This window comes from Cetorhinus maximus, chromosome 1 (genome assembly GCF_964194155.1).
Source record: "Cetorhinus maximus chromosome 1, sCetMax3.hap1.1, whole genome shotgun sequence".
Lineage (NCBI taxonomy): Eukaryota > Metazoa > Chordata > Chondrichthyes > Lamniformes > Cetorhinidae > Cetorhinus > Cetorhinus maximus.
In genome coordinates, this window is record NC_135879.1 from 94,109,022 (window position 1) to 94,227,719 (window position 118,698).

The following is a 118,698-nucleotide window of genomic DNA, read 5'->3' on the forward strand; positions in this document are numbered from 1 at the left end:
ATATAACACTTTTTAAATGGACACTGTCCTTATTTTAATTATTTATTCACAGGATCTGGACATTACTGTCAATGCCAGCATTTATTGCCTTTGAGAAGTTGGTGGTGAGCGTTCCTCCTGAACAGCTGCAGCCTGTGTGGCGAAGGTGCTCCCATAGTGCTCTTAGGTAGGAAGTTCCAGGATTTTGAGCCAGCAATGTTGAAGGATCTGCAATACATTTCCAAATCAGGATGAGTGTGACTTTGGAGGGGGACCTTCAGGTTGTGGTATTCGTATGCGCCTGCCACACTTGTGCTTCTAGTTGATAGAAGCCATGGGTTTGAAAGGTGCTGTTGAAGAAGCTTTGGGGTGTTGCTTCAGTGCATATTCTAGATAGGGAAATGGACAGTACAGGCTGGACGGGTTGCATCTAAACAGAGCCGGGACCAGTTTCCTTGCGGGGCCATTTGCTAGTGCTATTGGGTAGGATTTAAACTAACTTGGCAGGGATGTGGGAACCAGGAGGTACTATCAAGAGAGGCATTCCAAAGTACACAATACTGGGAAAGACAGATAGCACTAGAGTAGGAAATAGTAAATTATTAGGTGGGTTCAGAGTAAAGGAGGAAAGAATAAAGCCTAAGTTAAATGATATCATCAATTTGGCCATGCAAACCACAAGATCTCCCCAGCCTGTAATTCATTCAAAGTTGGCAGAGAAAGAACTTGAAGATCAGAAGGGAGATTGAACAACATTAAAATAATGAAACTGATCATTTAACATATATGTGAATGCATGGAGTGTGGTACTGAGTGTGGAAATTTTGGAGGCACTGGTCATAATTTTCTAATCTTCCTCAATCTTGGGTGGCACCAGATGACTGAGAATTGCAAATGTTACACCCTTGTTCAAAAAGGGTGTAAAGATAAACTCGATACTACAAGCCAGTCAGTTTAACTTTGGTGGTGGGGAAGCTTCTAGAAACAATACTTTGGGACAAAATTTTTGGTCACTTAGGCAAATGCATGTTAATTAAGGAAAGCCAGCGTGGATTTGTTAAGGGCAAATCATGTTTAACTAACTTGCTTGAGTTTTTTGATGAGGCAACTGAGAAGGTTGATGTTGATGTGACATACATAGACTTCCAAAAGGCATTTGATAAAGTGTTGCACAACAGACTTGTGAACAAAGTTAGAGCTCATGGAATAAAAGGGACAGCAGCAATATGGATATGAAATTGGCTGAGTGACAGGAAATGGAGAGTTGTGGTTAATGGATCTTTCTCAGACTAGAAGAAGGTTTATAGTGGTTGGTCTTAGGACCCCTGCTGTTCTTGATATATATTAATGACCTAGACCTTGGTGTACAGGGCACAATTCCAAAATTTGCAGATGATACAAAACTTGAAATATTGTGAACCGTGAGGGTAGGGCAGAACTTCCAAAGAACATAGGTGGGTTAGTGGAATGGGAAAACAAGTGGCAGATGAAATTTAATGCAAAGAAGTGTGAAGTGATTCATTTTGGTAGGAAGAATGTAGAGAGACAATACAAAATAAAGGATACAATTCTAAAGGGGGTGCTGGAGCGTAGGGACCTGGATATATAGGTGCATAAATCACTGAAGGTGGCGGGACAAGTTGAGAGGGTGAGTAATAAAAGCATACAGCAACCTAGGCTTTATTAATAGGGGCATTGAGTACAAAAGCAAGGAAATTATGCTGAACTTATATGGAACACTGGTCTCATCTGGAGTATTGCGTCCAGTTCTGGGCACCACACTTTAGGAAAGATGTGAAGGCATTAGAGAGAGTGTAGAAAAGATGCACAAGAATGGTTCCAGTGAGGAACTTCAGTTATGAAGATAGATTGGAGAAGTTGAGACTGTTTTCCCTGGAAAAGAGAAGATTGAGAGGAGTTTTGACAGAGGCAAATCAAAATCATGAAAGGTCTGAATAGAGCAGATAGGGAAAAACTTTCCATTGGTGGAAGGATCAAGAACAAAAGGGCACAGATTTAAGGACTCAGTTTCATACCCTTACACCCTCATCTCAATGAATTTCGGGCTTGGCATGATGCTGAACTGTTCTTCCGTCGCCTTCATCTCCGTGCTCACTTCTTTGGGCAGGAGTCCTCTCGCCGTTCAACGGATCCTTTTACCCGCCTCCAATATTCTCCCTCCACCTGGACCCCTCCCTCTGGATTCTTACCTGCTCTTGATCTTTTCATTGAGAACTGTCAGCACGACATCAGTCATCTCAATTTCTCTGCTCCCCTCACCCACTCTAACCTGTCTCTTTCTGAACTTGCCGCACTCCGTTCTCTCAGGTCCAACCCTGAGTTGTCATCAAACCTGCTGACAAGGGCGGTGCTGTTGTTGCCTGGTGCACTGACCTCTACCTCGCAGAGGCTGAGCGCCAACTCGCAGATACTTCCTCCTACCTCCCCCTGGACCATGACCCCACCACTGAACATCAAGCCATTGTTTCCAGGACTGTCACTGACCTCAGCTCCTCTGGAGATCTTACCTCCATAGCTTCCAACCTCATAGTCTCCCAACCTTGGACTTCTACCTCCTACCCAAAATCCACAAACAGGACTGTCTCGGCAGACCGATCGTGTCAGCCTGTTCCTGCCCCATGGAACTCATTTCTTACTATCTTGACCCCATTCTCTCTCCCCTTGTCCAGTCTCTTCCCACCTACATCCACAATTCCTCTGACACCCTACATCGTATCAACAATTTCCAGTTCCCTGGCCCTAACCGCAGCCTCTTCACCATGGACATCCAATCCCTCTACACCTCCATCCCCCATCGGGATGGCCTGAGGGCTCTCCGCTTCTTCCTCGAACAGAGACCAGAAAATCCCCATCCACCACTACTCTCCTCCGTCTGGCTGAACTTGTTGTCTCACTGAACAATTTCTCCTTAAACTTGTCTCACTTCCTCCAAATAAAAGGCGTGGCTATGGGTACCCACATGGGCCCCAGTTATGCCTGTCTCTTTATGGGGTATGTGGAACATTCCTTGTACGCTTCACTTGCACTTCCCTCAATTTAGTCTCCTGCATTTGCTGCTCCCAATGCGGCCTCCTCTACATTAAAGAGACCAAACGCAGACTGGGTGACCGCTTTGCGAAACACCTTCGGTCTGTCGGCAAGCATGACCCAGACCTCCAGGTCACTTGCCATTTCAACACACCACCCTGCTCTCATGCCCACATGTCCATCCTTGGCCTGCTGCAATGTTCCAGTGAAGCTCAACGCAAACTGGAAGAACAGCACCTCATCTTCTGACTAGGCACTTTACAGCCTTCTGGACTTAATATTGAGCTCAACAATTTCAGATCATGAACTCTCTCCTCCATTCCCACCCACTTTCCGATCTCCCTTTTTCCAATATTTTATAATTTCTTTACAAATACATTTTTCTTTTCCCACCTATTTTAAAATTTATTTCAATCTATTGTTTCATCACCACCTTTTAACCCATTTCGATCCCTTCCCCCCACCCCACCAGGGCCATCTGCCACTAACTTGTCCTGCTTGCTACACTTAATGTCCCCATTAGCCCATCCTTTAGATAATATCACCACCATCAACACCCCTTTGTCCTTTTGTCTATGACACCTTTGGCAGTGTCTTCTTGGCCTCCACCTATCAGTGGCCCCCTATCGAGCTCTCCTGTCCCACCCCCCTCTACCAGCTTATATTTCATCTCATTTCTATATTTCTTAGTTCTGATGAAGGGTCATACGGACTCGAAGCATCAGCTGTATCCCTCTCCGCAGATGCTGTAAGACCTGCTGAGTTTTTCCAGGTATTTTTGTTTTTATTCCTTGTTCCAGTCCTACTCAGGCCCCCTCCCACAACTCTTTCTCCGGTACATCGATGACTGCTTCAATGCCACCACGTTCTCGTCTGGACCTGGAAAATTTTATTAATTTTGCTTCCAATTTCCACCCCTCCATCGTATTCACATGGTCCATCACTGATACTTCTCTTCCCTTCCTTGACCTCTCTGTCTCAATTTCCAGTGATAGACCGTCCACCAATATTCATTACAAGCCTACCAACTCCCGCAGCTACCTCGATTACAGCTCCTCGCACACCGCTTCCTGTAAAGACTCCATCCCATTCTCTCAGTTCTTTCGCCCGCGTCGCATCTGTTCTGATGATGCCACTTTCAAAAACAGTTCTTCTGACATGTCTTCCTTCTTCCTTAACCGAGGTTTTCCACTCACAGTGGTTGACAGGGTCCTCAACTGTGTTCAGCCCATCTCCCGCGCATCCGCCCTCACACTTTCCTCTCCCAGAACCATGATAGGATCCCCCTTGTCCTCACTTATCACCCTACCAGCCTCTGCATTCAAAGGATCATCTTCCACTATTTCCGCCAACTCCAGCATGATGCCACCACCAAACGCATTTTCCCTTCACCCCCCCCCCCGGCGGCATTCCGCAGGGATCGTTCCCTCCGGGACACCCAGGTCCACTCCTCCATCACCCTCCTACGGCACCTTCCCATGCAACCGCAGAAGGTGCAAGACCTGCCCCTTTACTTTCCCCGCCCCCCCCCCTCCTCACCATCCAAGGGCCCAAACACTACTTTCGAGTGAAGCTGCATTTCACTTGCACTTCCCTCAATTTAGTCTACTGCATTTGCTGCTCCCAATGCGGTCTCCTCTACATTGGAGAGACCAAACGCAGACTGGGTGACAGCTTTGCGGAACACCTTTGGTCTGTCCGCAAGCATGACCCAGACCTCCCTATCGCTTGCCATTTCAACACACCACCCGGCTCTCATGCCCACATGTCCGTCCCTGGCCTGCTGCAATGTTCCAGTGAAGCTCAACGTAAACTGGAGGAACAGCACCTCATCTTCCGACTAGGCACTTTACAGTCTTCCGGACTTAATATTGAGTTCAACAACTTCAGATCTCTCCTCCATCCCCACTCCCTTTTCCAATAATTTATATTTATTTATTTATTTATTTTATTATATATTTTCTTTTACCACTTATTTCCATTATTTTTAAATGTATTTCCATCCATAAGACCATAAGACATAGGAACAGAAATTAGGCCATTCGGCCCATCGAGTCTGCTCCACCATCATGGCTGATAAGTTTCTCAACCCCATTCTCCCGCCTTCTCCCCATAACCTTTGATCCCCTTACCAATCAAGAACCTATCTATCTCAGTCTTAAATACACTCAATGACCTGGCCTCCACAGCCTCTGTGGCAATGAATTCCATAGATTCACCACTCTCTGGCTAAAGAAGTTTCTCCTCATCTCTGTTCTAAAAGGTCTTCCCTTTACTCTGAGGCTGTGCCCTCGGGTCCTAGTCTCTCCTACTAATGGAAACACCTTCCCCATGTCCACTCTATCCAGGCCTTTCGGTATTCTGTAAGTTTCAATCAGATCCCCCCTCATCCTTCTAAATTCTATCGAGTATAGACCCAGAGTCCTCAAACGTTCCTCATATGTTAAGCCTTTCATTCCTGGGATCATTCTCGTAAACCTCCTCTGGACCCTCTCCAGGGCCAGCACATCCTTCCTGAGATACGGGGCCCAAAATTTCTCTCAATATTCTAAATGTGGTCTGACCAGAGCCTTATAAAGCCTCAGCAGCACATCCCTGCTTTTATATTCTAGTCCTCTCGAAATAAATGCCAACATTGCATTTGCCTTCCTAACTAGCGACTCAACCTGCAAGTTAACCTTAAGAGAATCCTGGACTAGGACTCTGAGGTCCCTTTGCACTCCAGATTTCTGAATTCTCTCCCTATTTAGAAAATAGTCTATGCCTCTATTCTTCCTACCAAAGTGCATGAACTTTGCCCACGTTGTATTCCATCTGCCACTTCTTTGCCCATTCTCCTAACCTGTCCAAATCCTTCTGCAGCCTCCCCGCCTCTTCAATACTACCTGTCCCTCCACCTATCTTTGTATCATCTGCAAACTTAGCCAGGATGCCCTCAGTTCCTTCATCTAGATCATTAATGTATAAAGTGAAAAGTTGCGGTCCCAACACTGACCCCTGCGGAACTCCACTAGTCACCTGCCACCATCCTGAGAAGGACCCCCTTATCCCCACTCTCTGCCTCCTGCCAGACAGCCAATCTTCTATCCATGCTAGTACTTTGCCTCTAACACCATGGGCTCTCATCTTACTGAGCAGCCTCCTATGCGGCACCTTGTCAAAGGGCTTCTGGAAGTCCAAGTAGATAACATCCATTGGCTCTCCTTTGTCTAACCTACTCGTTACCTCCTCAAAGAATTCTAACAGATTTGTCAGGCATGACCTCCCCTTGATGAAACCATGCTGACTTTGCTTGATTTTACCATGCACTTCCAAGCATTCTGAAATCTCATCCTTAATAATGAACTCTAAAATCTTACCAACAACCGAGGTCAGGCTAATCGGCCTGTAATTTCCCGTCTTTTGCCTCACTCCCTTCTTAAACAGGGGGTTACATTAGCGATTTTCCAGTCCTATGGGACCCTCCCTGACTCCAGTGATTCCTGAAAGATCACCACTAATGCCTCCACTATCTCTTCAGCTATCTCCTTCAGTACTCTGGAGTGTAATCCATCTGGTCCAGGTGATTTATCCACCTTCAGCCCTTTCAGTTTTCCTAGCACCTTCTCCTTGGTAATGGCCATCATACTCACCTCTGCCCCCCAACTATCTTGAACTTGGGGATGTCACTCGTGTCTTCCACTGTGAAGACTGACGCAAAGTACCTATTCAGTTCCTCCGCCATTTCTTTGTTCCCCACTACTACTTCTCCAGCGTCATTTTCCAGCAGCCCAATGTCCACTTTTGCCCCTCTCTTACCCTTTATATATCTAAAAAACTCTTGCAATCTTCTTTTATATTACTGGCTAGTTTACCCTCATATTTAATCTTCTCCCTCCTTATTTCTTTTTTAGTTGTCCTCTGTTGGTCCTGGTAGGCTTCCCAATGACCTGGTTTCCCACTGCACTTCGCCACATTGTATGCTTTCTCTTAAGCTTTTATGCTGTCCCTGACTTCCCTTGTCAGCCACAGTTGCCTCATCCTCCCTTTAGTATGCTTCTTCTTCCTAGGGATGAATTTTTGCTGTGTCTCCCAAATTACTCCCAGAAATTCCTGCCATTGCTGTTCCACTGTCTTTCCTGCTAGGCTCATCTCCCAGTCAATTCTGGCCAGCTCCTCCCTCATGCCTCTGTAGTTGCCTTTATTCAACTGTAATACCGTTACATCTGATTCCAGCTTTTTCCTCTCAAATTGCAGGGTAAATTCTATCATATTATGGTCACTTCCTCCTGAGGGTTCCTTCATCTTAAGCTCCCTTATCAAATCTGCCTCATTACACATCACTAAATCTAGAATTGCCTGTTCCCTAGTGGGCTCCACCACAAGCTGCTCCAAAAAGCCATCTCGTAGACATTCCATATTCCTTTTCTTTGGATCCACTACCAACCTGATTTTCCCAGTCTACCTGCATATTGAAATCCCCCATGATCACTGTAACCTTGCCTTTCTTACACACCTTTTCTATCTCCTGGTGTATCTTGTGCCCCACATCCTGACTACTGTTCGGAGGCCTGTACATAACTCCCATTATGTTTTTTTTTACCTTTGCGGTTCCTCAACTCTACGCACACAGATTCTACATCATCTGACCCTACATCATTTCTTGCTATCGATTTAATTTCATTTCTTACTAACAAAGCAACCCCACCTCCTCTGCCAACCTGCCTATCTTTTCGATAGGATGTATATCCTTGGATATTTAGCTCCCAGTCCTGATCCCCTTGCAGCCATGTCTCCGTGATGCCTACCACATCATACCTGCCAATTTCAATCTGCGCCACAAGCTCATTTACCTTATTTTGTACTCTGCGTGCATTCAGATACAACACCTTCAGTCCTGTATTTCCTGTCCCCTTTTTCATTGTCGTTCCTTTATCTGATGTGCTTGAAGTTAGATTCCTAGCCCTTTCCAAACACTCTGTCCTATTTTGTGTTCTGGAGACTTTAATAGCCTCTCCTGGGCTCTCCTTTTCAGTTTTTTCATAATTTTCCATGAAGTTGAATCCAGCCGCCCCCCCACACCCTAACCTGCTGCTTTGTTTCCCATTAGTCATACTGCTTGGAGTTTTACCCTTCCCTTAACCCACCCCCATTTTCTAGTTTAAAGTCCTGTTGACCACCCTATTTACCCTTTTCGCTAGAACATTGGTCCTAGATCGGTTCAGGTGGAGACCGTCCCAACGGTACAAATCTCTCCTGTTCCAATACTGATGCCAGTGCCCCACGCAATGGAACCCCTCTTTCCCGCACCACTCCTTTAGCCACGTGTTTACTTCCATTATTCTCGCATCCCTATGCCAATTTGCATTGTTTTATCTCTACCCCACCCCACCCCACCCCCACTAGGGCTATCTATCACTTGCTCGTCCTGCTTTCTACCCTTTATGTCATCATTAGCACATTCCTCAGCTAATATCACCACTGTCAACACCCCTTTGTCCTTTTGTCTATGACATCTTTGGCGATCTCTTTGCCTCCGCCTATCACTGGCCCGCTACCCAGTTCGACCTGTCCCACCCCCCTCAACCAGCTTATATTTCACCTCATTTCTATATTTCTTAGTTCTGATGAAGAGTCATACGGACTCGAAACGTTAACTGTGTTCCTCTCTGCAGATGCTGTCAGACCTCCTGAATTTTTCCAGCAATTTTTGTTTTTGTAACAGATTTTAGCTAATTGGGAAAAGAAGCAATGGCAACATGGGTAAAACTTTTCCACACAGTGAGTGGTTAGGATCTGGAATCCACTGGCTGAGAGTTTGGTGGAAGCAGATTCAATCAAGGCATTCAAAAGGGAATTGAATCATTCTTTGAAAAAGAAGAATGTGCAGGGCTACAGGGAGATGGCAGGGGAGTGGCACTAGGTGAATTGCTCCTTGGGAGAGCCAGCACAGACATGACAAGCTGAGTAGCCTCCTTGCTGTAACCAGTCTGTGATTCTGTGGTCCATACTTCTGCCACATTGCATTGGTGATGGACAGAGTGAGTATTTAAGATGGTGGAAGGGATGTTAATCAAGTGGACTGTGTCCTGGATGGTCTCGAGCTTCTTGAGTATTGTTGGAGCTGCACTCACTCAGTTAGGTGGAGAGTATTCCATCACGCTCCTAACTTGTAGATGGTCGACAAGCTTTGTGGTGTCCGGAGGTGAGTAATTTGCTGTGGAATGTCCAGCCTCTGACCTGTTCTGGTAACCACAGTATTTATATGGCTGGTCCTGTCAAGTTTCTGGTCAATGGTGACTACCAGGATATTGATGTTGGAAACTCAATGATGGTAATTCCACTGAATGTCCTGGGGCTGAGATGATTAGCCTCCAACAGCAACAACCATCTTCCTTTGTGCTAGGTATGACTCTAGCCAGTGGATGGTTTTCACCTGATTCCCAATGACTTCAATTTTACAAGGGCTCCATGGTGCCATGCTCAGTAAAATGTTGTCTTGATGTTAAGGGCAGTCAACACTCACTTTGCCTTTGGAATTCAGCTTTTTTTATCCATGTTTGGGTCAGGACTGGAATGAAGTCAGGAGTCAAGTGGCCCTGACAGAACCTAAACTGAACATCGATTAGCAGGTTATTAATTAGTACGGAACACTTGGTAGCAGAGTCAAAAACATTTTCCATCATTTTACTGATTATTGAGAGTTGGCTGATAGGGCAATAATTGGCCAGATTGAATTTGCCCTGCCTTCTGTGGTCAAGACAATGAAACAGACAGACAGTATTTGCTCCAGTGTAGATGAACTCCAAGTCATTATTCTCAGATTTTCTGAATTAAGGTTAGCTCTCCAGGCTGTTTTCAAAGACAGTGCACTTATGGAAATTAGGATAGGCCTTTAATAGTTGGCTGGGCCATCTCATGCACTTATGGAAATTAGGATAGGCCTTTAACAGTTGGCTGGGCCGTCTCATGCACTTATGGAAATTAGGATAGGCCTTTAACAGTTGGCTGGGCCATCTCATGCATTTTATACTATCATCCAAAGTGCATAATTGAATTTTTGGCCCAACAACAAGGACATACCAAACCATTGGCATTCACATATGCTTATCATGTCCCATTTTCTTTCTTCACAGCCATACCACAACCCTATGGGGAGCAAGTCAGCCCACTGGAACAACAGGCTTTAGCACAGTGTGTTACCAACATGGCTTGAAGTAAGCACCAGTTCTGGTATATGCATTTTCAATGTGAGACAGAAAGGGAGGACAATGTAAGCACTAATCACAGCTGTGAAAGGGGCAGAGGTTACAACTGAAGAAAGGTTGGTTATTGTTGAATGAAGGCTTAATATAGTCATTAGCTTTGCTGAATTATTTTACAATTCCAACTTAATGGAATCCATGCAAAAAAAATTAATACTTTCAATCAGGAACATAGTACCAGGCATTCATTACCTTGCAAAACATGTGGAAAGCATTCCTGAGCAGTGTCGTTGAGCCAAACATGAATTATGCACTGAAGTAAAGGTGGGTAGGCTGCTGTTGATCAGCTAGGAGGGCCAGAGAGATTTCAGAACAACAATGGCACTTGTAGAGATAGTCTTAAGCACATAAATCAGAACCACAGTCCAGCATCTTTCAAGAACACTTGTTGATGCAAGGCGTGGGGATCTAAAATCAAAGACATAATGAAGGTTGGCTTAAACACAATTTGCATCTTACACAGAAAAATCATCAGGGAGATTTTCAGAAACCGTGTACAAAATGCACAGAGTACACGAGTGCAAATCAGTTATCTGAAGGGCTTGGTCTTCAACTGTCGCACATGAACAACAATGTAGCTTTGAATCTGTAGCTAGCACATTACCATCAAGTACTTCCGCACTAGTGGCAGCCGAAACTGATAGGTGTGTGCGCCCTAGATAGCTAGAAAAAAATGACCCCTCCTGGCAGTTGCATTTCTGGCATCTTTAGTGTAAATACCATCCCAAGATGCTTAATCAATGGAAATGGACAGCTGAGCACATGTAAACTATGGAAGAGGAGTTTAGGAGGACCAACTGAAGGTTTTATCAAAAAAATGAGTCTTTTAAAAGTGTAGGGGTTCAAGGAGGGAATTCCAGGAAGTAAATCGAGATGGGTGAAGACTGACAGATGAGCTGGAGAGAGGAGTGCACAAAAGGCTAGATTCACAGGAGTCTGTCGCACATGGAGATAGATAATAAAGGGAATCATATGACATCCTCTCAGAAAGCTTTTATAGCATCCAAAAAGAACACCACAAGAAGAAATACTAGAAATACCATGTTGCACCAGTGTATGTTTTCCAAAAGGGGTACCACAATGGGACATACATTTAAACAGGCAGCTCACCACCAGCTTCTCAAGGGCAGTTAGGGATGGACAGTAAATGCTGGCCGAGCCAGCAACGCCCACACCTCGTGAAAGAATAAAACAGAACACAGCAATATTATTCAATAATAAAAACAGAAAATACTGGAAATACTCCTAAGTCCTGATGAAGGGTCATTAACCTGAAACCTTAAATCTGTTCCTCTCCTCAAATACTGCCTGGCCTGCTGACTATTTCCAACATTTTCTGTTTTTATTTCAGATTTCCAGCATCTATTGTATTTTGCTAATTTATTCAGTTATTCCACAAAGCTTATCGAGGCAGAGGTTGCAGACACTTTTTAAATTGCTGAAAATAACAGGAATAAGGAATGTTTTTAAACAGAAATTGAAATGTCATGAAATGAAACAAATAGGTTTTTGAGTTCATGGCATTATTCCAGGTAATTGTGCAGGTCTCAGGGGAAAAGCTCAACCAAAGCTGCTACCCAAAGGGTGCTGTTCTGCTTCTGGCGCTTCCTGTGGAACATTCTTCTGTGTTGAAGCTTGTCAATGCTAGTTATCCAGGATCATGTGTAAGCCTCTTTGAAGAGCATCCATGATAGTAGTTCACACATCAGATATTTAAGTAGTTTAAATGTCTGAATGTTAAAATTCCTATCTCTCAAGTGTGCCTCATTGGATGCTACTTGATGTAGCATATTGGAGTTGTGTAATGGTGTCACAAGTCTTGTTTCAAGCAAGTAGCATATATCTCTAAGGAGCCAACCATTCAAACAGCTGTCACCCTGGAAAAGTTGAGGAAGCTATGATTCTCTTGGGATTTATGTGTTTAGGTGCTGCTTGGAAAACATGTATAATCCATTGCCTGTGAGAGCTCCATTTCAGAGTTCAGGGAGTGTTATCCATTTCGACTAACGAGCTCTATTGGATTTCTCACTGATTCCTGAAACCACATCGATCAATTGATGATGTCCCATACCTCTGAATGCCATACTTTTAAGAGAACTGTTCTTGCCTCTCCATCTCCTGCGGCATCAGTAGAATGGTGTCATGAGCCTGTTGAGACATCTGTATAGAAATAACACAATCCCTGAATATGTCGTGGTGAAGCATAGCCTATTAATATATTTTGCTTTCCAGTGAGGTTGAGTTTGTTCACTTGCTTATGCTAGGCACGCTGCTTGTGTTAAAGGTGGGTTCACTTGGTCTTCCTATGGAATACAACCTCTTTGGCCCTCCTATCTGACCCTCCCCTTCCAGCATGTTGACCAAAGCATATTTGTGCTGCACCAAAGCGTATTTGTGCCACCAATGCTGTTGCATGCCCGTTAGCACTAACCAATAAATAACTACACAATGTTTCTTTCTCCTCTGCATTTCAGATTTCCTTGCTCTTGCTGCTTGAATACCAATTTTACAGGTCATTAATAAAGTGAAGTGACACCTGTGTAATTTGCTACAAATTCCATAAATTAATGCTTAACAAGCAACAGACACGTTAACACAATGCTTGTATATTAATGCACCTAACAACTGCTTTGCCCACAAGAGCAGCTCAAATTCAGGTAGCTGGGGGGCTGTGGGATGTGTTGTTTATGTGAGGGGGATGCACAAAATGCTTACACCTTGCTATGCATGCTAGATGTAAAAGAATAATTTTACCTGCTATGGAATATACAGTTTTTATGGCTGTGAAAAACAAAATTAAATTAAAGGTATATATTGATAGATCACTTTTAAAGTGGAATGACAATTGGTGTATTAGAAAGTAAATGTCACTTTTCAAGATAATCGGGGCCCCAAAAATCCATAGTGTCTATGTGCCAGTATGCACATGCCAATGACCCCCTAACAAAATATGCAGGAAATCATTAATACATCAAGCCACCATCATTGTGGCACTATAAAGGAGGAATGCAAATTAACTAATGGCTGCTTTTTATGTGCCCCTGCCTGCTGTGTTTTTGGTGGGGAGGCACTTAAAATAGAGCAGGTGTCCACCCCAGCACCTTTACACCCACCCCTGAGCTCAATCCCTATGAGGGGTGGGTGGGTGCCGAAATCTGCAGCTTGCCATATTTAAATAGTTAATCAAGGGTCAATTAGGCTTGTTACCAAGTCAGTTGACTCTGATAATATGATGTTCATACCATGAACTGTTTGATGTGGGCATTCGGGTGAGAGTAGGCGATTTTTAAAAATAATCTCTTCACAGGGCAGGAATCTATTTTCGGGGCTGCCCTTTGCCGATCAGGGGGCAGCCCCCCTAAAATAGAACCCCCCCGTTTCGTTCCTACCCACCCACCCCACTCCCTGACCTCCCCAAACCCTCCCTGCCCGAGACCCCAAACTTACCTGTTTCCAGGGACCCAAGGGCATTCTTCCTCCTCCTCTTGCAGTCCTGGCAGCGCCCACTAATGTGCTTTTGGTGTTGCTAGGACTGATGGAGCTGGCAACCAATCGGATTGGCTGGCAGCTCCTGAGGGTGGTACGTCCTCCCCAGTGAGGGGCAGAAGTCCACTCGGCATGGCCCTTGTTTAGCCCACCCACAGCACATAATGATTGCGAAAACGGCTGGGGTGGGGATGAGGGGGAAGCCATCTGCCCCCCTTATTCTGTAATGTTCAGCCCTAAGTCTAGTAATTGTCATGTTCTAAGTAGAGCCTATTACATGAATGTAGGAATTGCTAGACCAAGGTCCATCTGGCTTGCCTTCTACCATCCTGTTAGATAAAACAATGATAATGTAGTTTGTTATTGATTAATCATAGCTATCAATCTTTATTAATTAATTTTCAACAGACTCAGAAATAACACAAGAGAAACCACAGTGCTGGAGAGCTTTGGGAACCATGAGGTAGATCTTAACTTTGTGTAATAGTGTAAACCACTGATAATGAGTCAGTCGCTGCTTGTTTCTCATCACTCCCAATTTTTATTTTTATTGACCTCAGGAGAAATTCAAAATGGGCTGTTGACTCACTATCACATGTTTTATTGCACAAGGTCAAAATCTACCCTCATTGGTCTAAAGTCACTTTTTTTCTCCCAAACATCTACCACGTGTTGTCTCATGTTACCCAAAATGTTCTTTTCTGAAAGAAATTTATCCAATTTGCAAATGAATGAAACAATATTAACCATTTTCACCATCTCTGCCATGAGTCTTTTCTATGGATTTATCAGTGGCTCATGGAAATATTGTTTCCACAGAAAATAAAGGGTCAGCATTTCAGAGACTCAGGTCTCATTCCTAATCATTCCCATTATACTCCTGCCAGAATATTAGCAGGAATAACCGTAAAGTGGCTGCAGATTTTCAGTCTCCAGATTTTTTAAATGTTTCATCTCTTTTCTGTGCAGTTTCAGCAAATCTAAATTCAAGCCTTTCTGATTTTAAAAAAAATTATTCTTTCATGGAATCTGAACATCGTCTCCCACAAGGCCTGCACTAGTCGCCCATCTCTAAGTACCTTCTTGAGGGCAATTAAGGATGGGGAACAAATGCTGGCCTTGCAGCAAAGCTCACATCTCATGAAAGAATAAAAATGTAAAACTAAATTAGCTATTCTTTATTGTTTCATATTACAACACAAAATACATCCACTGAAGTTGATATCCCTGTTCCATCTGGGGTACAATTTTACCGGGTAGTTGGAGGTGGAATTGGTGTTGGGTGAGCTGATAAAATCACGGAAATGGATGATGGCCCAGGAACCCAGCATCTTCTTGCCTCCCTCCAGTTTTCCCAGGATCAGGTTGATAGTGCATGCAGGGACCCCTGTGGCTGAAATGCATAGCCTATTAAGACAATTCAAACCCCAATAAAGAGTAATTTTATGGGTACAATGGCTCTTTCCCAAAGGCACATGGGTCACACGCTGTGTCGTCGACCCAGCAAGGTAAGGAAGGAAATCATTAATACATCAAGCCACCATCATTGCGGCACTATAAAGGAGGAATGCAGCAGTAAATGGGCCAGCCACAATGCGAAGCAAATGCTGGTTGTAGCAACTCGATGCAGTCATTTTTTTTATATTTTGCAGTGAGAAGGATTTGGTTTCATAGCATTGAGGACATTTAGAGAAATAAAGGGCAGCATTAACATCTAAGCTGTGTCCTTATACCCAGCATCAGTGGGTACCCTCTGAAGACCTGGCTGCTGACCCCAATGTGTAACCCCACCACAGAGGCACATGAGAGGTTCAGTAAGTGCGTTCTATCTACTAGGGCTATAATAGAGCAATCCATTGCCCTGGGGATGCCTTTCAAGCTAGGCCAGCAAAGGCTTCATGGATGATGGTGGTGTGCTGCATCTTGCACAGTCTGACTTTTCAATGGGGAGTGGAATCGGTGTCAAAGGATGTTGGGGACATACAGGCTTCCTCAGCGGAGGAGAATGATGTGGAATATGTGCCTGTGGAGCATCAATACTCAGAGGAATGGATCATGTGTCCTGCCATAGACCTGCATGCCAGAGAAGCCTGTGATGCCTTCATGCAGGCACACTTCAACTGAGGACAGTGTGCCCATCATTGTGCTTAGGCCAGCCATTTTGCCCTCATGTTAGCCATTGCCCTAATGCTCACACCGCATCCTCACGTAACTCACTTTCCGCAAACAAAGGTCTCTGCAATGATAGGTCCCCATAGTATTTTCTCCACCCTTCAATGAGAACCAATAATCTCATTACATTCCCATACTTGAACTGACTCATGATCATTGAGGTATTGGAAATGAGGTAGACAATGGCACATCCCAGGAAACAACAAGACATCGGGATATTTGAAGTAAAGGTTTATCATTCAATACTAACATAAGAAGCTTTCACACTAAAGTAAGAAGCTGCACCCAAGTGAATAACTTTGTGCAACTTAGACTTGTTTGATGGCATCTTTTACTTCTGCATGGTGCTACTACGCTGTAGTTGGAGCAGAGCTAGAGATAGCCTGCTAAATTTCAGGTTCTAAAGCTTTGGATGCCCGTAGCAGTCGTCCTCTGTGTGGTGGAGCTCCTGAAGGCCCCTTCAAAGACCTGCAGGGGTTGCCTTGGTCATGGGGTTGGGAGTCGGCTGCTGTTCCACTGTCACAGGGGATGTCTTGTGGAGAACCCCCCACTGTTATCATTCTTCTCCACCTGTTTGCTCATGGGGCTGATTTGCACCTCCCTCCTAACCAAGTTTGGTGAGCACTTGGATGCATTTGGATGTGGTACTCAGCCATCAAAGCAACTGTTTGCACAATGCTTTGCTAGGTAGTCGTCATTGTATGGAGGTCATTGCTATGCACCTGCATCCAGTCATTGGCCTTCTGTGTCTGACTCTCCATTAGGCGATGGTGTAGGGGTATTGTCGCTGGACTAGTAATCCAGAGACCCAGGGTAATATTCTGGGGACCTGGGTACAAACCCCGCCACAGCAGATGGTGGAATTTGAATTCAATAAAAATCTGGAATTAAAATCCAGTGATGACCAGGAAACCATTGTTGATTGTTGTAAAAACCCATCTGGTTCACTAATGTCCTCGAGGGAAGGAAATCTGTCATCCTTACCTGGTTTGAACTACGTGTGACTCCAGACCCACAACCATATCGTTGACTCTTAAATGCCCTCTGAAATGGCCTAGCAAGCCACTCAGTTGTATCAAACCGCGACAAGGTCATAAAAAAAGGAACGAAACCTGACAGGCCACCCGGCATCGACCTAGGCACCGAAAACAACACCGGCAATCTCAGCCCTGTTGACACTGCAGAGTCCTCCTTACTAACATCTGGGGGCTAATGCCAAAATTGGGAGAGCTGTCTCATAGCCCAGTCAAGCAAGAGCCTGACATAGTCACCCTCACGGAATCATATTTTACAGACAATGTTCCGGACACCACCATCACCATCCCTGGGTATGTCCTGTCCCACCAACAAGACAGACCCAGCAGATGTGGCAGCACAGTGGTATACAGTCGGAAAGGAGTTGCCCTGGGAGTCTTCAACATTGACTACGTACCCCATGAAGTCTCATGGCATCGGGTCAAACATGGGCAAGGAAACCCCTCCTGCTGATTACCATGTACCGCCCTCCCTCAGCTGATGAATCAGTGCTCCTCCATGTTGAACACCACTTGGAGGAAGTACTGAGGGTGGCAAGGGTGCAGAATGTACTCTGGGTGGGGGACTTCAATGTCCATCACCAAGAGTAGCTCAGCAGCACCACTACTGACTGAGTTGCCCAAGTTCTAAAGGACATAGCTGCTAGACTGGGTCTGCAGCAGGTGGTGAGGGAACAAGAGGGAAAAACATACTTGACCTCATCCTCACCAACCTACCTGTTGCAGATGCATCTGTCCATGACAATATCGGTGGGAGTGACCACCGCACAGTAGTTGAGGAGACAAAATCCTGCCTTCACATTGAGGATACCCTCCATCGTGCTGTGTGGCACTACCACTGTGCTAAATGAGATAGATTTTGAACAGATCTAGCAACTCAAGACTGGGCATCCATGAGGCGCTGTGGGCCATCAGCAGCAGCAGAACTGTATTCGAATACAATCTGTAACCTCATGGCCCAGCATGTCCCCCACTCTACAATCCTTATCAAGCCAGGGGATCAACCCTGGTTCAATGAAGAGTGCAGGAGGGCATGCTAGGAGCAGCACCAGATATGCCTAAAAATGAGGTGTCAACCTGTTGAAGTTATAACACAGAACTACTTGTGCGCCAAACAGTATAAGCAGCAAGTGATAGAGCTAAGCGATCCCACAAACAACGTATCAGATCTAAGCTCTGCAGTCCTGCCACATCTAGTCGTGAATGATGATGGACAATTAAACAACTCACTGGAGGAAGAGGCTCCACAAATATCCCCATCCTCAATGGTGGAGGAGCCCAGCATATCAGAGCAAAAGATAAGGCTGAAGCATTCGCAAAGATCTTCAGCCAGAAGTGCCGAGTAGATGATCCATCTCGGCCTCCCCCAGAGGTCCCCAGCATCACAGGCACCAGTCTTCAGCCAATTTGATTCACTCCACATAATATCAAGAAATGGCTGAAGGCACTGATAGTGTAAAGCCTTTGGGCCTTGATAATATTCCAGCAATAGCACTGAAGACTTGTGCTTCAGAACTTGCCGCACCTCTAACCAAGCTGTTCCAGTACAGCTACAACACTGGCATCTACCTGGCTACATGGAAAATTGCCCAGGTATGTCCTGTCCACAAAAAGCAGGACAAATCCAACCCGGCCAATTACCGCCCCATCAGTCTACTCTCAATCATCAGTAAAGCGATGGAAGGGGTCATCAACAGTGCTTTCAGGCAGCACTTGCTTAGTAATAACCTGCTCACTGATGCCCAGTTTGGGTTCCACCAGAGCTACTCAGCTCCTGACCTCATTACAGCCTTGGTCCAAACATGGACAAAAGAGCTGAACTCCCAATGTGAGGTGAGAGTGACTGCCCTTGACATTAAGGCCACATTTGACCGAGTGTGGCATCAAGAAGCCCTAGCAAAACTGCAGTCAATGGGAATCAGGGGCAAAACTCTCTGCTGGTTGGAGTCATACCTAGCACAAATGAAGATGGTTGCGGTTGTTGGAGGTCAGTCATCTAAGCTCCAGGACATCACTGCAGGAGTTTCTCAGGGTAGTGTCCTAGGCCCAACCATCTTCAGCTGCTTCATCAATGACTTTCCTTCCATCATAAGGTCAGAAGTGGGGATGTTCGCTGATGATTGCACAATGTTCAGCAGCATTCGCGACTCCTCAGATACTGAAGCAGTCCATGTCCAAATGCAGCAAGATCTGGACAATATCCAGGCTTGGGTTGACAAGTGGCAAGTAACATTCACACCACACAAGTGTCAGGCAATGATCATGTCCAACAAGAGAAAGTCCAACCATTGCCGCTTGATGTTCAATGGCATTACCATCACTGAATCCCCCACTATCAACATCCTGGGGGTTACCATTGACCAGAAACTGAACTGGACTAGCCATATAAATACTGTGGCTACAAGAGCAGGTCAGAGGCTAGGAATCTTGTGACAAGTAACTCACTTCCTGACTTCCCAAAGCCTGTCCACCATCTACAAGGCACAAGTCAAGTTGGAATATTCCCTACTTGCCTGGATGAATGCAGCTCCCACAACACTCAAGAAGCTTGACATTGTCCAGGACAAAGCAGCCCACTTGATTGGCACCACATCCACAAACATTCAGTCCCTCCAGCACCGACGTACAGTAGCAGAAGTGTGTACCATGTACAAGATGCACTACAGGAATTCACCAAGGCTCCTTCGACAGGGCCTTCCAAACCCACGGCCACTACCATCCAGAAGGACAAGGGCAGCAGCTAGATGGGAACACCACCACCTGGAAGTTCCCCTCCAAGCCACTCACCATCCTTACTTGGAAATATATCACTGTTCCTTCACTGTCGCTGGGTCAAAATCCTGGAACTCCCTAACACCATTGTAGGTGTACCTACACCAGATGAACTGCAGTGGTTCAAGAAGGCAGCTCACCACCACTTTCTCAAGGGCAACTAGGGATGGGCAATACATGCTGGCCTGGCCAGCAAACCCACATCCCTTGAATGATAAAAAAAGGGTTGGCCACTCTTTCAATCGAAGTGGTCATGCACTCATATGCCAGAGACATAATGGCACTCATGGCCGCGATGGACTCCTTGATCACCAGCACTAGGGACTACACTGCCTCTGGGAATTCTGAAAGATGACCACACATTTCCCTTTTGTTCAACAAGCACCTATTTAGTATACAGCCCTGTGAATCAGCATTTGTGTCTTCCTGAGCATAGCTGGATGCTTCCTCAGGCCTCCGATAGGGACTCTCAATAGCTGTGTTTACCTCCAGCATCTGCTTCTGCTCACATGTGAAGTGCTTCTCACCATGTGTCACCCTTTCTATCCATGTTGTTGGACTCACCATGGTGAGTGTATCTGTTATGGTGGAGAGTGTCATTATTTATGTGAAAATGCATCTTCAAAGTGCTGTTCCTCCTTTGAGGACTGCAATGTCTCTTCCCTCATCTCTCACTGTGCCTCCAGTGATGCCTCTACAGAGGATAAAAGACAATGAGGTGACACCACATAGACTGCAGCGGTTCAAGAAGGCAGCTCATCACCATCTTAAGGGCAATAAGGGATGGGCAATAAATGCTGGCCTAGCCAGTGACATCCACATCCCATAAATGATTAAAATATATATATATATAGCTGACAGAGAGATTCAATCCTAGCATTTTGATGATGATAGGAAAAATACAATCAATGGACGAGACTCCATGGGCTGAAATTTCCTGTCCCATGGAGACTGGGTTGGAGGCAGGGTGGGGCCAGGAAAATAGGGACAGCCACATCAGGACAGCTCCCCTACACATTTCCACCTCCGGGGACTTTCCCAGGAGCGGGTGGGACCAGGGTCAGCTGCCCAGTGCACAAAGGTGGGCAACCAGTTAATGCAGTGTTAGGACTCATTTTATGACGGCTCCAGTAATTTTTTTTAATTCATCCACGGGATGTGGGCTTTTAGGAAGGGAGTTCCAGGATTTTGACTCAGTGATAATGAAGGAACAGCGATATATTTCCAAGTCAAAATGGTGAGTGACTTGGAGGGGAACTTCCAGGTGGCGATGTTTCCATGTGTCTGCTGCCCTTGTCCTTCTAGATGGTAGTGGTCGTGGGTTTAAAAGGTGCTGTCGAAGGAAGGAAGGTGTTGTCTAAGGAATTGTCAAATAGTTGAATAGTCGAATAGTTTCCCACTGGGATCACCCCCTAGTGGATGTGAAACTTGCCAGCTCTTTGGAGATGACCTCCAGGCAGCAGACAAGGTTACCTTCAGAGCCAGATGCCTCATGCCCCAAATGAAGGGGTCGCGAGATCAAAAGCTACAACCGCATCTGTCAGTACTCCAGTGTAGGGATTTTGTCTCCGCCCCGATGGCTCTATCAGCTCCAGGCCTCTTTATTTGCTGACTTCTCTGCTGACAACCAAGGCCATCTCCATTTTGAGGCACCTTCACACACTTCTACCTGCCTCAGCACCACCCACCTCTCCAGGTGGGGCTGTGGCTCTCTGATTTGACCTCCCACCTCCCTGGTCTGCCTGCCATCCTTAATTGAACAGAATTCCTGAACACGGCTTCTTAATTGGCTGCCTCTGGGCAGATCATGGCGGAAACCCCGCCATGGTCACTTCCAGGTTCCCAACCCAGAATTGAGGTCGGCATTAAGATCGTGACTCATTCAGGAAAGTCTAGACCCAAAGGCCACATGCCAGAGCCTGTTGCAATGTCGATGTGACGCTTCCACCCGCTCACTGCAGCATCACCATCTCTTCATCGGCAATAGTGTGTACTAATACTACCCTGCCAATTTCCAGTGCATCTTCTTCCACTGGAATCAGTATGTCCAGGGATGTGACTCCATCCCCGCTTTTGCGACGCTACCAGGAGTTGTATGCTCACTTTGCCTGCAGTAAGAAAAGAGAGTGTGAAGACTATTATTACATCAGTCTTCGCTTAGGACCTAAACACAACATTTGAGGGGGGGCTCACTGTGGGATGGGAAGCTTTAGATTAACTAAGGGTGGATATTTTTGCTATCTGTGGGGATGTAGAGGTAAGGTGTAGCCTAGGCAGACATTCTCAGGGGTGGTTGCAAAAGAGAGAGTTTCAAAGGATATTTTTACTGGAGAAGACTACAGAGATGAAAGATTGATGATTGCCATATAATATTTGCATGCCACTCGCATTGTCAGACCTCAAGAAGTCATTGAAGCATTTCCTGCACTGGGTCCACATCTTGCACACCACACTGCAGCTGCACACTTCCAATCAAGCCTGTTTTCTAGGATGTCTGGCCTCTTCCTGCCATCCTCTGGAAAGAGAACATGCCTTTGTCTCACAGTCCTCACAGCTTCCAGCATCACATCATGTGCCATGTCCGTAAATCATGGGACTGACCGCCCTCTTGTACCATCTATCTTCTTCCTCTGCTTCTGCAGCTTTGCTGTCCAAAATGCAGTTCAACCACTGTGCTTGCTGCCTTGAAATATTGCACCTTCAATTGGGGTTCCTCACTGCTCCACCTTCCCATTTCTAGTTGTTCACCAAACCTGAACACACCCGTCAATTGGCTGGCTGCTGCAAAATTCATCTGGAAGAGCTGCCACTCACAGGGTCAGGTTGCCAACCTGAATATGGTCCCAAAGTTCTGTCAGATTCTAAGCGTATAAAACTCCGTTCATGGTATAACTGCTGGTTTAATACTTAAGCATTTTTATGTTCCCAATCTCAATAAATGCCTGCTGTTTGTTTTATATAACAAATACCATGAGTTAGTTGTTTCACTAAATTGGCCCCTATGAACTGTTTGTTCTACTGTGATGCCACTAACACTTATGAGTAATTGTACCAAAGGTTCACAATATTTTATAATATACTTTCTCCCCAATAGAAAAGGCATTTAGACAATGCTGATTAATTAATTTTGATCCATATATCCCTCTCTTTGCTTTCAATATGTATGAACACAAGCCGTTTGTTACTAATGGTGGAGAATTCATGCCCTGTGGACCTATTTTCATGCAATATTAAAACTGGGTTCAAAGGATACTGTGATTATGCAAGAAGTACTAGAAAAACAGCTGAGACCAGACCAATTTGATAAAATTATGTCTATTCATAATATTTCCCAAATAAATTTGTAACCAATTGTCTTAAGTGATCAACCCCCTTATAGTCCAGAACTCTCTTAAAGACTTTAAGTGTCTCAGAGTAACTGTGACATATATGCCAACTACCAGCATTTTATTCTAACACTCAACATTTTGGAAACCTGGTCTGTTTGGCACAAATCAGCACAAATGGCCTCTTCTATTCCCTAACAAAAACAGAATTACCTGGAAAAACTCAGCAGGTCTGGCAGCATCGGTGGAGAAGAAAAGAGTCGACATTTCGGGTCCACATGACCCTTCAACAGAACTGAAGTATAGTTAGGAGAGGGGTGAAATATAAGCTGGTTTAAGGTGGGGGGCGGGGGGGAGAGAAGTCGAAGGTGGGGTGGTTGTAGGGACAAGCAAGCAGTGATAGGAGCAGATAATCAAAAGATGTCACAGACAAAAGGATCAAAGAGGTGTTGAAGGTGGTGATATTATCTAAGAAAAGTGCTAATTAAGAATGGATGGCAGGACACTCAAGGTACAGCTCTAGTGGGGGTGGGGTGAAAAGACTGACAAGGTATTAGTTGTAGATTTAAAAATAATGGAAATAGGTGGGAAAAGAAAAATCTATATAAATTATTGGAAAAAAAAAAGGGAGGGGGAGGAAACGGGGTGGGGATGGGGGAGGGGGAGTTTAAGATCTAAAGTTGTTGAATTCAATATTCAGCCCGGAAGGCTGTAAAGTGCCTAGTCGGAAGATGAGGTGCTGTTCCTCCAGTTTGCGTTGGGCTTCACTGGAAACTTAAACCTCAGTTTAAGGTTTTAAAATTTAAATAAAGGAAAAAAATACTTTTAAAACATGTCCCCTCATGTGACAGTGTCACATGAGCTGGGACATGTCAATTAATTTTTTAAATAATTTTTATTGAATTTTAAAACACTTCATGAAACCTCATTCCACCCGTGGATGAGGTTTCATGGAAAATGCAAAGCCGCCTGGGCTATTCACCCGCCTGCCAACCTTAAGGTTGGACAGGCAGCTCATTTAACCGTTTTAATTAGTTTTTAACAGGCCTTTGACAGTTTGGCAGGCGCGCAGCCGACTCGGCTGCACACCCGCCGAACTGAGAATCTAAATGACGCGCGGTGACGTCGGGACTCCTGCCTGACGTCACCATGCGTCATTTTACGCAATGGCAAGCAGGCCCCGCCCCCGCTCACTGACCAGAAAATTCTTCCCAGTGAAGTTGAGAAAATAAGTTGATTCAAATGTTACTTGATCGTAGAAATGCAAAAATAAAAGTGTAATTCAGCACTTCTGGCTGTTCCTGACATTTATCCCTGTGTGTCGGAGAAACAGACAGAATCTTCTTTACGTTTATAGTTTTGGGACCAAGCCTATGGCGGAATTTTTCAGGCCTCACCCACCAGCTGAAAAGCCAGTGCACCTGCCTCCGCCGGCCCAGAAGCCTTGACTGGATTTTACACTTATCAAGGAATTAACTACCTGAGATCGTAACTCCCACCTCCATGTGGGAGGATGTCTCGCCTCTGAGAGCTGCCAGCCAATCAGATAGCCGAGAGCTCATCAGTCCCTCCAGTGCAACTGGTAGCCTTTGATGGGACTGCTGTAAGTCCCTGACGAAGAACAGCGATGGAGACCAGATCACAAGGTAAGCGGGCAGCTTCAACAGGGCCATCAAGCTTTAGGGACTCTACTCTGTACTTTAACTCCCTCAATTCCAATGCAACTTGTCATAGGATGTCTTGTTTCTTAACCATTCCTAAAAATTACAATGAAGCCCTCCCCACAGTTCATTTGGGTTGTCATTTCCTCAAAGAAGTCGAGGAGATTGGCCAGGCAAAGTATTCTTCTTATGGATTCATGCTGACTGCTGTTTACTAGGTTATTATTGTACTGATAAACCTCAGCATTACATCTGATAGCCAGTCCCATTATTTGACCCAGAATGGAAGTGAGGCTACTGGGTCTGGGGTTATCTGCGTCTGTTCTCTGGAAATACTTATCACATGGCAGGAAATCCGTCAAATGTCCACACTCAGAATTGACCAATTATCATTATAAATTAGGGAAACTAGGGCTTGGATTTTCCTGTCAGTAACAAAGTGGAGGCATATACCACTGACTGCATTAAAAACTGCACTGTTACCTTTTTACATTCGAGCAGCCGAGACTTACTCTCCTAGCTGCAGCAAGGTGCAGGTCTGGCAAATAGGGTTGCCAACTCTGAGTAAAGCTATTCTGGAAGATTTGTTCTTCCCCGAACGTGATGATGTCATCAATTGATCTTTGACCTGTCATTTCCAAACCCATGCACAATAAAGCCATCATTTTTTATTTTAGTGTGAGACTCTGACTACTCAAGTCTCTTGGTAGAGAACTTTCTAAGTTTGGCTTTTAGGCCTTTTTAATCAACGCAATTTTTCTAGCCCAGCAGCAAAGCAAGAAGCTGGAAGCAGAATCGCTCCTTCTTACCTGATGGAGTCTTGGCCTCTCTTGGGCCCGTCTTTTCAGTTGGGGTCCAGGGAGCCGTTTCTAAGGGGCCTGGGCTGGATGGTCTGGTGCACTGTGGGTCTGAATTTTCTAGAAAATTCCACGGCTTGGACTGGTGGTTTCTTCCAGCCGGAGCAGTTGAAAATTCAGAATGGGAGACAGTTTAGTTGCCCAGCGCCATCACTTCTTTACCTCCTGGCTTTGCTGGCTCCTTAGCTTGTTCTTTTCTCTCCAAGCCTCGAGTAACTCGAGGACTTGATTCAAGGCTCGCTCGCTCTGCTCATTCTCAATGCCAGCTTCTGTGGGAAAAAACAGGCAGGGCAGCAAGCAGCGATGTCCACGAGCAGAGTACACATGTGCAGCTGCAACGTAAACATCATCAAGCTGGCTGTGCCTGCACAGGAGTGCTGCCATTCAGTTAAATGACTCTGGGCTGCTGGGGAATCTGAATCCAATCGGTTTAAAAATATCCTGGACTGCTTTCAATTGTCACCGGGAGGTTGAGGGCAATTCTGGGGGTCTCCCAACCATTCTGGGAGGGTTGGAAACCCAAGTGGTGAAGCTATGCCCCCTTTGAGATCACTGAAGGAAGGCACACTTATTAGGAAATAAAGATAGTTTAAGTATGTTATCTTGTATTTGTGGGTGTTAGGAATGAGTTTTAGCTTTAAGTTTGATTTGTATTTCTGTATCTGTGTGTTAAGAGAGGTCAATTGGAGTTTTAGTTTCACTTTAAAAGGCTGTTCGCATTTCTAACGAGGAGTTTACGATTGCTATAAGGTAAAGGTAAACACACAAGAGTAGAAAGAATAATGCTATTGCCTAACAACAGAGGGCCAGATAGGTAGGTTCCTCCCACAGACATACACACAGAACTAAAGAAACAGCAGTTTTAAGTTCTGTTGAAGCCAGGACCCCAGAGAGGCTAGACACTGGGAGAGGGAACTGCAGATTTCCCAAAAAAACAAAAAGGTCCCAAGCTAAAGAAAAACCCCAAAAATACAGGAAAGTGGAAGAGGGGAAAGTCCAAAGGAGACCACGTAGTAAAAGGAAGGACAGGAACCTGGGGAAAGGTCCTGTTAAGTGAAGTTAAGAGTGAGGGGCAGAGGGAAAGGCTCCAAGCTTCAGATTTAAAGTGAGAACAGCTTGCAAGAAGCAAGAAGGTTCAGAGAGACAACTAAAGTTCTGTAATTCTTTGATATGGGCATGTGAAGCAGCAGTGTACTATTAAGGCTGAGTTAGCGAGAGAGAGTGCATGGAAGACAGCTTGGATGCATGTGGTGACCCAGGGAAGAGGAACATCAAAAGGAGAGTTTGAAACCCTGGAGGCGAATCCTGCAGAAGGCGTCCAAAAGAAAACATTGGTTTGGGAGATTCCAAAGCAAGGTCTTGGAGAGTGGAGATTTGAAACCTTCATGTGAAGGATGGATTTCACTGAAACTGGTTGGCTCATGGTGTGACAAATATCTGGAGCTGAGTTGAGAAGAGACCCATAGCATCTGGTTGAGGTGACATCTATCACTTGGTTTCAGAGTGTGGTGTGCCTGACCACAGGGTGCCTATTGGTTTACATGGACTGTCTATTTACTGTGAACATTAGAGTAAAAGATAGCTTTTGTAATTTGTACTATCCTTACAAATCTGTACACATCTGTAAAAGTATAGTTGTGGGTGATGGAGTATTGTAATAAAGTTCATCTTTTCTTGCTGAATAAATGTTTTACTCTTTTTTTAAAAGTTAATCAGCTGACTCCTGTGCCTCTGTTCAGTAGCTACTCTCCATGTATCTACACAAACAAATAAAAGTTAGGATCTATCAAGCTGGGTTCCATCTTGGGAACAGTCTTGTCCAGGGGTAACCTCAGCTGGGATTGTAACAACACCCCTTGAGCTTCAGCAGTCTAACAGTGTCCTGGTAGTTGTTTTTAAGGGCTTTCAAGTGCTTTCTAGTTTTTACAAGTGTTTACAATTAATTGTAATTGTTTTCAAGTGTTTACAGGTGTTTACAAGTGCTCTTAATTACTTTTAAGTACATCCAGTTTTTACACGTTTTTACTTAAGTGCCTTTAAGGGCTTTCCAGTACATGGGTATTCACAGGTGTTTACAAGTGCTTTTAAGTGTTTTTCAATGTTTCCTTTATTCAACTTCCAATTCTAGCTGAGGTGTCAGCTGTGGCTCAGTTCATAGCACCCTCGCCTTTGAATCAGAGGGTTGTGGGTTCATGTCCCACTCCCGGAAACCAAGAACTGTGATTGTACTCGAAAGAGTTGCAATCTGTGACTGTTGATAACTCGAAAGAGTTTCCAATTCTAGCTGAGGTGTCAGCTGTGGCTCAGTTCATAGCACCCTTGCCTTTGAATCAGAGGGTTGTGGGTTCATGTCCCACTCCTGGAAACCAAGAACTGTGATTGTACTCGAAAGAGTTGCAATCTGTGACTGTTGATAACTTGAAAGAGTTTCCAATTCTAGCTACCCGCCTCCTCCCTTGGCTCTGCTCATCTCCTTCTCCCTGCTGTGGCACCCTTGGCTCTGCTAACCCCCCTCCCCCCACTTTGTGAAAACCGTCACAGATCAGGGTGATTTTTTTTTAGTATTAAAAACAGGAAAATGGGGAGAAAACTCAGCAGGTCCGGCAGCATCTGTGGAGAGAGAAACAGAGTTAACATTTCGAGTCTGTATGACTGTTCTTCAGATAGCCATCGATTGCCCTGACACTTCTGGGAAACCAGCAATCCTGTGAAATGCTATAGGCCGCTCCATCATCTTTGCTGGGGACGTCAACGAAATCAGAAGCCCTAGGAAAATAGCATTGGTTGGTTCAAGGCCTACCTTGAAGAAGTATTGCTCTTCTCTCTGACAGGATTTCCATCTCTCTCTTTTGCCTTGTTATCACATTCCTTAGATAATATCACCACCTTCAACACCTCTTTGTCCTTTTGTCTATGACATCTTTTGGTTATCTCCACCTGTCACTGGCCCTCTATCCAGCTCTACCTGTCCCACTCACCCCCCCTTAAACCAGCTTATATTTCACCTCTTTTCTATTTTTCCTTAGTTCTGTTGAAAAGTCATATGGACTCGAAACATTGACTGTGTTCCTCTCCGCAGATGCTGTCAGACCTGCTGAGTTTTTCCAGGTATTTTTGTTTTTGTTTTGGATTTCAAGCATCCGCGGTTTTTTGCTTTTAGCATTGGTTGGTTACCTGGTGAATGTATGACCTCCCAGCACTCTGGGAGATGTTGTACATGTCACCAGTACCTCAAATGACCCACACCTGTAAAACTTCAGTGCAGTTATTGCCTTCATTGGCATTGATAAGGTGGTGCAGCATCTGGAGTTTGGTTTCAGGACCTCCTATAAAATATCACAGAGGCTGCCAATTGCCTCCTTACTGAAGCATAGTCAGACAACTCCTCCAACATGATATCGAATGACATCCTCTCCCTTTACACTCACAGGGTGGGTGATTGATACTCCTGATCAGACCACAGGAATGATGCCTGAGTCTCCAATGTTGTTCCCTGCATTGTGCCCTCGTTGTAGCTAACTCTCACATACCAGAAAGCATAAAGACCAAAGGCTAGGAAAAGAGACCTATTTCCACCTCATAGGTTTAATCTGCAAAATATGTTGCAGTACCTGTTATCAAGATAGCCTAAGCTATTTTGAAGTTACCTTACAACTAATTGCATGCAACCATAAATTTAAAGGAGTCACACAAGGATCTTTTAAAAGTAACTTCTATCTTGCTGCAGAGTTCTACTGAGGAGTCGCATGAAAATTGCTAAAAAGTCAAATTACATTAAAGGATCTAATTTTTTTTATTAAATTATATACATATCATGAGCCATGCTAAAAGGTTACAAGCAATTAAAAAATAAAATTCAACATTTAAATTGTACGAACTCACCTTAAGAAGTTCTGTACTGCTGCTGCAGGTGACTTTCCGATTCAGCTTCTGCAGTAAATCCCTTCTGACTCAGCTCCTCCGCCTATGATTAACAGGTCCAAGCATACTGGGGTACGTTTCTGTGTAACTTCAGGACATTTAGCCCAAGTCTTTGACAGTAAGGTCCCTTCCATTTTAATATAAAAGCAAAAAACTGCGGATGCTGGAAATCCAAAACAAAAATAAAAATACCTGGAAAAACTCAGCAGGTCTGGCAGCATCTGCAGAGAGGAACACAGTAAATGTTTCGAGTCCGCATGACTCTTCAACAGAACTAATCGGCTGCAGAGCCATCCACAGAGGGTTCAGAGTAGGGTAGCTCTGCCCACTGGAAGTTCCAATGCCAGTGTAAGTCTGTACATTTGCACGTGTTGGGACTTCTAGTCAAGTCCTGATACTCAGTAGCATTTACCGCTATTGGGTCTGGAAGATCTAGGTCTGAGTTGAAAAAATTGAGAGATATTGTCATATTAAAGGAGAAAAAGGTCACAAAAGTCAGGCATCATTTTGTGTCACTTGCATATGACATGGGGCCGTAACTTCCAAGCTCCAGGGTGTTATATCTGGGGGGTACCCCAATGATGCGCCAAGGAAACCCCCTCCCCTGAAGTTGGAATGGCCCTACCTGATCCAACCCAACACACCGCCCCCGCCACCCCACCAGTCCTGCCCACACACCCCCGCCCCCACCACCAAGCTGTGGCCCGATCCAACCCAACCGCCGCACCAAAATAAGAGCTCATTGTGTAGGGGGTAACACAATAGCATGGATAAAGGATTGGTTAGCTAATAGGAAGCAGAATAAGGGATAAATAGGTCTTTTACGGGTTGGCAAGATGTGACAAGTGGAGTGGCACAAGGATCAGTGCTGGAGTCTCAACTATTTACAATTTATGTCAATGACTTGGATGGAGGGACCAAATGTATGGTTGCTAAATTTACTGATGACACAAAGATGGATAGGAAAGTAAGTTGTCAAGAGGACTTAAGGAGTCTGCAAGGGACATAGATAGTTAAGTGAGTGGGGGAAAATTTGGCTGATGGAATATAATGTGGGAAAATGTGAACTTGTCCACTTTGGCAGGAAGAATAGAAAAGCAGCATATTATTTAAATGGAGAGAAATTGCAGAACTCTTGAGGTACAGAGCGATCTGGGTGTCCTAGTACATGAATCAGGAACAGTTTGGTGTGTCTTATTGAAACAAATAAGATCCTGAGAGGATTTGACAGAATGGATGCTGAAAGGATGTTTTCCCCTTGTGGGAGAGATTAGAACTAGGGAACACCATTTAAAATCAAGGGATTTCCCATTTAAGTTGGAGATGAAAAGACATTTTTTCTCTCAGAGCGTTGTAAATCTTTGGAATCTCTTCCCCAGAGAGCAGTGGAGGCAGGGTCAATGAATATTTTTAAGGCGAAGTAGATAGATTCTTGACTGTCAAGGGAGTCAAAGGTTATCAGAGGTAGGGAAATGTGGAGCTGAGGTCACATTCAGATCAGCCATGATCTTATTGAATGGCGGAGCAGGCTTGAGGAGCCAAATGGCCTACTCCTGCTCCTAATTCAAAGGTTTGTATGTATTTATTATTTCTTTTCATATTCCCTGGTAATTTAACTTTGCAAATTTTTTTGCCTTCCTGATTTTTTTTAACTTCTCTCCTAAGTTCCTCATATTTCCTTTAGTCCTCTGCCCTTTTACTACTTGCTATAAGTATTTTTTTTAGATTCAATTTTCCTTTAGCTCTTTATTCATCTGCAGTGACCCATAATTCGAACCGTAGAATTATGCAACCATAGAAAAGTTACAGCGCAGAAAGAAGCAGTTCAGCCCATCGTGTCTGCACCAGCCAAAAAAGAGAATAAAGAAACTAGCCACTCATTTTTAATCCCACTTTCCAGCACCTGGTCCATTACCTTGCAGGTTACAGCACTTCAGCTGCAGATCCAGGTACCTTTTAAATGAGTTGAGCATTTCAGCTTAAACCACTAATTTACACAGTGAATTCCTAATGCCCACTACCCTTTGGGTGAAAAAGTTTTTCCTCATGTCCCCTCTAACCCTCCTACCAATTGCCTTAAATCTATGCCTCCTGGTAATTGACTCCTCAGCTAGGGGAAACAGGTCTTTGCTGACTACCCTATCTAGGCCCCTCATAATTTTGTACACCTCAATTAGGTCACCCCTCAGCCTCCTCTATTCTAAGGAAAACAAACCTAGCCTATCCAACCTTTCCTCTTAGCTGCAATTTCAAGCCCTGGCAACATTCTTGTAAATTTCCTCTGTCCTCTCTCCAGAGTAATTATGCCCTTCCTGTAATGTGGTGACCAGAACTGTGCACAAAATTCCAGCTGTGGCCGAACCAGCATTTTATACAGATTCATCATTACATTCCTGCTTTTGTATTCAATACCTTGTCCAATAAAGGAAAGCATTCCGTATGCTTTCTTTACCACTTTATCTACATGTCCTGTCACCTTCAGGGACCTCTGAATATGCACTCCAAGGTCTCTCACTTCCTCTGCCTCTTTCAATATCCTCCCGTTGATTGAGTATTCCCTTGCTTTGTTTGCCCTCCGCCAAATGCATTACCTCACATTTTACCAGATTGAATTCCTTTTGCCACTTTTCCACCCACTCAATGAAACCATTGATATCATTCTGGAGACAACAGCTATCCTCTTTACTATCAACTATATGGCTAATGTTTGTGTCAGCTGCAAATTTCCCAATCAGGCCTCCCCCATTTAAGTGTATATCATTAATATATACAACAAAAAGCAAGGGCCCCAACACTGAGCCCAGTGGAATGCCACTGGAAACCACTTTCCATTCGCAAAAACATCCATTGACCATTACCCTTTGTTTCCTGTCACTGAGCCAATTTTGGATCCGACTCACTATCTTCCCCTGTATCCCACGGGATCCCACTTTTTGACCAGTCTGCCAGATGGGACCTTGTCAAGTGCCTTACTAAAATCCATGTAGACAACGTCCACTGCACTACCCTCATCAATCCTCCTTGTTGCTTCCTCAAAAAACTTTATTAAGTTAGCAAGAGGTGATCTTCCCCTATCAAAACCACACTGGCTATCCCTAATCAATCCCTGCCTTTCTAAGTGACAGTTTATCCTGGCTCTCAGAATTGATTCCAATAATTTTCCTACCACTGAAGTCAGGCTGGCTGGCCTATAATTTTCTGGACTATCCCTCACACCCTTTTTATATAATGGCACAACATTTGCAGACCTCCAATGCTCTCGTACCTTGCTTGTATCCAGTGAGGATTGAAAAATGATCTTCAAAGCATCGCTATTTCCTCCCTGGCTTCCTTTAACAACCTGGGATAGAATCCAAAAAAACCTGGAAAAACTCAGCAGGTCTGGCAGCATCTGTGGAGAGGAGCACAGTTAACATTTTGAGTCCGCATGACTCTTCAACCTGCTGAGTTTTTCCAGGTATTTTTGTTTTTGTTTTGGATTTCCAGCATCCGCAGTTTTTTGCTTTTATCTTGGGATAGAATCCATCCGGCCGTGGTGATTTATCCACCTTCAAGGATGTCAGTCTCTCCAGCACTTCCACTCTCATTATGCTTATTGTATCTAATATTTCACACTCTTCCTCTTTAACTAGAATGTTTGCATCATCCCTCACCTTAGTCAAGAGAGAGACAAAGTGCTCATTGAGAACCCTGCCCACATCTTCAGCATCAACGCACAAGTTACCTTGTACACCTCCGATAGGCCCCACCTTTTCCCTAGTTATTCTCTTCCTCTTAATGTACTGGTAAACATCTTTGGGTTTTCTTTGATTTTAACTGCCAATATTTTTCTCCTCTACAGTGGAGAGACCAAACGCAGGCTGGGTGACCGCTTTGCGGAACACCTTCGGTCTGTCCACAAGCTTGACCCAGACCTCCCTGTCACTTGCCATTTCAACACACCACCCTGCTCTCATGCCCACATGTCCGTCCTTGGCTTGCTGCAATGTTCCAGTGAAGCTCAACGCAAAGTGGAGGAACAGCACCTCATCTTCTGACTAGGCACTTTACAGCCTTCTGGACTTAATATTGAGTTCAACAACTTCAGATCATGAACTCTCTCCTCCATCCCCACCCCCTTTCCGATCCCCCTTTTTCCAATAATTTATAATTTAAAAAAATATATTTATCTTTTCCCACCTATTTTTAAATTTATTTCGATCTATTGTTTTATCTCCACCTTTTAGCCCATTTCGATCCCTTCCCCCCACCCCACCCCCCACTAGGGCCATCTGCCACTTGCTTGTCCTGCTTGCTACCCTTAATGTCCCCATTAGCACATTCCTTAGATAATATCACCACCTGTGTCCTTTTGTTTATGACATCTTTGCCGATCTCTTCTTTGCCTCCACCTATCACTGGCCCTCTATCGAGCTCTACCTGTCCCATCCCCCTCTACCAGCTTATATTTCACTTCATTTCTCTATTTCCTTAGTTCTGATGAAGAGCCATACAGACTCGAAACGTCAACTGTGTTCCTCTCCGCAGATGCTGTCAGACTTGCTGAGTTTTTCCAGCTATTTTTGTTTTTGTTTCAGATTTCCAGCATCCACAGTATTTTGCTTTTATTATAATATTTCTCATATGTTCTCTTTGCTTTCCTAATTTGCTTTTTTACTTCACCCCTGTACTTTCTATACTCCTCTAGGCTTTCTACAGTATTAGGCTTTTTGTGACTGTCATAAGCTTTCTTGTTCTGCTTTATCTTACCCCGTATGTTTCCGGATAACCAGGGACTCTAGATTTGGCAGTACCACCCATTTTCTTTGTGGGGATATGTCTACACTGTGCCTGTAGAATCTCGCTTTTGAATGCCTCCCAATGATTTGACACCATTTTCCCTTCTAGTAGCTGTATCCAGTCCACTTTCACCAGTTCACCTCACAGCTTTGTAAAATTTGTCTTCCTCTAGTTTAAAACTTTTACTCCTGTTCTATCTTTGTCCTTTTCCGCAATGATGCTAAATCTAACTATAGACAGTCACTATCTCCAAAATGGTCACCCACTGCTACTTCATCCACTTGCCCAGCTTCATTCCCTAAGACTAAATCTAAATTGTGCCCCCTCTCATTGGGCTTGTTACGTGCTGGCTGAAAAAGTTCACTTGAATGCAGTTCAAGAATTTTGTCCCCTCTGTGCCTTTCAAATTATTCGTATCTCAACTGATATTAGGGTAGTTAAGTCCCCAACTATTACTGCCCTATTCTTTGTGCACTCAGAAATTTGCCTACATATTTGCTCTTCTCTCTTCCATTATTTGGGGGTCTATGGTACGCTCTTAGCAATGTGGCTGCCCCTCTTTTATTTCTGAGCTCAACCCATATGGTCTAATTTGATGCTTCATTTAGTATATCATCCCTCCTTACAGCTGTAATTGATTCTTTAACCAATAATGCTACACCTGGACCTTTTTCATCCCCCTCTCTATCCTGCCTGAAAACACTATAATGGAACAGCCATTTTTGCCCCTCTTTAAGCCAAGTTTCCATGATAGCACTGATATGCTGCCACATATCTATCCGTGCCCTCAGCTCATCGGCTTTACTGGCTATACTCCTTGCATTTACATATACATCTTTTAACACTGCCAAATTCCTGTGCTGTACACTTTTTAACCTGTGCTTCTTCTGCCTTTCAGAGTCACTCATTAATTCTCCACATCCTGTTGCCTGCTCTGAATTTGCCCTCAGGTTCCTAGCCCCTGGCAATCTAGTTTAAACCCCCTCAATAGCACTAGAAAATCTCCGTGTGAGGATATTCGTCCTAGGCCTGTTCAAGTGTAGACCATCCAGTTGTACAGGTCCAACCTTCCCCAGAACCAGTCCCAATGCCTCAGAAATCTGATGCCCTCCCTCCTACACTAACTTTCCAGTCATGCGTTCAATCACTCAATTCTCCTATTTCTATACTCATTTGCATGTGGGACTGGGAGTAATCCTGAGATTACTGCTTTAGAGGTCCTGCTTTTCAATCTCCTTCCTAGCTCCCTAAAAACTGCTTTCAGGACCTCATCCCCTTTCCTACCCAAGTCATTGGTACCAACATGGACCATGACCTCTGGCTGATCACCCTGCAGTCGCACCGAGACACCCTTGATCCTGGCACCAAGGAGGCAACATACCATCCTGGAATCACGTCTACGACCGCAGAAACACCCGTCTGCTCCCCTAACTAACGAATTCCCTTTCACTACTGCTCTTCCCCTCTTCTTCCCCCCCTCCTGTACAACAGAGCCACCTGTGGTGCCACAAACCTGGCTCTGGCTGCACTCCTCTGAGGAACCAATGCCCTCACCAGTATCCAAAATGGAAAACCAGTTAGCGAAAGGGACCGCGGGGACCCCTGCACTACCTGCCGAGTTTTCTTGGACTGCCTGGTGGTCACTCATTTCCTTCCTGCCTCCAAGCTCCTAAGCTGTGGTGTGACCACCTCTCTGAACATGCTATCCATGTGGCTCTCAACCTCGCCGGTGCGCCACAGTGATTTCAGCCACGGCTTGAGTTCTGAAACCTGGAGCTCAATGTTCTGCAGCTGGTGACGCTTCCTGCACATGTGGTCATCTAGGACACCAGCAGCATCCACTATTTCCCACATATTACAGGACAAGCATTCCACACAACCGAGCTGTCCTGCCATGGCTTCAATTTACTTCACTTATGTTAACTTTATTTTACTGTGGTTTACTTAAATACTTTATTTTACCTGACCTTGACTTAACTTTACTTCTCTATTGCCTATGTAACTTATTGAAATCTAAGTTGCTCTTTCTTTTAAAAAGAATGTGTTTTTCTAATTTTCAGCCACTTGAAGACCCTCAGTAACAGCAGTTTCTCACCAGCTAATGAACTTATGTTTCTCCTGTGATGTCATTTTTGGATGTTTTCAAGACTCAGGCTTCTCATGCAGCTTTTCAACTCCTGGTGTCCTGCAGGCTGAGAAAGACAGAAAGAAAAAAGAAAAGAGCACCTCCTTCCCCTCCTCACTGAACTCCCTTCTCACCAAACTCACAGTGTTTCCACTCTGTACCAGTTGCACAGTTTGCTTGCTTTCAGTAAATACATTTCTCATGAACGTTATTGGTTACCCTTTTAAAGATTTCCCAATGTTTTCCTTCTTTTCAAGATTTTATCCCTGTTTACCTTCTTTGGTTTCACCCTTATTTCCTCGAAATTTCCCCTTTTGCACTCTAACACATTAGTCTTGTTCTATTTATGCTACTATTGATCCTAATCCTGAATTTTACCATGTTTTGATCACTACTACTAAGATGCTCTCGTGTTCTTTCTTCTCCTGTCATTTCTGGTTCATTACCCATTACGCCATCTGGAAGTGATTCTTTTCTTGTTGGACTTCTTATGCACAGGGTGAGAATGGAATCTTGTATACACTGTATGTACTTGATTCCCTTTTCTCCTTTCGCTATTTCTTTTTGTCAGTTGTATAGGGAGTTAAAATCTCCCACTATTGTTATTTCTACACCTCCCACTCACTTTGCAGATTTGCCTACATATTCCTTCTTCAAATTCCCTTCCATTATTTGGTGGTCTGTAGTTTACCCCTGTTATAGTGATGGATCCCTTCTGGATGAATTCTGTATCTATCTTAATGCTGTTACAGCCTTTCTTCCACTGCCATTATGCTCTCTTTAATTAGTACAGCTACTCCGCCTCCCCTTCTTCCTTCACTTTCCTTCCTAAATATGACAATGTTTAGTTACCAATTATATTCTCTATGTAGCCATGTTTCAGTTGTCAGTCCAATACTGGATTTTCTCTACTAATGAATGCTTCCAGTTAATCAGTTTTGTTTTGAATATATATATTGCCATTTATGTATTATTCATCCCTTTTAGGCATTATTTTATGGATATATATATTCTCCCTTCAGTCTCTCCTTTACTTTCCTGATTCTTAAGTTTCTATAATGTCTTGCAATTTCATTCCTCCTCCCCCACCCCATGTTATTAGTTGATATTGCTATTTACTGCCTTATTTATCCTTTCTGCTTAGACCAGCCTATTTCAAGTGCAGCTCCTTTCTGTCACAGTACAGATGTCATTGTCCCATGGAACATCTCTGTTTCCACATCACCTTTTAGCCACATGTTGACTTTTCTAATCTGTTGGTCGCTCTGCCAATTTGCATGTGGCTGGGGTAATAATACTGGGATTATTACCCATAAGGTCCTACTTTTCAATTTAGCTCCTCACTCCCTTAGCACCACCTCTTTCCTAATCCTAGGGAATTAATTGGTCCTGACATGGATTCTTTCCCTACTTTTCCAGATTGTTTCCCCTGCCATTTCTACATTTCATTTTAGCTCCTTGGGCTAAACAGGAGAAATATCACCCAGAACTTCCATTCTTCTTCATTATCTCTTGCTAGAAAACGTGTGGGGTGGACATCAAATGAGGCCAAGATTCTCCCTTCCCTGTTTAATATTGCACTAGCACTCACAGTCTTGAATCGCAGATGAAAATTTGCCACTTGTGTTAGCGGGCAACAGTGTGTAATGGAATCAAAATTTTCTGGAAAGGATAAAGTTGACTGGAAAAATAATGAACTAGAAAAGGGGCTTTTTACTGGGGTACATTCGCCATGGGCAGGAAGGAATCCAACACATAAATCTTAGCCTGAGCCTTGGGCCATTTTAACATGAGGGTCTCGTTTAAATATTGCAGCATGTTCTGAAACCCACAGGACTCATGCCAGGGCTGGCTGCTGGGTGCAGGAAATTGGATTGGGAACTTTAGGATCCAGGGGCCCATAGGAATGTGCTTCAGCATAATCTCAGCACTAGGCAAAAACTCAGGCAGCGATTGCATGGATGATAAGCTTGCTTGATACTGAAGAGGACCAAGAACTCCTTGTGGAACCCTCCACCTACCATTCCACAAGAAGTTCTCAAAGGAGTAATTCTACAAAGTTTACCATGGTAATATAAAAGCAAAATACTGCGGATGCTGAAAATCTTAAATAAAAAACAGAAAATGCTGGAAAAACTCAGCAGGCCTGGCAGCATCTGTGGAGAGAGAAACAAAGTTAACATTTCGAGTCCGCAAGACTTCTTCAGAGCTGAAGAGAAGTAGAAATGTGATGGGTTTTATACTGTTGAAGACAGTGGAGCAAAATAGAAAGTCAGGGATAGGTGGGAGCTCAGGAAAGACTTGACAAAGATGTCATGGACACAAGACAAAGAAAGCGGTAATAATAGTGTTAAAGACTAAGGTACACGTTAATAGTGGCATAAAGGTCAGGTAGCAGAATATGTTAATAGCAGAACAAGGGTCAGCACTCTCTGAAAGCAAAACATAAGTACAAGTTACAGACTGGCCCTTGTAGGTGGAAGGAGTTGGGAAAAAACTATCAAAACGGAGGACAGAGCTTATGGTCTGAAGTTGTTGAACTCAATGTTAAGTCCAGAAGGGTGTAAAGTGCCTAATCCAAAGATGAGGTGCTGTTCCTCCAGTTTGCATTGGGCTTCACTGGACATTATAGCAGACTGCGGGCAGAAATGTGGGCATGAGAGCAAGATGGTGAGTTGAAATGACAAGTGACAGGTAAACTTGCAAACAACTGAGCAAAGGTGTGTTGCAGAGTGGTCACCCAGTCTGCGTTTAGTCTCCCCAATGTAGAGGGGACCAAGTTGTGAGCAGTGAATGCAGTAGACTAAATTGAAAGAAGTGCAAGTGAATCGCTGCTTCACCTGGAAGGAGTGTTTGGGGTATTGGCTGGTGAGGAGGTAAAGGGGCAGCTGTTACACCTCCTGTGGTTGCATGGGAAGGTGCCGTGGGAAGGGGATAAGATATTTGGGGGTGATAGAGGAGTGGCCCAGGGTGTCACGGAGGGAACAGTCTCTATGGAATGCTGACTGGACAGGTGAGGGGAAGATGTGCTTGGTGGTGGCATCATGCTAGAATTGGCAGAGGATGACCCTTTGAATGCGGAGGCTGGTGAGGTAAAAAGTGAGGACAGGAGAGGAACCGTATCATGGTTCTGGGAGAGAGAGGAAGGAGTAGTCCAGAGGCCTGAACAATACCCATCCACCACCACCTTTCTCCACTTGGCTGAACTTATTCGCTCTCATTGAATATTTTCTCCTTTAACTTGTCTCACTTCCTCCAAATAAAAGGTTGTGGCAATGGGTATCCACATGGGCCCCAGTCATGCCTTGTCTTTTTGTAGGGTATGTGGAACATTTCTTGTTCCAGTCCTACTCAGGCCCCCTCTCACAATTCTTTTTCCAGTACATCGATGACTGTATCGGTGCCGCTTCATGCTCTCGTCTAGATATGGAAAAAATTATCAATTTTGCATCCAATTTCCACCACTCTCTCACCATCAAATGGTCCATTTCCAACACTTCCCTTCCCTTCCTTTCCTTGACTTCTCTGTCTTCATTTCTGGTGATAGTATATCTATATTCATTACAAGCCCACTGACTTTCATAGCTACCTCGACTACACCTTCTCCCACCCTGCTTCCTATAAGAACTCCATTCCATTCTCCCAGTTTCTCTGCCTCTGTGGCATCTGTTCTGATGATGCTACCTTTAACAATGGTGCTTCTGACGTCTTCCTTTTTCCTGCGCCAAGGTTTCCCCCTCACTGTGGTTGATAGGGTCGTCAACTGTGTCCGACCCATCTTCTGCACTTTTGCCCTCACTCCTTCCCCTCTTCAATAGTATTAAACCCACCACATTTCTACCTCTCTTCGGCTCTGAAGAAGTCATACGGACTCGAAATGTTAACTCTGTTTCGCCCTCCGCAGATCTGTTTCTCTGTCCACAGACGCCGCCAAGCCTGCTGAGTTTTTCCATCATTTTCTGCTTTTGTTAAGGTTTGCCATGGCCTCTTCTGAGTAGTCAGCACCTTCCACTGTGGTTCAGCTGTCAAGTCTTACTCCTTGCAGGCATGTCCCTGACTTGACATTAAAATGGAAGACCTCATTGTGCCATGATGAGATTTTAAAGTAGGCTGCCACCTGATTGTAGTGGGAACCTCCAGTGACTTGAAAGTTGGCATAGATGAAGTGAGGCATGGCAGAACAATCTCAGGCTGATAAATAGACTCAGCCTAAAATTAACCGCACTACCATGCGTGCCCTCGCCACCCCACCCCCAGAGCAATTCTCACTGGATGATGGGATTTAAAATTGAGGCCAGTGCCCCATCACTGTCAATATCAGAAGCATTTACACAGGACTACATTGATTCTACATCACCAGAAACAGATGATTGGGCCCAACTGGTTTTGCTGGTGTTTATCTCCACACAAGCCTCATCCTACTCTTATTTTTTCCCACCCACCTCCTCTATCCACCTTCATGTATGCATTAAGCCTCCCCTTAAATGTATCAGTGCTATGTTCATCAATCATTCTATACAACAACCAGTCCCACATTCTCACCATTCTCTGTATAAGGAAATTTCTCCCAAATTCTTTATTTGATCTGTTAGACAGTATTAATGTCCCCTTGTTTTGGTCTCACCCATAGGTAAGAATTGTTTTCCACATAATCCTATCAAACCTCTTCATAACTTTAAAGACTGTTATCAGGTCACATTATTTTTCTCTTTTCTACACAAAAGTGTTCAGCCTACTCAATCGTTCAAACAGAATTTGCATTACTTATGTAGCACCTTTCACAACCTCAGTGTCCCATAATCTGTTTCACAGATAAAATATTTTTGAAGTCTCGTTAATATTAGACAAATGTACCAGTTTATCCACAGGTAACAAAACCCACAAACTTCAGTGAGGTAAATAACAAGATTATTTTCGCAGAGTTAAGGGATAAATGTTGACTAGGCTGGTGTCCCTCTGCTCTTCTGAACGGTACCATGGAATTTTTTGTGACATCTCACCCGATAGGCCAACATTCCCTGTACATTCCGTCCTCAAATCTGTAATGGGGTTTCCGTATAAAATCTTCTGATTCAGGGCTGGTCGGAGATGGAATCTGCAGTTTGCAGTGCGGATTAAGTTTCACTGTAATCGTATTTTTGTCAAATGGGTCGCAATCATGAAAGAAGACATTTGAATATCTTATGAAACGAGTTGGAATTTTAGAAGATAAGAGAAGTGCATTTTTATTGATTTAAAAATGTCCATTTTAAAACATCTTAAAAATTTCACCAACGAAAGAGCTCATACAACAAAAAATTCCTGCTGGCTCTGACTGATAAATGTGAAACAGATTTGTTTAATAGCAGGAGTAACATAGGAGAAGACCATTACTTCATCTGCGTTGCTCCTTTTCTTTGCTGCAGGATACCGTACAAAGTTTTATAGATCAATGAACGCTGCCGTAACAGCTTCAGTAGTTTGCTGCCAGGTCTGGGAGAACGCGCGCGTCTCGCGGCCCCCATCAGGGAAGCTCAGCGGCTCGAGCTCTGCCCGGCCACGGTTACCAGGCGATTTGGAAGCTGCGTCAGCACGGAAGCGGCGTCAGTGTGAGCCCGAGCCCGAGCCTAGCGGCCGCGGTCCTGAACCCGATCCGGTCCAGAGCAAGGCCCCGCCCAGCCCGAGCCCGAGCCCAGCGGCTTTTTTTTTTCATTTCTGGACTTTTATTGCGAGTTTACAGATGACATCGAAGCAGCGGCAGAGTGGGTCCGAGTGAGGGAGGGGGGGGGTGGTAAACCGGCTACCGGGGGAGAGGGAGAGAGGCCGGGAGAGTGAGGGGATTAACCGGCTACTGGGGGAGAGACAGACCGGGAGAGAAACTGAGAGATGACGGAGCCCAGGAGGAGAAAAACCGAGAAGGAGCCGGAGAACCTGAGCGACAAGGTAAGGAATTATCTATATCGTAGTTAGGAATTACTGTTTGTCTGTATGCAACCAGGTATGAAATCTGGTGCAGTTCTTGGGTTAACCCTGCTGTATGTAAGGAGTTACTGAGAAAATGTGTTTAAATCAGATAGTAATGTGTAACCTTAATGTGTAATGTACGTAATTACCGAGGCAGAACACCTATAAGCAAAGGAACGTGTTTAAAACAAGAGGAAGCCTGACTACACTTCCTGCTGCATGTATTAAATACAGAAAATGTCTGTAAAATCACATTGTTTAACCTACTGTGCATGATAACTAAACTGTAATTCAGCCAATTATGTCAATACTGTGTTTAAAAAAAACCACCGGACCTATAAATCACTAAGCAATCCAGATAAAAATAATCTTGGTTGTGCTATACATTTCGACAATAACTGAGACTGAAAGGTAATACAAGGTTTTAGTCCTCTGGGCTTGGCAGCTTACCAGGGTCATATTTCATGAGACACCTGTATTAATTACACTTATTGTCAACTGCATTTATAATTTTATATATAAACCACATAAAATTATAGTACTGCAAGTGAAGGAATGAGTTATAGAATATTAAGTACAATTACTAAACTTGAGTGGAAAAAATGATCGAAGTATTTTCTACTAAGAAACGATTTTCTCATCATCTGCAGTAAACTTGCAGTGATTATGTTGCAGACTTCAAATGTCCTCATGAATGTGATTGTCACAAATAGTCATCCTGGAGCATCTTTTCTCAAGGTTTGCCTTAAAAGCTTGGTGCCAATGCCTTAGGTAAATACAAACTAATTAATATTTGAGAATAGGACTGGGTTGTAATATTATTGTTAGATGTGAGTACCATTTAAATAACTATTTGAGCTTCATTTCTGTGGTTTTGGCTATTATTAAATTTCAAAAGTTACTGCCTTGTAACATTCTTTCCTGACTGTTGTAGTTATGGTAAATACTGTTAAGGTGGTAATATTAGTGATATGGGTAATTATACTACAGCTGAGGTATCAAAACTAATTTGTTAGATTATCAAATCTGATTGCAAAACTTGAGTGATTTTTCAATGTCACTTGGCCCCAGTGTGTTGAGTTCTTGAAACACCATTTTAGTTCACTGGGCTGATTCCATTCATGTTTGGGTTTGTGGTCCCACAACTGTTGTTGTGCTGCTTGATATCAAATTGTGGCTGAGATGCAACTTTCTGCAACTCATCATTGCTAGACTGAAATAAAAGCGATATATTGTGGATGCTGGAGATCTGAAATTATAGCAGAAAGTGCTGGCAAAACTCAGCAGGTCTGGCAGCATCTGTGGAGAGAGAAACAAAATTAACATTTCGAGTCCAATATGACTTCTTCGGACGAAGAAGAGTCATAGTCGACTCAAAACATTAATTCTGTTTCTCTCTTTGTCGATCTGCCAAACATGCTGAGCATTTTCAACATTTTCTGACCAGTAAACAAGTCTTTCTGCAGGATAGGATGCTGGTAGCAGCTGTGTCAGAGAAGAAATGAGTGATAAAAACCTTTGTGATATTCAAATGTTCAGTGAACATTATAATGGGTATAATAGCTACGGGTGAACTGGAGTTATGAAGGGTGAAGGGCATTAGAAAAATTGAGTCTGGAGGTGACAGCATTACAAATTAAGGTAACAATGGTAGGGACTGAGGTAAGGATGGAGACAAATTAAAATCAAGAGGTGACAGTGGTCATTTTTAGTGAGGGATTGGAACTGGGATTTGAAGCTTGACAGAGAGGTGAGCACATCTCCGAGTGCATCGGGTTAAACAGTGAGCAAGGAACCAAGAAGGAATGAAATTGGGATAAATCTTAGAGCTTCTGGGAGGAATCAGCCAACTTCAGTTTTGCAATAAAAACAAAGTGCTGGGAAAAATTCAGGACTTACAGCAACCATGGAGGGAGAAAACAGAGTTAACATTTTGAGTCAAATATAATGTTAACTCTGTTTCTTTATTATAAGGAAGTAGGGTGCCATATCAATTTATAAAAGTGAAATACTGTGGATGCTGGAAATCTGAAATAAAACAAAATACTGGAAATTCTCAGCAGGTCAGGCACCATCTGTGAAGAAAGGAACAGAGTGAAATTTCAGATCAATGACCTTTCATTAGAACCCATGGTCATCGACCTGAAATGTTAACTCTATGACCATGGGTTCTGATGAAAGGTCATTGTTCCTTTCTCTACAGATGCTGCCCAACCAGAAATGTTACCTCTGTTCCCCTCTCCACAGATGCTGCCTGATCTGCTGAGCATTTTCAAAATGTTCTGTTTTTATATTAGTTTTTATTCACAGTTATTTTTAACCTGACTCTGATTCGTATATCTTCACTATTCAACAATGATTAGCTACCTTCCACAAGTGACATTTTCTTGATCCTAGCAGGACAGGAGCCATTCTGTTTCATAATATACTTGCGTAGCGGTACTTGTTTATAAAATTTCAGTTCATTTGTATTTTTATTAAAAATCAACTCATTTTTAAAGAAGTAAATCAACACACTGTCTTAAAGAATACAAAAACATAAGTGATAATATAAGGACAACATTGCTAATTTCAATAACCACAGGGACATGGAAAAATGATTGATAAGCTGAGGACTTAAATGTAAGTAACTACAGAGGAAAAAATGTCAAGAGAGTGGAGTAATGCCTAATGCTGTTGTGTCAGAGAAGAAACGAGTGAGAAAAGCATTAGTGATATCCAAATGTTCAGTGAGATAATATGATTAAGTCTAGGATTTAGGACAATTTTAGCAATGCTCGTAAGCATGTTTATATAGGGAGTGTATATGTAGTGAGAAAATCTAAATAAAAATAAAAAGTCAGAAAATCATATGTTCAGAAAGAGAATCTGAGTTTATATAATATAAATAATAGTACTATAATAAATATAAAGATGTGAGGTATGGACTATAACACTTATTGCAGAAATAAATACAATGACAAGTGAAGCATTAAGATTTCCTCAGTAATAGAAAGGGTTTCATATTCCAGCTCACATGTGTTTACTACAATTATATACTCTTCAGCTTCAAATAAAGTTAACAAAATTATGTTTATTAGGATATTTATATAAACATGGAATACAGTTTAATACTTCTCAATGGATCGTGTAAGTTGTTGCTTAGAAATGAATAACCTTTGCCTTGAAAGTATTATTAATCTTCATAAAACAGTAAATTACACCAGAGTCAGAATTAGTGAAACTTTACCTTGAAAATTAGGATAGCTTATTTTCAAAAATTCTAGTGATTTTTATGAAAGTGGAAATTATACAAGTCCACACAGCAAAAAATGTTTTAAAACAAAATTATATTTTGGAATTTTTTTTTGTTCACTCATGGGATGTGGGCGTCGCTGGCTAGCATTTATTGCCCATCACTAATTGCTCATGTTCAGAGGGTATTTTTAAGAGTCAACCACATTGCTGTGGATCTGGAGTCACATGTAGGCCAGACCAGGTGAGGATGGCAGATTTCCGACCCTAAAGGATATGAGTGAACCAGATGGGTTTTTACGACAATCGACAATCGTCATTCGGCTTTTAATTCCAGATATTTATTGAATTCAAATTCCACCATCTGCCATGGTGGGATTCGAACCCGTCTCCCTCTCTCCTCCTTCCCTCCCGTCTCCCCCTCTCCTCCTTCTCTCCCGTCTCCCCCTCTCCTCCTTCTCTCCCGTCTCCCCCTCTCCTCCTTCTCTCCCGTCTCCCCCTCTCCTCCTTCTCTCCCGTCTCCCCCTCTCCTCCTTCTCTCCCGTCTCCCCCTCTCCTCCTTCTCTCCCGTCTCCCCCTCTCCTCCTTCTCTCCCGTCTCCCCCTCTCCTCCTTCTCTCCCGTCTCCCCCTCTCCTCCTTCTCTCCCGTCTCCCCCTCTCCTCCTTCTCTCCCGTCTCCCCCTCTCCTCCTCCTCTCCCGTCTCCCCCTCTCCCGTCTCCCCCTCTCCCGTCTCCCCCTCTCCCGTCTCCCCCTCTCCTCCTTCTCTCCCGTCTCCCCCTCTCCTCCTTCTCTCCCGTCTCCCCCTCTCCTCCTTCTCTCCCGTCTCCCCCTCTCCTCCTTCTCTCCCGTCTCCCCCTCTCCTCCTTCTCTCCCGTCTCCCCCTCTCCTCCTTCTCTCCCGTCTCCCCCTCTCCTCCTTCTCTCCCGTCTCCCCCTCGCCTCCTTCTCTCCCGTCTCCCCCTCGCCTCCTTCTCTCCCGTCTCCCCCTCTCCTCCTTCTCTCCCGTCTCCCCCTCTCCTCCTTCTCTCCCGTCTCCCCCTCTCCTCCTTCTCTCCCGTCTCGCCCTCTCCTCCTTCTCTCCCGTCTCCCCCTCTCCTCCTCCTCTCCCGTCTCCCCAGAGCATTAACCTTGGTCTCCGGAATACCAGTCCAGTGACAATACCACTATGCCACCACTTCCCCCTGAAAATTCTATTTTTACCAATTACAATTGATAAATTTGAGTTGTTTTCAAGTAGCAAGTTGGTTTAAAAAAAAAATCCCTCCGAAACTTGAGGGGGAACATTTTTCAAATTTTCTCATTATTTTCTTCCCAAAATTGGGTCTGGAGAATTTTTATTAATTCATGGAATGTGGGTGTCACTGGTAAGGCCAGCATTGATTGTCCATCCCTTGTCGTTCTCAAGAAGGTGAGCTGCTGCCTTGAACTGCAGGAGTCCATGTGGTGTAGGCACACCCACCGTGCTATTAGGGAGGGAGTTCCAGAATGATGACCAGACGAGAATGAAAGAATGGCGATATAGTTCCAAGTCAGGTTGGTGTGTGGCTTAGAGGGGAACTTGCAGGCGCTTGCTCACCTTGTCCTTCTAGACCAGGCTTGTCCAACCTTTTTGCATGGGGGGCCACAGTTCAATTTTTCTCACATTCAGATGGGGGGGTGCAATGAGCAAATTTCAGAAAGATAAGGTTTGACGCAACATTAAATGTGAATTTCTTAAAAAGCTGATGTGTGAAAAGAAACAACTTGCTGAGCAAAAAAAAAGTCGCAACAATAAATTGACAATTAAGAAAAAGAGTAAAAAATAAAGACGACCAATGGAGTGGGAAAGGGTGAGAGTGGGTGTGCCCAGCTTACCCTCAGTCTGAGTGCCCATTCACTTATCCTTACCCCCTCTGAGAGCGCCTGTTGGGGGTGAGGGTGAATGAGAACCCTGAAACTGGGAGTGAGACACACATACACCTGTCCCTCTCACCCATCTCTCTCTCTCTCCCTCTCCCCGTCTCCCCCCTCCTTCCTCTCTCATGTCTCCCTCTCTCCGTCCTCTCTCCCGTCTCCCCCTCTCCTTCCTCTTTCCCGTCTCCCTCTCTCCCATCTCTCCCTCGCTCCTTCTTCTCTCCCCTCCCTCCCTCGCTCCTTCTTCTCTCCCCTCTCTCCCTAGCTCCTTCTTCTCTCCCCTCCCTCCCTCGCTCCTTCTTCTCTCCCCTCTCTCCCTCGCTCCTTCTTCTCTCCCCTCCCTCCCTCGCTCCTTCTTCTCTCCCCTCCCTCCCTCGCTCCTTCTTCTCTCCCCTCTCTCCCTCGCTCCTCCTTCTCTCCCCTCTCTCCCTCGCTCCTCCTTCTCTCCCCTCTCTCCCTCGCTCCTCCTTCTCTCCCCTCTCTCCCTCGCTCCTCCTTCTCTCCCCTCTCTCCCTCGCTCCTCCTTCTCTCCCCTCTCTCCCTCGCTCCTCCTTCTCTCCCCTCTCTCCCTCGCTCCTCCTTCTCTCCCCTCTCTCCCTCGCTCCTCCTTCTCTCCCCTCTCTCCCTCGCTCCTCCTTCTCTCCCCTCTCTCCCTCGCTCCTCCTTCTCTCCCCTCTCTCCCTCGCTCCTCCTCTCCCCTCTCTCCCTCGCTCCTCCTTCTCTCCCCTCTCTCCCTCGCTCCTCCTTCTCTCCCCTCTCTCCCTCGCTCCTCCTTCTCTCCCCTCTCTCCCTCGCTCCTCCTCTCCCCTCTCTCCCTCGCTCCTCCTTCTCTCTCCTCTCTCCCTCGCTCCTCCTTCTCTCCCCTCTCTCCCTCGCTCCTCCTTCTCTCCCCTCTCTCCCTCGCTCCTCCTTCTCTCCCCTCTCTCCCTCGCTCCTCCTTCTCTCTCTCTCTCTCTCTTCCCCCTCTCCCCTCTCTCTCTCCCTCTCCCCTCTCTCTCTCCCTCCCCCTCTCTCTCTCCCCCCCCCCTCCCTCCCTCCCCCCCTCTCTCCCTCCCCCCCCCTCTCTCCCTCCCCCCCCTCTCTCTCCCTCCCCCCCCTCTCTCTCCCTCCCCCCCTCTCTCTCTCCTTCCCCCTCTCTCTCTCCTTCCCCCCTCTCTCTCTCCCTCCCCCCTCTCTCTCTCCCTCCCCCCTCTCTCTCTCCCTCCCCCCTCTCTCTCTCCCTCCCCCCTCTCTCTCTCCCTCCCCCCTCTCTCTCTCCCTCCCCCCTCTCTCTCTCCCTCCCCCCTCTCTCTCTCCCTCCCCCCTCTCTCTCTCCCTCCCCCCTCTCTCTCTCCCTCCCCCCTCTCTCTCTCCCTCCCCCCTCTCTCTCTCCCTCCCCCCTCTCTCTCTCCCTCCCCCCTCTCTCTCTCCCTCCCCCCCTCTCTCTCCCTCCCCCCTCTCTCTCCCTCGCCCCTCTCTCTCCCTCCCCCCCTCTCTCTCTCCCTCCCCCCCTCTCTCTCTCCCTCCCCCCCTCTCTCTCTCCCTCCCCCCCTCTCTCTCCCTCCCCCCCTCTCTCTCTCCCTCCCCCCCTCTCTCTCTCCCTCCCCCCCTCTCTCTCTCCCTCCCCCCCTCTCTCTCTCCCTCCCCCCCTCTCTCTCTCCCTCCCCCCTCTCTCTCTCCCTCCCCCCCTCTCTCTCCCTCCCCCCCTCTCTCTCTCCCTCCCCCCCTCTCTCTCTCCTCCCCCCCTCTCTCTCTCCCTCCCCCCTCTCTCTCTCCCTCCCCCCTCTCTCTCTCCCTCCCCCCCCTCTCTCCCTCCCTCCCCCCTCTCTCTCCCTTCCCCCCCTCTCTCTCCCTCCCCCCTCTCTCTCTCCCTCCCCCCCCTCTCTCTCTCCCTTCCCCCCCCTCTCTCTCTCCCTTCCCCCCTCTCTCTCTCCCTTCCCCCCTCTCTCTCCCCCCCTCCCTCCCTCTCTCTCCCCCTCCCTCCCTCCCTCTCTCTCCCCCTCCCTCCCTCCCTCTCTCTCCCCCTCCCTCCCTCTCTCTCCCCCTCCCTCAGACATCCTCACTAAATCGGCTAGGGGTGTGGAGATGAGAGTGGAGGAGAGACTTGAGGCAAGGCCCAAGGCCTAGTGACATCCAAATGTGGGTGCGCACCGTTGGGAGGGCCGAGAACCAGGGTGGAGCGAGAATGTGGGGGAAAAAAAGAGACAACCAGGGGAATGTGACCATAGCCAGCCAGAGCACTGGGAGCTGGGGGAAAGCAGCCGGAGCCACGGGAAAGCATGGTGAGTAGAGGCCCCACACGCTTCAGCGTGTCTCACTCTATCTTCACAAACTCTCAGTTGCTGGTGTTCGCTGCTCCTCCAATCACAGCCTGGTTCTCATGTTTGCTGCTGATAGGCTCAATCGGGAGGCTATCAGCAATCAGCAGCAAACATGGGAGAAAACAGACTGATTGGAGGAGCTGCCCCTGCAGAAACCTTCAAACTCACTGACCCCTCTTCCTGGAATTTTCAACAACCTTTCAGGGGCCACATGGAGGGGCTTCTGCAGCCCTTAGGCAGTGGGTTAGACAGTGGGTCTTGCTGTTCTAGATGGCAAAGGTCGTGGGTTTGGAAGGTGCTGCTGAAGGAGCCTTGGTGATTTGCTGCTGTCCGCCAGTGGTATAGGAAGTGAATGTCTGAGGTGGTGGATGGGGTGCTGATCAAGCAGGCTGCTTTGTCCTGGATGGGGTCGATCTGTTTGAATGCTTCTGGAACTGCATTCACCCAGGCAAGTGGTGAGTATAAACACTGCTTGTAGATGGTGGGTAGGCTTTGAGGAGTCGGGAGGCAAGTTACTCACTGCAGAATTCCCACCTCTAACCTGTCGTTTTGGCCACAATATTTATATGGTTGGTTCAGTTAAGTTTCTGGTAAATATTAACCCCAGGATGTTGCTGGTGGGGTATTCAGCAATGAGAGTGCCTTTGAACGCCATGGGGAGCTGGTTAGATTCTCACTTGTTGGAGATAGTCATTGCCTGGCACGAATGTTACTTGTCATGTATCAGTGCCAGCCTGTATGTTGCCCAGATCTTGCTGCATGCAGATTCAGGTTTGGACAAAGGCTGCAATGAGATCTGGAGCTGAGTAATCAGTAAAGTGAGGATCAGTAAGCAGGTTATTGTTGAGTAAGTGCCACTTGATATCACTGTTGATGTGCCTTCTATCACTTTGCTGATGATTGCGAGTAGCAATTGGGTTGTGAGTACCTCACTTTTTGCTTTAATGTGGACTTGATTTCCAGCAGTAAAAGATGTGTAAAGAAATCTCTTTTTAAGGAAGACCTGGCTTAATTTTAGGTACTGATTTTGTTTGGATGTGGGTGGTGGAGCCTATTTTTATATATATTGTTTCATAATTTTACTCTCGCTTCCTGGATCCCACAACTTGGCTGGTAGTGGAGGCAGCCTGTTCCCAACCTGCACCAGTATTGCTGTAAAGCAGCTGCTCTAGGAGAAATATGACTGGCACCTCCATTTCTGCAGTGATATGGCTGAAATGTCAAACATAAGCCTGTGGGTAATTGAACTAGAATCCCATCAAAATATAGTGCTTGTGCTCCAAAGTTCCATGCCATCATAATATCTTGTGTGTAATTTAATATTAAAGGAGCTACGAAACATCTTTAAAACTATGTAAATGGCGTACTTTTTAATGCTCAATTTCTAGAAAAATTGTCAAGTGATCTCATTTTATAATGGCAGCAGCCATAATATAGTCTTATGTCTAGCACATCCTAACTGTCCTTTTATTTGAGTTTTCTGAAGTCAGGTCCGGCCCATTGCACTGCGATCTCCACCATTAGGGCAAGGAGGCAAGTCCCAAATTTAGCCCAGCCAGAACGTGGATCAACCCCATGCCGTTGGCACTAATCCACACCGTCCATCCAGCCAACTGAGCCAATTGGCCCCCCACAAGGAGTCTGAGTTGCTGTGGCAACATACAATTTTACATGCAAGTTGTAACCTGGAGCTGTGGATAGTGGTGGTTGACCAGGAACAACAACTGGTCTTATCGTGTGCCATTGGAGTATTTTGGAAAGATTTACAAGTTGATAATGTATTTGACTGCATTATGAGCTCACCTTCCTTGGTCACCAAGTCCTGGAGTGGGACTTGAAACCTGAGTGTCTGGCTCAGAGGCAGGGACGCTACCCATTGCACCACAAGACTTCCCTTTCTTTACTATTACATCTTTCAAAGGTTGGCCTCAAAGATGATAATATTTCCAAAATGTTATGAGTCTGTAGTCCAAATAAAATATCATTGAATAACCCTTTTTTTTGTTAAGATCCCAATCAGCTAGCAAATGCACTACATGCAAGTGAATCAAAAATGGCAAAAAACTGTCAATGAAGGTTAAATTAGGGAGATCTGAGGTGGTGGGGGAAAGAAGACTTAAATTGTATAGCTTATTCAAATAGCAGGCACAGCAATAATGGTCTTCCTGACTTAAGCAAATCCTGGTAAGCTTTTTTTGGGGGGTATAGCCTGCTATACAACACCTGTACATTAGTTTCCAGTGCCGCAAGCAGAATATGAAAGCAGCTTTGGTGTTACCAGTAAATATTGATAACCTCTCTACTTCCGTGTTCAATTTGTGTATGAAACCCAAAATAACCACATTCAAACATACAAAATAGGAGCAGGAGTAGGTCATTCAGCTCCTCGAGTCTGTTTTGCCATTCAATAAGGTCATGGCCGATCTGATTATAGCCTCAACTCTACATTCTGCCTATTCCCAATAATTTTGACACCCCCTTTTTAAAATTCGTTCGTGTAATATGAGCATTGCTGGCAAGGTCTGAATAGATTGCCCATCCCTACTTGCCCTTAATGTTGAAATGAGTTGCCGCCTTGAACTGGTGCAGTCCACGTGGTGTAGACCCACTCAGCGCACAATGGTTGTGTTCTCATGTTCCTGCTGTCCTAGTTCTTCTAGTTAGTAGAGGTCACAGGTTTGGAAGGTGCTATCGAAGGAGCCTTGGCAAGTTACTGCAGTTCATATTTAGATGGTACACACTGCTGCACTGTGTGCTAGTGCTGGGGGGGAGTGAATGTTTAACATGGTGAATGGGGTGCCGATCAAGCATGCTGTTTTATCCTGGATAGTATCGAGCATCTTGTATATTATTGGAGTTGCACTCATTCAAGTACGGAATATTCCATCACACTCCATTGTTGATCTATGCCTTGTAGCTGGTGTAGCCTAGTTTTGGGGAATCAGGAGGTGAGTTACTTGCTGCAGAATTCCCAGCCTCTGATCTGCTGTTGAGCCACAATATTTATATGGTTGGTCCAGTTAAATTTTCGGTCAGTGGTAGCTCCCAGAATGTTGATGGTTCCAAGATAGATTCCTGGATTGAATCGCTAGTTATGTTCCACCAAAACAAGAAACATCTTGTAGCCCTTGCTGTTCGCTTTCCATCCTTTAGCTAATGCTATATCCATTTCACCACTTGACCTTTAATACCAGAAACTTTACTGTTTGTAAATAGTGGTACTGCATGAAATTCATGTTCAAAATCTAAATATACTAAATTATCTACATTCCCTTTATCCATAAGCTTGGAAATTTCCTCAGGCTTGGACTAAATTAGTCAAGCTTGATTTGCCTGTCACAAACCTGTATTTACTGTCCCTGATTAACTTACCTTTCTAAGTGTTAACTAATGTTATCCCTTATTCTAACAGTTTTTCCAATACCACTATTAGGCTGATTAGTCAATAATTACCTAGCTTTTCTGTTTCCTCCCTTTTCTTGAACAAGGTGCAACATTTCCCATCCTCAAGTCTTACACAATTTCTATTTCTGCAGAATTGCAGTAACAGTACTTAGAACATGGTTATACTTGTTAAAAATAATTAGAAATTTGGAAAACGCTACTTGTTTTTTTTCCCTCTAATGCTAGGCATTGACATTCATCATATTTAAAATCTAGAAGCACTGAAGAACAGTGCAGCTTGTCATTGTGAAACATTAGTAATAGTGATTTCTCTGCTATGTAATGCATCATCTCCTATCAGTAGGATTGCCTTTATATTTATCTTAGTCATGTTCTGGAAAATGATCTAAAACACAGTCATGTTCCAAACATGAATGCACTAATATACTATTGTAAACATTTAAAATGAGAATAAATAATTCCATAGCATAATAGGCTGCTGTTTTATGTTTACTACATATGCTTGTTCAAAGGTCATTAGGGATTAGTCCACTTAACTATGGCTAAGAGAGAGGAAAGGGCAGAAATAATTGTGGATGAATTTTATAGACCATTTATTGACTCAGCAGAGGAATATATATATATTATTTGTGTGTGTCATACATATATATGGAAGACTGCAAAAAGAAAAATGTGATTGTATATTTAAACCACCCTTGCACACTTAGCACTGTTGCAAGCCTCATACCCAAAACTCAAGCTTTGTACACACTGGCAGTAATTCAACCATGACAGCCATGCACAGTACTGTCCATGCTCTGCTTTGAGGTTTCCAGTTGTGACTGCAGCATCTGGCATATTTCAGTCACAGTCTCTCTTGTGAAGACATTTTGTGCATTGACCCTTGTTGAAGTTGAGATAAGAGAATTGCTGTCTGAATATACTTCTCCGATATGGCTTCCCTCTTGGTGTCCTTCTCTATTCCTCCTCTTCTGGCAGCTTGTCCTGCCCTATGTGGCATCCCTTCATCCTCTATCATGTTCAATTCCCATGGGAGCTCTACCAGAACATTCATAACTGGAAGCAACTTATTTCAGCAAAGCAAATTACCAAAGAATTACTTCAAGACCTGCCAGACCACTCCTGTAACCTATTCAAACTTTGGACCAGTATAAGATATCTCCCAAAACACATGTGATTGCCCCAGCAGCTAGACGAGATAATCCAGCAACTAACCTGGAAGTAGTTCATGATCCGTGTAAATATTGCTGATGGGATGTGTTTCATTCTAATTAATGTAGTGGTCAACTGTGCAAGGTTAAGACAGGTTGTTGATTGCAGTATGAAGTTTGAAAGACGTAGCACTGAAGTTATATTGGTGTTGCACACTGCTCTTCATGTTGACAGCAATTTCCAGACTTGTACATATAAATTTCTTTATCAAAATAGCATGCTGCCCACTTCCCATCCAAAGTGTGCACATATATTTTGGACCCCATTTTTGATTCTTATATGATCATGTAGCACCTTAAAAAAGTTACTAGCCCAATTATGTCTACAATTTGTTTGAAATGCTTAAAATAATGAAGGGAGTTGTCAGGTGAATTGGGAAAGACTCTTCCCTCTGGTAGGAGAATGCAAAATCAGGGAGGGAGACATGCCTTTAAGGTTAATGTGCTGGTTTTGTATTGTACCAAAAGATTCTATACAAACTTCCCGTTATTTACCACTGTCAGATCCTGCTCTTATCTGCTAAAATCGCTCACTTTTCCAGGATCATCCTGGAACAATAGGTAGGAATGTAAGTTATGAAGAGGGCATAGGAATCTGCAAAGGAACATATGTTAAGTAGCAGATAGAGTATAATATAGGAAAATGTGAACTTGTCACCTTTGGCAGGAAGAATAGAAAAGCAGCATATTATTTAACTGGAGACAATTTGCAGAATTATTGAGGTTCAGAGGGACCTGGGCGTCCTGGTGCATGAATCAGGAAAAGTTAGTTTGCAGGTACAGCAAATGATTAGGAAGGCAAATGGAATGTTGGCATTCATTGCAAGGCCAATGGAATATAAAAGTAAGGATGTTTTGCTCCAGTTATACAGGACACTGGTGAGACCACATCTAGAGTACTGTGTATGGTTTTGGCCTCCTTATTTAAGAAAGGATATAAATGCATTATAAGCAGTTCAGAGGAGGTTTACTTAACTGACACCTGGGATGGGGGTGGGCATTATCTTATAAGAAAAGATTGGACTGGCTGGGCCTGTATTCCATTGGAGTTTAGAAGAATGAGAGGTTATCTTATTGAAACATCACAGGGTGGATGCTGAAAGGATGTTTCCCCTTGTGGGAGAGACTAGAACTCGGGGACATAGGCTTAGACTGTAGATACGTCCAACATTTCTAGTTATGGAGAGAAAAAATATATATGAACGTCTGACAAGGGAAATCCAAATGGTGCAAGCACAAAATTGGTGATGATGGAGAGCTAGGGAAATGTTGTCTCTAATTTTTAAATTTAAAACAATGTATTCTAGTTCATTCTAAATGCTTTTACACTTCACAATTGATAGCTTTTTAAATTTTCAAATCAGGTAAAAGTGATATTCAGATTATTTTTTAAAGAAAACACAGCCCATCAAAACCATCACTTCTCCAAAAGTTACCTCAAGTGATTTATTTCACTCTACGCAGACCCAAGTACACAGAGAAACCCTTCTTCTTCCAATTCCTCACCACCTCCTCCAACCCTCCTCATTCAGACTAACAGTCTTCAACCTCTATCCCTCTCCTTTGAACTTGGCATAACTTTTCCAACGCCAGTCTCCCCAACAGTCCCCCACCGCACTCTTCTCTCATCCACATCCCACCTGTTCATATTGCAACATTTTGTCATAACCTCTGATCCCCTCAGTTCATTCTCCCTTTATTCTTCCTTCCCTTCTAGTCCAGCATCAAAAACCTTCATCTTCCCAGCCACTGTCTCCTTCCCTCTACTCTTCCTTCCCATTCATTTCCCCCTTCACTGGATCATTCCCATTTTCCTCTTCAAGACTTCATATTTCTGCCACAAATGGACCAACCAGACCACACTCCTGTTCCTGCATTCAGCCTTCTTCACACAAGGAATGATTGATACTTAGAATTAACATTTTTAAACTCTGTAAGAAAGGTAGCAATGGCAGCACTACGGCAAAGCAAAGAATCTGAGAAGTGAAGGAAGCAGTAGCAGTACCCAGGGAATAAAAGCCAAGTATTCAATTATTCATTCATGCTTTAATATTTAACCATATAATAGCTTAAGGAATTACTTTGCTTAAAGCTGATAAAATGTTTTTTGTGCTTGCCTCTTACATATTGCTTAAGTTAATAGATACAATAGGCTTATATACTACACTGAACAATGGAAGTAGCAAATAGAAATCAAATTAAATCCACCTAATAACTATAATTGGTATAAAAGAAAATCAACATTATTGTGATACAAAAGGAGTTAAAATCTAAATACTTTGGAACAGAAAATGTTTAGAAAGGGAGATACAATCTTGTGTCAGCTGCTTCATTGTGTTTTCTCATCTAGCACAAGAGGCTGTTACTCAACATAAGATCAGATGGAAAACTCTGATTTTACTTTTGTTCTTAGGCATGCAATATTTTAAACATCTTTTGATAGAACTTCTTTTCACTGACAGAGTGTTTGTCCATACAGTGAATTGGAGTTTAACCAATTTTGCAATAGATTTTCACTATTTGTACTAACCACCTTTCTAAAGAAGACAATATTAGTGTAAGGTATGTTAACTGCTCAAGAAGTCTCAACAGTCACCACTATACTTGAGGTTGTAAGCAAGTTGTATGTCCTGTGTCTGGATGATGAGCTATATTCTTGCATTGGAAAGGCAGCAACCACATATGGTGAATTGACTAAGCATATGTGGAATAATAGGAAATTACCATTGAACGCCAAGATACAGGCCTACCAAACCCATTTTTTGCTTATGTTACTGTATGGCGATGAGACCTGGACCACCTAAAGCAAGCATGAGAGAAGGCTAAGCTTTTTCCACACCTCTTTTCGTCATATTCTAAATATCAAGTGGTAAGTTCAAGTTCCTGACGCCAAAGTACTTGAGAAAACTAAGCTGCGTTGTCTAATAACTCTTCTCAAACATTGCTGTTTCCAACGGTTGGGCCATCTATATTAGAATGAAGATGGGGACGTTCCAAAGGATGCCTTGTATGGAGAATTTGTGGATGCTGTGAGGGACTATGACCTCACCATGTGTATTTTTTATAAAATATATAGAGACATGCTCATTGCTATTCAAAAAAATTTAAACTCATCAAAGGCCTTTAAAATGGCTGAATCTATGTCTGTCTGTGACACCCAAACAAAAGAAGCTACCTGGTAATATCGGGAAAATTCACACACCATTATCTCTGGGCACCCACTAATGACCCTCCGTGGGCTGCACAGGTCAAATTCAAAGAGAACTATACAAAGGCCACCTGCATTCCATAACTCAGGCTGGCCATCAGGAGTCTCGTCTACTAAGATTCCTTTCTTTCCCTTCCTAACCTTCCTTTCTCTTCTTAATGTTTGAGACATTTAATAATTTCGGTGACCCAGATGAGGGATACACATCCCTTGTCAAAGACAGTGTAGAGATGTGGGAGTCATGTGACATGGGCCCCTGGCTTGTGAAACCAGTAATAATGCCTTGCTGAACTGAAGAGCTCAGTCTGCTGTTTAACATCTAACTGGTAACCTCAGAGAAAAAGAGCTCTGCCCAGGTTGAAACCTGGCCCATCTACACTGCCTCTGGAAGTTCTGTACCATTACCTATAAGACTGATTTATCTCTGCATGCCTATCTCATCATGTGAAGTCAACACCACTAAAAGTGAATTATACAGCATTAGTTTTCAGCCCGCCAACCTCCGTGAAGGAATACCTCATTGGACTTTGATTCTGGAATCTGGAACCCCTGTGAAAAAATATTTCTTTTCTCTTGTGGTCTTTACACTGTAAAGTTTTCTTCTCTCTATTCCCTCTCTTGACTGTTTGAGTGTGGAGGCAACATTGCGACCCTCCTTTTGCGTTTAGAGTATGTGTAAATAAATGAACCCTTTGAGCTCATCTTACCTCGAGTTTGCTATGGGGCTGTTAATGGAAAATGGGAATGCACGAAAACAGAATATACGCCACTGCTTATAAAGAGGGAAGCAAATCAAAGACACCTTTCTGTTTACAGAGAGGTGGTGAGAGGAGAAATTAGTGCTATTTAAATTAACCACCTTCCTGTCCGTAACGATGCTTCAAAGCCACTGGGCTGACTTAAGTTCAGGTTCAAAGACATTTGTAAGGGGAACTCAAATCCAAATGTATCCAACTCATGGCTGACAACTGACCACTTTTGAAGCATTCTATTGCAATTGAAGAGGCTGAAGAGAAGTGGATGAGAGATAGGAAATCACATTGTGTTTCAAGAGTTAATATTGCACAGACTGTTATATTCTAAGCCTGTGGTGGCAAGGACTATCGCTTGAGATGTAACTCTCATTGTAGCATGGCAAAGTCATTGAACTGCTTTGACACTTAGACCAGTGTCTTTCAAAACTGACACCTGTCATATATCCCTACTGAGTTGTTTATTTTTATTCTTGGAGTTATCTAACAATGTTATATTACATCTGCTAATGTAGTACTAGCAGCATTTAATTATTACTGCTTACAGAATCTCACTTTTGTTCCTTGTTTGCACTATTGGTAGAGTGGGACAGGGTGGCTGATCTCTTGCATGTCCCTTCAAATGCCTCCAGTTGTGCAGTTTTTAAAAAAAATTAAGTTAATTCAACTGTCAACTCTAATTGCCACTGCTCTGCCCACTAGTCAGGAGGACAGAGCAGTGGCAAATGAAATTCAACCCGGAAAATTGTGAGGTAATGCACTTGGGGAGGGCTAACAAGGCAAGGGATTACACTATGAAGGGTAGGACCCTGGAAAGTACTGAAGATCAGAGGGACCTCGGTGTGCATATCCACAGATTCCTGAGGGTAGCAGGGCAGGTAGATAAGGTGGTTAAGAAGGCATATGGGATACTTGCCTTTATTAGCTGAGGCATAGAATACAAGAGCAGGAATGTTATGCTGGAACTGTATAAAATGCTGGTTAGGCCAGGTCACCACATTATAGGAAGGATGTGATTGCACTGGCAAGGGTGTGGAGGAAATTTACCAGGATGCTGTCTAGGCTGGAGGGTCTGAGCTATGAGGAAAGATTGGATAGGCTGGGGTTGTTTTCCTTGGAGCAGCGAAGGTTGAAAGGGGACCTGATAGAGGTCTATAAGATTGAGGGGCATACGTAGGGTAGATAGGAAGATACCTTTTCCATTAGTAGAGTGGTCAATAGCCAGGGGGCATAGATTTAAGTTAAGAGGTAGAAGGCTAAGAGGGGAGTTGAGAAATTTTTTCACCTAGAGGGTGGTGGGAATCTGGAACTCACTGCCTGAAAGGGTAGTTGATTCAGAAACTCTCGTAACATTTAAGAAGTATTTAGATATTCATTTGGGTTGCCATAGCCTCCAGGGCTATGGGCCAAGTGCTAGAAAATGGGATTAGTGTAATCAGATCTTTGTTGACCGGCAGGGACATGATGGGCCGAATGGCCTCCTTCTGTGCTGTAAATGTCTGAGTCTAATTGTTAGAAGCAAATTGAAAATGTTGGGACAATTTTTTTGAACTTCAATTTTCCTCCATTCTCTTCTGAAGGCGTCTTGGGGTACATTTCCACAAATGCCAGTATTCCTCTAGTAACTTGAATTTAAATATTTTAAAGTGTTGGATCTGTATAATATAAAGCATAGTACTGGCTAGGAATTGATGTTTTCTGCTAATACAAAAGAGCAATAAGGATTGATGGCTCAAAGAATAGAGATAAATAACTCATATCTACCTAATATGTGGGCCTATGTGTAGCGGTTAATCGTTAATGGTACTATGGCATAACTGTTTTACTAGATAAGGAATACCGTAGAACGCAGTGTATAAGATGACCCCATTTTTCGGCCCCAAAAATCAAGATTTTGCATATACTCGGCATATATATTTAACCCCCCTTTTCAGGCATGGCATGCTATAATTGCATTAGTAGTTAGCCTCAATTTTTCACACTACAAATGGATGTTTTACTTACCATTTCCTTAAATTGGGTGCAGGTCAGAGGCTAGGAATCTTGCAGTGAGTAACTCACCTCCTGACTCCCCAGAGCCTGTCCACCACCTACAAGGCACAAGTCAGTAAGTAGTGTGATGGAATATCTCCACTTGCCTGGATGAGTGTAGCTCCCACAACACTGAAGAAATTTGACACCGTCCACGACCAAGCAGTCCGCTTGATTGACACTACAACCACAAACATTCATTCCTCCACCACCGATGCACAGTAGCAGCAGTGTTAACCATCTACAAGATGCACTGCAGGAATTCACCAAGGCTTCTTCGACAGCACCTTTCAAACCCACGACCACTAACACCTAGAAGGACAAGGGCAGCAGAAGTATGGGAACACCGCCACCTGGAAGTTCCCCTTCAAGTCACTCACCATCCTGACTTGGAAACATATCGCCATTCCTTTACTGTCGCTGGGTCAAAATCCTGGAACTCCCTCCATAACAGCACTGTAGATGTACCTACACCACATGGACTGCAGTGGTTCAAGAAGGCAGCTCACCACCACCTTCCCAAGGGCAAGTAGGGATGGGTAATAAATGCTGGCCCAGCCAGCGAAGCCCACACCCTGTGAACGAATTTTTAAAAAGTGATCCAGCAGGTGATACGGGCTGTGTTGGGAAGATGCACAGGAGTTAAGACAAACTCCTGGTGAACAACAAAAATGGCAGCCAAGCACACCCATGCCGGCTGTTCACTTTTATGCTCTGCGTATAAGTTGACCCTGTTTTTTGAGGCTTCCAAGGTCGTCTTATATGTTGACATTTACAATGTCTTTTTAGTGTAAGAAGTTATAAGAATTTAATGCTATTATTGTAATTTTTTTTTACATTGGAGTCAAAAGGTTGTAGTTTACATTAAAATCTGCGCTACTTGGCATCCGTGGTTTAGTGGTAGTTATACTGAGTTTTACAGACCATGAAGAAACCATGCCAAGGCTCAATAGGTAGCTCTCTCACCTGTGTGTTAGAATGTTGCCAGTTCAAGTCCCACTCTCAAGACCCGAGCACAAAAATCTAGGCTGACACTCCAGTGCAATACTGAGGGAGTGTTGCATTGTTGGAGATGTTGTCTTTTCGATGAGACGTTAAACTGAGGCCTATTTGCTCTCTCAAGTGGATGTAGCATCTTCCATGGCACTATTTCAAAGGAGAACAGAGGAGTTGTCCTTGGTGTCTTGGTCAATGGGGGTTGTGCGAAGGCAAGATTAACTATAATAATACAATATACCAGATTTGAGTAATGCTTCATGTTGAAATAGGAACTTGTATGGCTATTTCCCAGTTAAATATATCTACCTCTTTTGTTATGTCCAACCAGTCATAGGTCTTTATCCATGAAGCGGTACTAAACACCCTCTCCTGAAAGGGGAACCAATATAACAAAGAAAGGAAAATTTTAAAGAAAACTTAACAAAACAAATTAAAATCATGTTCTCAGATGCGATGATCCATTCCAGTAACTAGGAAGTCTTTCACTGAGGCATGGGTCGGCCTCTTTTCATTTAGGCAGAGGCTTTGTCAATTAAACATTTTGGAAGTAGCAATTACAAATAAAAATTCTCAGAGAGCAGGCAGCATAAAGATCATCAATTTTGCTCCTTTTTTTCCCCCTAGCATTCTGCTATCTATTCAGATTTTTGCTGATGCTCCTGGATTTCCTTCTACCACTGTCACTCTTTAGTTCACTCTCCTTGTTGGTTGCATTGTTAGTCCTCCTGTTTGTTCATTGAACTATTTGTTTGCTTAGAGGGTAAATTTCAACATGGTTGGGCTGAATGGCTTCTTTCCATGCTGTATCCTCTACCCTTTTTGTTACTGGTACTTCTCACTCTTATTTCCTGAGCTGGATTATTAAGTCCTTTATGACTACATGCTTTCAAAAAGATGAAAAGATAGTTTAAGTTTACTTTTTTGAAATTTCCAAACCTGGTGAATTAGAGAAGGGCACTAGTTTTCCCTGAGTTAGGTATCAACATTTTAGCTTCATGAAGTTCAAAAGGGCAAACCTAACAGCTGATATTGGAACAGACAACATCAATTCAGATTGGGACCCCAGGGGCCTTCTCCCAAACCAGACCTAGACTGTGGGCTGTAGGTTGACCATAATATTTCAGAAAGGAATGCAGAGAATTTTTTTTTGCAAATTTAACCGACAATAACTGTTAATAAATCCTGGAGATTAGTCAATTACAACTTGCTGGTGAAAACTTGGTATAGATTTCACCCATGTTATAGTTTTTACATTGGTTATTAATGAACACTTTAAGATTGCAGAGTGGCTAATTCAGACAGTGCTGTGTTTGTTTTTTGTTTACTAAAGTGAAGTAGCAGAATACACGTCAGCTTATTGTTGGTTTTGGAGTTCTGTAAATTCTCATCTGGCACTGAGGTTAATGCTAAGCTATTCAATTGGGATTAGATATAAATAAAACTTTAATTGAGACTAATGCAGAGCAACTTAATTAAGACTAACTGCAATTCATCGTAAAGGATGAATAATAGTGTTCAGGTTTTCTATTCAACATTTGTTTATTTTAAAAGGTTGGTTATATGGATGAAATCCTGCATTTGCCAAGTTACACATCGATTTGCAGTCTTTTGGTGTGGCTTCATTTATGTAGAACATAGGTGTGTAAGGGAGGTGAACCATGTAATAGAACTAATTGGACTGTATGTTATTATTTTTGAATACAGTATAGTAACTATTTCCACTGCCTGCCAATCAAAATGAAAATTTATTTGTTCAGAGATTCAACAGGAAGAGGAAGAAAATCAGGTAAGGTAGTATTAGAGGGTGTGTGTATACATATTGCAGTGTAGTCACTAAGTGGCAACTTTTTAATGTCTCAGTTCTAATCTATACTGCTTGTAATTGGTGTCCTTGATTGGGGCAGAGTGGAGGGAATAAGGCGACTGAAACAGGAAGATGTTGTTACCCCAGTTCTAATATTATTTACCTTGAGCCCTTTCCTAAAGAAAATCACAAAAAAATGTGAATATTATGCCCAAATGCCTGATTTGCATATCCTGCAACTATCTGAGATTGCATTAATAGAATATCCATGTGGTATTTCTATGAAGATGTTTTTGGATTCCCTTGTATGGCATATCAGTGTAATTCTCATGTCTGTGTTTTGGTTACTGCAAACTGTAAAAGTGAAATTGTGCAAATGCTCTTCATGTGTGCTGCCTAGAGCAGGGTTGCCACTTGATTAGCAACAGTTTGGGAATCCAGATGTAGCTAAAAGCATTTTTGATTAAATGAGCAAAAGACACCTTTGGGCATGTGATCCCACTACTCATTCACTTAGTGTATATGTGTGTGCACTTTAACTTTTTATACATTTGTTGGTAAAATGCTAAACAGCACATTCAAGAATGGAAACATCAGCATTGTATGAAGAGATGAGCTGACATTGTGGTCAGGTTGAACAATTGGAATAACCTCGCCAGGCCAGCAGAAGAAAGCAAACTTAGTCAGTAACAAACAGCTCCAATAGCACATGTGGTGGGGAAGGACAGGCACCATCCAGTTGAATTCTGGTTAGAGAACAGGGACGTGTTTGGCATTACTCCTTGTGTGAGTCAGCATTCTCAATTATTCTGAGGAGGTCATATTCCCGCTCAGAACTGCTGGATGGAAACCTACAAATTGCACTAAGATTTTCTGTGGGAGAACAGCCAGAGGTCGTGGTACACATTGGTACTAACGACATAGGCAGGAAGAGTGACGAGGTCCTGCAGTGGGAGTTCAGGGAGTTAGGCAGAAAGTTAAAAAACAGGACCTCTAGCGTTGTAATCTCAGGATTACTCTCTGTGCCGCGTGCCAGTGAGGCTAGAAATAGGAAGATAGTATAGCTGATCACGTGACTGAACAGATGGTGTAGGAGGGAGGGTTTCCGATATCTGGATCAGTGGGATCTCTTCCGGGGCAGGTGGGACCTGTACAAGAAGGACGGGTTGCATCTAAACTGGAGGGGCACCAATATCCTGGCTGCGAGGTTTGCTAGTGTCACTCGGGACGGTTTAAACTAGTATGGCAGGGGGGTAGGAACCAGAGCAATAGGTCAGCAGGTGAAATAAATGACTGGGAACCAGTGAATATGGCCAGTAGGACTAAGAGGAAGGACAGGCAGGGAGAAATTACTGAACACAGTGGGACTGGGGGTCTGAAATGCATTTGTTTCAATGCGAGAAGTATAACAGGCAAGGCAGATGAGCTTAGAGCTTGGATTAGTACTTGGGACAATGATGTTATTGCTATTACAGAGACTTGCTTGAAGGATGGACAGGATTGGCAGATAAACATTCCAGGATTTAGATGTTTCAGGCAGGATAGAGAGGGATGTAGAAGAGGTGGGGGAGTTGCACTGCTGGTTAAGGGAAGTATCACAGCTGTGCGACAGGAGGACACCTCAGTGGGCTCATGCAGCGAGGCAATATGAGTAGTGCTCCGGAATAGGAAGGGTGCAGTCACAATGTTGGGGGTTTACTATAGGCCTCCCAATTGCGGGCGGGAGATTGAGGAACAGTTATGTAGGCAGATTTTGGAAAGATGTAAAAGCAATAGAGTTGTTGTGGTGGGTGATTTTAACTTTCCCTACATTGACTGGGAATCACTTAGTGCTAGGGGTTTGGATGGTGCAGAATTTGTAAGGAGGGATTCCTGAGACAGTATGTAGATAGTCCAACTAGGGAAGGGGCAATACTTGACCTGGTATTAGGGAATGAACCCGGCCAGGTGGTCGAAGTTTCAATAGGGGAGCATTTCTGGAAAAGTGACCGTAATTCAGTAAGTTTCAAGGTACTGGTGGATAAGGATAACAGGAGTCCTCGGGTTAAGGTGCTAAATTGGGGGAAGGCTAATTATAACAATATTAGGCAGGAACTGAGGAATCTAGACTGGAGGCGGATGTTTGAGGGCAAATCAACGACTGACATGTGGGGGCTTTCAAACATCAGTTGGTAAGAATTCAGGACCGGCATGTTCCTGCTAGGATGAAGGATAAGCATGGCAAGTTTCAGGAACCTTGGATAACGAAGGATATTGTGAGATTAGTCAAAAAGAAAAGGGAAGCATTCGTAAGGGCTAGAAGGCTGGGAACAGATGAAGCCCGTGGAGAATATAAAGAAAGTAGGAAGAAACTTATGCAAGGAGTCAGGAGAGCTAAAAGGGGTCATGAAAAGTCACTGGCAACCAGGATTAAGGAAAATCCCAAGGCCTTCTATACATATGTAAAAAGCAAGAGGGTAGCTAGGGAAAGGGTAGGCTCACTCAGGGACAGAGGTGGGAATCTGTGTGTGGAGCCAGAAGAAATGGGAGAGATACTAAATGAATACTTCTCATCAATATTCACCAAAGAGAAGGACTAAGCGGTCAATTTGTCTAGGGAAGAGTGTGTAGATAGCCTGAATCATGTTGAGATCAAAAAAGAGGAGGTATTAGGCGTCTTGAAGAATATTAAGGTGGATAAGTCCCCAGGGCCAGATGGGATCTACCCCAGAGTACTGAGGGAGGCAAGGGAGGAGATTGCTGGGGCCTTGACAGAAATCTTTGTATCCTCACTGGCTACGGGTGAGGTCCCAGAGGACTGGAGAATGGCCAATGTTGTTCCATTGTTTAAGAAGGGTAGCAGGGATAATCCAGGAAATCACAGGCCGGTGAGCCTTACGTCAATGGTAGGGAAATTATTGGAGAAGATTCTTCGTGACTGAATTTAGTACCATTTGGAAGCAAATGGGCATATTAGTGAGAGGCAGCATGGTTTTGTGAAGGGGAGGTCGTGTCTCACTAACTTGCTCGAGTTTTTCGAGGAAGTGACAAAGATGGATGATTGACGATGGAAGGGCAGTGGATGTTATATACATGGATTTCAGTAAGGCCTTTTACAAGGTCCCTCATGGCAGACTGGCCCAGAAGGTAAAGTCGCGCGGGATCAGAGGTGAGCTGGCAAGATGGATACAGAATTGGCTTGGTCATAGAAGACAGAGGGTAGCAGTGGAAGGGTGGTTTTCTGAACGGAGAGCTGTGACTAGTGGAGTTCCGCAGGGATCAGTGCTGGGACCTCTGCTGTTTGTAGTATACATAAATGATTTGGAGGAAAATGTAACTGGGCTAATTAGTAAGTTTGCAGACAACACTAAGGTTGGAGGAGTTGCAGATAGTGAAGAGGATTGTCAAAGGATACAATGGGATATAGATCGGTTGGAGACTTGGGCGGAGAAATGGCAGATGGAGTTTAATCTGGACAAATGCAAGGTAATGCATTTTGGAAGATCTAATGCAGGCAGGAATTATACAGTAAATGGCAGAACCCTTAAGTGCATTGACGGGCAGATGGATCTGGGTGTACAGGTCCACAGGTCACTGAAAGTGGCAACGCAGGTGGATAAGGTATAAGGAAGGCATATGGCATGCTTGCCTTCATTGGCAAGGGTACTGAGTATAAAAGCTGGGAAGTCATGCTGCAGCTGTATAGAACCTTGGTTAGGCCACACTTGGAATATTGCGTACAATTCTGGTCGCCACATTACCAGAAGGATGTGGAGGCGTTGGAGAGGGTGCAGAGGAGGTTTACCAGGATGCTGCCTGGTCTGGAGGTTATTAGCTATGAGGAGAGGTTAGAGAAACTCGGATTGTTCTCACTAGAGCGACGGAGATTGAGGGGTGACTTGATAGAAGTTTACAAAATTATGAGTGGCATGGACAGAGTAGATAGTCAGATTTTTCCTAGGGTGGAAGAGTCAATTACTAGGGGACATAGATTTAAGGTGAGAGGAGAAAACTATAGAGGAGATGTGCAGGGCAAGTTTTTTACGCAGAGGGTAGTAAGTGTCTGGAATTCGCTGCCAGAGGAGGTGGTGGAAGCAGGTACGATAGTGGTGTTTAAAAGGCAGCTTGACAAATACATGAATAGGATGGGAATAGAGGGATACGGACTGCGGAAGTACAAAATGTTTTAGTTGACAGGCTATATGATCGGCGCAGGCTTGGAGGGCCGAAGGGCCTGTTCCTGTGCTGTATTTTTCTTTGTTCTTTGTTCTTTGTTCATAGTCACTATTGTAGTGTAGGAAAATGTGGCAGTCAGTGTGTGTACAGCAAGGTCCCATAAACATCAGTAAGATAAATTAAATTGTTTTACTGCATTCACATTGGCTGTTGACCAGCTACCTCCTACTTGCATTTTAAACTAAATGAACTGCATTGAACTTACAATACAGGAAAATCACCTTGTTTGTGTTTATTCAACATCTTGGAATTAAAAAGAGAACAGAACCGAATCCATAACTGAATATATTTATAATTTTTGCCACAGTGTTTCAATTTGTATTTACTAAAGGTGGTATAATTTTATATTTCAGTGTACACATTTGGTGCTTTGTCGGCATTTTCAATTGTGAATTATTGACCTGTCATTGTCACAACATACCTTTTGCTATTTATGGTTGCCCTTCCTACAATATCTATTCATAAATTCAGTTGGTATCATGCTTCTTGCAGTTCTTTGTAAACAATTCACTTGGGAATATTTTTTTTTAATTTAACATGCAAAAGGCTTGCCCTAATATGACATTGTTTGAAAAGCAGATTCTCCAGGTACTGTCTGTCCAGTTCTGTTTTCTTACAGCAGTATATCCTACAACACGAATTCTTGTGATAACTGCCTTTCTTCTGTAAAGTACTTAGTGTAAAATTAATTTAACTATACATAGAGCAAGTAGGTCTACTGTTTTACAGCAAGCTGTGTAGAAGTATCTGATTGCACTGTCTATTATCTTATTCCATACCTGGGTATTTGAATGTACTCAGTTTACACATGACCCAATTTACTGAGTAGCCTGTGGAAATGTCAGCAGTTGGATATTAAAATAAAAAGAATTTCATTCATGATGAGCATTAGCAGAGCCCCTGGTGTTACGATCCTTGTGGGGAAACGTAAACCAAAATAACCAAACGACCCCAAATTAAGAGCTTATCAACAAGATTTTACTTTTTATAACTTTTATTTTAACACACATCAGAACTAATTAATCATGAATTAACAGATAAATGGTACTTCATATAAAAAGGTAAACTTCACTTTAAATAGTTGATACAACAGTATCTTACACATCCACAAACATTCTCCTTCAACACATATGACATTATGTGGCTACACAGTTCCACAATATGCTATTCTTTATTTATTCACGCAGGGTAGGCCAGGAGTCCCATCCGACAGCAACTATCTTCTCCGAGTTTCACAGGTATGATCATCATTAACAAGGCACAATTCTGCAAACCCTCACTTCCTCAAGTCATGTCAGTCTTGATGGTTTAGTTTGCCAGAGTTCCTTTTCAACTGACCATCCAATAACACCTTGGTTCAAGATATGGCCACTCCTGGGGAAAACACCTAGCTGTTTAGCATCTCTGAGCTATTCACACAGCTTTCCAGGTTTTAGACCTTTTTTTAGCCAGCTTGTGACCAAACCACCAGATTGCCCCAATTCTACCTAACTGTTTAATTTAGGTTAGCAGAATACGAGCACCAGGTTTGTAAACTTAATAAGTAAATAACTGTTTATTGAACAAACTGTCATTAACTGGTGGCAAAAGAAAGAAATATGAATTACTAACTTCTAACACTATAACTTAAACTCTACCCCTTTCTTAGATCCATATATATATATATATATATATATATATATATATGCACACACACAAAAGACATGGATTCTAAGGGTGGGATAAAACAGTTCAATAGCACCAGTTCCCGAGTACAGGATTCGATGGGTTGATTTTGATCGATGTCTTCTAAATTCCTTTCAGTTCTTGTTTATGACACGAGGTGGTCTTCCAGCACTTTCAGTATTTAGTTCACTGGTTGAGCATTTGCCTTTCAATGTCTCTAACAGTGATTTTCCCCTTTGTCTCTTGACAGGGGTTTTCAGAGAGAGAGTAGGTTATAGAGCTGTGAGGAGTAAAAGCCAGTTAGCTATTACTGTGGAATTACTGGAATCTTACACACAGAGGAGAAAGAATTTTAGGTCTTGTTCCTTTCAGGCTAGGAGCTATTCAGCTGCACTGCTCTCACACAAAACCTGGTCACCTGGTCAGGAGCCAATTAAAACATTGTTGCCAGGCAGCTCCCTTGATCCAGGACTCCTTTCCGGCACCATCCTGTCTTTCATGGCACACTCTGTCCCAGAACTGCAATATTGTGTATATCTCTCATCCTGTTCCAGTGGACATGTCTTTCAAACTGCAGCCATTGTAATTTTAATTCACAGTCCAACAGAAAATAAAAAGATGTGTTCTTTACAACCCCAAGCTTAGGAATTTTATATTAGAATTCACAAACTTTTCAATTTGTTACCCAGTATTCAGTTTAAGTTGGATGATATTTATACAATTCTTTCTCTGGTCTTCAAGTTGGGTTTTCGTGAACCTAACATCGTTACAGAATTAACATCTGAATAGTTAGTTGGAAGCTTTCAACAATATAAAGTATCATGTGACTGTCCATGTGTTGAATTTTTTTCTGCTGTGTTCAGTTAAATCGACAAGTTGTTTGTTTTGCATATCAGCCATCGGAGTACATCCTTGAGTGAAACTGACAATTTGTTGTTGTTCTGGTAGTAGCCATCTGGGATCTGAGTTGGGATTTGCCAGAGCCCTTTCACAATTGACCTTTACAGCCAATAGAGTAAACCTTGTGTTTTCAAGCTTAGGTCCTAGAAGTAAAAGACTTTCCCATTGTGCTAACCTACTGTGCGACCTATGCAGCTTCTTACTTTAGTGCTGTGATGAGTCCTTCCTCAATTTTTTGATATCCTCTATTGCTTCTCTAATGGTATCTTTAATCTTTGCTACCTCATTGTATCTTCCTTTCCGTTTCTTTTATCTTCTCTTGCTTTCTGCTTCAATTCCAGTAACAATGTTAATTAAGCTCTCCCTCTCTATTCTCAATCTTTTACCACCCTCTGCATGTTAGTTTAATCTTCCTACACTGTTCAGTTTGGCCACTTCACAAGGACGTTGGTGCTTTTTGGTTCAGGAGAAAGCCATCCCTTTACTATAACCTTATATTATTCCACAATTCACTCCAAGAGTGTGTGCCCATGCATCACCATTCCTAATCTTCATATCTTTAAGCTTCTGCTTTGTTCACAGACTATTATAGGCTCTAGCTGTTTCTTTGCACATTTCCTCATGGCTTCACATTTATGCAAGAAATGTAGATAGTAAAAAGAAAGAAAGACATGCATTTATATCGCACTTTTCATGACTATCAGAAGCTCAAAGTGCTTTACTGCCTTTTGGAGTGTAGTTACTGTGTTGTAATGTAGAATACGCAGCAGCCAATATGCGCACAACAAAACTCCACAAACAACAATATGATTATGACCAGGCAATCAATTTTATGATGTTGATTGAGCGATAAATATTGGCCAGGTAAGTTGGGATAACTCCCTGCTCTTTAACATTGTACTGTGCCATGGGTTCTTTTGCATCCACCTGAGCAGGCAAATGGGGCCTCGGTTTAATATCTCTTCCACATTCAGCAGTGCAGCACTCCCTCAATACTACACTGGACTGTCAGCCTTGATTTTTGTGCTCAAGTCCTTGAATGGTTTTGAACTTGGAACCTTGTGATACCTGAAGCAAGACTGAGTCACGGCTGACAGACATTCTCCAACGAGTGTCCAAGATTTGAGGAATTTTGAATTGTTCTTCATGGCAATTTAAAAAAAATTAAAACTTTTGATTACTTAAGCAATACATTACCAATGAATTTATTTGTTTTTGCGATCTAGGAGGGTGATGATGATAAAGCAGGGCTGGAAGTTGATGGCGACCCAGATTTGAAACTTGATTCAGATATTCCTGATGTTCCAGCCTCAAATGACAGCACTCCAGAAGTATTCAATAAGGCCCTATCAGGATTATCTTCAAGGTACCATTTTGGGTTTGGAATGTATGAAATGTATTAATATGTATTTGAAACTCTTCCATGGAGAACCACCAAACATTAATTGCCTCCTCTTAACAATGTGGCAGAAATCAGGAATTCAAAGGGTGAGGAATTGAATAGATAATCCCAAAACTATTCTACATGGTGAGTCTATAATCACCTCCTTTGGATTAGTCATAGAACCATAGAAAAGTTACAGCACAGCAGGAGGCCATTCGGCCCATCTTGTCCATGCCAGCCCGAGGACACCCAGGTGCCCTTTCTAATCCCAACTTCCTGCACCCGGCTCATAGCCCTGCAGCTTTCAGCACTTTAGGTGCAGATCCCGGTACTTTTTAGGCTATTAAATTTTTTTTAGGCTATTAAATTTTTCCTCCATTGATACATGGAGCAGGTCATCCTGAACCCTTGTGTATCTCCTTGTGGCAGAAGTAGTTGGCCTGTCACCCTGTCTGGCCCCTGCCCTCACCACCACCACCCCCATCCCACCTCCAGCTATAGAATTGCTGTGTGATATAAAAAAGCTAAAAGAGGGAGTGCAGTGAGAAAAAGTGGATTTCATAGTGCAGTGGTTTAGTACAATATTCTTTCTTTCGTCACCTGTTGTGACGATAGTCTCTCTGGTGGTTGGAATTCTGAATAAAACTCTTTAAGCACCAACTGTAGTCCTTTTTCATCTGTTGATATTTTGGCATCTCTTTTCTCTAATCTCCATTATTAAAGCTACTTCCAAATGTTTGTGGTAAACATTTATACTATCCTTAGCTGTTCTTAAAGTCAAAGGTCATCCAGGATTTGAATTCTCCCATATCTTGGGAAGCTCTTCTAAAATCTGTTTTCACTCCTGGATAGTAAACAAGAAAAAGCTTGTACCTGAGACAATTCCTCTCGCCTCTGTTTCTCCATCCAGACTTTCTTGATACCACTATGATCAATGCTTCTCTGAACTTGACCTTTCTTGCCCTTGTAAATTGCCGAGGATGTTCTTCCTCCCTACAACTGTATGTAAAATCCTGATCCTTGCTTTCAAATCCCTTCATAGTTTGGCCTCTCTTTATCTCTGTGATTTCCTCCAGTCTGCCAACCCTCTGAAATATCTGCACTCCTTTATTTCTGGCTTCAGAATAATTGATTTTGATTGCTCCACGATTGGTGGCCATGCCTTCAGCTGCCTAGTCCCTAAGCTTTGGAATAACTTCCCTAAACCTCTCCTCCTCTCTACCCCTTTCCTCTTATAAGGCATTCCTTAAAACCAAGTTGTTGATCATCTGCCCTAATATCATCTTATGTGACTTGGTGTCCTACTTTGTTTTATACTGCCTTTATGAAACGAATCAGAATATATTATATTGAAGGCACTATACATGATTTGCTGTGTAGGAAACAACATCCATTTCGTAGTATCCTACTTTAACTGATTCTTTACTGGAGTCATTACTTCGATTCAGGATTGTCAGGCTTTTAAAACTTGGTAAAGCTCGGTATTACCTAACCACTGTTTCCTAATTTACGCTGTATTGTTGGTGTCCAAAAATATGGCCTTGACTCTAGCCTGTTCACTTTCTTTTAACTCCATTGTTGAAAAAAAGTAGGTTGCAACTACTATTCTAATAGAAATTGCCCACAGGAAAAGGAAACTGCTTGTAAGCTGATAAATACTAAGTCTTACTTGAGGAAGCCACAAGTATGGTCGGCATGGGGAAATGGAAAAATTCTTTCTGATGCAATAGAGGATGCTCTCCTGAGGTTACAGTCAATGAATGCTGTTCAGACAAAGTTGAGGGGCCTTTGATCAACAAGGTATTGCTATACTGATTGCTTAAGGCTGACAGTGGTGGTGTTTCACAATTCCAGTAGAAAGCCCCACCTGTTGAGAGTCTTTATTGGAAATTCAAGGGCATATGATTTTTATGACCATTTGGTCAGGAGATTATGCGCAGCATGCACCTTGCATTATAGTTTGTGCTTCCGGCTGATGAAACACCCTGCCAAGAGCGCAGTGTTGGGAAATAAATAACTACTTAATTGTCCAAAATGGAAGTTCCATTGCTTGCACTGACATTTTTCACTTTGAGCACAAAAATTCAGCAGCAAAAAGAATGCTGCAACTTCAATTTTTCTTAATGAGTGGCACATTTCAACCCTAGGACTTGGATTTAAATTCATAATCCACCATTAATTGGCCATCCATAACCAACATGGCTGATGTGACAGTTGCTCTGTTATGGTAGAGCAAAGGTTCACGGGGTTAACTTATTACATATCCCCTTCCAGATGTACCAGCTGCCTGTACACCCCTACCAGCTTACAAGTTTAATATTTTATTTCATTAATGTCCAAGCATTTTACAAAACGTACAAATTATAATACATATGTGCAGTGTAAGCAATGCCTTAATAGTGTTATTTGCCATTAAAGTACATGAGATTTTTAGTTTGAATAAAGCACATAATGTTTTGAGTGATAGTTTGAGTCATAAGTTGTTCAGTAAATTGGACACTGATGTTCAGGACAGGATTTTAGCCCCCTGATGGAGGTGAGCCCAAGGGAGCTCTAGGCAGGCTTTGAAATCCTCCTAGCTGCCTGGCCACAACTGCAGCTACAGGCTGCCTCCTTCATTCTGGTGCCCCATCAGCTGTGGGGATTTTTTAATTAAAAGATTTCAAAGGTTATAGAAGGGGGTGCTTCAAGATGGAGATGTCCTCTCTCTCCCTTACCTGAACTGAAGCTTTATATCCTTCAGTGCAGGAGGGCCTTCTATTGGCCTGCCTGCTATCCTTAATTGGTTGATGAGTCTGCTCCCTGGTCACTAATTGGCCACTTCAAAGAAAATTATTGCAGGGTGACTGCTCCCCGCACAATGCACTATTGTGACCCCCGTTTGACCCTGACGCTGAGTTCCTGACCCAAAATTCTGCCCTTAATGGCAAATTTTCATGCCCTTACAATTGGGTGAACAAAATCCCTTCTCACCAAACCAACCTTTTCCATCTCTGCAACATTGCTGCCCCTTTACCATTGAAACTGTTATATATTCTTTGTCACCAAAGGCTCAATTATTTCAATCCCATACTCCACAAACTCCCACTTGTCCAGAGCCCACAGTCAGTGGTTGAGGTCAGTGGGCTGGAACAGTTGAGGCTCCCGCTACTCCAGATGCAATAAAAACCATCTCCTGCCAGGATTGTCGCATTCTTAGGAAACTGTTCAGTTCTACAGGCTTAAGCCAAGCAAGTGTCGGCGATGGTCTTCTCCTGGAAGGTGCATTGCTTCAGGAACTTTGGAAGAGGCTGAGCCCTCCAATCCATCGTAGGAAGCTCAAAGAGCGAGCTGAGGGGTCGTTGACAACCAAATGGCCTGTTCCCTGGGACAAACTGTGCCATATGCACTTGCATTTGGGGAAAATACAACAGCAGAGCAAGCATCCATTGGGAAGCATCCTTTTTTTTCTTTACACACACATGCAATGAAAAAGTAATGAATTAAAAAATGACGGGAAAATTAGTTAAATCCACCATTAGTTCATTTCTCCCGCACAGCCCCAGAGAAGTCTTGTGTACCCTCTCTCACACTTGGAGCAGGATTTTACCTTGTGGGGCAGTGGGCCCGGGAGCGGTTGCGAAACCAACCGCCCGCGATGGGACCCTGACTGTGAATTCATGCTGGCTGGTCAATTAACGGCCAGCCAGCATGAATTGCACGCTGCAATGCTGAGCACTGCTGGGGTGGGGGCGGGAAGAGGGTGAGCATGGAAGCTTGCGCATGCGCGCAGGTGTGCACTCTGAAAGCTCCCTGAAGGCACAGAGCTACATCAGGGAGCTGAAGATTTATAGCAGTACAAATAAAGATTTAAAAAACAACGTGAACATGTCCTTTCATGTGACTCTGTCACATGAGCAGGAACATGTTATAAATGAGATTTAAACATTTTTATTAATTCTTGTTGGAAACCTTATCCCGTCCATGGATGAGGTTTCATAGAAAATCCAAAGGCTGCTTGGCCTTTTCACCCGCCCACCAACTGACGGTTGGACAGGCAGCAGAAAATTTGCTTTAATTAATTGGTTAAGGGCCTTAATAGGCAGTGGCCTGCCGAGCGAAATATCGGAAGAGTGCGTGATGACGTCGGGACGCTCGCCCGACATCATTGCGCACTATTTTACTCTCGTTCGGGTTGGGTGTGCGTGCGCCTGACGAGAGAGAGATTCTGCCCTTGAAATTGAATTAAGGTTTTTTTAAAATAACGAGAGCTTTACTTTTAATGTAATCTGTCTTGCATATAATTTAGTGTTGGCTGTGTTTAATATCAGCACGTATCATAATTAAAAAGATTTTATATTGATATCACCAGGAAGTGACAGGACAATGATCACCCAACACTTTTCCCATAATTCGTAATTTGATCCAGTCAAGCTGTAGCCTCACAGCACTGCAAACAAGTTCCCTACATGTTTAAGTTCTACATGTAGTTTCATCCAATCAATGTCAGAGAAGGTACAGTGTCAACTCTCATGAGTTCAGGTCGCGCACATTGCCAGTGTTTCCAGGTTAAAGTAACAAACAGAGCTAATAATGGTCCTGAGTTTAGGTAACAGTCATGTATTGATTCTCAAGGCCATATTTAGCTTTCTAGCCACAGTGAGAACCCTGATAAATTAGGAATTGTGCATGGCCATCTGTGAGCTTCTGGCATTTAACTATGTTGTTTTGGTCTGCTTCTATTAGGTTAATCACCAAATATACATCTGTAAGCTCTTCCAAAGTCATTGCTGGTGTGAAAGCATCCAATAAGCCAATCACATTCATGTTTCATATGTTTCAATCATCAAAAACCTGTGCATTTTGCATGAAAGAAGATCATGCGAAGGCCATTTAGCCCCTCGAGTCTATTCTGCCCGCCATTTATTGAGATCATGGCTGACCTGCGACCTAATTTCGTATATCTGGCTTTATCCCCTATCCCTTAATACTTTTGTCATCACCATAAATGTGTTCTCTGCTTCTGTCAATAGGAACGTTTTTTTCTATCTGCTCTGTTTAGACTCTTCATGATTTTGAACAGTTTTATCAAATCTCATCTCAGACTTCTCTCTAAAGAGCACAACCCCAGCTGCCCCAATTTATCCATGTAACTGAAGTCACTCATCTCTGAAACTCTTCTTGTAAATCATTTCTGCAAAACCCTTCACATCTTTCCTAAAATATGATGTCCAGAATTGGACGCCATACTCCAGTTAAGGCTGAACCAGTGTTTTATAAAGGCTCATCATAACTTCCTTGTTTTTATACTCTAAGCCTCTATTATAAAATCAGGATCCCATATGCCTTTTCAACCATTTACTCGACTTGCCCTGCCACCTTCAATGATTCGTGCACGTTACCTCTCTGTTTCTGCACCACCTTTAGAGTTGTACCCTTTTTTTATACTGCCTTTCTTCATTCTTCCAACCAAAATATACCATGCACTTCTCTGTGTTAAATTTGATCTGCCCCGTGTTCGCCTGTTCCACTAGCCTATCTTTGTCCTCTTGAAGCCTGTCACTATCCTCCTCGATGTTCACCACACATTGAAGTTTTGTGACATCTGCAGATTTTGAAGTTGTGCCCTGTACACCCAAGCCCAAATCATTAATATATATCAGGAAGAGCAGTGGTTGGTAGTAACAGCCCCTGGGGAAACCCACTTTATACCTTCCTCCAGTTCGAAAAACAGCTGTTCATCAATACTCCCTGTTTCCTGTTCTTTAGCCAATTTCGTATCAGTGCTGCCACTACCTCTTTTGTTCCATGGGCTTCAAATTTGTTGATGAATCTCCTATGTGGCACTTTATCAAATTTCTTTTGGAAATCCACATTGACCGGATTACCCTCGTCAACCTTCTCTGTTACATCATCAAGAAATTCAAATCAAGTTAGTTAAACATTGTTTGCCTTTATAAATCTGTGCTGACTTTCTTTAATTAATCCACCCCTTTCCAAGTGACTGAATTTTGTTCTGGATTATGATTTCTAAGAGCTTTCCCACCACCGACATTAAATTGACTGACCTGTAGTTGCTGGATTTATCCTTACACTCTATTTTGAACAAGACCTCTCAGCCTTATCTTTACCAGAGAGAAAAGTCTTGGCCTGTTCAGACCTTCCAGATAAATATACCATCCCAGTTCTGGTTAAAAATCAGACTTGCATTTATATAGCACTTTAAAACAACAACAACTTTTATTGACCAGCACCTGTCCACCTTCCAGCGCAATAAAACATTCCAAAGTGCTTCACAGTTGTGCCACAGAAATGAGCCACACAAAGAGACACCAGGACAGAGGACCAAAAAACTGGTCAAAGGGGCAGGTCTGAAGGAACATCCTTCGCGAAAGGCATCGCCTTGGGTTGATGAGGCTATTTAAAAAAAAAACTGAAGCTGATAGAATTTTAGGGTTTACCACAGCTGGTATAAGAATGCATAGAATAGCCAAGCACTAATAGTGAGCAGTTATGAAAGACAAGGGACAGAATTTTCAGTGCCCACTAGCGTCGGGCGTGCTCAGCGGCGTAAGCGACAAATATGGCAAGAAGGCCAAAAATTAGTTTCACGATGTTGTGAAACCAGTTTGCAATTGTATGCTCCACCCATCAATAGCAGGCTAGGTTACCCAGCGTCAGATGTCAGGGGCCTCATTGTAGTACACCTGCATATCGTTATAAGCCTATCCCGCCGGAATCACCCTCCGCATGCTGGATCGCCTGAGCACATTGGCATGATTGCACGCTGATGTATTTCACAACAGCCTATATAAGTTGTGTACTTGGTGGCTGCACTTCGCTCGGGACTTCAAGGCTTGTTTACCTACCTTGCTTCGGGCAGCACTCACACTCATCAACGCCAGGCTTCACAGGCAGCACCACATCACTTTTAGGGGGGCTCACGGGGCAGCTCTACCTACCAGACCAGCCATAAGGCATGGGTGGCTTTTCAACAGTCTGTTCCTGTCTCCTCTGCCCCATCCTCTCTCAATTTAAAACATCCATCATCCCTTAATGGTCACTGTTCTAATGAGAAAGATCAGATTTCTATCGTCTTTATTTGTATTTGGATTTCCTTATACCTAGTGAGTCTCAGTACACCTACACTGTAGAGCCTGATACCGCACACAGTACTCATAACTGAGATCTTGGGTGGAATCATTCCAGATTTGCACTAAGTGCAGTAATGGGCAGGAAAAACGACACTTTACCCCGGTGGTCACAATGGCAGCTTCTCACACCATATCATCCCAATCCCGCCATATTAATAATGTATTACTGGGAAACACACCACTTCGATGATGAGCAGGCTCTGATTTGCCTGCCACACTGTCATCACGCCGGGCACCACATTTAAAGTACAGCTGCACGCACACCTCTCAGTGCTTCCAGCCCAGGACTGGCCCCAAAAGGCAAGAAGACTGCAGCCCCCAGGTTTAGTGACGCATCCCTCGAGTGCCTTTTGGACGCCATGGAGGCCTGCTGTGATGTCCTCTACCTCTGCTCTGGCCCAGGAGGGACAGCAACATTACCACTCCAGCTTGGTAGTCGATGGCAGTGGTGATCAGTGCCAATGCTGCACAGAAGAAGTTGGCCATCCAATGCAGATAGAGGATGAATGATCTCATCCGTGTTGCCAGGGTAAGGCAACCATCTCATTGTTCTAAACTCTCTCACTCAAGCCCATCATACATTCACTGGCATCTCACTCACTGCCAGCTCAAGGGACACCATCACCCATTCTCAGGCACATACCCTCACATGTCCATCTGGCTTCATCTCCTCAGCCCTCACCATCTTGAGGCCACTTTCACAGATCAACATGTGCCTCCCACACACAACCTGGGATACCCTCCTTCCCCAGTAGACCCCTTGCCTTGCAGCCTCTTCCCTTGCCTGAGGCCACTTCTGCCCTTCTTCAACTGCTCAAGAGTGAGTTGCCCTGGGTACAACATTAAATGTAGGAGATATAGAATAAAGGAAAGCAATGAATTGAGGGTCTGTGGAATTCACTTCCAGGATTAGCCAAGGCATAGAATATAAGAGCACGGAAGGTTATGTTGGAGCTGTATAAAACACAAGTTAGACCACAGCTGGAATACTGTGTGCAGTTCTGGTCGCCACACTATAAGAAGGACGTGATTGCACTGGAGAGCGTGCAGAGGAGATTCACCAGGATGTTGCCTGGGCTGGAGCGTTCCACTTATGAAGAAAGACTGGATGGGCTAGGGTTGTTTTCCTTAGAGCAGAGAAGGCTGAGGGGGTACCTGATAGAGGTATACAAAATTATGAGGGGCATAGATTGGGTAGATAGGAAGAAACTTTTCACTTTAGCGGAGGTGTCAATAACCAGGGGACATAGATTTAAGGTAAGGGGCAGGAGGTTTAGAGGGGATTTGAGGTAAAAGGGTCGTTGGAATCTGGAACACACTGCCTGAGGGGGTGGTAGAGGCAGGAACCCGCACAATATTTAAGGAGTATTTAGATGAGCACTTGAAACACCATAGCATACAGGGCTATGGGCCAAGTGCTCGAAAATGGGATTAGAATAGAAAGGTGCTTGAGGCCGGCACAGACATAATGGACCAAAGGGCCTGTTTCTGTGCTGTATAACTCTATGACCCTATTAGTGATTGAGACTGAAACTGCCAGAATTCAAAATTGGATTACATATGTAGCTAAAGGAAAAGGGCGTGAAAGGTTATGGGAGCAGGTTGGGTAACAGTTGGTCATGTGTGGGATAAACACTGATGTGCAGTTTTTGTCTGGATGGTCCGTTTATGTTGTAACCTCTGTGTATTTCTATATATCTTTGATCCATTTGCTGAAAATCTAGCTGATACTGAAAGAATGCACACTTTGCTGTTTCATTATCCCAAGGAATGTTTCTCAAATAAAAACAGAAAATGCTGGAAATACTTAGATCAGGTAGCACCTGTGGAGAGAGAAACAAAGTTAACATTTCAGGTTGATGACCTTTTGTCAAAACTGGAAAAGTTAAAAATGTAATAAGCTTTAAGTAAGTTCAGAGGTGGGGGAGATATGGAAGCAGAAAAGGGAAGGTCTGTTATAGAGTGGAAGGCAGGAAAGATTAAATGACAAATGATAATGGGGCAAGGCAAACCAAAATAGTAATGGGACAAATAAAGAAGTAAAAGATGAATATAGAGGAAATCTAAATGATGATAGCAAATCAACACCAACAGCTGCCATCCACAAAATGGGGGCAAAGGTTATGATATGAATTGTTGAATTCAGTGCTGAGTCCTGAAGACTGTAAAGTACCTAATCGAAAGATGAGGTGCTCTTCCTCAAGCTTGCGTTGACATCAATGCAACAATGTAATTGGCAGATGACAGGTAAATGTGGGACTGAGTTGGAGAATTGAAATGATAGGCAACTGGAAGCTCAGGGTCACTTACAGACTAAACAGAGGCCCTCCCAATGTAGTGGAGACCAAACCATGAGCAGTGAATCCAGTGTACTAAATTGAAGAAGGTTCACCTGCAAAGAGTGTTTGGTCATGGTAAGGGGAGAGTTAAAAAGGCAGGTGCTGAACCTCCTGCAATTACATGAGAATATGTCATGGGAAAGGGAAGGTGTGTTGGATTGAGAAGTGGATCAGGCTGTCACCAAGGGAACCCTATTGTGACCCTGGGAAGGAGAGTAAGAGGTGATCAGAACTAATGAATAGTCATAGATCTGAAATCTGCTGAGTATTTCCAACCTTTTCTGTTTATGTTTCAGATTTCCAGCATCAGTATTTTGCTTTTGTCTTCCCTTTTCTTCCTTGATTTCCCTTCTCTATTTCTGGAGATAACTGTTGACCAATATCTGCTATAAAGCCCACTGACTCCCTCAGCTACCTTGACTGCACTTCCTCTCACCCCATTTCCTGTAAGGTTCCTATTTCATTCTCCCAGTTTCTTTGTTTCCATTACATCTGTTTTGATGATGCCACCGTCCCCTTCATAGTTGGCAGGCCCATTGCTCATGTATGTACTGTTTTCTGCAGTCATCTCATCATTTACCCTCCCTCCCAGACCAAGATAGTGTTCCTCTTGTTTACCATCCTACCAGCCTACACCCTCTGCCATTTCCCACTCCAGTGTACTACCACCACCAAACACATATTCCCCTCTCCTTCCCTTTCATCATTCTGAAGGGACTGTTCCCTTTGCTGGACTCTGGTCTACTCCTCAATCTAACACCCTTCCCACAGAGCCTTGCCATGCAAGCACAGGAATGCAACACTTGCCCTTTCCCTGCCTATCATATAGGTCCCTAAACACACTTTCTAGGTGAAGCAGTGATTTACTTGCACTTGTAATTTAGTGTATTGTATTCACTGCTCAAAATGTAGCCTTCTCTACATTACGGGGATCAACCACAGATGGGATGACCGCTTTGCTGCACCTCAAGTGTGACCCAGAGTTTTTGAATCCTGAGTCATTTTCATTCTCTGCTCCACTCCCAGACTCAAATCTTTGTCCCCAGTTTCCTGTTGCAATGAAGCTCGACATTAGCTCTTGGAACAGCACCTCATCTTCTGATTAGGCACTTTAAAGCTTTTGTTTTTACTTCGAGATTGCATTGAAGATGATTTAAGATTTCCTTTCAGATTTTTTTGTGAACTCAAAACAACCATTTTCAATTTGTTTATTTTGTGATACTAATGATTACTTGGCATAGCTGGAATAGTTAATGGTTTGGATATGGTTTACAGATTTTGTACAGAGGATTTATTGTAAAGTGGGAACCTCTAAGAACATTTTCGAGTTTATTTTTTGCTTGTTACAACAGCTTTTACAATTCACTTTGTGAAAAATGTTTTTTTAATCATGCTTTGTTTTGCAGATGGAAGAACTGGTGGATTCGTGGGATCTTGTCACTTGCTATGATTTCATTTTTTTTTCTAATCATCTACCTGGGACCCATAGTACTCATGCTTGTGGTTAGTAGACTCATGTTAGTGGAAATAATTTATTTTTCCAGCTTAATAAAAATGAATTTATAAAAAAAAACTTTACTTGCAGCAAAAACTTAATACCCTGTATTACAGGCCCAAATTTGAATTCCAGTTTTGACTATCCCTAAAACTCAACTGGCCTGTTGCTGCAAGACACTAGACTGTCCATTTAAGACACTGGCCTGCCCCTTTAAGACACTAACCTGTCCCTGTACGATACTAGGCTGCCCCTTAAAGACACTGGTATCTACCTTTAAAACACAAGCCTGTCCCTTTAAGACACTCGCCTGTCAGTAGGTTAATTTTTGCAGTACTCAGCCAGATGGATAGAGCATAAGTTGTAACCTAGAAACAATTTTACCCAAAACAAGAGGAGACAAAATAAATTGTTTCTGATGAGACTCTTTGAAAGGCTTAATGTGACAATCAGGATTGTATTGTAAGTTAAATACTATGATAGGGAGAAGAGAAATGAACAAGATAGCAATAAAAATTATAAAATAATGTAATTTTTTTTTTAAATGTTACTGCTAATTTAATATCAGTTCCAAATTTGTTTATCTTAACATGTTAATCTTAATGTTCTACTGTTACTCCCATGACTCTTTCCATCCACCTCCTCTGGATGTGGGGTGGAATATCTGCTCCCCAGTTTTCTCTCAAAGCTCCAACCACTATTTCCACCTTTTATGACCCATCTGTAGTTGATTTTCCTAACTATCCTTTACCTCCTTGTCTGGATCAAACCTCTCACCCTACAAACCCTGTCATTGTCTTGCTGCAGAACACATTTTCACTCCCTTGCATCTGAAGGCTTCAAACTTGACACAAAAGTACACCTGACACAAAACTACCCTCATCTTTGTTTGCCTAAACTAATTCAGCCACATTTAGTTTACTGTGCAACACCTCAGAGTCGATGCCAAATTCCTGGAGAGTGAGGAAAACCCAAAGCCAGGATTCTATTTATGAACTATCGCCTCTATCTTCATCAATTTCTGCTGAGACCCATTTTCTCACCTCTCTGCTGAAATACAGAATTCACTGTTTTTCACTGCTTGTACCTTGCACCACAGCACACTCCCACTGGACCCCTGGATTGACTCCCTGTCTCATATATTTAACCAAGGTTAAGATCATCCCTCCTGACATCTTCTCCTTTGGCTCAGCATACATTTTTGTGGTGGCATGCCTGTCCCGCATTTTTATGTTAATAAGCTCTTATATAAAAGCAAGCTGTTTTGTTGTACCACCATCTTCTCAAACCTATTTCCTTGATTCTCACCTAAAACATCGTGCATATAAGTTCATATCTTTGTCTTTATTGAGATCATCAGTGCACTTAACTCTCACATTCCTCCATTATTTGATCTCCTGCATCTTTCTGACTTTTGCCTTCTCTGCATCCTCCCCCTACCCATGCTTCATGGTGGCAACATTATCAGTCACTTTAGCTCTATTCTCTGGAACTTGCTCACTAACCTCTTTACCTCTTCAGTACTTGCTCTGTTATTAACACTTAACTATTTTTTGATTAAGCTTTTAATTACTGTTTCTAACTCTCCAACCATAGCTTGGCATTCTTGCATTTCAAATTTCCCTTTGTAAAGTGCCTTGGAACCTTTTTCTGTATTTTTTTTGACTCTGATGTCTTGACGCTAAGGAAATCCAGTTAAAGATAGCATCACGGAATAGTAGTGTCCAGATCTTTGTTTATGTTCCTAAAACCATGGTTTACAATTCTGCCACTGACAAAGAAGAACCACTTTTAGCTGTGTGGAAAATGATTTTAGGGGATGGTCACTGGTGCACAATTGATTTCCAATGACTTGCACTAAACGATTGCGAGTAAGAAGGTATGCCACATTTGATACATTCCTTTTGGCTGTATGTAGCAAGATGTTATTTATTAGTGCAAGCCTACACCTGAAGGTGATGGCCTGATAAAATCTATTTGTGCAATGACTTTGTGATGTGAGGGTTTCTGGGTTGACTCCGGTTCAGCTCCATTACAACAGACAGAATCCGTATACCCTGAGCTCCCTGTTCCTCTGGGCTCTGTTTTGTAACACAACATGGTGTTGCTTCCAAATAGAGTAGTTTCTTTGATATATTGTCAATTTGATGCTGAATTGATGTTGATGCAAATTCAGCACCAAATTGACAGTGTAATAGCAGCAACAGACAAGTGTTTCTAATGTCAACTGATCAATCTTTCCTCCTGCGCAGTTGAAAGTTAAGATTTTCCAATTGAAGGCAAGGATTTTATGCGTGTTTTACGTTGTAAATTGCTTTTTGGAACAGCAGAGACTCTTGGTTGTTTTAGAAACTATTTTAGGTGGTAAACTAATTTCTCATTCTCTTTTAGGTTCTCTATGTTCAAATCAAGTGTTTTCATGAGATCATCACTATTGGTTACAGAGTGTATCGTTCTTATGAATTGCCTTGGTTCAGAACCTTGAGCTGGTGAGTGTGGTCAAAAAGATAAAGTTTTTTTTATTAATTGGGAAAGAGTAGGAGATAGATAATAAGGAACATCTTAATTAAGCATTCTCTGTAAACTGTAAGAGGAAAGCCTAGTTTAATTGATTCCGAGGAAGCCCTGAACATAGCATCCAAATTAAAATATCATGACCGGTAACAGCATGTTTTGTGTCACAGCTGCTGCTGTTGAATTGGCATAAATTGTCAGCGTGTCCATAGGCGAAGGTTAAATTTGAAAGGAATGGTAATTTTCCCAGTAACCATTCTTCATTTTTAAAATAGTCCAGTCTGTATTCTCATCCTTTCAAGTTTAATTTCAAGATTTGGAGCCATGGTTGGTGAATCTCTAGGACATACATCAAAAAAATGATCCTGTCTTTATTAAAGCATGCATAAAAATAAAATTTGAGTTCATGCTGTTACCAGTTCACACAACACCTATAAACCAATCACATACTCCCCAGATAGCCATCGGCAGACCATGAGAAGGAAAAGTACTGGTACCAGTCACACCTTGACCTTTAAGCCTACACTGGGTAAATGCTACATATAATGCAAAACCAAATACAAATATTTCTCCAAGGAAGAGATTGAACAGCTGACAAAACAATAACTGTTATGGAGGGTACTTCTTAAAAATGGCTACAATACATTACTTTAAATGTCTGCAGTGATAGATGATTAATACAAGATGAGCTGAATAGGAGTGGACCTCATTGCCACTTTTCACTGAGCTCCCCCTTAGAAACACCAGATTGACTTCTCCTAGATTTAAAGGTGATGGTATCCACCTAATACATTTCTCAGGGAAATATGCATTGATTTCTAACAGATCTCTGCAACTTTAAGGGTATACATGGCTTCCTATTTGAAGAGTAATCAAATTTCTGGCATAGAATGGATGAAGGCCTAGATTATCTTAATTAATCCATCCATACTTTGATTCAATTAGAGAGCTATGTTTTGTGCAGCAGGGAGGATGACCACAACTCCCCTTGAGTTAATCTAAAAAACTTCCCTAGCAGTGTGCAGATAAATGGGAAAAAAACACTTCTTTTGAGAGGAGCAGGATAATGTAAACTGCCTAACAGTACTTTACTGTTCTAAATTTGGAGGGTGTGCCTGCCGCTGACTGTGATTTAATCTGTTCACTTACCATTTTACACTAGAGCCTTTGCACCTTCCATTGTTGGCTCCAGGAGGGATCCAACAAATGGAATCAGGAGACGAGTGGCAGGTGTACTTTCAGCCCAAAATACAAATAACTGTGAATCTGATGGGAGTCATAAAAAACATGTAGCTTAATTTTTGCACAATGTATGAAATTATAGAAAATTTAAGTTGAAAGTATTACTTAAAGTAACTGAACATCAAACGTTAAAATAACGAAACGTCATAGATGAAGCATGTTTGCAAATTTATTGTCTAATTTTTTTGGTAGGTACTTTCTTCTCTGTGTAAATTATTTCTTTTATGGAGAAACAGTTGCTGATTATTTTGGTGGTCTGGTGCGAAGGGAAGTGCCACTTCAGTTCCTGGTCCGCTATCATCGCTTCATCTCCTTTACTATGTATCTAGCAGGTGTGTTCAAGTTTAGTACATATTCAAAATGTTGTAGGCCTTTTAATTACTTCAAATCTTTTTACTGCACGCAGTAAATCTGAATTTGTATTTTGTGAAGCAAGAGTCAGGTGAACTACTCCCACCAGTTGTAAAAGATAATTTATGTTTTTATAATCCAACATGCTTGCATTAATATATGTTTCTACTCATAGTGTGTACAGCAGGTAAAGTGTGGGTCAGGACATAGGCATTGTTTAGCAGTTCTGAGTATTTTGTTTTGATTTATATTGATATTAGACTATGCCAAGTGGCCTGCAATATATCAGAGTACTGGAATATGTGGGAGGTCGATCAACATGTCTAAAGAGAAAAGGCAGGTTATAATATTTTAGGTGTTTTCTTCCCCTTCATCAAAATTGAAAAGATCCTTCTGTCATGGACTTTGCACCCATCCCCTCCCAACCAGTTTATCCTTGGAGTTATTTAACCATACGCACCAAGGTTTAATGAGAATTGATACTTAATTAGCTGATCCATGTAGCTACGTCAATAGGCAATTCCTAGGTTGGGGAAGGGAAAATTGGTCAGGATTTTTGGTTTTTTGAAAATAGTTGCAGACAGCACAGAAGGAGGCTTCATGGCCTATTGTGTCTGGAACTTAGCTACTGCAATGCACAACTAATAACATTGTGCTTCTTCCTCCCTCTTTTCTCCCCCACCGCTAATTCCTGTATTTTCTGCTCCTTTATATATTTATCCACTTATCTCTGAAAGATGCAATGGTTTCAATCACACCCTATTGCAACGACAGCATTTTAAAAATAAAATTTCCTGACACTTCTCTTAGGAATGAGTGTTAGAAGAACAGCATATTCCTACATGCTTAGAATATTTTAATTATGTCCTTTAATTTTTACATTATTTTGTGAAATATGATCATCCAGATGAGCAATAAAGATCTCACATCACAACTTGTTATGTGGCTACTTTAAAGATCTTGGAAGGTAGAAACTAATTATTGAAAATGGATGACATTTTAGTACATGGAGCAACCTGTACAAATTTCTTTGAATTTTTCTTTCATTAGATTTAAAGAACATTGTAGTTATGCATTTTGGGACAGGACACCTCTCTAATTTGGAGATATGATTCTGAAACAAGCTTATTGCTTTTAGCAATATGCAGGAATAAAAGCAATATACAGGAATAAAATAAAAGCAAAAAACTGTGGATGCTGGAACTCCAAAACAAAAATAAAAATACCTGGAAAAACTCAGCAGGCCTGACAGCATCTGCAGAGAGGAATACAGATAACATTTCGAGTCCGTATGACTCTTTAACAGAACTAAGGAAAAATAGAAGAGAGGTGAAATATAAGCTGGTTTAAGGGGGGTTAGACAGGTAGAGCTGGATAGAGGGCCAGTGATAGGTGGAGATTGCCAAACGATGTCATAGACAAAGGGACAAAGAGGTGTTGACGGTGGTGATATTCGCTAAGAAATGTGCTAATAGGTGACATTAAGGGTAGAAATCCCACTGGGATGGTCTGAGGGCTCTTTGCTTCTTCCTCGAACAGAGGCCCGAACAATCCCCATCCATCACTACTCTCCTCCGTCTGGCTAAACTTGTTCTCTCACTGAACAATTTCTCCTTAAACTCCTCTCACTTCCTCCAAATAAAAGGTGTGGCTATGGGTACCCACATGGGCCTCAGTTATGCCTGTCTCTTTATGGGGTATGTGGAACATTCCTTGTACCAGTCCTACTCCGGCCCCCTCCCACAACACTTTCTCCGGTACATCGATGACTGCTCACATGTAATGAAATTTATACTGTTTAAGGGGGGTGGAGCAGGTGAAGCTGGATAGAAGGCCAGTGATAGGTGGAGGCAAAGGAGAGATTGCCAGAGATGTCATGGACAAAAGGACAAAGGGGTGTTAGTGATAGTGATACTGGCTAAAGGAGGTGCTAGTGGTGGCGTTAAGGTCAGAGAGCGGAATGTGATAATGTCAGGACAGTAAGCAATCTGGAAAAAACAACATGAAAAAATGACAGATGGCCCTAGTGGGGGTGGGATGGGGGAGGGGACGGTGGTGGAAAAAAGATTGAAAATAGGATAAAACAACGAATAAAAATTAATTTAAATAAAAATAGAAATAAAAATAAGTGGATAAAAAATAAAAATTAAGAAATAAGAATGAATATTGAAAAAGGGGATATAAAGGGGCTGAGGATGGAGGAGAGTGTTCATGGTCTGAAGTTGTTGAACTCAATGTTAAGTCCAGAAGGCTGTAAAGCGCCTAATTGGAAGGTGAGGTGCTGTTCCTCCAGTTTGCGTTGGGCTTCACTGGAACATTGCAGCAGGCCAAGGACGGACATGTGGGCATGAGAGCAGGATGAGGTGTTGAAATGACAAGCAACAGGAAGGTCTGGGTCATGCTCGCGGACAGACCAAAGGTGTTCCGCAAAGCCGTCACCCAGTCTGCACTTGGTCTCTCCAATGTAGAGGCGACCGCATTGGGAGCAGCGAATGCAGTAGACCAAATTGAAGGAGGTGCAAGTGAAGTGCTGCTTCACTTGAAAGGAGTGTTTGGGCCCTTGGACAGTGAGGAGGGAAGAGGTGAAGAGGCAGGCGTTTCACCTTCCCTGGTTGCATGGGAAGGTGCCGTGGGAAGGTGATGTGTTGGGGTTGATGGAGGTGTTCTGGAGGGAACGGTCCCTACGGAATGCTGACAGGGGGTGAAGGGAAGATGTGTTTGGTGGTGGCGTCATGCCGAAAATGGCAGAGGATGATCCTTTGAATGCGGAGGCTGGTGGGGTGAAAAGTGAGGACAAGGGCGACCCTATCATGGTTCTGGGAGGGAGAGGAAGGTGTGAGGGCAGAGGCGCAGGAGATGGGCCGGACATGGTTGAGGGCCCTGTCAACCACAGCGAGTGGGAAATCTCGGTTAAGGAAGAAGGAAGACATGTCAGAAGTGCCGTTTTGGAAAGTGGCATCATCGGAACAGATTAGGCGGAGGCGAAGGAACTGAGAGAATGGGATGGAGTATTTATAGGAAGCACGGTGTGAGGAACTGTAGTTGAGGTAGCTGTGGGAGTTGGTGGGCTTGTAGTGAATATTGGTCGACAGTCTAGCACCAGAAATTGAGACAGAGAGGTCAAAGAAGGAAAGGGAAGTGTCAAAGATGGACCCTGTGAAGGTGATGGAGGCGTGGAAATTGGAAGCAAATTGATAAATCTTTCCATGTCTAGACGAGAGCATGAAGCGGCACTGAAACAGTCATTGATGTACTGAAAAATAAGTTGTGGGAGGGAGCCTGAGTAGGACTGGAACAAGGAATGTTCCACATACCCCATAAACAGACAGGCATAACTGGGGCCCATGCGGGTACCCATGGCCACACCTTTTGTTTGGAGGAAGTGAGATAAGTTAAAGGAGAAATTGTTCAGTGAGAGAACAAGTTCAGCTAGAAGGAGAAGAGTGGTGGTGGATGGTGACGTTCGGGCCTCTGTTCAGGGAAGAAGCGGAGAGCCCTCAGACCACCCTGGTGGGGCATGAAGGTGTAGAGGGATTGGACGTCCATGGTGAATAGGAGGCAGTTGGGGCCAGGGAACTGGAAATTGTTGATATGATGGGCATCAGAGGAATTGCGGATGTAGGTGGGAAGAGACTGGGCAAGGGAAGAGAGAACGGAGCCAAAATAGGAAGAAATTATTTCCATGGAGGCTGACATGATCGGTCTACCGGAACATTCCTGTTTGTGGATTTTGGGGAGGAGGTAGATGCGGGCTGCCCGGGGTTTGGAGACCATGAGGTTGGAAGCTGTGGAGGGAAGATCTCCAGGTTATTTGAGATCAGCTTTTCTCTTCTCTGTTTATCATTTCCATTAGATTTTTGAATCAATATTTTTAATGAAGTTTTATTTTAAAATAAGATCGTTCCAATTACATAAACATTCTGTAAATTGTATATTTAAAAAATGAACACCAGATGGTAATTGCAGAGCAGCAGTTCAATTTGAAGGCACCATGTGATTATTGTAAATAGTGAACTGAAACTTGATGGGTGTATAACTTTTCACTTAACTCCAGCATTCAACTCCAGGCTTGAAAGACCACTTCAGAATCTTTCAGTGTAATCTGTTAATCCTGGAGGTGTTAAGTAATGTTTTTTCCACTTCCATTTTCTTTGATCTGTTTGTATTGTGCAAAGTTGAAGGATAGACAAATAAATTGCACCTGTACATCTGCCAGCTCTAAAATTGGTGCCATGCACAACTTCTGAGCAACTTCCAGTGTTGCTTTGAAGTTGGTAGGTGAAAGCTGACCTGGGAGATTCCTTTGCGCTTTATAGTTTGTCTCTTTTCCTCTTTCTTTCCTCCTTCCCTATAGAGAAAACACAAGCCCCTAATGAGCATCTTCACATGAAGGCACAACTAAAATTGCAAATTTGCTGTTTGGAGAGTTACATGCGAACTCCTGTTCTAAAATTCTATTCCACATAAATATTGTTGTCTAAATGGGTTTATTAAATTAAGTTTTGGTTCCATTTTTGTCTAATGTGGTAACATTGCTGAACAAACAATTTGTGATGTAAGTGCTGCATTAAAGTAATAGAATTTGATCTTAGCATTTTCAGGGGAAGCGAGAGCAGAGATTTCCACTGCGATTTATGATCATAAATGGTTATCATAAATCACTATCTTCCCCTTAGACATTCTGAGGGTATCAGTATATATTATACTGCTATATGCTCTACAAAGCAAATAGTGTTACTAACATTTTAAGTACTAAATTATTTAATTTTTAAAATGAATTTTTAGGCAGTGAGCTGCCTTATTATAGTTGGGTATTAGGCTAAGAGTGACCAGTAATAATGAATAATAAAGCTATGGAATTTGCCTGAAAGAGTTGCATAAGGTGGTGTATTAGAATGGCTTTCACCATAACTCACGTATGTATATTTTGTTGCGTATTGAGAAGGCTAATATATTTCCTGCTGTCACTTTTCAGGCTTCTGCATGTTTGTACTGAGTTTAGTGAAGAAACATTACCGACTGCAGTTTTACATGGTGTGTATGCAATATTTCTTTTGTAGTTATTTACATAAGTAGGAAAACACTCCAAAATGCTACAAGTTTTAAAAATGTTTTCTGCAGGGAATGACGGACTGCATTTAGATGATTTAAATGGGAGCTAGAGGCACAGGAGAAGTCTAGGATCTTGGTTTAAGATTAGCACAGAAAAGTCTCTTTTTGCCAACACCAAGACTCCTAAGTAAAATAAATTGAACCATCTGATTCCCAGTCCCTGACAGATGCAGACTCACAGCACAAATGTACTGGCAACTTGGCTCAAGTTAGTTCTAAAATTGGTAGCCTTATTCAGAGGTCATAGGAATCATGTGGAAAAGTTCACCTTGGTGCCGTGCTGTCAGAATGCTGTTATGAGTTTGAAGCTAAAACAGTTTTGTTGTGTTATATATGCATTGATTACTATCTGTTCCATTTTAGACCTGATTAATTAGAATTAGAAATTTCTATAATTTAAATCAGACAGCAGAAGTCTAATATTAAAGAGAAAGCTGTTCTCTTTGTTGTGTCTTTATAATATGAAAGCATCAGTTATAATTTTTAATTAAATTTCACAGCAACAAAGGAGCATGAGAATTCAAATTATGATCCCACCTCTTGAACTTGGCATCCAAGCAACTAGATCGCTAAAATTACCAAATGCATACTCGATCTTGATTTCCATTGTGTTGACTGTTAAACTTGTCTAGTCAGTTTATGATCCAATTTACAGCTGACAGATGACCCCATATGTTTCAGTAAATTATCACGCCCTTAACTCGTTTGAATCATTCAGCTGTGATTTCACAATTTTCAACAAAATTATGAAACATTTTGCTTCTCTTCTAGGTTCTCTATCCAACTTCGTTATCTAACTTTTCTTGAAAGTGGCAACTCATATTAATGTTTAATTCCACTGTGCTAGCATCTCATACCAAAACTGAAGTGTTTTCATGAATAAGGTTATTAATAATTGCTGGCATTCTATTTGCTCATGGAGCATTAAGCTGAGGCTATTATCATCCTCAACTGACACTCATGCATACATTTTTTTGGTCCTCCAATATTTTTTCTCTAATGTAAGGATGGCTATGATGCAGTTTCAATGTACTAGCAGTCTGCCAGGTATGTCATTCAATCAATAATTCTTAACATGCGAGTTTAGGTAGCATCTACTTGTACCCTATTTACCCATTACCATCTGGTTGACCATGTTCTAATTCTCTGCCTAGATGCATGTACATCCATTGGGTGTGATCAAGATTCAGCATCTAAACTCAAGGATGCTGAGCCAATGGTAGCTGCATCATTACTGCTCATAGATTTTTTTTTTTCATTCTTTCACAGGATGTGGGAGTCATTGGCTAGGCCAGCATTAATTGCCCATCCCTAATTGTCCTCGAGAAGGTGATGGTGAGCTGCCTTCTTGAAGCACTGCAGTCCTTGTGTTGTAGGAACATCCACAGTGATGTTAGGAAGGGGGTTCCATAATTTTGACCCAGCGACAGTGAAGGAATGGCGATATATTTCCAAGTCAGGCTGGTGTGTGGCATGGAGGGGAACTTGCAGGTGGTGGTGTTCCCATACAGCTGCTGCCCTTGACCTTCCAGGTGGTGGAAGCCACGGGTTTGGAATGTTGCACTTATCAAAACCTGGGAAAATAAAGAATTCAATTCTATTTATGCTTTTAAATATAAGGTTTAAAACATTTCTGCACTTTTCTTTGTGTAGCAGATATTCTCAGCAATCCCCGCTCCCAACTTAGCAATACTAACACCTCAACGGTAGAATTTAGTGTACCAAAAGCAGGCCCTGCCGTCGGGACCAGAGATCATTGGGAATCTGGCATGGGTGCATGGCAGCTGGCCGAACCCAATCACATGGTGGATGTAAGTCTGACATTGGGGCATCACCAGCTGGCGCCATATTTAAAGGACAGCCAGCCCTGTCTTGAAATTTGAATTAGCCTTGCAGTTTTGCCCTGAAAGCTGTGAATTCTAATTCCTTGTCAGTTGTATTATAAAGTTGCCAGCAGACAAAAGCACCAACAGATCAGTGAGCAGAGACCGCCACCAGGCTTACTTCCCCATTGTGTCATTGGTAGCGCACCTGAAGCTGATTCAGAAGAATGTCGCAGTCAAGCCAGTGGATTGCTGCATGGTTTAATGAAGTCTCACTATATGACCTCCTCCAGGCTCTCTGTGGACAGCAAGATAATTTGTTTCCAACCGATGGCTGCTCTCAGCTCACCAAGAAGGCCCTGGGTGGATGTCACAGCGGAGGTTAGAAGCTGTAGCGTGCAGCCAAGAGATGGGGCCCAATGCAGGAAGGATGAATGACCTAGTTCACACTGCAAGGGTGAGTTTGAGTGACAGACGGGCAAAATGTGGAATAAAAGTGGGTGGGAGCAGACGGGTCACTGTAGGGGCTTGGACGGGTGGTGACATGTACACTGTTCCCCCTCAGCAGCTTCTTTAGTTGCATTGGTTGCATCCATGTGTGTCTCACAGGCATCTGCTTCTTCCTTTCCGCTTCACCCACCTTTCGTGAGCGTGTAAACAAGTAAAGGTCGAAGACAGATATTTGTCTGTTGTGTGCTGCCGAGATGAAGACACTTGTGCCGGCAGGAAAGCAGGGTACTCGGTCCACCTCAGACGCTGAGTTTGGAGTGGCGGACGTGGAGACTGAGGATGATTTTCGCTTGGCCATCAACTCTGGCTACAAAGGCAGATTGCTGCTCACACAGATGGGAGTGGACTATTCAGTATTTAATCAACTAATTGTTTTTCTTTTGGAAATGCAACTCCAGCAGAGACGCATGAACAGACTGCCAGTCAACCTCCTCTGAAGATGGCAGTCCGAACACCTCAGAGAACGCAGTGTCACATCTTTTCCCACACTAAGCTCAGGTACACTCACCTTGGTGGAGGACACATTCATGACTTGACTCTGGGTAACATTCTGGGGAGCACCGCACAGGTACACAGATGTAGATGATGGAGATTGTGAAAACTCAGGCCCCTGACAGTCAGAAGGCTGTTGGAGGCCAAGCCCATGCAGCGCCCCAGGCTGATGAAGGTCTTCTGAGTACCACAGTCAACCTGCTAGAGTTGCAAAGACTAACAGGGGAGAATCTAGTGGAGCTGCCTGAAGCTTTGAGGAAACATGCATGGGGTGATGGAGGACTCCATCCAGGCCATGACCTCTGCCATGTCTTAGGTGGGTGAACGCATTGCTTCCTCCAGGGAGAGGTTGGCAACTGTCATGAAGAGGCAAACTCAGGAAACTACTCAGTGGATGATTGATGTTAGTGTGAACCCACAGACCATTGCTGGTGCCAGGACAACAGTGTTGCAGCAGGCTGGAGAGAGGTTGACAATGCTCCCAGACTTCCCTCCAGGTGTTCACCTCAGTCAATGGGAGGCAGGGCGCTGCTATCTTGCACCAAGAGACTAGAAGATCTGCAGCCTGACATGCTGAAGTCATTCAGTGGATTGACAGGAGCTCCCCAGCCCCTTCATCAGTGACCAAAACTCTTCCAGCGGCAGTGGCCACAGAGGACTACTGCACTAGTGCAGGAATCCCCTAGGTGCCCAAGGTCCTTCAGGCCTGGGGCTGAAGGAAAACGCCTGCCATAGTTATCAAAAGCCACAGAGCATCAAGAGCAGTAGCCTGCCTCCAACTCATCTATAGAATCTGGAGGCTCACCTCACCATAGCACTTGAAAATGTTTCAAAAAGGTCACTTGAAAGCACTAGAGTGGTACTGGTGCTGATTTCATAATGTGATGACAAGATTGATTGTGCTGCATTAAAATGTGTTTGGAGTTTCGTTGCTGTTCCTCTTTTTATTGAAGGCTTCCTGTTATTGCCCATTGTAAAGCCATCAGCTAATAAGCACGGGGTATTGAGCTCGCTCACCATTTGAGACGCATATATCACTTCAATAATTGGAAGGTCAATGTGGGAGCTTTATTGTAAGAACTTGTGCTATAGAGCAAGAATTGTGAACAGCTGATCTCATTGGAAACCAGGTTGTTGGAAGCGGGTAAGGTTGAAGTTTTCCCTTGTTTTCTGTGTTTCCACTTCCATTGGTAGCAGACAGATGCTCTGGATCCCCTTCATGTTTAATCTCCACATCCCTGTAGTCCTCCACAGATGTAACTTGTGTCCCCTCCTCTTCCTCCAGTTTGAGGTTCTTGCCCTTTTGCATTGCCAGGTTGTGTAGTGCACAGGATACAATGATGATCTTTGAAACCCTCACTGCGTCATTTGGAACGCATTCCCATACTGATCAAGGCGACAGAAGCACATCTTCAGAAAACTGATGATCTTTTCTCTTATGGCCCTTGTTGTGCAGTGACTAGAATTATACCTTTCTTCTGCCTCAGCCATGCTTTCAGTGACCCACCCAGTGAAAGCTGGAGACTTATGAACCCAGGAAGCTACTCAAGAGAGTAATTTTGACTTCCAGGAGACTGAGTAACAGCGATGTCGTGTGCACACCTGTATTATTCACTTCCTGTGGTCACAAACTATCTGTACATTTAACGAATAGAAATTTTCCTATTTATAAAAGCTGCCGGCTATTCTGATGGTACTTTGGCGACATGGATGCAGTAAACTACACTCTAAATACGTGGAAAATCGGCCATGGCAGCAAATTCCATTACTCTAACTGGCTGTTCCCGTCTGTCCAGCATCTGATGTACTTTGCAGCCTTCTTGAACAGTACATTGGTGAACTCCTTTACGCAGCAGTGTGTGGCTGCTTCATAGATTCCACAAATGTTACCTGTTGAAACCTGGAAGAAACCAGAGGCATAGAAATTCATAGCTGCAGTGACTTCCAGAGCTACTGGCATCTGGTGCCCACCCTATCCCCTTCAGCACAGGTCATCCTGCATTATGGCGCAGAGGTCAATGATTGTCTACTTCAAGAGACATACACTCTTCTGATACTGCCTCTGACATTTGCAGGGTAGGTCAATGAAGGAGGACTGGATGGATGATTCCCATATTTTCAAAACCTTTCCCTTTCCTTCCAAGCAGCCTTTGAGGTGTGCTCTCCCCAGATCCTGCGATCTTTGATACCACTTTAAGGAACGGCTGCTCTGCACCTCAGCTATGTGCTGCCTCTTTTTGCCCCTCTACTTCTGTGACAAGAGTTTCTTGCTTGAGGCTCTGCCCCTCAGCCACTCAGCTCTGGACCTTTTTACACAGAGAGGTCATCTCCAAGATTTATCCACTACCCTATAATTCGGTCTCCTGAAAGTCAAAAGGTCCTTCAGTAAGTCATGGAAGCCACTTGAAAGTTGCCAGCTTTCACTGGGCGGGTTACTGAAGGCATAAGAGACCTGTGCAACTTTCATTTAATTTGGGATGCAGCATTAAATCCTGAAGAATTGCATGATAAGTAGATTTAAGTGGGCCATTAACTACTTCAGTTAAGTTCTCGCCGCTAACGGGTGAGTTCCTTGTGTCAAACCCTTTCCACCACATGGTAAATGCTGTTGGGAGACAGATGCACGGCCTCCTGTGCGATTCCCTGGGTCTACTCGCCATCAGTCCGTGGGGCTCCATGAAATTCAACCCAATGACACACGTCAAGGCTTTGTGTACGGGAGATTTCTCCCTTTCCAACCCAATTACATATCTGAGTACATTCTTGGCACTTGCTGTTCTAAAGTAAGTTGCAGCTTGAATATTGGCCAATACTAATTATTGGGAAATCACGGTTAAAAAATGTGCATTGTTTTTTCATTATATGCAAGAGAGAAACCATTTCCAATCAGTACCATGTAAAGGTTTTCTTAGCGTCCATTTCATACTTCTAATATAAAAAAAATGTAGGCAATTAACAGCTTCTGCTCAATGCAGAAATCATAATATGAAGTACCGAATCACATTCCACTTTGCACTATTTCAGCCACTATCACACTAAAGGTGGTTGTCAGATGCTAAAATAATACTGTGTTGGATGAAGTGCAATCCAGTGTGCATAATAATTTGAAGCTCTTGTAACAGCTTGGTGGCAATGAGTAAAGCAAATCAGATGTTGAGATGCATTAAAAGGTTATTTTTGAGCCAAAATATTGAGGTAAACCTGCCACTTTCCAAATCATTCATGCGACCGCATTTTGAAAACTGTTCTGGTCACTAATGCAAGGATATTGCAGCAATTAAAAAGATGCAATGTATTACAATACTAGAATGATTGAGGGATGCTAATATTAGGAGTGATTTATATATAGAGCAGGTTCGCACTAGAAAAGAGAAGGTTGAGAGAAGATCTGATTTCTGTTTTTAGGAAATAAAGGGACTAGATACTGTAGACTATGATAAGCTGTTTAACCTTATTTGGGACAGTAGAACCAGTGTGAAAGGCTAATACATGAAGGCAAGTAAATTCAAAACTAATGTGCAGAAATATTATTTCAGTGATAGTGATAAATCTATGGAATAACCTTTTTAGGGAGACGATGGAAGCAAATCATATTAATTCATTCAAATGCCAATTTCTTTTCAGAAAATAATACTTTTGGGATACAGTGTATGAGTAATTTGATTGATATATGATTGAAGCATGCATGGGAGGCACCGGTGGCTTTGTACCTATGGCTCCCAAAACTTTTCACTGTACTTTGTACTGCTTCCTTGCCCCATCCCTGCATCTGTTGTAGCCTAATTGACATTGATTACCAAGATTAGTCAACAGCTCCATTGTTGTATCAATGCAACTATCTGAGTGGTAGAATATGAACTGAAATGAATTTTGATCTTTACTCATTTAGCAATTCCTATGTTCTAAAGGGGAAAAAAAGGCAAAAGGCATGCATTTATGTAGCACCTTTCAGAAGGTCCCAAAGGGCTTTAAAGTCAATGAAGTACTTGTAAAGCATAGTTACTGAAGTAACGTAAATCTGTAGCAGGCAACATGTGCACAACAAGCTCCCACAATGTAATAATGACCAGATAATCTGCTTTAGTAATGTTGATTGAGGGATAAAAATTGGCCAGGACAACGAGGATATCTCTCCTGCTACTCTTCGGAAATAGTGCCATTGAATCTTTTACATTCACTTGAGAGGGAAAACTGGACTTCGATTCAATGTCTCATTCGAAAGATGGCACCTCCAACAGTACAGCACTCCCTTAGCACTGCGCCTGAGTGTCAGCTTTGATTTTTGTGCTCAGGGGTGAAAGTGCTTTCAACTGAGCCACGGCTGATACTGTCATGTTATGACATACATTGAAGACTCGGTTGGTTGGTTGGTAGGTAGGTGTACCTGGCAGTAAATGTTAAAGGCAACTGTCCTGCTAGAATGTGTTAAATCCTGTAGATGAAATAGGCAAATTAACCTATTTTGGCTGGAATGGTTGTGCCATTATTTTTTTATTCGTTCATTGCAGCCATTGGCTAGGCCAGCATTTATTGCCCATCCCTAATTGCCCTTGTTCAGAGGGCATTTAAGAGTCAGCTACATTGCTGTGGGTCTGGAGTCACATGTAGGTCAGATTTCCTTCCTTAAAGGACATTAGTGAACCAGATGGGGTTTTACAACAATCATCATCAGACTCTTAATTCCAGATTTTTATTGAATTGAAATTTCACCACTGGGTGGGATTTGAACCTGGGGCCTCAGAACATTACCCTGGGCCTCTGGAATACTAGTCCAATGACTATACCATTATGCCACCGCCTCCCCATTATACATAATATATATCACAGTTCATTAGTTGAATAATGTTTGAGAGAAAATTGATTTTAACTTTTATGTTTTCTTCATTTTTATATTAATTAGCTGATATTTATATATTTTTTAAATGTACAAATTTGGGCCGGGATGGGGGAGGTTCGGGTCAGGCTGGACTGGGGTGGGGGGAGGGGAAAGGTCAGGTCGATAAGGGCAGGGTAGTGATGAGGGAGTTGGGGGAGGGGGGGGGGGAGTCCTGTAGGAAAGTCGGTGGGGAGGGGAGTGGTGGGCAGGGTCGCGTTGAGGAGTGTAGGGGGGGTCGAAGGGGAGTAGTCATGGGTCGGGTTAATTTGTGGGGAGCGGTCGAAGGTGGAATGCAAGGAGGTGGTGAGTCGGGTGGGGGGAGTCCCATGGGCAGTCAGGGGTGGGGTGGGCCAGTGGGGTGGCTTCTAACTTTTTCTGGCTGTTTGATGGTCAGAACCATCCAAAGTTTGTGATTTAAATTGCATTATCGGATTATTCCCAGTGCAGGGTAATTGCTCAAAGGAAATGTCAACTTCCTGGGCAATTGCCGTGCAGTCCTTACCTGGGAACGTCCGGGGAAGGTTCCCCAGTGCATCTTTGGGGTACACTACGGCATATTTGGGCTACCCCCCAGGTATACAGCCCTGGAGCTCGGAAGTTAGGCACCACTCATTTATTATTTACCCCCATCAAGTCCTTTCATCACTTTGGGCATTTCAATTGGATTCTCCTTTGCCCTCCATACTTCAGTGAAAACAGCCTTGGTTTTTCAAGCCTCTTATTAGAATTTTCTTTACTTGTCCTTTTTATTATCTTATTGATTTTACATTGCACTTTTTTTATGCCTCCAATATCCTTCTTTTGAATTGTTAGTCTAACCAATGTCTTGTGCAGATTTGATTATCACGACTTACAATGTCCTGAGAAATTTGCACCCCTAAATCCTTCTATTCCTTCATTGAGAATTTTATTGTTTGGGGCAGACATGCTTAAATGTTTTATGGATTGTGTATTTATTTACAACAAGCGAAAATGCTGAATGGGAAAAGGCTAGCTGATCCATTGAACCTGCCCCATAAAGTCATGTTGCAGTTAAGCATCATGACCCCCAATGCTGCAAACATCAGCGGCAATGAATTGCTTGGCAGGTGGGGAAAAAACAACATTTTTCAGGGGATAAGGTGTCTGGCAAATTCCTGCATGGCCCTGACCCCCCAAAGCCCCAAAGGCAATCAAAGTGAATCAAGAGACTATAGTGGCCGTTAGGCATATCACCTAATACCCAAGCTTTTAATATATGGTGATATGTGTTAGTTAGAAACTTGTCGAGCTGCCTTTCGAATGTTCGCTGTAAATCTGAACTCTCTGCGCAGATCAGCAACTTGTTTGATCAGTGAATCTTTGAAAAGAAAAACCTTCTGACATCTTACCTAGCTCTGTGGTTACATATCTTTTACTTATGTTCCCTTGTTTTCCCGGATCTATTTAATTCATGCAGTCTCTTCGCAGTCTAATGCCTTCCCTGAACTATTTTAAATACCTCAATCAAGTCTCATCATAGCCTATGCTTTTCAGGAGTCAATAAACCTAGCTCTTGAAGGTTATTATGATAATTAAGGATTTCTAAACTAGATATCAGTTTTGTGACCCTGCTTTGAATTGTTTCCAGGGTTTTTATGTTTCTCATCACGCGGGGACCAGAACTGGAATTAGTGTTCAAGATGAGGTCTAAGAAAAGCCATTTGCATGGATACCATAGTGCTTTCTGTCTTATATTGGATCATCCCAGCAATCCTTCTGAGTACTCTGTTAGTCTTTGCCGGCAGCCTTTTAAGGCTATGTGTAAAGTTTTAATCAATGTTTGCATTAATTTAACCATACATGGAAAAGGGCTATGGAATGGGCCTAAATAGGTTCTTCTTTTGAAGAACCAGCAGAGGCACGCTGTGCTGAATCACCTCCTTAGGAGCATAGGAATGCATAGAATGGGAAAACAACAACTGCTTGTATTAATTCAGTGCCATTACTGTAGAGAAATATCTGGGTGCGTCATGGAAGTGTAAGGATGGCAAGCCAAAGAAGTGTTTGTGACTTAGAGAGGAAACTCCAGAGGGTGAGTGCAAGGCAGCTGAAGACACAGCCACTAATGGTAGGGTAAAATGTACAGGTATTGCACGAGGCAGGAATCCACTAAGTGAACCGTTTTTTGGGAAGGGTCATAACACTGGAGAAAGACTGGAAGGAGGGAGGTCAAAGAAGAATTTAAACTGCAAGACAAACATTTTAAATTTGAGGCATTGGAGGACCAAGTGCCAAAGTAGGTCAGTAAGGACACGAGTGGGGCAGTGATGGATAAGGCTAGGAAATGAGCAGCAGAGTCTTGGATGAGCTGGAGTTCATGGAGGGTGATGAATGGAAGACTAGCATGGAGAATATTGGAACAACTTTGTTTGGAGGTGACAAAGGCATTATTGATGGCTTTATCAGCAAAGTAAGAATGGTGATCTGTATGTTGCTGAGATAAAAGTTAACAGCCTTTGTGATGAAGAGGATGTGGAGTTGGGAACTCGACTCAGGATCAAAGAGAGTATTGAGGTTGCAGATGAATTGATTCAGCTTGAGACCGTGGCTAGGGAGAGAAATGGAATCAGAGGCAAGGGTGTGAAGTTTCTAGTTGGGGGAGTCAAATATTGATGGCTTCAGCCTTCCTGAGTTTTAGCTGGAGGAAATTTCAAGTCTATTGCCATTCTGTTTTTTCTAAAATATATGATTTTCTATTTATCTACATCTGTATTTATCACGCAGCTGGCCACTCCCCTAACCCAGTGTTTCCCAAACTACTTTCACATTTGAAACATCTTAACATTTGAAAATTAAAGTCATCCCAGTACGCCAACAAAAACAAAACAGCAGTAGATCAGTATAGTAGCATTCATATATAATTGTTAAAGTTGCTCATCATTAATCAACATAAATACGAAAATCTGAACTTAATCTACTTAGTAAAAATATTGTTATTTCATGTAGGCTTCAATCAAGCTCTCCTTCTCCCCCAGTGACAGAAGGTTAGGTGAAGGCCCTCTCCTCCTGCTTCCAGGCCCAGGATGACTATGCACGCATCCTGATGCACTTTGCCCTCTAAAGATGGTGGCTGTGCAAACACCTTGTTGCACATTTCCCATTGTAAAAATGCATGTGCACTGCTGCACATTGCCCTCTATAAAGATGGCGACTGTTAATCTGGTCCTGTCACGTGGAGAAAATCCATAGCTGCTACCTTCTTCACCCTGATGAAAAAGCGAAACCGGTAGCTTTCCTCAGGGTTTGCAGCCTACATGAAATATTTATAAAGCCTCTCTGCCCACCTGCCAGGCCCATCGCTCTCCTTTGCCATGCCTCTCAGAGACCGAGAGAGGGGTAGGGCCGGATGCCACCTGGGCTCCGTGCTGGTGTAGGACGCAGTCTCGGAAGAGGCGGGGAGGGGCCCACAAACCCATCCACTGTTTCTGCAACAGTTTCAGAAGAGCTGCCCTCATCTGTTTATATTCTCCAAGTTAGGGCTTAGGAAATCCAAAAAAAGGGAAAGTAAATGCAAGAGTACTTCATTAGAGATAAATAGCTTCCTGAAATATGAATTAAAACATACCCAGATTGTATACTAACAGTTTTGACCAGAGCTTTTTTTGCCTTGTGCATGAATCTATTTAAGTAGGATGGCAATGTTGTAAAATGTGGATGATTATGTTTTAATCACAAAGGAGATTTTGGAAAACAAGTCATTTTGGTTTGATTGTGTTTACAGTTTGGCTGGACTCATGTAACACTGCTAATTATTGTTACTCAGTCTCATCTGGTGATCCAAAATTTATTTGAAGGTATGATCTGGTAAGTGAATTGTGATTTTTCTCCTTGCGTTTTTTTGTTACCCTAAATTAAGCATGCAGTATTTTTTTAGCTTTCTGTTTTTAACTTGTTTCTCACCCCATTCCATTACTTCAAGTTAGTATTCTGAATTCACTCTCCTGTTACAGGACAGCCTGGTGCAGTTTTATTGTATTTTTTCTCCCAATTCTTGATCAGTCTCTCAGACTATAGTTGATCAGTTTTGAAAGTATAGTTTTAGCTATGAAAACGTGGAATTCTGGCAGGTGGACATTAGTCTCCTGTTACGATCTCGGGAGAGACCAGTAACTTTTTTTAAATAAAAGAAATATGAAATCCTGGTTATTTACTAAAAGAGTAAAGCCACAAGATTCCACTGTTTAAAACTGAAGAATCTTTACTATACAAGAGTCACCAAAGCAAACGCTAAATACTATCTATCCTATACGGTAACATCCTGAATTAACATGAGTTAAACATGAATTAACAGGCAAATTTGGTCGAATATAAACTATAAATTGCACATTGTAAATGGTAGATACAACTAAGACAGATCTTACAAATTGGCTGAGCAGCCCATTCAGACTTTACTGATTACACTTCCTCCTGAGAATTTCAGCTCCTCTCCTTCCAGTAGTTAGTCTGATCCTAAGCTGACAGCAGCACACAACCAACCCGAGTTCCATGGGCACAATCTTCACTATAAATGTCATGTTGTCTGCAAAACCTGCTCAACCCGATCTGGATGAGGTAGACTGCAAGTGTTATCTTCCAGCAACATAAGTAGCTTCAGCAACTTTTTCTCAGCTTCTGCATCTGGACTCTGCCTTCTTCTAGAAAGTGGGGGGGGAAGGAAGGGTAAAACTCCAAGAAGTATGACTAATGGGAAACAAAGCAGCAGGTTAGCGTGTGGGGGAGTGGATTCAACCTCATGGAAAATTATGAAAAAACTGAAAAGAAAGGAGAGCCCAGGAGAGGCTATTAAAGTCTCCAGAACACAAAATAGGACAGAGTGTTTGGAAAGGGCTAGGAATCTAACTTCAAGCACACCAGATAAAGGGACGACAATGAGAAAGGGGACGGGAAATACAGGACTGAAGGTGTTGTATCTGTTGTATACGAAATAAGGTAAATGAGCTTGTGGCGCAGATTGAAATTGGCAGGTATGATGTGGTGGGCGTCACAGAGACATGGCTGCAAGGGGATCAGGACTGGGAGCTAAATATCCAAGGATATACATCCTATCAAAAAGATAGGCAGGTTGGCAGAGGGGGTGGGGTTGCTTTGTTAGTAAGAAATGAAATTAAATCGATAGCAAGAAACGACGTAGGGTCAGATGATGTAGAATCTGTGTGGGTAGAGTTGAGGAACCGCAAAGGTAAAAAAACCATAATGGGATTTATGTACAGGCCTCCGAACAGTAGTCAGGATGTGGGGCACAAGATACACCAGGAGATAGAAAAGGTGTGTAAGAAAGGCAAGGTTACAGTGATCATGGGGGATTTCAATATGCAGGTAGACGGAAAATCAGGTTAGTAGTGGATCCCAGGAAAAGGAATTTGTGGAATGTCTACGAGATGGCTTTTTGGAGCAGCTTGTGGTGGAGCCCACTAGGGAACAGGCAATTCTAGATTTAGTGATGTGTAATGAGGCAGGTTTGATAAGGGAGCTTAAGGTGAAGGAACCCTTAGGAGGAAGTGACCATAATATGATAGAATTTACCCTGCAATTTGAGAGGAAAAAGCTGGAATCAGATGTAACAGTATTACAGTTGAATAAAGGCAACTACAGAGGCATGAGGAAGGAGCTGGCCAGAATTGACTGGGAGATGAGCCTAGCAGGAAAGACAGTGGAACAGCAATGGCAGGAGTTTCTGGGAGTAATTTGGGAGACACAGCAAAAATTCATCCCTAGGAAGAAGAAGCATACTAAAGGGAGGACGAGATAACCATGGCTGACAAGGGAAGTCAGGGACAGCATAAAAGCTAAAGAGAAAGCATACAATGCGGCGAAGAGCAGTGGGAAACCAGGGGATTGGGAAGCCTACAAAGATCAACAGAGGACAACTAAAAAAGAAATAAGGAGGGAGAAGATTAAATATGAGGGTAAACTAGCCAGTAATATAAAAGAAGATTGCAAGAGGTTTTTTTAGATATATAAAGGGTAAGAGAGAGGCAAAAGTGGACATTGGGCCGCTGGAAAATGACGCTGGAGAAGTAATAGTGGGGAACAAAGAAATGGTGGAGGAACTGAATAGGTACTTTGCGTCAGTCTTCAGGGTGGAAGACACGAGTAACATCCCCAAAGTTCAAGAGAGTCGGGGGGCAGAGGTGAGTATGGTGGCCATTACCAAGGAGAAGGTGCTAGGAAAACTGAAAGGGCTGAAGGTGGATAAATCACCTGGACCAGATGGGTTACACCCCAGAGTTCTGAAGAGATAGTGGAGGCGTTAGTGGTGATCTTTCAGGAATCACTGGAGTCAGGGAGGGTCCCAGAGGACTGGAAAATCGCAAATGTAACCCCCCTGCTTAAGAAGGGATTGAGGCAAAAGACGGGAAATTACAGGCCGATTAGCCTGACCTCAGTCGTTGGTAAGATTTTAGAGTTCATTATTAAGGATGAGATTTCAGAATACTTGGAAGTGCATGGTAAAATAGGGCAAAGTCAGCATGGTTTCATCAAGGGGAGGCCATGCCTGACAAATCTGCTAGAATTCTTTGAGGAGGTAACAAGTAGGTTAGACAAAGGAGAGCCAATGGATGTTATCTACTTGGACTTCCAGAAGCCCTTTGACAATGTGCCGCACAGGAGCTTGCTCTGTAAGATAAGAGCCCATGGTGTTAGAGGCAAGGTACGAGCATGGATAGAAGATTGGCTGTCTGGCAGGAGGCAGAGAGTGGGGAAAATGGGGTCCTTCTCAGGATGGCGGCCGGTGGCTAGTGGAGTTCCGCAAGGGTCAGTGTTGGGACCACAACTTTTCACTTTATACATTAATGATCTAGATGAAGGAACTGAGGGCATCCTGGCTAAGTTTGCAGATGATACAAAGATAGGTGGAGGGACAGGTAGTATTGAGGAGGCGGGGAGGCTGCAGAAGGATTTGGACAGGTTAGGAGAAAGGGCAAAGAAGTGGCAGATGGAATACAACATGGGGAAGTGTGAGGTCATGCACTTTGGTAGGAAGAATATAGGCATAGACTATTTTCTAAATGGGGAGAGAATTCAGAAATCTGGAGTGCAAAGGAACTTGGGAATCCTAGTTCAGGATTCTCTTAAAGTTAACTTGCAGGTTGAGTCAGTAGTTAGGAAGGCAAATGCAATGTTGGCATTTATTTCGAGAGAACTAGAATATAAAAGCAGGGATGTGCTGCTGAGGCTTTATAAGGCTCTGGTCAGACCACATTTAGAATATTGTGAGCAATTTTGGGCCCCGTATCTCAGGAAGGATGTGCTGGCCTTGGAGAGGGTCCAGAGGAGGTTCACGAGAACGATCCCAGGAATGAAAGGCTTAACATATGAGGAACGTTTGAGGACTCTGGGTCTATACTCGATGGAGTTCAGAAGGATGAGGGGGGATCTGATTGAAACTTACAGAATACTGAGAGGCCTGGATAGAATGGACGTGGGAAAGATGTTTCCATTGGTAGGAGAGACTAGGACCCGAGGGCACAGCCTCAGAGTAAAGGGAAGACCTTTTAGAACAGAGAAGAGGAGAAACTTCTTTAGCCAGAGAGTGGTGAATCTATGGAATTCATTGCCACAGAAGGTTGTGGAGGCCAGGTCATTAAGTGTATTTAAGACCGAGATAGATAGGTTCTTGATTGGTAAGGGGATCAAAGGTTACGGGGAGAAGGCGTGAGAATGGGGTTGAGAAACTTATCAGCCATGATTGAATGGCGGAGCAGACTCGATGGGCCGAATAGCCTAATTTCTGCTCCTATGTCTTATGGTCTTCAACTGGCCTGTTCTGCACAATGGTACTAACCAACTACTACCTGTGTCCTTATATATCTTTTAACCTAAGTCAGTTTGCCAAGAAGTTTTGGTTTCCAACCCTTGGTTTGCTTTTGTTTCCTGAGAAACTGGGAGGGTCAGTTTCCTTTCTGTTTACCTGTTCTGTTTGCCTTTTCAGTTCAGTTTCTGTTTTAGTTAGGGTGGCCTCAAAAATATACAAATTAAATTTAAACACACAGATTCCCTAACACTCCCATATCATAGACTCGAAATAAATTGTGCAACCTCCTTGCTTACGGTAGATGCCACTGTATTCATTATAAAATGAATAAGAGCAGAAAATGTTGTGGAGTTCAAGCTGCTTTGTATTCAACCCTGTTTCATGTATTTTATTCCAGGTTTATTGTTCCAATCTCGATTGTAATTTGCAATGATATAATGGCATACCTATTTGGTTTCTTCTTTGGAAGAACTCCATTAATTAAGGTAAGTCATCCTGTGGAAAATTGTAAGTCAGTGTTGCAATTGAACCATAGAATTATATTCATTCACGGGATGTGTGCCTAGTTCAATGCTGTATGGTCCATCCAGTTTTATTCTTATGTATCTAATTGCATCTTACACTAACATATACAAGTCTGACTGATTCAAACAACTTATACTCTTTCTTGGGATGTGGAGGAGACAACCCAAATAGTTGCTTAAAGAATAAAACCAAACGTTTGTTTTCTTTTGAAATAGGCTTTTTAACATTGGGGTTTGAGGTCAATGCAAATACTATGAAACTACTTGAATTTTTTTTGTTTCTATGGAGCATCTATTTTGATGACATTGGTATGCCACACTTCAACATTTGAAATTCATTACGTGAAAGGTTGACTTAAACTTGAGATTTTGGCTACATCTGGTGTAGTGCCAAGGGAGTGCCACACTTCTGGCGGTGTCGCCTTTTGTATGTGTGGGTAAATCAAGGTTCTATCTTCTCATGGAAGATCCCACCGCACTGTTTTGAAGAAGAACAGGGGAGTTATCGCTTAGGTCCTTGCCAGTCTTTATCTCTCAATTAAATTGGCTGTCATGTTTCGTACATTGCAATAGTAATTATACTTCAAAAATAATTAATTGGCTGTAAAGCACTTGGGATGCCCTAAGATCATGAAAGATGCAATATAGATGTAAGTCTGAGTATCTTTCTTTATCACTTGCAGTTTATTGCATGGAATTTAATAATCACAGCCAATTGGAAGATATTTTTTTAAACAAATCTTGAAACAAAAATTTCATGCTGTGATTTGATGATTAAATTATTATTTGATATTTAGAGGGGTTCAAGGAGTTAAAATTCCATTACCAGTCTCCGATTTGTCAAGATGACAGCCAATTGCAAATGAGCAATGACAGTGTACATGACATATTGGGGATTGTTAAAGTTTTGAGTGCTGTTGTAATTTTCGTTAATAATCACCCCAACAGGTGTTGCTAAACTGGGAGGAACACTGAATGGTAAACAAGAAATGCTGGAAGTGACAGCAGAAATTAAATCAACATTATGTCTGCTTTGCAGGCAGTTTCAATGAAATGCTAAATTTACAGCAGGTGGCCTAACCTGTTAATCAATCAATGCTATTTTACAGTTGTCTCCAAAGAAGACGTGGGAAGGTTTCATTGGCGGTTTCTTTGCAACTGTTGTGTTTGGATTTCTGGTATGTTGATTGCCTTTATTTTAACTTTTGTAGAAAGTGAGAGATGCATGATTCAGATTACAATCATCTGACCACCCTCTTTGTTTTGTAGTGGGCCCTTTATTTTTTTTGCGTGGTTATGACTTCTCTCTCGATACATTGTTTTTGAATCATGCTGCCTATTTTGAGACAGAATAAAGTTGTAGAGGAATCCCAATTTTTCTTTGATAGTTTTATCTAAATGGAGCTAATGTTAATGTATATTTGAGTCAGAATATCTTAACGTTATACAGGTGGACATTGAGGTGCCTACAGTAAATTAGAGGAATTTGTGTTTATGGAGCCAGCTTTGAAGTTCAGTGATTTCCTCTACCTGTGCTGTCTAAGCCTTGCCACCCCGCTCCCTGGAAAATTATCTCTTTCTTCACTTGAATATATGGTCAGATCTGATTTGTTTCCATTTTATTCATCAGAAACATGTCTATATGATCTGCTTTGGAAAATCTTTAAAAACTGACCATGTTATTTATTCATTCGAGCAAAAGAAGCTCAGAGGTTTTGTGTCGAGTCGGCCTCCTAGTTGGTGTTTTATAATTAGCATATATTTGGAACATAGCACATAAACATAAGGTGCCTTTGTCTTTGTTTCTGTGCATATATTATTATTTGGTTCGCTATGAATATTCCTCTTCTAGCCCTTGGGACAATTTTGGGTTTGCATTTTTTATTTTGATGCAGTCACAATAACAGTTTTTGTTTTTCTTTCTTACTTATGAAATCTTTGTGTCAGATTTTGTATACACAATATAATTATTTCAGGGATAATTTGATATCCCAAATTGAATCTTTAAAAGTAATTCTAAAGTGTGTTCTGATCTCAGTAGAGACCAGTAACTTTTTAAAAGAAAATCAAGCTCCCAGTTATGAACTGAAAGAATTACGCCGCAAGGTTTCACACTTTAAACAAAATCCTTTACTGTACAAGAATTAACCAAAGCAAGTATTAGTAACTTAACACTATATTTCATAAACACTTATTCTTTAAGCCCAGAAATCTTAACAGGACACTCTCCGTTCTGCTTTTATTTCCACCCAAGAGTTCTCCTGTACTTTACAGGTTCTTGAGGGTTCCTTCATTTCTCCTGGGTCCAAACCAAGGTGTGCCACAGCTCTCAGGAATTGACTTTGATTCTTCTCAGTGTTCGTGCTATTCTCCAAGGTATGAGATTTCTTGGGGTCCTTCCACTAGCATCCAGCTAGACAACCCTCCAACTCTTTTAAGCACTTCACGATTGTGGACACACCAGCTCAAAAGTGGGACTCAATGCTTTCTTGCTCAGTGATTCCAAAATCAGACAGTACCCTTGGTTTCTGATGGCTCTTGTCTTCTGGTCTACAGCTCCCAGCACATTATCTTCTCTCGCTTGTCTCGGCTGCTCACAGGCTCCAACTGCCTGCTTCTGTTAGAAAAAAACACAGATAACCAAGAAAACCAACTCGCTGCAATCTATCCCCACAACAATGTGGCACCCCTGGGAAGTCCCAGATAGAGATTTTAACTCACTATTTCCCATTCCGAAACATTCCCTGTGTCCTGGGAAACCATTTGAGTAATCTAAACCCCTTATGAAGATAACTGTGAACTTCTTGTCTCCTCTAAGAAACTCAGAAAGAGGCCACCAATTATTTTAGTGTTTTCCCACTCTCCAATTCTGGCGTTCTTCAGTAAGACAGGCCATCCTCTGAACTGCAATTACTTTAGACCTGTTTAACAGCCTCCCAAGCCTGGTGCTTTATTGTCTTATATTTAAATTTCAATTTCAGAACTAAAAATCATGCTCCTAAAACATATGAATCATGAAATTAATCATTTTCACAAAAAGTGAAAAGTTTCGTAAATCTTAAAATGTATTATAAAAATCAAGAGTTTATATTTGAATGATGTTGACAGAATTTTTAGAAGAAAGGCAATTTTCATGCAATTTTTAAGAGTAATAGTTCTTCATGAAAAAATTTTGATCATTTTTTAAAAATTAATTCTCATTTATCTCCTTCTAGTTTGCCTACGCATTATCAAGCTACAATTACTTTGTGTGTCCAGTGGATTACAACAGTGAAACCAACAGCTTTATTGTTGACTGTGAACCTTCACTCTTGTTCCACCTGCAGGAATACATGCTTCCATCTGTACTTCAATCTGCTCTTGGATGGGTGAGGAGTGCATTTTTTGTTAAAGTTTCTAGCTGTTTCTAGCAACGCTTTAAATTTGTACAGTGCTGTTCGTAAAATAAGTATTACCTGAGTGCCTTGTATGGAAGAGAAATGAATACTATGCATCAAAGGATGAATTTTGGGGGTGTGGAGAGGGAGGGGGAAGTGGTGGTAATCAAGGGCATAATTAAAACAGCATCGCGCATGCCCACCCCTACCTTGCTCAATGTTCGCAAGCTGGTCAAAGTCGTTTTAGCCACAGATCTTATGTAAATCAAAAGCCAATCTCGGGGTTAAACAGATCGTCAAGTTTATGCTGCCATGGAATCTATCATGACTATGGAATCTAGGAGTTTGATGGAATGGAGGTAGGATGTGGAGACAGGAACCAAACCAGGAAATTTTGTTTCGTTGACATTGAGCAGGATAACATTTCAACTTCTCCAAGATTGGATGTTGAAAAGCCAGTTGAATGTTACAGCAGTAACTTTGCATTCTTTGGGAATGCAGAGGCACAAGGCTACGTGTTCTTACAAGATATGTGGAACCTGACCGTGTGCTTGCGACTTCTCAGTAAGAGGTACCATGACAAATATGACAAAAGAAGGGGGATCAAAGATGGTGCTGTGGAGCACTAAAAGTGACTGTATGCCACAGGAGCAAAATATATTTGATATATGTAGTGGTTATTTTGGAAAAGATGGGAGTGAAACTATGAGAGAACCATGTGCAGAGATGGACTATGGAGAAGAATGGAATAGTTATTAATGTCAAAGGAGGTAGACATAATGAGGCAACATGGTGAGCTGTTGGTCACAGTGAAAACTAATTATCATTGAATTTCAGTGTTTTGGATGTATCAGGGCATGGTAACAATGGTAAATTGCCCAAGTATGACCTATTCACAAAAAAGCAGGACACATCCAGTCCGGCCAATTACTGTCCCATCATTCTACTCTGTCATCAGAAAAATGATGGAAGATGGAATCAACAGTGCTATCAAGTGACACTTAGGCGACAATAACCTACTCAATGATGCTCAGCTTGGGTTCTGCCAGGGGCACTTAGCTCCAGACCTCATTATCACCTTGGTCCAACCATGGACAAAAGAGCCGAATTCCAGAGCTGAGGCGAGAGTGATCGCCCTTGACAATAAGGCAGCATCAAGGAGTCCTAACAAAATTGAAGTTATTGGAATCAGAGGGACAATTTGCACTGGTTGGAGTCATACCAAGTGTAAAGGAGGACGGTTGTGGTTGTTTGAGCCCAATCATCACAGGGCTGAAATATCGCTGTAGGAGTTCCTCAGGATAGTGTCCTCAGTCCAATCATCTTCAGCTGCTTCCCTCCATCATTATCCCCCCATCATAAGGTCATAAGTGGGGATGTTTGCTGATGATTGCACAACACTGAACACTCAGTTCCATTCATGACTCCTCAAATACTGAAGTAGTCTGTGCTGCAAGACCTGGACAGTATTCAGGCTTGGGCTGATGAGGAGCAAGTAACATTCATGCCAGGCAATGACCATCTTCAACAAGAGAGAATCTAAACTCCTCCCTTGATGTTCAATGGTATTACCAACGCTAAATCTTCAATCATCAGTATCCTGGGGGTCACCATTGACCAGCAGCTTAATTGGACCAGCCATATAAATACTGTGCTTACAAATACAGGTCGGAAGCTGAGAATTCAATGGTGAGTAACTCACCTCCTGACTCCTGAATACAATCCACTTGCCTAGATAAGTGCAGCTCTAAAACACTCGAAGCTTGACACCATCCGGGAAAAAGCAGCTCACTTGATTGGCACCCCATCCCCCACCTTAAGCATTCAGCCCTTCCAGCCTAGCACACTGTAGCAGCAGTTGGTATCATCTGCAGGATAGACTCCAGTAACTTGACAAGCCTCCTTTGGTAGCACCTTCTTTCCAAACCCGTGACCCCTACCTAGCACTTAGTAGGGAAAGGGCAGAAGATGCATGGGAGCAGCACCACCTGCAAGTGCCCCAGTCATACCCATCTTGACATGGATCTATATCGCTGTTCTTTCACTATCACTGCATCAAAATCCTGGGACTCCCTCCCTAACAGCACTCTGGGTAACACATGAACTGCAGTACTTCAACAAGGTGGCTCACCACCACCACCACCGTGAGGATCATTAGGGATGGGCAATAAAAGCTGGCTTTACCAGGATGCTCACACCGTGTGAACAAGACTAAAAAAGGAATCAAATTGGATAAACTTCAACAGGGATTACTGAGGGAGAGAAATACAAGAATGTAGTTGGATGGCAGTGATATATTTATGGACCTTGAGAGGATAGATTGGTCTGACGTAAGGTAGCATTTTAAGAAAATAAGTGATGCAAATGTGAGCTTTTTAATAAGATGAATGCTACTAGTTTTCAGTTGGATGAAAACGGTGATTCTTGAGAGAAAGGTTGACAGCATTGGCAAGCACATTTGGAAGTTGAGTGAGTTTAAGTAAAAACTTGAGATAAGCTTCAAAGTATGAGAGTAGAAGCTGAGTTGAGAGTGCTAGGATGGATGTTGTGATTTTAATATTGGAGATAAAGGTAGATGCTGCATGGAAGGAAGATCAGAGGAAGGAAGTTTGTGAAAGGGAATTTGAGATTATTCAATGCTCTTGAGGAATGACCCTGAAGTAGGAAGAGCATTTCACAGCTGCGAGGAAGTGTTGTTGCTTAAGGTGATTAAGCTACTTCTAGCAATATGCATTCAGGGCTATCATACATCATGAGTACTGTAATCTGTGGCTCACAGGATTAAGTCTGTGGAGACTACTGCTGTACTGGGAGAATGGTGTACCTTAAAAGAACATGACATCTATGGATCAAGACAAAGCTGCATTAGAAAAGTTGGAGAAATGTATAATCAGCTGTGTTGATAGATATCTTTCTCTCATTACCATTTTATGTAAAAACTTATATACTGCAATAATAGTGATGCGCACAACATGTTAATTAGTGCAAATGTCATTGTTCCCAGTGATGCATGAATTAAGCAACTAACTTTGAGTTTTTTTTTAGAAGCCTGGACAAAGATGACTGGTGCAGTGGAGTTTGAAATCTGAATTTAGAAAATCTTCCAAAAAATTTTGCTAACTTCTATGTTCGTTTAACCATTCTGTTACTTTATTATGTGAAAGAATTTAGTTTGACATTAGTTGGGGTTAAACATAAAATCTTACTTCCAGCATACTTGCTTGGTACTTTGAGTACAATGTAGATTCAGGCTTCCATGAATCCTGGGGCACCCAGTGTTGGAATATTGGTTCCATTATATATGCTTTGCAATTACACTGCTTAATTTAGGTTGGGGAACAATTAAAATTGGGGGTGCACTAGAGGGCAGAATTAGAGGCCTATTTTGGGTGAATGATTTTGGCACCTGTGCCATTTGCCTGTATAAATGAAATTACAGTGGAGATGCAACACAATTCTGTTCATCATCAAAGTATGCCCAGAAATCCAAGCCTAAAGGAAAATGTATGCAAGGCAGACCCCACACACTGTTATGTGACCTTGATAAAACCAGCACAGGCAAACCTGCAACCCACTGTTTGCTCATTTTAAACCTGAGACCAACAAATTCACATTTTATTTTTCTAACTATTTGGTCTGATTTTTTTTTTCTCCCCACACAGGAAACAGTGCATCTATTCCCATTTCAGATACACAGCATTGCTCTTTCTACATTTGCATCCTTAATTGGGCCTTTTGGAGGCTTTTTTGCCAGCGGATTCAAACGAGCTTTCAAAATCAAAGCAAGTATCACAATTGGATTATCTGTATATTTGTAGCCCAATATAATGTACAATGTTTTTAAGACTATCACTTTAGAGGAGGAGCACACTTAAAGGATCAACTATTCTATGTTATTTGTACATGCATTCAAAGCATTTCCAATGGTCGTTCAGTTTTGAAGATTACAGTAGCCCTGTTAAGTATTTGTGCATATTTCGAAATCAGGAAGATGATTACAAAGTAGATATGTTGTTTCATTTCAACAACACTCTCCCTCCAGCACCAGATTTGATAATGTGGCTGTCAGGAGTAAAACCTTTCCTGGTCAAAACTCTAAATTTGTGTTGGTTGCCTAAAGTAGAATTAAGCCATATCTGTACTTGACTCAGCTGTGTAAGTTTTTCCTTTGTTTTCCCAGTTTTTATTTTTTGTGATTGGCTCATGTTTGACATATTTTTGTAAAATTCATACGCTCTTAGATTTGCATATTCAATAATGACTGTGTGCTTATGTACCAATGAGTGCAGAATTAAAGCTATGAACCTGTATCTCGTGACTTTCCAATAAGTTGCCTGCTATGATAGCATAACAATGCTGAGGTAAAGCAAAATGCTTCCCTGAAAGAGAAGCAAAGGAACAATTTGATAACTTTTAAACAATTATTGGTGGAAGCTTAGCAGCTGTCTGGCTACCTTCAGCTTTGACCTCACCATGGTTAATGGCATGGGGGCTGGGGAGAGAAGATTCTAATGGGTACATACAAGGAGGTGTTTAAAAATTTAGCATAGAACCTTAGAAAATAACTATATAGGAAGAAGAAAGTAGAAACTAAGGAAAATTTGGACTCTTTTGACAAAATCAACAACTTACTAAAATTAAATGTTAACGCTTGTGGAACATTTACTATTTTCTGTTTGGTAAGTTTGACTTGTATTTTCATTAGGATTTTGCTGACACTATTCCAGGGCATGGTGGAATTGTGGACCGCTTTGATTGTCAATATCTGATGGCTACCTTTGTTCATGTTTACATTACTAGTTTCATCAGGTAAATCAGTTTCCCTTCCACTCTTGTGTAGTTGTCTATAAATGTATACAAAATGTGTTAAAGGGAATCCCATTATGAAGATTCATGAATAGAAGCATATATAAATACCCATTCTTCTGTTTAGTTATCCAATTGTGCAAGATGACACCTCCAACAGTTTAGCACTGCCTCAGTACTGCACTGAACTGTCAGTTTAGATTTTTTTCTTCTTTCATGGGAAGTGGGCATGAGCAAGGTCAGCATTTGTTGCCCATCCCTAATTGCCCTTGAACTGAGTGGCTTGCTAGGCCATTTCAGAGGGCAGTTAAGAGTCAACCACATAGCTGTGATTCTGGAGTCACATGTAGGCCAGAACAGGCAAGGATGGCAGATTTACTTCCCTACAGGGCATAGTGAACCAGATGGGTTTTTATGATAATTGGTGATAGTTTCATGGTCACCATCACTGTGACAAGCTTCCAATTCCAGATTTGTTATTGGCTATTTGTTATACAAAAGCCTTATATTTTATCCTCCTGAAGCACAACTCGAGCAGAGAGGGGCAGAAAGGGAATAGATCACAATTCCTCAGTCTACTTCGCTCCCCTCTCCCTGAGTATTCCCAATTTGTATTTTTAAAAACTAAATTTTAATGCAATTATAAATGTAGTAGTGTCTGTAGCTAATGTTCTTCTGTTTCATTCTGGTCTTTTGCAGAGGACCAAATCCCAGCAAAGTCTTACAGCAACTGTTAGTACTTCAACCAGAACAGCAGTTACATATCTACAATGTCCTGAAATCTCATTTATTAGAGAAAGGAGCACTTCAGCCAGCAATAAGTGAACAGTAGCATTCAGACATATTTTCCTTGTCAGAGTGCTGAAAACTGCATGAGTCCAAGTCAAGAATTTCTGAAGCACTCCGTTTAAGGTTGTTTATGCTAGTCACAATACCTAGCACTTGTGCGACTGAGACTTACTTATACTCATTAACTAATGCTTTAACCTGCCAGTAGAAATGCAGGTTCAGAGTCATATGATTGGGAGTCTTTAGTTTGAAATGTACCCAGTAATGTAATCTCAGTGAAATATCCTGCAATTAATTTTTTAATACCTTGGATCCAAACTAAATTCTTCAAAGTTGAGGCTTATATCCTTTCAATTTTGGCAGTTGGGGTTGAACTTGAATGTATTATGCAGGGATTGATGCTAATTTCAGTATCCATACTATAATATCAAGATTACATACATATATCTTCACTTCTTTTGAGCATGAACATCAATGGGAAAATTGTAAACACTTCTAAGGATCTATTAATGTAACTGCATCAGAATTTATACTTGTAGCAATGGTATTAATATCGAGTAAATTTAGAAGATAAATTAATTTTAATTGCTGTAAAATAGAACACTGGTCAATCTCTAGCCTATTCTGCAAAATGTAAGGAAATTCACCTGCAGTTTGTGTTTTGTAATGAGATTTATGGTACAATTTTTATTTAAACAAAAAGTAACTTGAGTTTTTGCAACAGAATGAGCTGATTAAAGCCAATAATCTGTGAGGATTAATCTTGTGGCAGATGACATGGCACTGAGTGTATATAATCTGTAAGTATATATGAATATAGATGCAAGTATGTAATTATTTGTAATCATTTATGAACTTGAATGTATTTAAGAAAAAGAAGAACAATTTAAGTTTGGATTGTACTGTAAAGCTGAGAGGAATTTTAATTTTATATAGAATGTACAAATTTGCCAAGTAATTGATGCAGTTGAATATTCACGAAGTAAAACTGGAATGCACAAAATAAGGAATGATTCTCCAATCTAGTGTTTCCAAGAGAGAAACACTGCTTATCGGGTCCACAAGTTGCAGGTAGGGCTACAATATTATGGCCCTGATTCACTGACCTGCAACTCTTCGCTGGTAGCATGGAACCATGGATCATCCTTTAGTGGACTACTGCAGTAGTGTGCCTTTAGAAAACACAGAATTTTTTTGATTACTCTACTAAAATGTATTGTAGAATAGTCTGTGAAATGTATATTTTGACCACCATTGACTGTTTGGTTAATAGCACTTCAGCAAGGCAGTACACCTTCCATTGATCTATGTAGGCAGCATTCTAAAAGTATTCAGAATTTTTACTGTATAATGCATCTTTGTTAAACCCTCAGTTAATTACTAATCCGATTTGAATTATGAAGGAAGCTCTGGTGGTTCAATTGTTTTTGGAAGTTCCCTTTCATAGTTTTATTAGTTTTATATCATTGCAGGATTTCTCAATTGTTTGTTTCTCTGTGGAGTCTGTTCTCATTATGCAGGTTTTAAATCCTAAGTGCACAAGAATAAGATGATGTACTGCTGCGAAAAGAACAATAAATTGAAGGCATTTAGCTTGAAATTCACTATATGCCTGTGATGAGGCTTGAATGCACTGTTGCAAAATGCACGTTTTTATAGATCTTGTTTTAAAAAAAGATCAGTTATTGTTGTATAGATAGTGTATGTAATTGTCTAAAATAATTTAAGAAATTTTGCAAGTTGTCTTTGAAAATTTGAGATACTTTAAATCAGAGTTGGGAGACTTTGCTGAATGGGGATGATCTAACAAATGAGATGAGCATTTCCACCAGGTTGGATTAATGGGTGACAGTTACATTTTTCACAAGATATGCCCCTTAGCCCCTTGAGCCTGTTCCACTATTCGGTTAGATCATGGCTGATCTGTATCTCTACTCGCCTTTGTTCCATAACCCTTAATACGCATGCCTGACAAAGCTCTAGCCTCAACAGCTTTTTGCAGGAAAGAGTTCCAGATTTCCACAATCTCTTATTTGAAGAAATGCTTTCTGACATCACCCCTGAACGGCCTAGCTCTAATTTTAAAGCCATGCCCCCTTGCTTGGACTTCACCCATCATAGTAAATTGTTTCTAGCCTATCAACTCCTTTGATCACCTTAAGCACCATAACTAGATCACCCCTTCATCTT

General features: G+C 42.8%; 1 protein-coding gene across 2 annotated transcripts; it reads left to right on the forward strand.

Moving 5' to 3' along the window:
* Positions 1-42,084: 42,084 nt before the first annotated feature.
* Positions 42,085-118,135, forward strand: cds1 (CDP-diacylglycerol synthase (phosphatidate cytidylyltransferase) 1). 2 transcript variants are annotated; one of them, XM_078543906.1, is made up of 14 exons: positions 42,085-42,155; positions 42,214-42,326; positions 71,191-71,330; positions 82,227-82,323; positions 84,707-84,804; positions 86,264-86,403; positions 91,398-91,456; positions 102,978-103,060; positions 107,410-107,497; positions 108,646-108,714; positions 110,752-110,904; positions 114,576-114,695; positions 115,619-115,722; positions 116,419-118,135. In XM_078543906.1, exons 2-14 carry the CDS (start codon positions 42,270-42,272, stop codon positions 116,549-116,551), a joined length of 1,341 nt encoding a protein of 446 aa, XP_078400032.1. In that variant the 5' UTR covers positions 42,085-42,155; positions 42,214-42,269; the 3' UTR covers positions 116,552-118,135. The 2 variants fall into 2 exon arrangements, with proteins under 2 accessions (XP_078400032.1, XP_078400041.1); XM_078543915.1 differs by having other exon boundaries at positions 42,118-42,326; positions 110,863-110,904.
* The last annotated feature ends 563 nt before the right edge of the window (positions 118,136-118,698 follow it).

Excerpts from the sequence above, each read along its gene's own strand:
- cds1 (XM_078543906.1), top strand. The coding sequence starts at position 42,270 with ATGACGGAGCCCAGGAGGAGAAAAACCGAGAAGGAGCCGGAGAACCTG. Across the intron at positions 82,324-84,706 it reads CCATAGTACTCATGCTTGTG|GTTCTCTATGTTCAAATCAA; the intron begins GTTAGTAGACTC and ends ATTCTCTTTTAG. Across the intron at positions 103,061-107,409 it reads TTATTTGAAGGTATGATCTG|GTTTATTGTTCCAATCTCGA; the intron begins GTAAGTGAATTG and ends ATTTTATTCCAG.